This window comes from Magallana gigas, chromosome 6 (genome assembly GCF_963853765.1).
Source record: "Magallana gigas chromosome 6, xbMagGiga1.1, whole genome shotgun sequence".
In the NCBI taxonomy this organism is placed as follows: Eukaryota; Metazoa; Mollusca; class Bivalvia; order Ostreida; family Ostreidae; genus Magallana; species Magallana gigas.
Genome location: NC_088858.1, coordinates 25764123 through 25908301, shown reverse-complemented (window position 1 = coordinate 25908301; position 144179 = coordinate 25764123). Strand labels below are relative to the sequence as shown.

Below are 144179 nucleotides of genomic sequence, written 5' to 3'. Positions count from 1 at the left end.
ATTTCACAAATTATGCAATTCTCCAAATCAACAATCTGCAAGGTATTTGAAGAGGTGGGTCTGAGCTAATATACGTCTACATATAGTTTGCAAGCATGCTATTTCATTCGAAAATCGAGACATCTTTCAAAAGAGCCACCAAAAAATTTGGAAGATGGACTACCTTTAATGTGCCATTTGACATTTTTCTGTAGACATGACTGAACCAATATTAACACTGTTTCCACAGATGAATACAAACAGCTATGTTTGCTCATTAAAAAAACCTGCACTAAACGTTGTTTTTTGCAACTTGGACAACGTCTAGTCTGCTTTGAAAGGTATTTTGTCATTCAATGATAAATAGTTTGTTTCATGCATAATTTTTTTTATTGTTTATTGTATACGTAAAAACACTCAAGCAAGAATGTAAATGTACATAAAGATAAATATAAAGGATTGTGTTAGAAAGTTTTAATCAGTTCAATAATAATAAAACAGATTATTAAAAACGTGAAAAAAAATATGGATGCATCAATATTGTTAACAAGACAGTAAAACTGGACAAAAGAAATAATGTTCAAAAATATTATATTATTAACAAATAAAAACATGCTCAAAACCTTTTGTTAACTGACAACATCTACTCTATTGTTCCGTTAAGTAACAACACTTTGCAAGTAACGAAACTTGAAATATGTCACACTTATTGAAACCAAAATTACAGATTCGGTAAAGTTTTATGAATATTAATTACAACGCACTATCAAACTTTTAAAACTCTCTTGTAAATTAAGCTTTAATAAGTTGCCATCAAAGATTTTTTCTTTTTGAGTCAACACTGAAAATGTCAAAATTAAAGCTGTGATTGGATTTGGTCTCATCGAAAGTGGCCCTGATGCTAGATGAGCTGCTGGGACGACCAGTTTTACGGTTGTCTTGGTAGGGTGGAGGAGGTGAGAAAGGTCTGCTGTACATATCTTCGTACGTGTTCATTGGTGGGCATCCGTTTTTGACAGGCTCAGTGTTATAGTATAACGGATTACTTCTAAGAGAAAAAAATCACATGATTAAATTTACCTGGTTGATAACTCAATGCTCTGTTATATAAAATTATTAATTATAATACAATTAATACCTTTGTGTCAACATTTTTTGTAAAATAAAAAAAGGTAAAAAAACAAGGTCAATTAACACTTATTTAAAACAAGAGGCTCATGGGCCACCTCGCTCACCTGAGCAACAAAAGGCATGATAAAATCAGCTTCATGGAGCCATAATACAAAATATCTGGACAATGTGGTATAATACATGCCGATCTTATACGAAAAAATCTGTTTCCCCCTGGATAGTCTAATATTTATAATCAAGTCCCTTTTCTATCAGGATGATTTTATAGTCATATTACATTCAGCTCCGCAGTTCTCAAAAAGACCCTTAACAATTGTTTATATACAGAGTATAAACCTACATCAAACTCGGAACCTCTTGTGAGGCCCAATAATTTTTCAGGGGCCAAAGTTTAAACAATTTTAAAGAATCAGCAATATATAAAATTGCTTGCATATAAGTAAAAGCATATATAATAACATTTCATTTTTTGTGAATAATTAAAATGTTTTCCTTTGTACAATTGAGAATGATCCCCAATGAGGCCCCAACACTACTCCTAAAGATTTTGATTTGAACAAATTTGAATCTACATTATCTGAAGTTGCTTTCACTAAAGTTACAGCTTTTCTCGGCAAATGTTTTTTTTTTTAGAAAAAAGATTTAAAGATATTTTTCTATAAATTCCTATGTAGAAATTTGTCTCCCCCCTTGTGACCCCCCCCCCCCCCCCCCCCCCGAATAATGATTTGAATAAAAACGAAATCTCACTACAAAACGATGCTTCTAAACAAGTTGCAACTTTCCTTGCCAAATGGTTCTTGAGAAGAAGATTTTTTAAGATTTTCCCCCTTGTAGCCCCACTGAACCCCCGAGGGTCATGCTTTTCAAATAATTCCTAATTATCTCCCTTTGCAAAAGGGCGTGGTCCTTAATTTTCATAACTTTGAATCCCCTTAGGCTAAGAATTCTTTGTGTAAAGTTTGGTTGAAATTGGCCCAGTGGTTCTTGAGAAGATGTTGAAAATGTGAAAAGTTTACAGACAGACAGACGAACAGACAGACAAAATGTGATTAGAATAGCTCACTTGAGCTTTCAGCTCAGGTGAACTTAAAAAAGACAGATCTAAACGTTTTCATAAGTAGCAATAAAGATCTTTAGAAGTTCCATTTTAGGTTACTTACTGTTTGATGGATTTGGTTTTGCATTTCAAAAACAAAATAATTGCAGCAACTATCAGTGCAACAGCCAATACAGCGAAGACGATTATCAATATCATTTTCGTATTGTCTATGAAAAAGAAATATTTGTCTTGATAACCTTCACATCATAACTAGCTTTCTTGTTCTCTGTATTGCCTTATTATTGAAAGAGGATAAATTCAAAATTTCATACATGAACATCATCTTTAAGTGATAATTTTAGGGCAATAGCAATGTGTGTGTGTGTGTGTGTCTCAGAGAGAGAGAGAGAGAGAGAGAGAGAGAGAGAGAGAGAGAGAGAGAGAGAATATGAACAGTATTGTATTAGTCAAAGTTATAGCTAGCAAAAATTTGTTTGTAATGGTATTTGGAAGAAATATAGGTAATGAGTTAATGTATGTCGACTGTGGTTTTACTCAAAGATCTACAATGTAGTTGTCTTAATTCATTCTAGCTTTACCTTGATCGGAAGATGACGTTGGTGATGACAATTCTCCATCAGACCTTGGGGTCGATGTTGGAGTAAAAGTAGTACTAGTATGACTGCTTCCAGTATACGATGGCAATGCTCCAGACGACATTGTTGTTGAATTAGTCCTACTATGTAAACACGAATCCTAAAAGAGATGTGAAACATTTATATTTTGAATTCCTGGTGTTTTTTTTATCTATAACATCTGATCTGAAATCAAATTCTATCGTCAGATTACCAGCATTGTACATGTGGTAGTTGTTGAATTGCAATCGTAGCAGGAGTCATCATAAATGATAAACTTTAATTCCTCTCCAAAGTTTGTGTTGTCATACGATAAACTGATGTCAAATTCCAGTCCTAATTCTGACGATACGGATCGTTTCCTTCTTCTAGTAGAGGAGGGGAGGACAACAGATATCAGATTAGGTGCCCTGTATTGTGCCGTTGTCTTTTCCGTGTTGATAACTGCCCCTTTACCCAGGATCGATATCTACATGTACTCAAAATTTTATTTATATTCTAATATTACGATTGCCAATGAAACAATTCATAAAGTTCAGTTTTGATGGGAAGAAATTGATTTTCTAATTGCAAATCGGGAATCTCAAATAATCCTGGATTTAATGAAAAATACAGAAATCTATAAATACCTCGTATTGCTGAAGTTTAACATAGATAGTCGTTCCTGAGAGGAAATTTCCGACAATATTTGTTTTTTTGCAAGGTCGAATTGACTGCCGACATAATCCTTCTTCAGGAAGGATGTTGTTTTTTGGGGGTTGGTTGATGGGATGAGAACAGTCGGAACCGATAAATCCAATATCACAAAAACACTTTCCTGAACATAAACACAGTCAAGCTAACCAGAAAATGACACAAAAATAGTAAGTTTTAAAATTGAAAAACTAGTATTGCGCAATAATTTCTAACTTACGATGTACCTTTTTATTTGCAAATACTTTATATATTGTTATGTGATAATATTATTAAGAAAATAGTCACAAGACAGTAAGAGCACCAGGAAAATGGTCGCCCTATTAAAATAAAGAAAAACTATTGACCTTTATCTGTGCAATGTCCATGTTTGCTGCAATTGTTGATGCAAGTCACTGCGTTAAATATTTCAAGGACAGACTTTTCTTCACTGGAGTTGGACACGTAAAACTTTTCATACTTAGATATACGTGTTAGACAGTAACTTTTGATGGCATCAATCGTTCCAGCAACCCATTCTGTAGATGCGGAGTCCTTAAAAAATTATTCATGTCATTAATTTACATGTAGTTTGAAAATTACTGTACGTCTACACTTATTTTAACACATCGTTCTTTATCTTACAGAAAAATCTAGTAAGTTTTATCATAATTACTAATACATGTATGGAAGGTTTTATTTTTAAAATTGAAACAATTTTTTATTAATTATTGTTCAATTTCACCATTTATTACCCTTATATCTAAAATGCAGGACGAAATAGAATGGTTGACCATCTTTTGGATATCTATATACTTTTCACATTCAAGTTTTACATGGTCGTTGTTTATGCTCTCTTCACAGACTTGTCTAGCATGGGATTCATTCCATCCGTTTCTCCATGTAGGAATCTATGGAAATGATGACAACATATTACTACGCATTCAATGTATGATTCACCTTTCCTGAAAATTTTAGCTGTTGAAAAACTTATCGATTAAATATTACAAAATACTCTAGACATAACTGCTAACTCATCAATGGTTGTATTATTTGTACCTAACTCAACTTAAATTTTTTCAATAAGATCATATCATACAGCTAAGAAAGCCGTCCTAATTAAAATCATAATTAAAATGCTCAACAAAGACAACGCATTCAGAATAGATACTTTTCATAATCATATAAAATAGTCCACGTTGCCTTTAATTACTGCTGTTGAATGCATGCAATTAATATATTTATGTAGAAACGTGTAGTATATTGTTCCGCACACTGAGCATGTAGATTTCATGTTTATACTGGAACTTTTATGTTTGGTGCAATGCATACTCTTTTAAAGTGTTAATCTATATTTTATGTAGCTGTGTATTGCAATATTAGGTAATTAAAGAAGAGTTTCAGATAAAATTTGTTGAAATTTTACTTTAATTTTCATATATATGCTTTGGACACAAAGGTATTTATGAATGTTAAAATGTTAAGCAAAAAATGATAAAAACGAAAGTCATCTGGGATAAAGTGATAGACTAAAGTATAGTGTGTACATACATAATAATATATTGTACTGGTTTTTAAAATAGTTAGAAATTGTTATGTGTGAAGACTGTGGTTTTTTATTACTTAAACATAATATAATATTACTTGTGGAATGTATGTAAAACTGTACGAGGGATCGTATATCAGTGGTTCAAAATCAATGACGTCATCGGAGTCTGTAGTGCTTCTGCGAACACGTTTGCTCCTCTTGTTTAAACCAACTTCAGACAAAGCTCGCCTTTTTCGGCCATTATTATCGACCCTGTTACATGTAGTTAAGAATGACGCTGTTGTCTGCTGATGGGAACAGTCAACGAGACTTGTGGTGATGTTACAAACTGCAGTATGATGGTCTTCAAGGTTTTTTAAAATGTCGTTGTTTATATTCGACGCTTCCGTAGCACAAGAACAATACTTCTGCACGTCAGTACTTGTATTTTCAAGTACTGGATTAGCAGAAAAAAGACTATTTGGTGAAGTCAACTGGATTCTACAAAAAAAATTTAAAAGTCCAAGCTTTGGAAAAATTAAATTCAACAAATGGTACTTTTTAAAAAATTATTAATAACATTTAAGTTATGAAGGTTGTTAAACTTAAGCAGACCGTATGAATAAAAACGCGTAAAGAGAATGGGGAGGGGGGATAAGATAGCGCAAATGCCTATTCGGTTCATTAGTGAAATACCATTTTGAATTTATTCCATTCAAATATATTATATTACAAGTTTGCAAAACCACAGTTTTTAACTAAATTCAACTTTTAATATATTTAACAAATGATACCAAAAATATATTGCCTTAAATTTTGGTGGTATTGAACCCATAACATAAAAACCCTCGATTATAAAGTTAGTTTATGCCAAGTGCTCTAATCACTGAGCCATGTCAGACAAAAGAAAATAGGCTATTTAAATTCTATATGTGACTTTGGCCACGAATTTACGGACTTGTATCATTTTTCAAAACGTTCAATTGTTGGGATACAATATGATATTTTTAATGTAAAGTGGGTCATCTCTCCACGTTTTTGTTGATTTTCTTTTCCATTAGACTTTATTTACATACGAAGGCTATGAGAAAAATATGAATCACAGACCCACTCTGTGAAAGAAAATGCCTTGAAGTTCTAAAACAAGACACTATTTGCAGGTTTTGATACGTATACGCCTGTTTGAGTCAACATATTCCAAATATTGAACATATTTATAGGTTACAAATCAATATGTTAAATATATATCATTTAAATGATTTAAAAAATTATCAGATGAATTAATATTTTTATTTTTTCAGTAGCTTGTCCAACCGTGAATGGGCATTTTTGCCTTATCCACCCATCTTCTTTGAATATTATTTATTATAATATTAAAATTCTGATTATAATACTATTAGAATTTTTTTCAAGAAGAGTTTTTTTTTATAAACTTGTTTCACGCTAAACTAAAGTTACTTACTTCCATGTGTTGATGATGATGTCAATGTCTTCTCTCCTGTCACTTGTAGGTGTTCTTCCATCTGGAGCTACAAAGTCATCAGCATCATTGCTATTTGCATTGCCACAAATTCCCTCCATATTGTCGATATCAAAAGCTGAGGGTATGATGTGGAGATATCGAATCCAGTTACCGTGTAGTTTGTATTTCACCACCGTACCCGATGGCAATGTGATCTAATACAAAGATAAATTTAATCACCAACATAATTTTCATTTACAAATGATTCTGATAACAAAGTATTTAAAATCAGATAGTGCAGAGATGTATTAAATCATTTCGTAAGGCTATCGTATAATTATCACTTTCTGACAATCACAAAGGTTTATCAAGAAGAAATTTTGTTCGAGTTATTTCCGAGTTTGTTTCGAGTTACTATTAAGATTTCCAGACATCATTTCTCTCTCTGATTTTTCCGTGGTGGTCTTCATTTTTATATCAAAAAAGGAAAAAGGAGGGGAAAAAAAGATAGGAAGAAAGTAATAATGTTGACTCAAGATGTGATACATTTTTGACAAGTTTTGCTCATAAATAACTGAAAATGAGTTAAGCATTATACGCCCGGAACAGATTATGGTATTTCACCTAACGATTACCAGAAACAACGTCAACTAACAGACCTTACCGAACGGGAAGTTGACAAAACAGGTTTTGTACGATGGACATAGGATTATATATGTAATTGTTACGACAAATACATTCCGTAATTTTTTTTTACCAAACCAATTAGTGTATTTATCATTACTTGACGGACGTCAACGAAAGATGACCAGTTATAAATAAAGGAAAGGAGTCTATCAAGTTCCTTAAAATGCAAGAAATTTTAGGTTGACATTTATATATAACTTAGTTTGACTTTTCGTGAAAAAATACAAAAGTAAAAGATTTGAGATTATAGTGATGAAATGTTAAGCAAGTTAAACACGCCAATAGAGCATGAACATACTAATACAATATAATTGTACATGGAATAACAGTCGACAGACATATACACTTTAGAATAAGATAGTAGTACTTTCGTGAATCCATCGGACTCGGTAGATATAACCATGTGTTTGTCATCACAGACTTCATAAATGGTAGAGTGATGGGCAAGAAGATTGACAGTCTGGTACGATACTTCACGACAGGTACGATACACATACAGGGAGTCTTCCACTCGGATAGCTACTCCACAAGTACAGGCAGCACCGAGATTACCACTGTCTCCAGGGCATGCTGTGAATAAAGCATGTACCTACAAGAATTTTTGAAAAACTCTTTATTTGATACCGGTGTATATGAATAACAAAATAAATTCGGCTATTTTACTAACCTCCACATTCCTCTTTTTGTGGCGATAGAGTACAAACTCTCCTGCCGAGTATATGTCGTGTTGTTTACCGTCAAACGTCCAAAATCGGGGATCTGTTTGTAATTTACAAATTCTGTCTGATATTGTGTTGTCTACGTCGGAAATATAAATCTGTTTTTATAAAAAATAAATTAGATTTAAATAAAATCATAGTTAACTGGAATAGATGAATAAATTGTTCAATAAAATAACAGAACATGAAAGTATTTCAAATAATATAAGTAGTATAATCTTAAACTAAGAATATACTTAGGTTAAACTATTTGAAAAAAAATTGAATCAACGATAAAATATTAATTTATGGACCTAGGGTTTCATGTACATGCACTGGCGTCGGAAGCAAATTGAAGGGGGGGGGGGGGGGGGGCTAAACTAATCCTCAAAAATATTGAGAAAAAAACCTATTTCCCAAAATCATGAAAATCCTAATCCATGGGGTGGGGGGGGGGGGGGGGGGGGCTATTCCCATAGTTCCACAAAAAAAAAAATTTACCTACCAAATTTTCCTCCCACCAAATCATGAAAATCCTAATTGGGGGGGGGGGGGGGGGGGGCGCTAGTATGCCTATGACTCCAACTTCTCAATCTTCCTAGGTAAAATTAGGAACCATTACATTTCCGGCGCGAAAAAGTGTGGGGGGGGGGGCGCTGAACCCTCTATGATCATATGTGCCTAATGGTTATGTCTAACTTTGCAAAAAAAGTGGGGGGGGGGGGGCTAAGCCCCCCTAGCCCCCCCCCCCCCTTCGGTTCCGACGCCTATGACATGCGAGTCAATCTTAAAAGCTTAACATCAAATTTTGTCTTCATTACAAACCTTAATGTCAGGTATTGTTACATTATTCCATGCCCCAGAAAGATCGGTGGTTGTGTTGAAGATCCCAAGTCTAATATAAATATCCCTGTCTTTTGCGTTGATAAGGTTATCAATATTTCCTGTTACGTTTAATACTTTTGATTCACGCCATGAACTGCTAGAAATGACAATGCCGCAAAGGTTTTCCTTAAAGAGAATTGCTTCGGTTGACTGAATATTCCGGCATGTGTCGATTGTAGGTTGGTAATACGGAGTCAACACACTGATAAATGTTTTATAAGAGTCTTCATACGCACTAAAAGTACATTCAACTGGGTATGTAACACTGAATGGTATCGATATTGTCTGACCTTCGTCTATATGGTAAGTGTAGGACTCCGGCTGTTAAAAAACATTTCACTAATCATTGAGGTTTTTCACGCACGCACGCACGCACGCACGCACGCGCGCGCACACACACACACACACACACACGCACGCACGCACGCGCGCGCGCGCGCACGCACGCACGCACGCACGCACCCACACACACACACACACACACACACACACACACACACACACACACACACACACACACACACAACTTACAAATATTCCGGCCTGGTATTCACTGCTTGTCATTTCGTTGGTAGGAACTCCCCCCTCGGTCTCCCGAACTCTGACAGAACACATAACCTGCAATGTTATATCCATAATCGATTTTTCGACCCTTAATTGATAAACACTACCTATACAGAGAAATGGGCTAAGTTATATCCAATATTTCGCAAAAAAATAACTTAATTTAACAGAAATTGGTATTTTTTACATAAAATATCAAAAATCAAAATCTAAGGAATATGCACATCTCTGATACATGTACAATGGAACTGCAAAAAAAACCCTTCCTTTCTTGAAAACTGTTGGAGGAGTTATTCGTAAAATTGACTAAGTTCAAAAGCTGGTATTTTTCCATAAATTATAAAAAATAATCAAAATCCAAATAATATGCACATCTCTGACATATGTACACTTGATCTGAAATTAACAACTTCCTATTTTGTAAACTTAAAAAGTGAGGCGTTATCCGTACAATGAGGGTACCCTTTTGGCATTCACCCGCCGCCTATTTCACCATTACCATAACCGGATTTTTTCTTTTGGAAAACCCGGTTAAAAAATTACAAAATAATTTTTCTACGCATCTCTTAAAAGCTAACTTACGAATAATGTACCACTTTATGTCGATAATATTATTTATACAAATTTAACCTAAATCCAAAATCTAATAAATCGCTGAAAATAATCTCACCACCATGTTCAAATTGTATTGATGTACCCAATGTTTTGGCAACAATCTGGTTGTTGACAATTCTTCATACGTAACATTTCGTGTTCTCCGAACTTCATTTCCATGTATGTACCAAGTTATATCGAAATAATATGGACCCATACTTGGCTTATCAAATGTGCACTCGAAATAAGATTTTTTTGATGAACCAAGTCTCGGAATCTGTGAAGGCGTGTCCTCAAGATCCGCATTTACCACCGGAGTTACAGTAATTGTAGGCAACATCTGGCATCCAGGCGTAAAGCCAGTTTCTGAACCTTGACCATCCGGACATTTAACCTGTTCACCTGATAGGATTTATAAATAATGATAATAATGTTTTTCTTTCAGAGAGAGAGAGAGAGAGAGAGAGAGAGAGAGAGAGAGAGAGAGAAAGAGAGAGAGAATATTCTCGTAAACAACTTTTTTGCATTGCCCTGGCTTAAGTCTGATAAAGAAGATTCGAGATAAAATAAGCAGGAATAACAATCAAATAAAGCAAGACTACTTAAAAAAAAAGACGGAGAGACTTTAAAAAACCCATCCAATTCATCGAGTACATCAAACTAATGTTATTTATTAACGAGTGTAACTGGAGTGATCAAGCTTTTGCCACCATTTATGTTCATGTATTCATTGAAACAATCTAAAATTCGGCTAATGATACAACATCATAGATATCAGTTACATTAATTCAAATATTAGCTTAGTGCAATGTTTACATGTCTTTGTCAAAGTATGACTCGCTTGCATACTACATGCTGCATACTACTTAGACTGTACAGGACATTTAACAAAAATTCGTTAAGGGCATATAGGGCATATGTATATGTAGGTAAAGCAAACCGACAATTTCATACTTTTCCCCCTAAAATTAATTTTCTATGCCTTGTTTTTTGCTTTTAATTGAGGAGGAAAATGAATTGAAGGAAGGGAGGGGGGAGGGGGGGGGGTAAAAATGTTCTTTGATATTAATTTCTCACACAATCAATATGGAAATGTTATCATTTGATGACTGAATGTGAAGATTTCTACGGAGAAATACAGCAAGCACATGTGCGACGAAAACATGCCAATGTGGCGCATTTCGACCACACGTGGTCAAACAGTAAAGTAATATCCTTAATTTATATTTTTAAACTTACCAAAGCAGTAACCGCTTGCGAGGATTGGTGTTTTCCGTAAATAGTATACATTGTAGGTACCGCAGTTGATTATTTTAATGGATATCATTGATTCACAGGATCTTGTGAGACCAACAACGCAGGCAGTCCTATTAACAATGCCCTCATTCTCAAGTTAGTGATCCTTTTAAATTGAATCAAATTTAAGTAATATATATGGCTATAAGATATCACTTAAACATGTATATAATGATCTCTATCTAAATCAATATATTGAATTTAAGGACAAAACTATTGTACTGTGGTTTCATCAACATTCAAGGGTATCAATTTTCGTGGATTACGTGAAAAACACAGTTTCAAGGATACGTAAATTCGTGGCCAATGACCCTATCAATACAAAATGTTAATAATAATTGCCTTTCAATGAACATTTAATTTCGTGGATCAACTAAACAACGAAATCCAAGAAAATTGGTATTCAACGAGTATTGATGAAACCACAGTATACAGGGAAATATTCGCACCCTAAGGACGGGTTTAAGATTGAGTAAATTCCAATGTCTCAAATTATCTCTCTTTAAACTCAAAACACTGTGCCGGGTGATTATCCTAGTGCCAAGGTGGCATTTTGCACCAGTCTAAGCTGCATGTATCGAAAAATTTAAAGGTAATGTACGCGATATGATAGACTACTGCGTAGAGAGTTTATAACTTGCTTTAATTGTTATTTATGTATCCCACCTGTCAGGTGGGGATATTCACCTGTTAAAAATAAATTCCTACAGAAAAATAACTTTCTTAACAGGAATAACAATTTCAAATAGAATATTTAGAATCTCCTACCGGTATAAAAAAGAACTTCAGGTAGAGATTTAAATTCCGATGGCATTTGAACAAACTTCCCATAGAATTTTAAAATCCGATAGGAGTCTAATTTCCTACAGGAAAACTACCTGTTTGAATACAATTCCTACAGGAAATACATTTCTCCTACAGGAAACAATTTTCGTATAGGATTTTAAAAAATAAAATCCTATATGATTTAAAACATTTCCTATAGGAAAATCATTTCTCCCATTAAAGTTATTATTTTCCTACGGGATATTGATTTTTGGGTAAATATCTCACATGTCAGGTGAGACACACTAAAAACAAAAGTGGTTATATACTCTCAAGACAATGGTCTCTCATTGGGTATATATATATATATATATATATATATATATATATATATATATATATATATATATATATATATATATATATATATATTTACGAAACTGCATCTTAAGCGGATGCAAAAATGCCACCTTGGCACTGGCATAATTATCCGGCACTGGCATAATTATCCGGAACAGTGTTACAACTTTGTCTTTGCAAACTATAGAGGGGGCGAAACCGTTTGCAAGTGAAGAAGGGCGAAAATAACACGTGGCGAAAATAACCCTATATACATTCTATCATAGTATGCACCCAGTTCCAAATGCTATTAAGACACGTTCAGAGTGATGCGAAGTTTAAGATACAGACATTGGAAAACTTCAAACCGATATATCATCATTGCCTTACCGTTAAGCCAAACAGGATAGATGGTACCACACATGGCTATTGATGGTGAACTCGTTACCATATCGTTTCCTGCTCCACTTTGGAATCGGTACCATCCCTCAGATAAAAAGTTGTCTGAAATCGCCACATCTGTTCTACCCAGCTGGTAACCAGACGATCTTTTGTACTGGTTTGTTTGTAACTTATAGTCTGTGCATTGACCTGGAAAAAACAACATGACTGATATACTTATTTCTACTCTTTCATTTTAAAGGAAGAAGAGTGTCTTTTACATATCATTCAGAATAAAATAACATTTGGAATAATTTTGCAGATTTTTAAAACATTACATGTAGTATCATTTAAAAGTTCCTAAAATCATTTTAAACGACAAAATATAATACCTGAAACAAAAGCCACCAATGAAATTGTTGTTACCACTAAAGAATAGAAAAGTTTACACCACATTTTTAACTCTTTGGATTTACACAAGATTAAAAATCATATTCCTATATGATTTGAAATCGCAGTGTTGACGATGCGTTATTTGCATGGTATTTATAGTCAGATGTTCTATCTTCCTAAATCAAAAATGGACCAATCAACCATGGGTAATTGTTTAAAAAGAGGAAGTTGTGCTACTTTCGACAGGTCAATTGAAATCTATTAAATCACTGGTATTCTAATTTGCATGCTATATAGAATAAAATGGTAAGACCTTTAAAAATTACCAAGGACATTTTTACTTAAATGAGATATTGGAAATCGTCCAAAGTTTTTCAAAAAAAGGAAAAAGTTGTTTCGATTGAAAATCGGTCCTTATTCTTGAATGTTTTTCTTATCCGTCTCATTGATTAATAGTGTCTAATTGATTTTGGAATTTAATGAGGTAAAGTTTGATGTCATGAACTAAAATATTCCAAAGTTGAAACCATTATAGCCAATTCTTAAAAGAAATATAAGATTTCAAAAATGAAATGCATGTATATCCAAGGTAAGAACTATTATAACTGCAGATCTTTAAACAAATATCAAAGTTAAAGAAAAGTAAAAGAATAAATAAGAAAAGTTGCAAAATATTTAGGGGATTAGAAAATGACCCTTTTTAAAAAAACTTTAAAGACAAATTTAAACGAAAATGACATCAATACTATACATGTAGCATTCTCTAAAACATGATGTTTTACGTACTAGTATGTCTTTAATATAACGTTTTTTAATTACTCAAGTCTGTGTTATTGTTTTTTCCAATGCAACCATGACTTTTATGTTCCCCGACAAAATTTTATATTTCGTCAAGAATGTTAAAGATAGTTTCCCCCAGTGTGTTAAATTTCTTTACAGACACATTACTTCATCTTTAGTAAAAGCACTACCTTGTTCGCGATTGGCCAAGCTAGTTGTCAGAAAGAATGTCAATGATGCATATGACGATTATAACATAGTTTAAAATACAAAACCATCAGTTGTTCAAAAGCATAGAAAAATAAAAAAAAAAGTATTTCTTTTTCTTTCTGACATTTAATACAAAAAATGTACTTTAATTGGGATCTACACAAAAAGGCTCTACTTATGCGTTGAACTGTATTACGAAAAAAACCCCACAAGTTATTGGAACAGGGCGATTTACAATGGCTGGTTTCCAACTTGAGGAAAGGTAATGCTTGCTTTTATTAAGTTTCTTTTAATTATTTAAATACATGTCATTCGCATATTCCAGAGTCCAAACATTCAATTGAGTGCTTTCGATACGGACGTTACGGACGTGCTAATGTCAGGAGGACATCTCTCAAAGATATTACCATTAAAATTCTTCTTACATGTAGTTTATGCTCTATTTGTTCCCCCAAAAAGCGCCATTCTTAGTTTTTGTAACTTTACGAGAAAAAAATGTGGCTCATCGTGAAAATTTAATTTGAAACCTAAATTATGAGAAGATATGTTGTAAAGTTAAGTAAAATTTTCTTAAAATTATAGTACTTTTCTGTAGAAACTATTGATGCACGAGTTTATTTTGCAAGTATTAATATTAGTAAATGGAGGAAGCATGACCGATGTCAAATTTGAAGTCTGAAACCCTTAATCAAATATTCAGAACACCATAATTATACAATACTTCAGTCTTCTTTCTAAAAACAGCGAATGAACATTTTAGCATTGCATGATTCAGTTATTTCAGTGCAACTGATGAAAATATACATGTTGCAGTTATGAAAAATCAGTTTATCTGATATATTCTTTTTGCAAACAATTTCACGTTTAAAGCAGTATTTTTCCTTTACATTTGTAGGAGGAATCAATAACTATTGATATATAGAATTCGTTAAGATTTTGTCCATTAAAAGCCAAATTTCTATGTAGAGGCCAAAACAATTTTGCATTTTATCTCAAACTATACGCCTATATTATCAAACTTTAATTATAGTTCTTATACCTCATTATTAGGCCTAGAGCTGTTTTGTTGAAATTTATTTTGATCAAGATAATAATAAGATTTAACTTATCAGAGTTAAATCCATTTATCAAAGGGAAATCATATTTAGATTTCATCATATTAACATTTTATTTTATTATCAACTTGTAAATCTAGGCACGTATTTCACAACTATTATTCCCACAATAATCTGCGCCTCCTGGTATTAGCCTTACCATCGGCCTTAAATTTTGGGCTTTTAGCCAAACCCGTGACGTCATTTTGTACTTGCATCAGTCCTTCAAAAAATTCAAGAGTATACTATGCCAAAGAGGAAGGTTCGAGAGGCCCCGCCTGCACCACGTGCAAAGCCGCGCGACCGGAAGCGGGTCGCAACAGACAGCGCTGGCTCGGATGGTCCACAGCATTGTGTAAATCTGGTCGATCTATCTGGTCCCCAGCATAGTGCGAATCTGGTTGATTTCCCCACCTCACCTAACCTAAATAGGGAAACCATGTCGACCCAAAGGCAACCACCAGCGCTGAACAGGGAGCAGTTGGACGAGGTGACACGGGCAGTCATTGCCGCCATGTCTTGTAGAGCAGAGACCTCTCATCCCCAGAGTGAGATGACGCAGGATGCATCCGCAGAGTATCCAGGTACTGACATTCTACCTACACTAGCCATAAGTAACAATCAAAAGTCTCATGTGCAAAGTTACCATAATGACCTTGGGCACAATGTTTCCAATAACCTTAAGCTAAAAATAGCTAACGGCGAGTATGTTAACTTGGGCCTTTTAGTCGATCGCACTAATGAATCTGATCCTAATGACGATACAAAATACTTCTCTATGCAAGGTGGCAACATTACCTTGTCATCCAAATACAAACCCAAGGTTATTACAGATATTCAGGTATGGACTGATGCATTTCTGGTCTATGCCTCTATATATGTCCTAGCACACCCTGAGTGCAGTACAGCTTTATTCAAATATATGCATACTATCAGGCTAGCTGCTAGTCGTGCAAAAGATCTCAGCTGGAGAGATTATGACATCCAATTCCGTTTGAAAAAAGAATGTAATCCAAATATGTCATTTGCTGTTGTTGACCAAGAATTGTGGCTTTTATATATGTACAGCCCTCTGGCTGTTCAAGGGTCTGTGACACAAAACATCCCCCTTAGATGTTATGAATTCAATTATAAAGGTCAATGCAACAAAAGTGAAGCAGCAACCAGGCAAGTGTGCAGCCAGTGGTCCAAAGACCTGGAGAAGATAAGGCGTATTGATTAAGGTAGATATGTCAATACAAGCATGAGTGCATTTTGTGTTCTTTAAATCACCCCTATATCAAATGCAGACGCGGTTCAGGTTCTGATTCAACTTACAGGCCAAACAGCGTTTCAACATCCTGGCGCCCTCAGTTACCTAGAATGCAGTCAACCACGTCCACCTATGCTAGACCTGCCCTACCTCAGCGTCCCAGAGCCCCCCAAGCAACCCACCAATTTAGACCTTAGCAGCAATCTGTCTGGTAAACGGCTAATAATCCATACTGATAATGAAGCCTTAGTTTCAATTCTCAATTGTAATACCTCAAAGTCCAAAAGAGTCATGTATTTGCTTAGGCAATTAGTCTTGCAAGGTCTGATGCTTAATATTCAGTTCAAAGCTAAGCATATAGCAGGGATATACAATGTTAAAGCAGATTCAAGGCCAGTTTTCCAGGAGCAAACAGCCAGCCATCAGCAATTCCTGCATCATTTCTGCACATGATTTACAGCTTAGATCCCTGGAGCTTCTGAGTTATGCTTTGTCAAACAATACCCGCAAACTATATGATACTGCAGTAAATGCATTCCATTTGTTTTGTCGAGTCTATCAAAGTCGGCCAGTTTGGCCCCCATCTCAGTCAGATTTAGTCAATTTTGTGTCATATCTATCACTGCAGAAATTTTCAGCCAACACAATTAAAACATATGTTGCAGGTATTTCTTACCACTGTAAATTACATGGCTTCCCAGACAGGACCCAAGATTTTTTACTTAAAAAGGTTTTGCTGGGCCTGAGCCGCAGCAATCCCCACCATGACACTAGAAAACCAATTACCTTGCAGATTTTAACCACCATGGTCCAGACCCTCCCAAGCATCTGCCATTCATATTATGAATCCACACTTTTTACAACTATATTTGTTACAGCATTCTTTGGGTTTTTCAGAATGGGCGAGTTAGTACAAAACACAAAGCAGGATGTGGGGCATGCTATCCAAGTGCAAAATGTGTCATATTCACCACTGGACAACACAATTAAAATTGTACTTCATCACTAAAAGACTGATCAGGCGGGTAGGGGGGCTGCCATTCAACTTAAGTCTACACATAAGATTGTGTGTCCTGTGTCCTGTATTAGGTTATATTTACAGTTGAGGCCGAAGTGTAGGGGGTCATTGTTTTGTCATATTTCAGGAAGTCCGGTGACTAGATACCAGGTAGTATCAGTTTTCAACATGTTACTAGAGAAATTAGGTTTAGACACTAAGTTGTACAAGACACATTTATTCCGTATTGGTGCAGAGTATAATGCTTGGGCGTCAGGAGCAAGTCAGCAGTCTATTGCAATTGAGGGTAGATGGAAATCTGCTTGCTTGCTTAATTATATAAGACAGTAGCTCCTCTCAAAAATGTTAAGGTATTGAAGGTTACAACCTTCTCTCATGTTTTTATTTACATGTATGTAAATTTTTTTTAGATCATACAAGAATCTGGATTGTTGGGTCATCCATCATTAAACATGCGTTTTGTCATGCAAGAAAGTCTTGCCGGGGCACTGATTTACAGCTAGATAGACACAAGGCATCCATTTTCTGGCAGGGCAAAGGGGGCATGAGGTGGGGTCAACTTTACTCTAAGATTAAGACATTGCTTAAGGTAGAAGATCCACCTCATATTTTTGTCATACATTGCGGAGGCAATAATATCCCTATGCAAAACGGGGCTAAATCAATTGAACTGCGATTTAGTATTATCAAAACCTTGGAAAAACTTTCTAGACTGATGCCATCCACCACTTTAGTTTGGTCCCAGATTCTGCCCAGGGGTGTATGGAGGGGTGGGAGGAACCCAGTAGCTTTAGAAGAGGTTAGGAAGCGAACAAATAGGGCTGTTGCATCTGCACTTAAAAGGTTGGGTGGAAAATATATAAGATATCCAGAGCTGCGCATTGATAGCCCTGGTTTGTTTTCCACAGACAAGGTACCTCTTTCTGGCCTTGGCAATGATTTATTTCTGTACCGCTTGCAACAAGCACTACAAACATTCTTGTCCGACCCCACTGTGTTTGCGTCGCCTAGAGTAGGGGAAGAGGGGCCATGGCTGCGCTATGACTAATTGGGTCATAGTCACACTTGACAGTGACTTTATGTTGTTGGTATTTCACCTAGTCCACTGGGTCTCAGTCATGTTGACTTGAGAAATTAATATTTGTGTGTGTTTTTTCTTACTTGGTCAATTTGCAGGCCATATAACTATTAATGAACAGCATTGTTGTTACTTTATCATTTCAATCAAGGGCACTTTTTCACTCCTATAACAAGTAGTTGTCTTATACTTTTATGCCTTTGGGCATTAATATTCCCTGCCCTCGTGCTTTGATCTCGCTTTTTAATTTGTAATAGCTTAATGGTATATAATGATTAATCTCAACCTATAGCCCTCGTTCATGGGTGTAGCTCTACTGGTGGCGTAGACTATGCTGTGCATAGTCTCATGGCGGCATTCTGGCTTACCAGTAGTGCTTATGTCAACAATATTAATTGACAGTTATTTGCATTTGTATATATATTATGGACTAGGTGAGCAAGCAGTTGAGCATCTGTTCCCAGGGCTCAAGCTTTTGCTTTGCTTGTTTGTTAGGGATGCCCTATAAGGCAAGAATTGATGCCTGGCTCCCACATTTTTAAGCAGCCATGGCCAATCATCGCCAAATAAAACTTAAAATAAAATACTGTGTAGTTGTTTTTCATTGGGCGATTCCCCAAACTTGTTTTGTTTTCTGTATTTCGTCTTTGATAAATACAAATGAACTAACACATAATATAATATAAACGTTGATTCTTGTTACCGCTGAGCAGTATTTTGGCTGCTTTGAAGGGTATTTTGTCATTCAATGACAAATTGTTGGTTTTTATGCAAAAGTTTATTGTTGAAAAAAGCAAATATATATATAATAAATAAACATGTAGGAAATAATTATGTAAGAATAAATATGTAATGTAAGAGACTTTTTATCAGTTCAAAAATAATATATAGAGTAATAGAAATGTTCAAAAAAGGAGATATAATAAATATAAATCACACAAGCAAAAAAACTGAACAAAACGAATCATTTTCAAAAATATTTTTAACAAAAAATGAGCAAATGAACACAAATATTTTTGATACCTGACGACATGAACTCTATTGTTTCATTAAGTTACAACACTTTACAAAAAAAAACGAAAGAGGAAACATGTCACATTTATTGAAAGGAAATTAAAGGTCCAGATAAAGTTTAATAAACTAAAAAACTTTCAAATAAATTTTGTGGGAAAAACTATAAAAATGTTGCCATTTAAGATTTTTTCTTTGCGAGTCAACACTAAAAATGTCAAAATTAAAGCAGCGATTGGAATGTGTGATCTAATGTGGCCCCGATGTTACAATGTAGATGAACTGCTGGGACGACCAGTTTTTCATAATATGTACGGGGGTCTTGGTATAGGAAGGAGGAGGTGAGAAAGGTCTGTATATATCTTCGTACGTATCAATTGGCGGACATCCGTTTATAACAGGTTCGGTTTTGTAGCATAATGGATTACTTCTGAAAGAATAATGATATCACGTGATTTACTTTATTTCATTGAAAACTCACTGCACTGGTATAAAAATTTTAAATTCAACATAAAAAACAATAATTAAAAAAACCTCATCCTCCCCCCAAATAAATCGGCAAAGAAACAAAGTAAATTATAACTAACTTCAAAACAATTGGGACATATTAAGTTTTTAGAGATATTTTCAAAAAAATAAGATTTCATGCTATTGTTGTTGAAGCATTTGCAATGTTATGAATCTCTTTTTTTTGCTCTAAACTCTAACATCTGATCTAAAATGTGACATTACCAGCATTGTACATGTGGTAGTAGCATTGTACATGTGGTTGTTGTTGAATTGCAATCGTAGTAAGAGTCATCATAAACGATTAACTTTAAATCCTCCCCAAAGGTAGTGTTGTCATAAGACAGACTGATGTCAAATCCCAGTCCAATGGCATACTCTAGATCTGTCGATACGGCCCGCATCCTTCTTCTAGCACAGGAGGGGAGGACAACAGATATTAGATTAGGTGCCCTGTATTGTGCCGTTGTCTTCTCTGTGTTTATTACTGCACCCTTACCATGGATCGATATCTACATGTACACAAGAATCTACAAATTACGATTGCCAATGAAACAATTAAGTTCAATTTTGATAGTGAGAAACTCATTTTCTAAATGCAAACCAGTAATTACAAATGTTTCTGTATTAAATGTTAAGTGAGTTCTATAAATACCTTGTATTGCTGAAGTTTAACATAGATAGTAGTTTCTGAGAGAAAGTTTCCAACAATATTTGTCTTTCTGCACGGTCGAATTGATTGACGACATAATCCTTCTTCAGGAAGGGCGATGTTTTCTGGGGGTTTGTTGATGGGGTGAGAACAGTCAGCACCGATAAACCCAGTATCACACACACACTTTCCTGAAAATACACACAAGTTACATGTACATGTAACCAGAAAATCACACGAAATTGTGTTAAGTTCAAATCAAAACCCGAAATATTGTACAATTAATAATTATTTTTTTTTATAATGTACGTTAAAGTTCAATATAGTTTATATATCATCTAGAGATAATAGTATTTATGAAATAGGCCTACTCACAACAGTTTTAAATAACAGTTGGAGTATCAGGAAAATAATTGTCTTATTGAAATAAAGAGAAACTAGTGACCTTTATCTGTGCAATGTCCATGTTTGCTGCAGCTGTTGATGCAAATCACTGCGTTAAAGATCTCAACGACAGACTTTTCTTCACTGGAGTTGGACACGTAAAACTTTTCATATTTAGAAATACGTGTTAGACAGTAACTTTTGATGGCGTCAATCGTTCCAGCAACCCATTCGGTAGATGCAGAGTCCTTAAAAATATAATATTACTCTTATTATCAGTTTTGCTTGAAAATTACCAAATGTCTACTTCTATTTCGACACACCGTTCGTTCATCTTACTATATAATTTGACTTTTATTACTATAATGGTTACTAATATGATTGATGCTGTTGATTTAAACTGAAACTTTACGATTACTTAAGATATTGATCGTTTTTATCATTGATTACCCTAATATCTAATATGCAGGAAGAAATAGAATAGTTGACCATCTGTCGGATATCTATATGCTTTTCACACTCCAGTTTTACAGGGTCGTTGTTTATACTGTCTTCGCAAACTTTTATAGCATGGGATTCATTCCAACCGTTTATCCACGTAGGAATCTGCGAGATGATCATATATATTAAACATTTTCAATTTATGATTCATTTTCCCGAAGACCTTTTTTAAAAAAATATATCAACTAAATATTACAATGCAAATCCAATTTTTTTATTTATAGTTTTATGTTCTAAATAAAGAAGATGGGGGAATAAGATGGCGCAAATGCCCATTCGGTTAAGTAGTGAAATACAATTTTGAATTTATTTTTTCCCAATTAAATCTATTCAAATATATTATAATACAACTTTGCAAAAGCAAAATTTCTAATTACAGTCAGTTTTTATTATATTTAACAAAAAATAAGAAAAAAAAATATTGTCGGAAATTTTGGTGGCATTGAACACGTAACATAAAAACCCTAGACATATAAGGTTAGCTTATGCCAGGTACTTATAACCACTGAGCAATTTCAGACACGACAAAGTGGGCTATTTAAATATTATGTGTGACTAAGGCCACGAACTACCGGACTTGTATTATTTTTTCAAAACGTTCAATTGTTGGGATACAAAATGATATTTTTAATGTATAGTGGGTCATCTCTCCACGGTTTTGTGGATTGAAATCAGTTTGTTTTCCAATAGACCTTAAATAGATTATAAGAAAAATATGGAGCACAGACCCACTCTATAAAAGAAAATGCCTTGAAGTTCTAAAAAATGACAGTATTTGCAGGTTTTGATACGTATACGCCCGTTTGAGGCAACATATTCCAAGTATTGAACATACCTATGGGTTAAAAATCAATGATTCGTTAAATATATATTGTTTTAAATGATTTTTAAAAAAACCCATCAGATTTATTGATACTTTAATTTTTCAGTAGCCTGTCCGACCGCGTATGGGCATTTTACACGCCTTATCCACCCATCTTCTTTAACAAATGTTTTTGAACAGCCCAGATTTTACAATATATTAACATAAGTCAAATGTAAAAATTACTTGTGGGATATAACTAAAGCTGTACGACGGATCATATTTCAGTGGTTCGAAATCGATGACGTCATCAGAGTCGTATGCGCTTCTTCGGACACGTTTGCTTCTTTCACTAAAACCATTCTCAGACAAAGCTCGCCTTTTTCGTCCATTATTAGCGAACCTATTACATGTAGTTAAGAATGACGCTGTCGTCTGCTGTTGGGAACAGTCGACTAGACTTGTAGTGATATTGCAAACTGCAGCATGGTGGTCTGGTAAATCTTCAAGAAAACTACTGGAAGGCGATTCTGTTGCGCAGGAACAATATTTTTGCACGTCATGACCTGTATTTTCAAAAAATGGATTGGCACCAAACAGACTATTTGGCGAGACAGGGTCAATCCTAGAAAAGATTTATGAATATCCAAGGTTTGACTTACTTATAAAACATATGAAAATATTCATATACATGTACATAACGATAATGTGTAAGCTTCAAATTAGGTATACTTGTAACTTAATATGCCTCATTGAAAAAAAATTGCTAGATCATACAAAAACGCTTGATTCTATCCAGCTAGGTTTTATTCAGAGAAAGTATGGAATAAGGTTATATAGCCTGTGCCTGCTGCCTAATGCTTTTTAATAATAATATTGAAAAAAATTGTTTAAAAAAAATAAAGCTATTTCAAAAGAATTTGTGATACGCTCTACTAAAAGATCTTACTTCCATGTGTTGATAATGCTCTCAATGTCTTTCCATCCATCACTTGCAGGTGTTCTGCCATCAGGAGCTACAAAATCATCAGAGTCATCCCCATTTGCATTACCACAAATTCCTTCCATATTGCCAATATCAAAAACAGAGGGTATAATATGGAGATGTTGAATCCAGTCGCCAGATACATTGTACTTTACGGTGGTACCCGAAGGGAGGGTAATCTACAATAAATGAATTTAAAAACAAATCAAATACAAAGTATTCCGAAGCTAAAATGAGCGTTCTTTTTTTTAACAGCGATTGAAAAACAAGTTCTTTTACTTAATATATTAATATCTCAGTAATCGATTTACAATATACCACAGGAAAATATAAACTGTTTTTGTGATAACATTCATCACAAAGCGACAGGGAAATATAAAGTCATACTAGGTTTCCACTTAAAATAAACTGTTTCAAACATAATCTTTTAAACAACTTTAAGTAATTACCGATGTATACTTTTAAGAATAGTTATTTAGACATTTTGAAATCTGTTTATTTTTTCATTTATCTTAAACTATGGGGGCGATATTTCTTTCAGTTTCTCTTTCATGTCTTTTTAGTGATGTAATTTGATATCTAAAAAACCTATCATTTTGCATTGCATCTTTAGTAACATTCTGACTTCGGAGAAAAATTTAAGGGGCTAACGATTAAACAGAACAATAATTGATTAACCATCGTGATCATTTTATGTTAAATGGAAATTGTCAAAGTTTAATCAACAACAAAAAATCCGATTACAGGCTATGGGCACAATAGAAATAGAACTTACAACAGTGTAATCGTATTCGGTTGTTATTATCATGTGTTTGTCATCACATATTTCATAAATGGTGGAATGATGAGCAAGGAGACTAACAGTTTGGTACGAAACTTCATCACATGTACGGTACACATACAGGGAGTCTTCCACTCGGATTGCCACTCCACAAATACAAGCTGCACCAAGAGGGCATGTTGTGAATAAAGCATGTACCTACAGGTGAAATGCAATTTTCAGTATGTTAAAATACATTTGATAATACAACAGAGACACGACAAATCAACTCACCTCTACGTTTCTCTTTTTGTGGCGATAGAGAACAAACTCCCCTGCCGTGTATATATTGTGAAACCTATTATCAAACGTCCAAAATCGTGGATCTGTTCGGAGCATGCATATCCTGTTTGATATTGTATTGTCCACGTCGGAGATGTAAACCTGTATTTAAATGAACGAAAAAGAATGCAACTGTTAAGTTGAACTCAACTATGTCATCTAAAATAAATCACATTTTGTTCTTTATCTGTATTCGATATATTTTGGTTGCCAACCTTAATATCCGGTATTGTAACATTATCCCATGCTCCGGAAGGATCGTTGCCTTGGCCATTATGTCCGAGTCTGATATAAATTTCTCTATCTCTCTCGTTTATTAAGTTATCAATATTTCCTGTCACATTAAGGACTTTTGATTCATTCCATGTATTACTTGAGATTATGATGCCGCATTTGTTTTTGTTAAAGAGAAGAGCTTCGGTTGACTTAATATTCTGGCAGGTGTCAACAGCTGAAGATTGGTAATAATAAGGAGTCAGCATATATATTGCGGTTATGCAATTGCTTTCTAACTTAGTAAAAAGGCACCCAACTGGGTAGGTAACTTGAAATGGTATCGACATTGTCTGGCCTTCATCCAAATGGTAACTGAATGACTCTGGCTATTTAAATAAAAAGAACATTTTAAAATCAAGTAATACTTTTAAATATTTGTTTTCGTTGCCTTAATTTCTAATATCTATCTATCTATCTATCTATCTATCTATCTATCTATCTATCTATCTATCTATCTATCTAAATATAAGGGTGACAGAAGATTGCAGAGTCCCAATCGTTTGATTTTCCAACGGACTTTTTGATTATTCATGTAAAAATACAGAAATGTGTCTATTGGTATCAATATTTTTCACGTATAAATAGAAAGCTAGATCAAGTATCTTTACCTTGATTACATCGTGTGTGAATACCTAATAAATATTATTCATTTTGTGGTAAATATTCAATTTAAAGTTGATTACAATGGGCAAATAGACATGACCAAATCTTAAAGTTTTGCAACTACATGTCGCAATATCTTAGACAGTTTTTACTTAACTCGAACTCTTTTTTGATAGTGCGATGAAGAAAGTCCCGACCGATAAAATTTTGCCTAACGAAATTCTTAGCTCTGTAGAAACTGACAGGACTGAGTTCTACTCGCCCCGTATATCGATTGGTCGAAAACTTCATCAACCTATAAAAAATCATGGACTGCTCAAAATAATCATGATGATGTCAGACTCAAATTCCTAAAGAAGACGAATTGGCTGTTTCTTTTATCTAACGTACTGATGTACATAAGAAGAATTTAATCAATTTTACAAAGTTTTACTCTTTACGATCAATTCATTAATTTGTTTAAAGAAAGATGTAGATGTGAATAATAAAAGTTTCTTTGCTGGTAATGAAGGTAGCGATCATTGCACCAAAAAAAATTAAAAATAAAAAAAATACATAACCTCCTAACTGGGTTATGTATTTTTCTCTGTAATGTCGCAATCTTAAGGTTACCGTATTTAAAGCATAATGAAAGGATATTGAACAATTTTGAATCATTTCAAACTAGTTAAATATGTATTGCTAGATAACAATGAAAGTTAAATGAACCAAATTCACGTGACTGACAACATATAAGAAGCTGTAATTTTGCACCTTAATTTTTTTAAAGAGTTATCTCCCCTTGATGACAAAAAAAAATAATTTTATTAAAATATCTGCGGTAAATGATAAATTTTATGTCATATTTTAATAAAGAGAAAGTTTATGCATGTATTAACCAGTGAATTTTATGAATTTTAAGTTACTTTTTATAATTATTATATCTTAATAAATCATACGTTGCCCATAGACTTCAATGCAAAATTCAAGATGTAATTAGTTTGACCTATTCAAAATTTTGATAATCCCTTTGGTGGAGTATTTTTCTTAATAACATCTTCAAATTATATCATGATTAAGAATATCGGACCATTCATTATTAGGTACAAAATATGGTCGTTATACATCGAATACCTTAACATCCCGGATGGACGACCGAAGAAGCATTTTATTGTTTTAAAAAAATAATTCTTAATGTTCTCCGGAGCTTTCACTGGCTCTAATTTTCAAAAAAGTGGTATAAAATCATGATAAATACGTTATAGTTAATATCACATTAAACATTAGGCTTCAATATAACTAATACACGCATTTTAAACCTCAAAATAAGAAAATAAGAGATATAACCATCTTTTAAAATCATAAAAGCGTTGGAAAGAATGAGATCTACACGCGACTAAATATACTGAATACTATCTATAATTTATTTGTATTTGAAATTATTATGCTTGTACGTAACTGCATAATTAGTTTGCGTCAAATTTAGCAGATGAACAAGTGTAGTTGTGGACATATACTTGAAATACTTACAAATATGCCAGCCTGATAATCCCTGCTTGACATTTCGTTGCTTGGAGTTCCTCCTGAGGACGTACGGACTCGAACAGAACACCTCACCTGTAACGAAATACTCACTACTTATAATAATATGGTCACATCATTTATTCTTACACAGTACTACATGCATATATATTTACACACTATTAATTCTGTATGCACTATATTAACTCCAGTTCTTATGTTTAATATCAAATAGAATCAATGATAAAAAATAATTTTATTATTTTATATTTACGTCCATTAATTATGGTTCCCTCTATTTCTTACAGTAATTAATTCAGGAACCTAAAAAAAATCACGGACTACACAAAATTATCATGATGATGTCAGACTCCAATTCCTTTAGAAGACGATTTGTCTGTTTCTTTTATCTAACGTACTGATGTATTATTAAGTTAAACTTACTTACTTTTTACGATCAATTCATTAATATTTAATTGAATGATGCATATATGAATAATAAAAAAAAATCTTTGATGATTCATGCCGGTTATGAAAGTAGCGATCATTGCAGAAAAAAAATTGCATAACTAACGCGGGTTATGTATTTTCTGCATTGTCGCTACATTCATAACCCGCACGAATCACCAAAGAAAGCATTTTATTATATAAATATTAACATACCACCATGTTTAGATTGTATTGATGAACCCAGTGTTCCGGTAATAAACGGGTCGATGCTATATCTTCATAAAGCACATTTGTCGTTCTTCGTACTTCATCTTCGTTTATGTACCATGTTATATCAAAATAATACGGGCCCATACTTGGCTTATTAAATGTACACTCAAAATAAGATCTCTTTGTTGAACCAAGTCTCGGAATCTGTGAAGGTGTTTCTTCGAGATCTGCATCTACAACTGGAGAAACAGTGATTGCAGGCAGCATCTGGCATCCGGGCGTAAAACCATTTTCTGAACCTTGGCCATATGGACATCTTACTTGTTCACCTGAAAAGAATTGAGAAGGGGATGAGTAAAGAATTAAGGGAAATGTCAATTTGAAAAAAAATGTGCTTTTATATACAAGCAATAACTACTACAATCAGGATATTAATGAAGTCTCATTATTGAGTGCATAAAGGACTATATATGATAAGGGCCTAAAATGGCCCCCTAAAATGACCATCATTATTTTACTATCATTCTTTGTTTTCTTAGTACAGATATGTATGTGATGTGTTTACATAATATTCATTTTGGTTCAAGTGCCCACAATTTAGAACAATGACATTGTAAAGACAACCTTTTCCCGCCATTTTTGCATTTTTAGCGTAAAACAGCTTGTTTTCAAGCAGTTTTTCCTTCCGAAAACATAGAGCGCACTCTTGAACAAATAAAATATTTTAATCAGAGATGTATCTAGCCAAGACTAATAAGTGACAAAAAAATTTTCCTTGTTCAAGCATGCGCTCTATATTTCCCATTCGTAAATAGATAAGAAAAATGTCAATTTTTGGCTGATTTTGATTGAATTATAGAAATGGCGTCACTTCTGACGTCAGATACTGCCAGTGAGTGCAAATAGATCAAACAAATAGATGAAAAATATATGTTATATCAACTCTTCTAAAAAATTAGTTAACATTTCATTGTACCCGAAACACTTAAAAAATGGCGAATTAAGGGGGCCAAATTTAACTCTTATCATATATAGTTCTTTATTGATGAAACATGCATTGTATGAAAACTTCGGCGGAGAAATAAAGATATAGTGAAAACGTAAGGATCAGAATAGCTATAATATTAAATACAAAAAAAACTAAAAAGAATTTGATATAAAAGCGAAATGCTAGACATTTTACAAATACGTGTACATGTATATTTAGAATTGGTAGAACTCGGCCACATTACCTAGTATTAATACGAATTTTATCCATACTTCACAAAAAATTTCAAATACATTTAAAGCAGTTGTATTTATGTGCAGCGTAAAGGAATTTATACCATCCCGAGTATTTTTGTACCTTATATTGTGTTTTTTTTTAATTTATCTGGATTATCATAAAATGCTATTAATAAGTATTCGGTTTCTTTTTTAGTTTCCGAAATTTATTAAGCCACATACACTTATTTGTTTACTACTCGCCATTTAGTATTTTGAACAACCATGCTTTAATTTACAAAGGAAAATTGTTGATAAATTTTCATTACTTTTGGCATTTTTTGATAAATGCTATTTGCCAACACAATCTGTTTTAAGTTTTATATTTGCTAAAAACACAGCAGAGTAGACTCATGGAGAATTTGGGAGATGCAATATAAAAAGGATGGTATAACAACAAGAGGCCCAATGGGCCACATCGCTCACCTGAGCAACACTGGCTTTAAATGGGCGCTCAAAAGGATATTGTGCCATGTGGCCCCTCGGTAGATTAACCAAAAATGAATATCCGATTTTTCACTAATTTTTGCATATACTTAATCTTTGACATATCTACCTTCATGAATACCATTTTTACCGAAAATAAGATCATATGCAATATAAATAACTAAATTTTCAGTTCCAGTTCCCTTTATTTTAGCCCCCCCCCATCACTTTATAAAACGATTAAAATACATGAGAGCATAAAGGTACATTTTCTCCCTCCACTACTTGCTAGTTATTGTATTTTAAAAAAATTTATATGTGAAAGAAGAAAAGTGTACCTCAATGCACCAGAATGAATGCGCTCAATTCCTCAAATTAAAAACACTGAAAAATTTAATTGGCCTTCTCCATTATAGACGATAGTCATTTACCAGGCATGAATTCATTTCGTATGACCTTTCATATCCTTACTCACTTGATTGAAGAAATTAAACTTCACTGAAAATGCTGTCACATATGTTAAAGAGCTATAATTCAAATTAATGTATTGGCAGGCATGTCGCTCTATTGTACCTAGGCCCTTCCATTATTTTCATCTTTGTTTAATAAAAAACAACAAATGTGTACAAACAAAGATGATTTTCCATTGCAATAATTTTTTAAGAACACCGATAATGCTTTTATCCTCTTAATAATAATGTGTCTATAGTAATGTCTATGTAATAGGCCTATGGAAACTGTTTAAAAAGCATTGTTTCATTTACTTGTGTTCGAAAAACTATCAAAAATTTGTGTAAATTTTATGCAATTCATCGTTGAAGAAGGGGCAACAGAAAGTAATTACAGCATATCATCCTTTTAGCAAGACATTTCTATTGATCAACCAAAATTTCAGTGTCAATCGTAGAATCATAAGCAAGATTCATAGCTTGGTTTGAGTCATGTTTTTGTTCACATGAGTTTATTACATTCAACTTAAGAATTTAAAACTTGGTATTTCCTATTCAGCATAGCTGCATTTAAAATATAAACAAACTAAAGCATGACCTCAGCTTTGTGTACAAACATATAGTAGCATTGTGCGCAAAGCTCTGTATCTTGCTTATAACTCGAAGCTTGACTCTCAGGTTAGTAAAATTATAGGAATTTGTAAACAATTAAGACAAGAGAAAACTGCACTAAAACAAAGAGAAAACTCAATTTATTTTTCATCATATATATATACTTTAGTTATAAATTTCTAGCAGCGAGAATAATCTCCGTTTAGATTGAAATTGCTGAACATCTTAATAGAACATGTTGCATTAATCAACTATTACGTAGAGATAATACCGAATTACACGCACCGCCATAATTTGACCCCCCCCCCCCATGGTGGCCCCACCCTATCCCCTGAAATCATGGTTTGAAAAAAACTAGAATGAATCAACACTACCTGAGGATGCTTCCACACAAGTTACAGCTTTTCTGGCCAATTGGTTTTTGAGAAGAAAATTTTTTATTAAAGATTTTTCGCTATGTATTCCTATGTAAAATTCGACCCATCCACTGTGGCCGCACCCTACCCCGGGGATCATGGTTTGAACAAATTTGAATCTACACTACCTGAGAGTGCTTCCAAACAAGTTACAGCTTTTCTGGCCTACTGGTTTTTGTTGAGAATTTTTTTCTCTATGTATTCCTATGTAAAAATTTCGACCCCCCAATGTGGCCCCACCTTACCCCCGGGGATCGTGATTTGAAAAAAATTGAATCTACACTACCTGAAGATGCTTCCACAGTTCCAGCTTTTCTGGCTAACTGGTTTTTGCAAAGAAGATTTTAATGATTTTTCTCTATACATTTTATCTAAAAATTTGATCCCCCATTGGAGCCCCGTCGGGGATCATGGTTTGAACAAGCTTGAATCTACACTACTTGAGGATGCTTCCACACAAGTTACAGCATTTCTGGCCGATTGATTTTTGAGAAGATGTTTCTCTCTATATTTCACCTCAGGTGAGCTAACAATTATTTATGTTTCTGCTACATGTACACACACTTAGTATTTCCAATAGCAATATTAATCTCCGTTTAGACTGAATAGACGAGAAAATACTTACAATCAGCTATTACGCAAAGACCATTCCGTATTACCATTAGAATTTGTATTTTAGTTGTTAAAGTACCGTACCTGTTAATGTATCTTATTTTCCGCAAGTAACAGTCAGCTGTCTTACTTTCCGATGTCTATATTTGATTGATACGTAAAAATTACAAAATACAGGCGATAGTTCCCCTAAGTTATAAACCGTAATTCATGAAAACGAAACGAAAATCAAAACAAGCTAAAACCACCATTAAAAGTGAAAGTGTCAACGCATTAGAATATTTAATCTCAATTTACTTCACAAAATCGGCATCAATGTATCTTGCACGTTTCAAATATTCCTTTCACACGCAAACTGTTCCACAACAACCAAATTCATCTTTGTCAGATTGACCCATTTCTTATACGTTCAAAATGGCCGCTTCTTTGTTTCACTATCGCAATTTCTCGGGCCTTTCCGGCAGACTCGAAAAAACACCTCGAATGTATTACCTAGGCGTCCATGACAACCCCCCTTTTTAAAAAACCTGATATTAGATACAACATATTTTACGATCAGTGAAATGTAAGCTAGACTTCACTAAAGTAAATGATATACCCTAAAATATAACACAGAAACGACTTATAAGGCTGTCTAGCCAATACTTATTTCAATGGGAAGCGACTCCATTTTGTATAAAATTCTAACATCCGGTAATGTAAATACATTCGAGGTGTTTTTCCGAGCTTGCCGGAAAGGCCCGAGAAGATGCGATTGCTTTGTTTCAAAGAGGGTTTTGAGATATGGAATACCGAACCTGAAGTTAAACTGATTGACCCTCATTCTCTCTGTCTTATTATCATTTTCGTAAATTACTCAAATTTGAAACAGAATTAGCCCTAAACTACGTTGAATTTGACTCAGTAGTTCTTGAGAAGAAGATTTTTAAAAATGCACCCCCCTTTTTCTACAGTTTCGAGGTTTTCTCAGCTTTGAATAAAGATATGTCTTTCATTTCTGCAATTTATATTTGCCTTACCATAAGGATGCTTTGTGCCAAATTTAGTTGAAATTGGATAAGTGGTTTTAGAGAAGAAGTTTAAAATGTAAAAAAGTTTACAGACGGACAGGCGGACGGATGGACGGACGGACAGACGGACGACGGACAAAATGCGATCAGAATAGCTCACTTGAGCTTTCAGCTCAGGTGAGCTAAAAATCAAAGTACTGAAAGTACTGATAGACGGAGGCATCATTTTGGAGAAAATCAAACTAATGACAATTATGATTTTTTTTATTTTAGAAAAAACATCGCGCTTACCGCTTATCATGTTAGAATATTCGCGAAGCGGTCTAATATTATGGTAATTTAAGGTCGCAAGGATATTTTCCAGGTGGACATCATAGTTAGGTAGATAATATTTAAATAATTAGTGTTGTTCTCTTATTTTAACCTTTTAAGCTTGTTATATTACTACATAAAGGTGTTTATTCTTTACAAAAAAGGAAGTAGGAAATTATTTTGCATCACAAAACAACATGGGAAACTGTACATGATATTAAAGGCATACAACTCGAACTTGAAAAATACAATGCAAACTATTTACATGTATGTACTCGTTTCTTTCCTTGTGTATATTTAGTTTAAGGAGGCTGGGGGTCCAAAAAATGTATCCAAATCCTTTCACCAAACTTGCAGAAATGTTTCATATAATCTTAATTTACATTTTAATATGAAATACCACATCACAATCACCGTTAATTATATCATTTTTTGCATCTGAAGAAATTGAACATTATGTAAAAAAAAAAAAATTATAAAAAAAATATATGAAATATGAATAAAGGCAAAAAACATACCAATAACATAGCAAAAAATTTACACAATAAAAAAAACTTAACATTATTTGTCATAAAGAAAAATATCACAATTTTACCAAAAATATATGTCATACAAATGGAAATATGTAAAACAAAAAAAAAGTAGCCACAAGATTATTTCCAAATTTTAACATAATAATAATCAATACATGTGTAAAGATTAAATCCTTGGTTTACCATCAATTGACTTTTTAAAAAATGCTTCAATACCATCATATCCATTTCTTTCTAAAGACAATTTCAGTATGATGTAAGAGTTATAGAACAATAAAGTGAAAATCTTTTTTGTATAGAAATTAAAACGCTTTAAAATGGCAGCCACCCCTCAGCCTCGTTAAGTCGATATAATAATTATTTTCTGTGTATAGTGATTTACAAACCCAAGGTAGAAAACGACATGTATCCACACCTGTTCAAGACAAAAGATAACCTCTACATTGCAAACAACTTCGTCTAACCGTACAACACCCCCCCCCCCCTTTTCTATCTTACAGAAGGGGTTTCTTGATTAATGAGTGTCATCTCTCTCTCTCTCTCTCTCTCTCTCTCTCTCTCTCTCTCTCTCTCTCTCTCTCTCTCTCTCTCTCTCTCTCTCTCTCGTTGATACTATGGTCACAATAAACACATGAACTTAATTTTGCTATTTATTTTGAATTTGCAGAGAAATCAAGATCAGTTAGTTGGTACCAGTTTTAATGATATATACATGTATTATGGCTATTGTTTGCATCTTAAAAAAGATTTTTTGCTATTTCTATCTATTTTTTTTTCACGCGCGACACTATTATCAGCTTGTAAAAACACACTGACTTCCCAAATCACTTGCAAGGGGGGGGGGGGGTGCAGCTGTAAAGAAATATACTTCTCCGCGGGAGATTAATTGATAAAACGCGAACGATATACGACAGAGACAAAGAAGCACACCATGTTTATTCATTGACTCTCATAATTATTCATTATTTCGTCCACCGCTAGATGGTGCTTAAGGAATCCTCATTATTTGACGTCACGGGCAAGACAATCACAACATACGGAGGCTGTTATACAGCCTCCGTCTAATTAATCATGTTTAGACTTACCAAAGCAGTAGCCGCTTGCGAGGTTGGGTGTTTTTCGTAAATAGTAGACATTGTAAGTACCACAGTTTCTTATCTTAATGGGTATCGTTGATTCACAGGATCTTGTGAGACCAACAACACAGGCAGTCCTATCAACAGTGTCCTCACCCTGGAGTGGCAGAGATCCTTTGAATTGAATCAAATTTAAGTGATAAAAATGGAATAAGATTTTTGTCTGAATCTAAATAGTGCTCTTACATGTAAGAACAAAAATATGTCATATTATGCACGCAATTAAAAGTACTACTGCGACATGCTCAGAATGATGAATTGTAAAAGATACAAGCATTGGAAAACTTCGAACAAATATATCAACAATGACCTTACCGTCAAGCCAAACAGGATAGAGGGTCCCACACATGGCTAATGATGGTGCACTTGTAACCATATCGTTTCCTGCTCCACTTTGGAATCGGTACCATCCCTCAGATAAAAAGCTGTCGGAAATCGCCACATCTGTCCCAGTCAGTTGGTAACTAGACGATCTCTTGTACTGGTTTGATTGTAACTTATAATTTGTGCATTGACCTGAACAAAAATGGCATACTTGCAATGCTTTTCAATTTAAATATTATTTTTCTATTGGAACCGATCATGGAGTCTTTTTCTTATAGATTCCTTTTATACAACTAATGTTGCTTAAGTTAAGTATTTCTAAAAATTATCATTTTTCATTTTAAAGTAATACACAATTTTACTAAAATTCATTCTAAAAAAAATTACCTGTTACAAACGCCACAGATACAATCATTGGTACTAATTTAGAATAGAGAAATTCTAACCACATTTTTGGTATTTATTCCAATTTGCTACCTAAGTGAAGCAATGATGTTTTGTTATTTGCATTGTATTTATAGTTAATTATTTTTTCTTCCTAAATTGTGAATGAACCAATCGGCCAAGTTCTTCCGCTTCATTCACATTCCGTTATGCTTTGCATGCTGTTAAAAAAAGTCATTAAATATCAAATAAATGTTCACATGAAAAAGAAGTTGGAAACTTTCCAAAATGTTCATTAGTATGGCATGGGACACCTGTCGATATGATTGTGAATAAAAAATTCATTTGAATGAGAATACTTTTAACGTTTCAGAATTTTCAAATTTTACAATATTAGATAAAAAATCTTTTGGAAAAATAAGAATTATAAAAGCCCCAGAGAAATTCGAACCTATGACTTTCAATTTTAAAATTGCCCAACTCAATTTTGAACTTTATATTTGCGGAACATGTGTTTCCGATGAAATACTTAGGATGGAAAAGCGTTAGTCCGTGCAGTTTTACCGCTAATTACAGTTACTGTAGTTTGCAGCCAGGTCACAAATATAAGTTTACAAATTATTTGTTGTTTTAATCAAAGTTTACTAATTATTATATCAATTCTTATTTGTTATAGCATGTAAGTCATTTCTATGATACCGTAGTATTTACATCTTAAATGAAGTTTTTATAATTCTTGATAAAGTTGCAGAGTATTGTAACGAGTGAACACATGTAATAATTATTTGTGTATTGCATTAATGTTAAACATTTATAGTATTTTCTATGTTGCGGAACATGCTTTTTGGGTAATGATATATGTACTGATATTTTTTCCTTTCTTAAATATTGTAGCTTCTTACCATACACGTACGCACGCACGAATAAAGTGGATAAGAAAAGTGCTCATTGTGTTTTGAGTTAACTATGCAAAAGGCAGAATATGTTTTGGATAGTCATTGTCTATTTACAAATGCAAGAGTAAATTGCTTTTGTCACAGGCATGGTTGAAGCAGGACTTAACAAAAAGGCCTGGAAAAAGGTTGCCAAAGATAGTGCAAATAACTTGTTGTTCTAAATGAGTCAATATTATCCTGTAAACATTTTTGTCGCATTATTTTTATTAGATTTGAACCAGATACCTATCTTTTTTGCTAGTATTTTCACTTTAACAGTAGTTAAACTTAAACAATTTTTAAAGAAGGAGAGATCAACAATGATATATCCTAAAATTGATTTTTGGGCGGGCTCTGTTGAAAGCAGCGTCCTGGCTACCAAAATAGGCAGTCAAATCGCCAAAGTTACTATAAATAGCACAACTTCAAAAGTAAACAAAAAACCAAACAGCGTCAAAGTAAAAGCTTCCGCTATACCAAATAGTTACACAAAGAGCCACGTTTTGTCAAACGTGTTGGCATTCTGTTTCTTTTTTTTTCATTTCGAGAGGATTGTCTATCTTTTTTAGTTTTCTTATTAATAACGTGTTTTAAAAAACAAGACTATGCATTTTGGACACATACAATGCGCATGAATTTCCATCAACTTTGCTGAGGATAGAATATATAACGCTTGTTGCAAAATTCAAGGCAGCAACTGTACATGTTGAACTTTTTCATACTACTGTAGACAGATATATTTTTGTTTATAGCCGCTTACAAAATTTGGTTGCTCTCTGACGCTTTGCCGACATTAAAAGCATGAGAGAGAGAGAGAGAGAGAGAGAGAGAGAGAGAGAGAGAGAGAGTTTCAGTTTTTACTACACAATATGCATAAAGACACACAAAAGAGCCCGGCTTTCAGTACTTCAGTACTTTGATTATGTTTTCTCATGCTTCACAGACTTATCGAAGATAAGTTTGAGCTTAGTAAAAAATTGAATCAAACGCTTATGTTGATATGAAAAACAGTTTATGTCATTTATTGGAAACAACTATATCAAATAGGGGATCAAACTCCAAGCTAATTTCACAGTACAAAAGTGACATATATATCAATATGCTGAATCCCTAAACTTACAGAATAACAATTTATGTCAAGCTGATATACAACACATTAAGTAACAGCGAAAAGATGGCTCCACGAAAAATGAAAATGCGCAAAAAACAAATTACAAATGACATTCATACATATACATATGTACATGTAAGTAAGGTAGGTAAAACTGCGGTGGAAGTGGGTGTGTCAAAACTTTTGATGCTTTCAATACCAATAATAAAGCGGATATGACCCTGCACTAACTGGTCAGTCACAGAATGCTCAAAACATGTGACCAAATACATGTAGCTTATTTAGGTTCGCTGAAAAAGTATCATGCAATATGAAAACACCCTGAAAAAAACTAAGACTCTGTGACTGAGGGATGGGGGATATTACCTAAGTTGCACCTGACACCTGCGAGGATTTTTACAAAATTATCAATTTTCGAAATAGCTTTATTTTATACAAGGTGCACTTTTATTACATGTAAGCACTATGCATTGTTATAAATATTCAGCTGAGATATGTTTATCTAAATAGATCTCTTTGTGATGTGCATTTTCAGCCCTACAGTACTTCCTCGTGTATTTACGTATTTATATATGCATTTAAAAAGAGCTCTCAATAGGAAAAGTTTTAGACCGAATTCGGGGCATTTTAGAAGATACAGTTGTATTCAGTTCAATTTAGTGACGCTCAAGTATACACACAATAGAAGTAAGTTGTAGATTAAAATATATGAAATATAAGAATAAAGAATTACGGATACAAAATCATGACGGATTCAAAATTTAATTATTTTTAATGCTATAATCAAATTTTTAGCACATTACATTACTGCTTCTCGTTTTATAAACAGAACATCAGTAACTTGAAATAAATGAATGGGGATCGCAAGACAGCACGAGTCAGTATTACCGAGAAATCATTCTGCATTATTCTTATTAGCTATCAACCATATTTCATTGAGAAAATAATTATAGCAAAATGAATATTTGATTTTAGAACATGCATATGTTAAAGCTATACACGCTATAATTTGCGTCAATTTTGAATGACAGTGAAAACGCATGTGTTTGTCTACTTATAAAAGTTATCCTTAATCTGTAAATTACAAGGGTGAATTCCATCTCGTTACAAAGATATAAATTTTTAATTGTTTATTTTCCTGCCAGGAAAATATACCTTTTCATGAATATTGATGAAGGAAGAGCAAACCGCCCTCATTGCGCATGTCCGCGGAGAACTAGGTGGTCGTTATTGTTTGCCTAATTAAATATCCAACTTGATTTTTAATATGCTTAACAGTTGTTAATTTGAAATACATACATGTATAATGAGTAAAATACGCTTGCCATTCACGATACCCTTACTTCTGCATTAACACTTATAGGATCTATAAATAGTACATTGGGGAAAAACACAGGTCTACGTCATTTTTTTAAAGGAAGTATTCATATCTACTCACAGGCTTGTATTTTTTTTCTTTTGTTTGTACTCGTATATCGGACAAATTTATGCTTTACTGAAAATATCCTTTCCTTGGTGAAACTATCACAATTATGAAGATGTTGACCCTTCACCAGTTTTGGTATGATAGGCTAAATTTAGCTGTCGATATCACGTGATAGATTGATATTCACGAGGAGGCATTACTTTCCTGGCAGGAAAATAAATATTTTTTATTGTTTAATATTTGATATATTTGTTATGTGATCGAATTGAGCATTATAATTAACAGAATAAAGGTAACTTTTATTAGTAATCAAACACATACATTTTCCCCTTTATTCAAAATTGACGCAAATTATAGCGTGTATAGCTTTAAAATGAAATATTTATTTGCTGTTTTTTATCTTCAACAGAAAAAAGTCATCCCTTAATAATTTCAAATTTTAAATAGAGATCAACTAGAAATATTTTCTTAAATTGATTTGAACAATTTGAAGCGTACAATTTTCTCAATGTTTGTGTGTCCGACGTGAATGTAACCTTTCTTATTCTTTCTTTCTTATTCAATTCTTCAATAGAGCAAGTGTGTAATTTCCGTGTGCACGACTTTTCGCAGCTTTTATTATCATTCAGTCTTTTGTACGAAAATATATTAACTTTCTTTATTCAAAATTATTCATAAAAATTTAAATGCCTTCAGAAAATTGTGATTTTCAAGATGTAAATCGGATAAAATGCTAAAATGGCGCTAAAGACGGCATCGTGCTCTGGTATTGTAAACTACGCATGAAACATGAAAAAAGTATCATTTGACTCGCTCACATACTTAAATGCGGCGGTCGTGGATTTTTTTCATCTAAGAATTCAGTACTAAGTAACATTAAAATAACAATGTTAATTTAGCACTTTATAATTTAATATTAAAAGTACAAAAAACTAAGGAAAATGATTTTTTTCTGCATATCTAACATATTCACATAGAATGCCCCCTATACTTATAAAAGTCTTTAGACGACCCCAAGGAAATCTGGATGGTTTTATCGATTTAATAATTGTACATAAACATTTTTAAAGTCTCAAAATTATAGATAGAGTAGTAAAGTTCATGCATCAAAATGTATCTATGATAGATATATATAATTACATTATATCTCGTTAAGAAAGAACAGGTATTTAGAACTTTGAACTATATGAATGATATATTGTAAGTAAAATGCACATATTATCCGATTGTAAAATTCCGACTCCTGTCTTCTTCTATTCTCTATTATTGAGAACCATTTTCTTCTCTAATGCTTATACTTCTCAGGCTTGTCCAGTTTACTTCACATCTACCGCCCTATATACCCTAAAGCATTTACTATACAGTAACTTTTGATACTTCTTTAGAGCACATCTGATATCTTAAAATATATATTTTTTCTTTCAACCTCGCCGGTTAAATTGGACACATTTTCCAGACTGCACAGACTTCTACGTATTTTCCTGTTGAATGGTCATAACTGAGTGCATTTGAACAAGTCTGTTGTTTGTACAGATGCAAATGCAGCAGTTAATCGAGTAATACTAGGACTATAAATTAATTCATGAAAATAATGTTTATTTTTCAAGATGGAAATTTATTATCTAATATAGATTTTATTTATGTTTAGTTTTTATGATTTTTTTAAAAATATTTTAAACACCTTAATGCATTGTATAGAAATCCCCCCCCCCCAAAAAAAAAAATCAGTTGATGCAGAATCAAGAACTATTTCAGACCAAAAATCTCATTAAAACTTAAATTATACACTATCTAAAAAGAATAAAATAAAATTCAAGCAAAAGAAAATATCCTCCAAGCAAGTATATTACATTTTTATCACTTCGCAATAAAAGTAAAAGTGTATGCAAGCATGAAGTGAGTTTTAAGATTTGTCATAAGATTTCTAACTTTTAAGATAGTTTTGTGAAACGGAAGTGATAGTTCTTAATATAATTATCATAATTCAGATCTTATGACAATCTTAAGATATATCTCATGATAGATCTGCAGCTTTTCTTCAGCAAGACTTCAAGACTTGCCTTTTGGTAAATACGTTGCTGCAAAGCAGACGGGTTAGCAGTTAGATCAATCAAATATTGCACAATGACTTACTTTCATAAAAAGGAAAAAATATGGACAATCTGTCTCAAAATACATTTGTATCCTCAAATCCAGTTTGCTTAAAACTCAATACCGGTATTCACAAATTCAAACAATGTCCACTCAATCTCATGAAAAAATTCGAAAGATTATTTTCTTTAAGATGCCCTTATAGCCTTTTTGCATTATTAATCATTGTGTAACATCTGTTTTTATCCTGGTTAGAAAGAAATGACGTGTCAATGCAAAATGTTTTTACTTTTATCGATTTAATTGTACATGTACTTCCTAAAAATTGGCAGGTATGCGTACTTTCTTTTAAAAAAGTCAAAAAGGGTCAAACACGGCAACTGGACTATGCGTAGGTATTCCATGTCCATAAACATATTTTTAAGTTTTACTTTAACATAAGATTTTGAAAAGTTGCTGCTAAACACTTCATATACGGCATATGCTACATGTACGTATACTTTCATACTCAGCTATATAATAACGCTAATTAAGATGTAGTATTATTTGTTTACTATTGTGCACAACGTTTATGCGATTGTTCAACAAAATAAAAAGGGAAAATCGAAATAAACACAAGTAAACAAGCAAAATGTTCACAATGATACATTATTTTAAGTAATGGTTTATTCATCTAACACGTGGAGAAAATCAATTAAAACTTTGAATGTTAAATTTTCTGAAGAATTTCAACTTCACAGAGACTTAATGCATTTATCTCTCCTGGTTTGGATTGGATCATTAATTTAACAGAACTCCCCCTAGCGTTCGGTGGACATTGAAACAGCACAATGTCTCCACTGTTTGGCAACGGACCAGGAAAAAACCCACAGCTGTTGGTCTGGCCGTTACCACCGTACGTGATATAAAAATTTACCGAACGGTGCGCTACAAAACAAAAGTTTTCAATAAAATTGCGTTTCTTGCATATATTATGATATATATAACAACTTCGTTTTAAAGAACAACCACGGGGATTATACAAATAAAGCTGAGTCACGTCTTGTCATTCAAGCTTTGTAAATGCAGGAGTTACCTTACCACAACAGTCCTGTCTTGTGTGAACGATTATTCTCCATATCGTTATAACTCTTTGAAGATTAATCTCCAGCCATGGATCAGCTTCAGATGTCGAATGAAAAATATACGTCGGGCCCGGACAACTGGTCACACCATCTACAGCTTTAGAGGATGACAAAGGTGTAGATTCGAACGTGTATATGGAGCTCGCTGTTGTGGATGCGTTCAATGCCACTTATTGGAAGAAAGAAACTTCCTTTAAGTTTAAACAATTGATACAATTGTACTTAAACATGTGCATTATAGTATACACATTCAAAAATACTGTCAAAATATAAGGAGTACCACCAAATTCGTTCTCTATAAACCTTATTCGAATATTTCATGTACACATGCTATTCAACTTGAAGAATGGTTGAAAACGGTAAAATATGAAATGCATTACATGTAAAAGAGAAACTGAAGTATTTGTGGCGATAAAAGGAATTGGTTACATTTAGCTAAATGATTTATTTTTCGATGAGAATGGCCAAAAAGCGATTTTTATAGGCTAATTTGGGATTTTTTTTCTGTAGAATTTTGAAATTTGTATAGTATTTCTTCATAATGATTTAACAATTTGTAATATCTTTCTTTGTTATGTATAATGATTATCGAAACTTTGTTGTTAAATCAATGTACAAAGGATAAACATATATTTACCATTAGATCCATTTTCGGCAATATAATTTTTGTTGTCCTATTGGAATGAAATGAAAAGCAGGGATTACATTATCGATTATTATAAAACAATTGTCATAGTATAAAATTTTATATCATCATTCATTTATTGTTTTATAATTTTAAATGTTTTATAATAAAACATTTGTCATAGTATAAAATTTTATATCATCATTCATTTATTGTTTTAGTAAACATGTTCATTTTTGAACAATTTATAGTGCTCTGTCGCAATTCGTGATCCGTCTATGACGTTTACTCTGCATTGTGACGTTATGTCACAAGACTCCTTTACTCATACACTGGCTCATATTATATTTTCTTTCTGACGTCAAATACTGCCAGTGTGTCGAATTTAATGAGACAAATCGATAAAACAAAGTAACAATGTGGTTAAATGTACCTTAAATCTGTACCAAGATATATATGCAGCAAATTTTGACGATTTTAAAAATGAAAATGTGCGATTGAAAAAGATAAAAAGGGAAAATATCCAACTGAAGATAATTTCATTTACACATTATCATTTTTCACGCGGAAAAATTCGCAGTAACAAAAACTGATTTCTTACGGATATTTATAAGGGGAATGTTGACATCTTTCTCCATTCGGTAGTCACTCAGAAAACCTCACACATTTTTTTAACGTTATCATCCGGGTCTGTTGCCATACAAAATCCCCATAGACATAACATTTTAAGCCGTGTATTGAAACCTGATAAACTAGAGGGAGCGTTTCTAAGGAAAAATCTTGAAAATGTTCCATAATTTTGAATGAGCATCATTTGAATTCTGAGGTATTTACAACATATCCTCAGATACACGTTAAAAAAATTTGAGAAAATTCTGCACGCATTTTGTTTATCTAGTGGGGTATGGACCATTACCTTAATAGGGAGTAATTTTTAAAGAAATTAAACGGGCTATTTTAAGGATATTAATTTGAAAAAAGAAGTTGCAGAGCAAATAATTAAGAATTTTTTATTCAGGGACACAAGTCTACACATACCACCTCAATATATCTGCATACTTCGGATGTTTTCAAAGCCGGCACTCCTTCGTGGGGATTAACAAACCATTCACAGCATCCTCTGCATCGAGAATTGCCAGGTCGTATTCTACAAAGCTCTATCCCAACGCACCGCTCGTCTTTTTCACATCTCGGAAAACAGTGATACAACGCAGCACCATATGTTTCATAGTCGTTAGTCCATAATGGATACGCTCTTTCCTCAATTAGTTCCACACTGGCTTTGATGTTTAAGCTCAATGTTGTACATTGTTGTAGCTCAATTTCTTTTGAGTACGTTGATCCTATATACCAATTAAGCGTAGACAAAAACATAAGCCGCATATTTCACAGAATGTTCACCGAACTTACTGGTTTTGCCGTCGTCTGTAATGTTGTGAAATACAGTAACCACACGTTCATAAGTGTAACCCATCTTTAAATAATGCATAGATATAATATATCATATTTTCATTATCCTTTCTTTGAAATATGCCATTATCCTACGATAATGAATATTTTTAAATTACCAATTAATTATGAGAATGTGTTTTCTTTTCCCATGAGAACCTGCACAATACTCTGTTTGTGCTTCTTGGATAAAGAATTACCCAATATGATAATTAAATTGTTATGAGAAACATTGCATGACAAGTAAAGCTATTTAAAATTGAAAAATTAAATTCAGTGCAACAAAATTGATTCTGTTACCTTAAACTGTGTGCACTTCCATTTCGTTTATTCGATCTGAATTTTTAATAACCTCTAATTTAGTTGCCTGTTGACAAATCCTTTCTCTGTCGTCTGGATGTTTTAGTAAATCATAATTGTATGTAATACTTTCAATATTAAAACATTATTATATCGTTAAATTCATATGATTGTATATCTATAAAATCAGTTCTTAAATAATAATCTACCAAACTATCTCATATACTAGTAGCTTTTCATAACCCCAAAAGATTTTACTGATATACGAACATGTATCAAATTTTGTAATAACACTTATAGCAAGCGAAGCGATCTCAAAGAACCAGTGCGCGCAGGAAAAAAAACACGCTAAACCTCCAGATTCATCAAAAAAAATTTTTGTCTACGTTCCATAATGCTCTAATGCTCTCTCTATAATGTTTTCACCCGTAGTGCTATGCCAAAAATGACTAACATTTAAGGGGGATGTGTGGCCATCTTGTACAACTGAGGATAAGAATGTAAACATTTTTTTGAACCGGCTTGTTTCAGCCCAAAACTGGCCAAAAATGTTGCCAAAAAATATAAAAGCAATAAATATTAAGTCCTACATGTCATTTTCTTTGAAAAGTATGCCTACAAGAACAGGACAATGCCTTTTTAATCACCCAGGACAGCTGTCGAACTGCGCAGCTCAGACATATTTTGAAGATTTAAAAATCTGAAAAAATTATGAAGGGGGTTTATTGGTGTCCTCTCTCTCCTCTAAAATAAACATTCATTAGAACATTGTTGACTATTGATATTTTAAATAAAGACGATCATTACAAGCTGAAGGATAAATGATAACCCGTTGCCGATTTCACAAATCTGTATTATGACATTGATAATTATGCCTTTAGAACAAAATTTGTCACAAGATCTTATCATAACTGTTTTACAAAAAAACCTACATAGGTAGGCGTTTGGATATATCGTTGGGAAAAGAAATATTTATCCTAGCTCCCAAGTTGTAATATGTAATTGTAGAACATTCAAACAATTGTAATTCATATTTTTCAAATCATTGTTATTTGTTGCTCATTACTCATCGGTTTCATGGATACGAACCAATGTATATCAACATGCATGTAAAAATAAAACATGCAGTTAACAATGATCCAACAAAATTGATTCCTCGGTAACAGATTCTGATACTGTATCTAAATGGGATGACACATATCTCGACGGACATGTTATCAGCAAAGAAATGTTTGAAATGGACCATGCCACAAACAAAACAAATGAAATATACCTTGGCAATAATAATTATTTAGATTCTAGATAAATATACTTTTTTTTACGGTTGTTAATGAATGTAAGCATGTTCCTGTACATGTTACATGTATTTTGATTTATTATTGTGATTAAAGTTGTATTCTTTCTTACAAATGTTGTGTGTGACAGAAATTCTTTCCTTTAGAACATTAAAATCAATGAGGGCGTAGTCTTTTTACAAATTTGATTAAATTTTCCCAGTTTAATTTTCATTTTACAGTAATGGAAAGGGACTTTTAAGCACAAATAACACTCACGAATAACTCATTTGTAGGATCTGAATTTAACCCTGAAGTATTTAAGGATTATTAAATTAGATTATAACGTTTTAGTACAGCAATAGCGGTTTTCTTGGACAAGGTTCGATAGTCGTAGCCATTTTTAGACTGTATTGATCTCCTATTGGAAGAAAATCTGTATATGAAAATGTAGGCAAATATTTGAATTATAAAGGCAAAATATATAGATGTTTTCTTTACTATAAAAGAGTTCATAAAAGCTAAACAAATCATATCACAAAATTTAGGCAGATCTGATGTCTAATTTGTTGACCATCCAGCCTCCTTCAAAAAATGATGGAAAACATTCAATAGTTGCTATGCATTAACAATTTTATACCTGTTACGTCCTAGCCTATTTTGGAATACAGCAGGACTAGGCCCAGTCTTCATACAAATTTAGCGTCACACAAGCGAATTTACAGATCACGAATTTCAATATTCCGTTATTCTAACAGTAACACCCTTTTTAATAGTAAATATTTACATGAATATATTTCTTAAGCAACTTTTCTTAAGAAACTGACAGGGCTGAAATCTACACGATCCAGTTTTAACCAGTTTGTCGATTGGTTGTAACCTTCAGCAACCTATAACAAAACTCACGGACTGCACGAAATAATCATGATGATGTCAGACTCAAATTCCCATTTAAGAAGACTTGGCTAAAATGATTTTAACGCGCGTCATGTATTTTTTTCTTCAATGTGATTTGGCTTATATTATTTTAACGCGGGTCATGAATTTTTTTTACAATGTGGAGCTATTTTCAGATCCAGTATGAATCATCAAAGAAGGCTTTTTATTCATTCAAAAGGAATGCGACCATGTGTCCATATAATTTACTGAAAGCTTACTTGATGCCATTACATCTTATGAGGAGAAAAGTTCTCATTTAAAAGGGGCATGGTCACGATTTTGGTTAAATTCTATTTTCATGTTTTTATTATTTACCATACTTTAGAAATGCATTTTCTAATGATCAATTAAAATTTGAGAGGCATTCGTGCAGTTATAAGCAAGATACAGGGCTCACAATTCTTTGTCATGTAAACAAGGCTCGTGCCCTGTTTTTGTTTACATGGGTTCAAAATGTCAGTAAAAAATCTTTTTCCAGCTTACTTGTCCATCTTTTTTATTTATTTTAAGCATAGATGAATATTTCCTTACGGTTTACACATTCGTTTTAGGTTTAAAACTGAAATATTTACTTCAACGTTCAAAATGTAAACAAACGCCTTGTTTACATAGCAAAGAATTTCAAGCTCTGTAACTCGCATATAACTAAACAAATGACACTCAAATTTCAGTTGCATATAAAAATGCCTTTCTAAAGCAATGTAACTATTAAAATCGGAAAAATAATTATTGACCAAAATCATGACAATGCCCCTTTAAGCAACATAAAAACAATTCAAGAAAACATATCTAGACATTTATAAAAATTTCGGTAATTTTTTTAATTTCTTTAGTCAGTACAATGATGTAAAGAAGTAACAAACATATACTGGATCAGGATTCAAAAACGTTTCAAAGTCCGACAAACATTTCAGAGAATGAGAGACTTAATGCCTGCATACTGTACATGTATATGTGATAAAAATTACAAAAGGAAATATGCTGTCTCCTGAATACAGCTAGTTAACGCATGTCGTTTGATGATTAAATTTATTCAAAAACATGGTGAAAAACTACAAGAAAAAGAAAAAACAATAAATGTGATGTACAGAGCCAAAAAATGGATTATGTCATGAAAATGTGTTAATACGTATAATGAAGCTTAAATTTTATCAGTATATTAACATTACATGACTGAGAAGTACGCATATAGTCTAAATGTATATATGAAAATGTAACAAACTCCCCTAAACCTAAACTATAGAAATATATATGAAAAAACTACTGTAAATTATCAAAATACATAGCCGAGAGTAAAAAAAAAAAACCTTACAACAAAAAGACTCAAAGATAATTACTTCCAGATACTTACATTGTTGGCAGACTAGTAAAACAGTGCATGACTGTGCAGACCTGAGGTTGGGCGACGAGTGATCCAAAAAAACCCGTGCAATATACAAGTTAGGAAATAGAAAGTACACAATAAAAGAAAAAGCCAAGCCGTACCGGATAAAAAATTTCCGGCTATAAGACGGCACACTACTCGCCTGATATAGAAAATATCACTCTATATTAAACTTTTAAGCACTCTAAACATGACAAATTGTTAAGTTACATGTAATATAAATTGAAACACAGTCCATTTTCTGTCAATTATAAATAAGATTCACTAAACGGCCACTGTTCAAGAATTACGATAAGTTCAGTAATTGGTCGCACATAGTTTTTAGGTTCACCATTCACGATTACACGAACCGTCACTTTACGCACAAGTTCATCATCACTTGGTAAAGCCTTAGTAACTATACCCAATGGCCAAGAATTGCGGGAAAGTTCTTTGTCACAGATTAAAATTACATCACCAGGTTATAAGTTTCTTTGATGTGAATTCCATTTACGGCGCATCTGTAGAGTGTTCAAATATTCAGTCTTCCACCGTTTCCAGAAAATGAATGCAAGATGTTGAACTCTCTTCCACTGCGTCTGTAATAGCTCGTTTTTGTTTTCATGATCAGCGAATATCACATCCTTATTGCTTGTTTTCTGAGTAAGAAGAGTTGAAGGGGATAACACAAGGGGATTTTCAGGATCTGTAGACACTGGCACTAGAGGTCTTGAGTTGATAATGGAAGAGGCTTCCGCTAAAAATGTAGTGAGAACCTCATGAGTTAAACTTCTAGATCCATAATCAAGAAGGATTGCATCCAATATACGTCTCGTTGTCCCGATCATGCGTTCCCACACTCCTCCTATCTGAGAGGAGTGAGGAGGGTTGAAGATCCAGGTCGTTCTCTGTTCGTTGAGAAAGTTATGAAGGTGGTCTTCTTTCACATTGATGACATGAACTTTCAGCTCCTTCGCAGCACCAATAAAATTTGTTCCCCTGTCTGAACGAAGGACTTGAACAGGTCCACGTATGGCGATAAACCGACGTAGCGCATTAATAAATGAGGAGGATGTCATTTCTTCCACAACTTCGATATGCACGGCCCTGATAGTGAGGCAAGTGAATAGAGCGGCCCATCTTTTACTATTTGCTGCACCACCTCTGGTACGTCGTGTAATGATGTTCCATGGTCCAAATATATCGACTCCAACAGAAGAGAATGGTGGTTGTCCAGGTATGAGACGATCCTCGGGCAAGTCGGACATTTTCTGATGTTCAGGTTTTTTCCGAAGTTTTCTGCAAGTGACGCACTTATGAAGAACAGATGAAATGAGTCTTTTACCTCCGATGATCCAAAATCCAGAAGAACGAATATGACCCTCTATTATATGACGTCCTTGGTGTCTGACATCTTCATGAAGTTTTCTGACAATAAGTGTGGTAACATGACGTTTTGCAGGCAAAATGATTGGATTCTTAAATAGAGGATCATCATTGTATTTCTTCAAGCGACCACCAACACGCAAATTCCTTTCACTGTCGATGTAGGGGTCAAGTTTCTGAATGGAACTATTTCTCGACACAGGCTTAGAGTCTCTAATATTTTCAATTTCCTCTAAAAAGAATTTCTTCTGAATATCTCTAATTATAACTGTTTCAGCTTTGTGAAGAAGTTGAACATCACTCAATTTGCTCTTTGGGTTACGACAATTCTGAATGAAACCATAAACTTTAGCAACTACAGCAACCAGTTTGTTCCACTTTGAGAATCTTGTAAGGAGTTCATTGTCCAGACCCACATCTGTTTTTGTTTCAATGTCAGTTTTATTACAGCGAATTTCTTTATCCTCTTCGGGGCTCACTAAAGGAAATTGTTCAATAGAGGGCACAATATCCATGTTTTCTATGTTTGAAAGCCATGCACACTTTTCCATTTCATTTGGAAGAATTCCTCTTGTGCTCACATCTGCTGGATTCAGTTCACTGCAAATATAGTACCATTGGGTCGGACTGCTGAGACTGTGGATATGAGCAATGCGGTTTGCCACATACACAAGGAAACGTTTTTTCGTGTTGTTAATATATCCTAATACAATTCGACTATCACTGAAGAACTTGATGTCATCTATTTTCACGTTTAACTGTTCCTTGGCTATTTGTGCTATATCGGTAGCAAGCACTGCGGCACATAGTTCGAGTCTAGGAATTGTATGTCCACTAACAGGTGCCACTTTTGCTTTTCCTAGAACAAATCCTTGAGATGAAGAACCATCTGAATACTTTGCCTTTAAATAACAAACAGCAGCTATGGCTAGTTCAGATGCATCACAGTAAACTAGCAACTCCCTTCTAAGCACTTCACACAATTTGGGAACAATCACACGAGGAATACGTAAGTTTTCCAAATCCGGTAAGTTATTTTTACATTTTTCCCAATCTTTGAGCAAATGTTCAGGTAGGGCTCCATCCCAGCTGGAGGTGTTTGACACAGCTTTACGCAGAATAATCTTGCCATGTATGACGACAGGAGCAATGAATCCAAATGGATCATAGAGACGATTCACAAATGAAAGTACACCTCTCCTTGTAGATGGTTTGTCTTCACTAGAAATTTTGAATCGTATGGTATCCGTTTGTAAATCCCATAGAAGGCCAAGACTGCTTTGATTTAAGACATCCTTCTCAAAGTTAAGGTCCACAATATTCTTTGACAAATCATCGAGTCAAAAGCTTCCATTACTTCTTTTTCATTTGAAGCGAATTTATGAAGTCGCAATCCACCATACTCTTTCATGGCATCTTTAGTCTTCTGTAGAATGTTAATCGCTTCACGAGTAGTTGCACAAGATTTCAATCCGTCATCAACGTAGAAGTCATTCACGATAAAGTCTTTCACTTCCTGTCCATGACTTTCAGCAGCCAAATCACCAATACGATGTAATCCATACATTGCAACAGATGGGGAAGAACGATTGCCAAATACATGAACTTTCATTCGATAAGTAATAAGTGGTCTATCAATGCCATTATCTCTGTGCCACATAAAACGTAAATAATCCCGATGTTCTTCATCAACCAGGAATGAATGAAACATGCTTTGGATGTCAGCAACTACAGCTACATTTTCCTTCCTAAATCGAATGAGAATTCCTAAGAGGTTATTAATGAAGTCAGGTCCCTGTAACAATTGTTCATTTAATGACACACCCTTGAATTCAGCTGAGGAGTCGAAAACTCCGCGAATTTGATCTGGTTTACGAGGATGGTAGACTCCAAACAGGGGAAGATACCAATGTGCTTTGTCAGGTGGTATTATCGGAGCTAATTCTGCATGATCACAATCGAATATCTTCTGCATGAACGCAATGAAATGTTCCTTTTTGTGTTGTTTTTTCTTAGAGAAGCATCAAGACATTTGGCCCGGAATAACGCTTGTGAGTAGTTGTCTGGAAGTTGTTCACGATTTTGCCGGAAGGGCAATGGCGCAGTCCATTTACCCTCAGTAGGATCAAGATGAAACTTGTTGTCCATAATATTCAGAAAAGTGTTGTCTTCAATCGAGAGACCAACTTTGTTGTCATCTGATGTTTTCGTGAAGACGTCTGTTTTCTCAATTACGGTCTTATTCGAGATGATAACAGTGTTTTTAATGTTTAACATCTGTTTACATGGTTCCAACATTGTAGGTCGACCACTTCTGTCTACGTAGGTTCTTTTGACCTGTAATGGTGGAATGTGTTTTCCAGCCAAACAAATGTCTCCAATTATAGTCCATCCGAAGGGTTGTTGAGCAAAGGGAAATCGTGATGGTCCTAATCGCTGATTAATGACGTGATGGGCTTCTGGAAGATCCCGTCCAATTAGCAAGAGGATCTCCATAGATGGATCCAATGGATGTAGATCTCGAGCAATATCCTGCAAATGTGGATAATGAAGAGCGATATCCGGAGTTGGTATCTCTGCCTGACTATTGGGTATACTATCACACTCCAACACAGGTGGTAACTTTAATAGGCGGTTGTCATTGATCGATTCTACGATAAGGTTGTCAACAATGCGTCCCCGTGTTGCAATCTTGCCTGAACATGATTGCATAGTATAGTCCACTGCCATGGTCTTGATACACAAAGCGTCGAAAAGGTAACTTTTACCGAGAGTTCTGTTGCTTTGGTCGTCCAACATGGCGTAAGTGAGTATCGATGCTTCAGGTTGACCTTGAACAAACACCCGCACTGGTACAATCCTTGCACATGACTTTCCACTGAATTCACAACAAATATCGGTACACTTGGTAGTGACAGACTGGTTCACAATTCCAGAAGAAAAGTTTTCCTACTCGCCATGGGTTTGTGGTGAAGGAAAGTTCCTCGACATTTGACGGTAACTAACATCCTCATGAAGAGCGGTACAATGATAGTTACTTTTACACACATCACACAAAATTCTAGTTTTGCAACGATTAGCGAAGTGGTTGATGTTTCACAGCAAAGAAAGCAAATGTTATGATCACGTAAAATATATAGCTTTACACTTGTTTATGGTATGTTTGGATCCTTTGTGAATCAAACATTGATGTCCAACGTTTGCTGTATCAGATGAAATGTCAGTTTTGTGAGTAAACACAGTTTTGACTTTTGTATCTTTGCGGTCAAATCGAGGTTGTTTAGAAGTATCAAACATCAATCCAGGATCATTTCTGATGATGCTCATCTCACCAATAAAAGACACAAATTCACCAAAAGGAGGGAAGGTTTTTGTAATTGACCACACGATTGATCCACTTATCCTGGAGAAAACAAGGAAGTTGTTGAATTGTAGGTTTCAATCCTAAGGATGAATCAAGGTAAGAAAACATGACACTGTATTCTGGAATGTTTTTTACGGCTTGTATCTCACAAAGTAAGTCATGGAGTTCATACAACTTCTTTGGGTCTGTGAAATTCGTAAAAGCTTGTAGTCTAGATTTCAGTGATGATTCAAGTAATTCTGGAGAGCCAAATCTTTCATCCAAACGTTTCCAAATGTTCACTAAACATAACTTTGGATCACTTGCATAGGACGCTCTAAGGCTCATGATCAATCTGTGAGCTTCTGAGTTTTTGTTCGTACAGTTTGTCAAAAGAGTCATTTCTTCTAACGGAGAACAGCAGATTTCTGACACCATTGTCTTAAACTGTGATTTCCACACCACATATCTATCTGATTTGTCATCAAAACGTTGTTGCTGAAAACTTTCCAACAATAAGTTTTTCTTGAGAAGATAATTTGAGGAATTTGAATTGTTCTGTAAAGGTAAATTCAAAGTAGTTTGTAGTTGAGTACGGTTATCGTTGTTTCTGCTTTGTTGATCATGATGACAGACATCTGAAGTACGTACAGGATGATTTTCTTTGTCTGAATCAGGATTCACTTCCTGCTGATAATTAGTACGAACTCTACGACCAGAAGGTTTCACATCTTGGTTTAATGTAAGATTTTCAACAAAGTTTCTTGTCTTCTGATCACCAGATATACTTGGAACAGTGGGCATGTTGGGTCCTAAATCTTCATGTTTGATACTTTCTCCCTCCTCTTCAAGTTCGAATTCCAGCTGCATATTTGCCAGTGGAGTTCTGCTTGTTTTGTTTTTGAAGTAGATCTAATTCTGTATCCAGATCTTCCCGTTGTTGTTGACTTTGTGCTAAGTGAATTTTCTCTTCTACGGCGATTTTTGATTTCTGTTTTTTAAGTTGAGCAGATTGTTCGGCAATTTTCAGACGAGTTTCTGCTTCTTTTGCTTTTTGTAGGGAACGCACTGAGCGTCGGCTAAGTGATGTTGATTTGGAAGTACTGTGGGATGTACTCGAATAAGTTTCTAACTGCACAAAATCAATGTCATCTTGTAACTTTACTAAGGCGTTTTGAACTTTCTTATCTACGTTTTGAAAGTCTCTGTCAACAGAAGCCAACTTTTCAATACTTTCTTTAGTGTATGTATTAAACACTAAATTCTTGATAAATGTCTTGATAGCGTTTATGACTATTTTCAAGGTCTGTTTTGGTGATGTTAAGATCTTTATTTCTTTACTGCAGGATGCTATATCCATTAAAATATTCTTTATTTCATCAATACAACGTGAAACTATGAATTCATATCTATTCGCTTTATCCAGGTAAACTTCTTGTGCTTTAGGTGTGAGTGTTCTTACTCTTCTTGATGTATTTTCTGGAGTAGAAGTTTCTCCCTTCTGAGCCATGGTTGATTTCTGTATTCTGCAATTTTTTCACTATGCTGTCTCCTGAATACAGCTAGATAACGCATGTCGTTTGATGATTAAATTTATTCAAAAACATGGTGAAAAACTACAAGAAAAAGAAAAAACAATAAATGTGATGTACAGAGCCAAAAAATGGATAATGTCATGAAAATGTGTTAATACGTATAATGAAGCTTAAATGTTATCAGTATATTAACATTACATGACTGAGAAGTACGCATATAGTCTAAATCTATATATGAAAATGTAACAAACTCCCCTAAACCTAAACCATAGAAATATATATGAAAAAACTACTGTAAATTATCAAAATACATAGCCGAAAGTAAAAAAAAAAAAAATCCAACAACAAAAAGACTCAAAGATAATTACTTCCAGATGCTTACATTGTTGGCAGACTAAAAAACAGAGCATGACTGTGCAGATCTGAGGTTGGGCGACGAGTGACCCCAAAAAACCCGTGCAATATACAAGTTAGGAAATAGAAAGTACACAATAAAAGAAAAACCAAGCCGTACCGGATAAAACATTTCCGGCTACAAGACGGCACAGAAAAAGAGAATTTGTAAAGAGCCTAGTCGCAAACAGTCTCAACGAAGAGATAAAACCGATGACAGAATGAATATATAGATGTTACAACAAGAGAATTGGGGCGAAAAGTAGAATAATGCAACGGGACTGAACCAGCTCCAGTGTTTCTGCTACTGGTATTACGAAAAGTAACCGTTCTTTTTAAAAACTGAAAATTATCGTTGCGTAGATTACCTCTCCTTGGTACGATACGTATATTAGTCTTAGGCGCTATCTGTGAATTGTTTTTTTAATATTTAACTTTGAATAAAATGTGCAACACTATGCTGTGAGTTATTTTTTTGTTTTTGCATCGTTATTTCATGAATTTGTCTTGATTAATAAAGACATAGCTAATGAAAAATTTACTATAATAAATCTAAAGGGAATACACCCCCTTCCCCTCTTTGCGACGGGCTTGGACAGAGAAATATAAGCCATGAGGGCGATAAAGCCCTTACTTCCGGTTGTTGTCTTTCTTAGTCTAAAACACGTGTATCAACGGTGTTTTCTTAATGAATAAAAGCAGCTATTTTTAATACGAAACAAACTGCACTAAACTTGTTTCTTGTTACTGTTTGTCAGCGTCTAGGCTGCGTTGAAGTGTATTCTGTCATTCAATGATAAATTGTTGGTATTTTAATTCAAACGTTTATTGTAAAAACAAGAAAAAGGGTAAAGTTCATAAATAACAAATATTTATAAACACTTAAAAAAGAATAAGCCTAGGATATATCATCGTAATTTAATCAGACAGTGAAACAGGCAATCATTAATCAGACAGTGAAGCTTGACAAAATGAATCATGTTTAAAAATGTTTTTAAAAAAGAGATGGTAATCTCTTTGTACATAATAACAAAGGATGTAATTTTCTTCTTTTTCTTGAGAATATGCGTACAGCGTGTATTTATATAATAATGTATATTTCAATACCCTATAAAAACTCGCTGTGTGTGGGAGTATGTAAGAAAGTTTTTTTTTTTTTTTTTTTTTTTTTTTTAATTATTATTTATTTACAAAAGTACAATAATAATAATAATAATAATAATAATAATAATAATACATGTAATAAGAGCAATAGTAGTAGTAATAACAGCTATTATATCTGACTAAGTATGTAAGAAAGTTGTGTTCTGTCTATCTGTATGCATACTATTAAACAAAATTAAAAAAAACTTTTAAATTATTATTGATAAACAATGGAAAAAAAGGTCCAACTGTTTAATAACCGACGACATCAACTCTTTTGCTAACAAACAACACTATTAAAAACAAAACATGAAACATGTAACACTTATTAAACATGAAATTACAAGTTCAGGTAAAGTTCCATAAAAAACAAATTGCTTCCAAAATTTCGAATATTTCTTGTCAAAAACACTTAATTATGTTTTCATTAAAAATTCTTTCTTTGTGAGTCAACACTGACAATGTCAAAATTAAGTCTGTGATTGGATTTGGTCTCATCGAATTTGGCCCGGATGCTAGAGGAGCTGCTGGGACGACCAGTTTTACGGTGGTCTTGGTAGGGTGGAGGAGGTGAGAAAGATGTCTGTACGTGTTCATTTGTGGACATCCGATTTTGAAAGGCTCAGTGTTATAGTAAAACGGATTACTTCTAAATGAAAAATAATATCACATGATTAAATTTATCTCAATGACAAACTCAGTGTACTGTTATAAAATGTTTATTAATACCTTGTGTCAACAGTTTAAAAAATAAATAAAATGAAAAAAAAACCCAGATTATGATTATTCTTTTTTTCTAGATTTTTTGAATCTTCAAAATAAGTCTGTGGCTGCGCAGTTAGACAGCTGTTCTAAGTGATTAAAGAGGCATTGTTCTGTTTTTGTATGCATACTTTTCAAACAAAATGACATGTAGGACTTCATATTAATTACTTTCGGGCAAAAACAATCCAATTTAAGAAATGTTTACATTCTTATCCTCAAATGTACAAGATGGCCGCACATCTCCTTTAAGACAAGATATTGACAGTCATCAACACCTGGCCCCGAGGTGATAAAACTTTCTTGAGTACGATCTCATTATACTCCAAATCATACTCCGTGCTCCAAATCGTACTCGTACTCAAGGTATCGAGGTTATAAAACTTTTTCATACCGGCTGAGTACAAAACGGCGATTTTCTGAGTAAGCTTTGGATAGTACTCAAGACATTTAATCTAAATAAAATGAGGTGCAAACATATAATATTGTTCAAATTGTAATATTACTGTATTTTACGCTATAATTTAATCATAATTACATGTATATGAATTAAAATGGAAAGTGTTTACCATTTCATCAATGACATATCTATAGATATAATGAAGGTGAATTTAAGAGTAAGGGCGAGCTCAACCCAGATTATGAAAATAACTTTTAGATATTTTGCTTTATTAATTATTGTACTATACATGTAAATCTACGTTCAAAATAATTTCATTTAATAGCTCGACTTTTTAAGAATTCTGTTATTAGTCAAATACGACCCATACTCCCCATCATTTAAAACCAAGAAATCAATGTACATGTATCGTTATTAATCAATTTTAATCGGATGCACTTGCGGGGTCCCTTCTTTGATTACAGTGAGAATATAGATTAGTTCTAAACATTACAAAGGATGGGGGATGCATTGAAGTATAACACTTTCTATTACTTACTCATTCATCTTTTATCATTTATGTTGCATTCCACAAACCTTGGAAATGGAAACATTTTATAGAATAAACGTTAAATCAGTGGCGGATTTAATGAGGGCGCACCCGGCGCCCCCTAAAATTGTCAAAATAAAGTTAAATCATATTCGTTCTGGCAAAGAAAATGTACAACTTGCGAGTCTTAATTATCTTCTTGGGGGATTTCTCTACATTAGACTGATTTCAATGGTGTAATATGAAGAAAACCCGTGTGTTCAATGGTGTAACGTACATAGAAACCCCATTTTAGTTACGCTGTCCTTGTGTTCAAATATGACCAGTCACCCACATGCATTGTACCCAACTTAAGTAAATGGTTATACTAACTAGTGTTTTTAACGACTCTTCCATTGTTATTATATTATGAGCTGACATAGTTACCTTTTTTAAAACTTCATCAATTTACATTGTCCCATTGAACTTGATTTTTAAACCGATTAAGTTACAGTCAGGGGGTTCGAATCCTTCTTCCTGTGGTTTATCTATACGATTGTTTTTTTTTTTTCATAGAACAGCTACTGTCTGCATGTGGAAAATATTGGCTTTTAAAAATCGCTTTTTTCTGTAGTGTCAAAAACGCTGTGAAATTTAGAGTAATTTTGAACAAGGTTCATTTATTTTTATCTCGAAATATCAAGACCGTAAAAAAAAAAACTATTCTGAAAGTCAAATAGGCAATCTTACTAGGAAATATAGAAAGTAATCAAGAATCAGCATTAAATAATTAAAACACATTAGATGTAAACTTAAAAGATAAGATTTCAAATTTTTAAGTTTTGGATTGGCAATACTTTTAAATTATGACGTACATATTTGGCTTCCTATGTGGCCTTATATACTAGCTGTAGAGATCTAGATGTGTTCTTTGTCTAATATAGGCCTAAACTTTTATTTGATTTTACTGCCGGAAGGTAGGGTATCGAACAATCTACTAGTATTTGATTTTTATTTTCCAAATATCAAAGTCATTTTGATCACACGGAACATCACCTACCTCATGATCTTTATAATTTATTTCAAATTAAAATATCGAAACATAGACATGTCTAAGTAAACGTAAAGTGAATTGCATTATTTGTGTTAATATTTAATTACAAACGCTTGAATATAACGCGGTGGGTCTCGGCGACCCTATAGTCTAAAGTCTTATAATTGTGTCTTTCCACAAAGGATTATTTAAAAATAAAATTTGGTGTTAGACACTTCCGCACGCTATAATCGGACCCTCAAAGCCCAGCATAACTAAATGTTAGCGGCATAACATATATTTGTGCGTGCCCCCTCCCCCCTTGTAGGACCCCCCCCTCCTTTTTTGTGTATATATGTAAATAATTATGCTTTGTCTTATAATTATATGTGTTGCATGTATGCATATTTTTATGTTCTGAAATAATCCTTATATGTGGGAAATAAAGTATGAATGATAAATGAATGAATGAATAGTTAAATAAAAGCTTGTTTATGTAAAAAAAAAAAAATTATAACACTTTAATTAATTATAACACGCATGATAGAAGCTAGAAATTATGTGTGAGAGAGAGAGAGAGAGAGAGAGAGAGAGAGAGAGAGAGAGATTTATTTACTTACCGTTAATTACCTCGGTCTTTTAAAAGTTGTTTATATCTACGCTCCCTACCCTCATTTCCAAAAACATTTGACATAAACACAATTTGTTGATAATTTTACCAATAACATTGGATTTATTGTCTTTGTTGCTCAAAAGTTATAGAGACAGACACATCTCCATGATTGCAGATGAAAAAGGGCATATGTACATGTAAATAATGTGTTACATGTACAGTTTGCATACATGCCAGGACTATTTACATGAATTATCGTGCGCTGCCTTACCCCAGAAACGTAAAATTATATTCATCGGCTTTTGGAGCATAGTACTCAGCGGAGAACGTACTCCAAAACTTTTATAACCTCGGTTTTTGGAGTTGTACTCAGTGGAGCACATACTCGGAGTACGGTACGAATTGGAGTATGAGTATGGAAAAAGTTTTATAACCTTGGGGCCTGGATTTGAGTCATTTGAGCTTAGAACTATTTTTTTGGTGGTTTTTTAAACATTTTTTTCCCTGAAAAGTAATGAAAGTATAATAACTAGGTTATAGATGAAAACCATATTTAAATTCACATGGTTTTATTTATAACGTCAGCTTAAGTTTAATAACTTTCATAACTTAAATTATTTATAATTTCCAAAAGTGTATCATTTGTGAGTGTCGAATGACGTCATTGATTTGGGACCCGTTGTACAGTTTTGCATAAACTCAAAAAGTATTGTTTATATTTGACCACAGTTAATACATTGTAACATTTGGGTTGTTGAAGACCACATATTAATTAGAAAAGATATATATATATATATATATATATATATATATATATATATATATATATATGCAAATTAAACGTACATTATAAGTATAATTCACTGCACTATAATTCGAATTTTGAGTCATTTTCTAAAACTGGAGCCAGTTTTACTAAAGGTCGTAACTCAAAACGTAGACGTAAACGTAGACGTAGACGTAACTTAGGCTGATTTTGCGTTTTACTAAAGGTCGTATCTTACGTTTTTGCGTAGATTTACGTCAAAATCTACGGGTGACGTGCAGCAGACGTAGGAACGTACGTAGCGTAATAAAAAATGGCGACGTACCTACTGTTGCAACGCGCACTTAGAAGAGAAAGGGTTTTCCGCGATATGAGTCAGCCGCTAGACTCTCTGGATGACGTGGATTTGATCTCATGGTATAGATTTCCGAGGAGAGTTCTTTTAGAACTTATTGATGCTGTTGATGCCACATGTAGACCGGCAACGAATAGATCCTACTCTATTCCCACACAACTGCAGGTATAATGTAAACAAAACGAAGGTTGATGAATTGTTGTCTCCCTTTGGAGAGCTCCCTAACAAAGTTGTGCACCCGTTCATGAAATTATTCGTTCTCTGAAACTTGCAAATTGAGATATTTAAGCATATACTTTTTCCAAGCTGGCAATAGTAACATTATTGAGTGACCAAACATGAACTGTATGGTGATATGAAAGAGATATACTATAGCACAGAGAGAGAGAGAGAGAGAGAGAGAGAGAGAGAGAGAGAGAGAGAGAGAGAGAGAGAGAGTTTCTTTTAGCATCAATGTATCCCTTTGCATTAAATTGAAATATATCTAGATATAAACCATAAAAACAAAACACGATCAGTCTGAAAAATAAAACCTATGGTTTTTTAAAATAATCATAATGTCAGGAATCAAATTTCCGGCAGAAGTCAGGGAGGCGGATCCATGATTTGAAGTCAGAGGGGGCGCCCGTTTTTCGGCAGGGGACTGTAAATGTATCACTTTTGGTATCCCCATGAAATCAATTCATAGGAAAAAAGTGCCTTTATGTTGCTTACACTTAAGGAGAAAATAAAATCAAGCTGTTTTCTTGTTGATAGCTAGAGCATTCACTTTGTTATACAACACAACAACTTTAAAACTTGTACACACATAACTTGAATTCAATTTAAAAAGTGATCTTTACTGAACCTACTTAATTTATTATCAAAATTTGGCATTCAAATACAATTATTTACAAGTATATTTACAAATTACAGGTAACAAATGACTTACCATATTAATAAGTTTCGAAGTAACATAAACCTTCAATACGTATAACAAGTTATGGCGGGGAAATAATTATTTCAACAAAATTGTAAAAAAAAAATTAACAGAGACACTTTAAATAGTCGTTTAATTTAATATGTTTATTTAACTTTTGATTATCAACCTATTTTTCATTATTAAAGATGCATGAAAACAAAAACATATTTTTAAAGTGATAGAAACAAAATTCTAATACAAAATGGGGATGGATAATCAATACTCGTCTAAAATGGGTTTTTTTTTGTTTTTTTTACAAGAAAACACGGAAGGTCCGGATTTTTTTCGGGGATGGATTCGAGACATATTTTTCAAAAGTGGGGGTATATTTAAACAATAAAATACTTTCTCTGGTGATTCATTTGGGATATAAAGGTAGCGACATTGCAAAAAAAAAAACCTAACCCGCTAACGCGGTTATCATGTTAATTTTTTTTTCTGCAATGATCGCTACCCTGAAAATTCACTAAATTACTGTTAAGTTAGCTAAAAGACATAGCCAAAGCGTATCCCGTGAGAATGTGTCTGACATATCAATATTATTTCGTGCAGTCCGTGATTTTTCTAAGGTCTGTAGATTTTGACCAATCGATAAACGGTTCGTGTAGATTTCAGTCTGTTTCTGAATTAACTATAACTTTCCGTAAGAAATAGAGGAAATAAGGGATAGTTATCAAAGTTTGCGAGAACTAGTACATGTGGATTTTTCAAATAATTGAAAAGAAAAACAAACAAACAAAACAAAACACGCATAAGTACATGTGAGATTCCCTATATTTCTTACGGAAATTAATTGTTATTCACAGCTGTATAGAAAATGGCAGAACTAAATCTAAATTATCCAGTTCTAACCAGTTTATCGATCGATTTTCATAATTAGAATTAAAACTTTCACCCCCACCCCCATTTAGAAATGTGGGCCCGTGTATGAAATTGACAATCACCCTCTGTCCCCAAGTTTTTTGTCTATCATATCAATAAATTTTGGGAATGCCATTCCAAACGGGTATTGAAAAAGTGACAGATTGTTTCAATATCATATGTATTACAGTAATTAAATCTAACACACAACTTTATTTCAAAAAACCATTTTTTTTTTCTGTATATACAATTTATAATAATAATGTAATTCTGTTGTTCCAGATGTTGTGCACCTTGCGCTTTATGGCGAAAGCGGACTTTTTTTCGGAAGTGGGAGATATCCACGGTATATCCAAGTCTTCAGTCTGCGTGTTTTTACCAAGAGTGTGCCGAGCACTGAATGCGTTTCTACACATAGACTTCCCAACAGATGCCCAAACTCTTTTGAAAATGAAGGAAGGATTTTATGCCATTGCACATTTTCCTAATGTTGTGGGTGCCATAGATGGCACGCTTATTCCTATTCGGGGCATGAACGGGGAGGATGAGCCTGTTTATGTCTGTCGCAAGAACTTCCATGCCTTGAATGTTCAAGGAGTTGTAGATGCGAACATGAGGTACATACTGGCTTAATGCAGTTTCAGTATGACATAATAGTCTTTTCTTGATTTGGAGCATGTTTATAATACTAAAAGAATAAATCAATAAATTTGCCCTATAACTACATGCCATTTATCACTATGCCAGCATAATTTATATGCATTATTTTCTTTTTGAAGGTTCATTAATATCAACTGCCGATTTCCAGGGAGCACCCATGATGCTTATGTTTTCCAACATTCGAGCATTCCTGGTATCTTGGAGACGTTGCCTGGAGGAGGATGGCTTTTAGGGGATTCTGGGTGTCCTCTGAAGGATTACCTGATGACTCCTTTCACCAACCCTTCAACGCCTGCTGAAGAACGTTATAATGCCGCCCACTGCAAAACCAGGAATGTGGTGGAGCGTACATTTGGTGTTCTAAAGGCAAGGTTTAGGTATGTCAGTCATTTGCACATAATTCTATGATCTTCACTGTATTAAACTACTGATGAATACTGTTCACTAATGGGTCCAATCTTTGTATATAGGTGTTTACACAGCAGTGGAGGATACCTTCCGTTTAAACCAGAGAACTGTGCTCTAGTTGTAGAGACATGTATGAAGTTGCACAACAAGCCATCAACGAGAGAGTACCTTTGCGTAATGGTGGTGCTGTAGCCAACCAGCACAACAACGCAGTATACCAGGGAGCAGCACCACTTAGAGCAAGAAAGCTGAGGCAGCAGTTGGCTTCCAGATTCTAGGAGTGATGCCAACAATAAAAAAGATATATCATCCTATAAGAATACATGAGTTTGTTGTTGTTTGAAACCTTATAATGCAGTGGCGTCGGAAGCAAATTGAAAGTGGGGGGGGGGGGGGGGGCTAGACTAATCCTAAAACATCTTTACAAGAAAAAAAAAACATTCCCAAAACCATGATAATCTAAGCCCCCCCCCCCCCCCCCCCCCCCCGGTTCCGACGCCTAAGTAATGTAGCAGTCATAATTTGATAACTGATGATACCGACAACTCTGAGGTTACCTGGATTTTTTTAATATATAAGCAATACACACTACAGCATTAACTTTCCACTCTCTATTTCCAATCTTTTTCATATGTAACAGTTATTCAATTCAATTCCTCAACCAAAATGCAAATAAAGTTAAAACCGATGGAATAAAATTCAACAGCCTAGAAGGAACTATTAAAGGATAGAAATGTAACAAAATGTGATAAAAAAATATAATTTAATATTTTGGTGGCTTAAATATAATGAGAGAGAGAGAGAGAGTTTTGACAAGATTACATAATAAATGAACTTGTACATTTTTACTGTATGAATTAATATCAAAATTATAATATCAATTAAATATATATTAACCGGTATATAAATAATATATATTCCTTACTACAAGCAGATTTCTATAGACCAAAATAATTACCAGTTCCCAGTAAATTATATAAGTAATATAACATATGATATATAATAACGTCTTTGCAAAATCAAACATTTTCAATATAACATGTTTGTTGTCTTTCTCATAAGGTGAATTTAATCAATATTGATTATATCATTATAAATAGTTAATTTATTGATATGACATAAAATGGTCAAAGTTGAATTACTTCAATTAACAACCAATAACTGCCTCATATGACAATATCAAAAGCAATCTACTACCCCACAAAATATATATTGAGAGACAAGCAAATAAATGTTACTCAGATATTTAGCCGACAACACACTTTTTGATATCATAATTAATCGGTGGTAAATGAAGAAAATAAGACAAGAAATCGCTGCAGGATTCTAATTAAATTTGATGATAGGAGAAACAGAGAATTCTGTGCATGACTGTCCCTGATGTCCCTCCAAAGCACTGGCAATTCTCTCAAGGGCTTTCACTTTTCGTTCCTCCAGTTCTAAGCGTTTCTTTTTCATTGCAATTATTTCTTTCATTCCATTCTCTATAATAATAAAATAATGAACATTTATGAATATATATCTAATTTTTTTTACTGTGTCATTACATATGTTTTAAAAAGACAGAATGAATAAGACTAAAGATATTGTTTGCATAAAACTTGAGACTTTGCTTTAAAAAAGATTTATTATTTGTTTCATATATTCTAACCCACATCATTCTGGGTACATTAATGTACCATAAGGTAGATAAAAAATAGCAGTAGGTAAACAAAGTATTTCTGGTGATGTTAACAACAGGTTAAAAGTTTTACCATAATCTCCAGCTTTCTGTTTGAGTCCCAAACTGCTCCTATTCTTGTTCTTATTTGCTAAAATAAAACAACCAATAACTCTAAATAAATCAAGCCATCCTTAAAGAAAAATGTTTGTTTGGAATTATTGTTCCATGAGGTCTTTAGACCCAGGAAGGAGGGGAGAGAATTCTATTTTATTTTTCAAACCTGAAGCTTAACTTATTAAAAATTGTTCAAAAACAACTATCTCCATATGACAAAAATTAAATCAAATTAAAATCAACAATTAAAAATTTGTTTTTGAATTATCTAAATTGACATCTACTTTATTTTATATGAAAAATAAATTTATTTTTCAACAAAATAAATCTATTATGGTCAGTTCAGTGACAGGAAACAGGAATACTTTTTATTCGGACCTAAGATAAAAAAAAAATTATTTGGCTTTAAAAATCATAAATCATATACCTACATGTACATGTAAGGGTACAAGATGGAGATGGAGAGGGTGGCTATGAACATTCATTCTCAGGTATAATGTTTACTATACAATCTGTAAAAGTTTTAGGTATAGCAAATTATCAATGAACAATTTTAAAAATTAAAAGACGTCAAGTATTAAAAATCAAGAAAAGAAAAAAATGTATTATTATAGAAGGTCATCATGACTGGCTTTGTGATGCATGCTCTCTCTCTCTCTCTCTCTCTCTCTCTCTCTCTCTCTCTCTCTCTCTCTCTCTCTCTCTCTCTCTCTCTCAATTATACCCTATATATAAATGCATGTCACTCTGTACTTTTGAGAATAAAAGAGATTACTATTTTAGGTGGAGTTGAGCATTGTGATAACCATTTTGTCTATTCAACGGAATTGAAACTCTTTCATCGCCATATATTTGTATGCTTATGAAAAAATGCATGCATACCTGTGACCTGATCTGATGACAAAGTCCAGCTACATGTATCTCCCATTGCCCCAGGGGTTTGGATACCTTCAGAAATTGTCATACATGTACTTGAATCTGTCCTGTTACCTTAATGTTAGGAAAAAAATCTAAATGTATTTATAATGACTTAATAATTGTTGATACATTGTATTATCATGTTATAAAAAAATAAATTCATGCTAAGTCTACATGTACATTAAATTTTCTTCTGTTTACAATTACCAAATGCATACTTTTTCAATCATTATTGTTTAAATCCCCCCCCCCAAAAAAAAATCTTTAAAATACCTCTGTCCAAATCTGTCCCTGTATCAGCGCCCCCATCGAGACCATAGGCGTCGGAACCGGGGGGGCTAGGGGGGGCTTAGCCCCCCCACTTTTTTTGCCAAGTTATACCTAACCATTAGAAACATAGCATGATAGAGGGTTCAGCCCCCCCCCCCCCCACTTTTTATCGTAGGAAAGATTATTGTTACTAAATTTAGCTTGAAAGATTGAGAAGTTAGATTCAGAAGCATACTAGCTTCCCCCCCCCCCCCCCCTCCCCCCACGGATTAGGATTTCCATGATTTTGGGAGGGTTTTTTTTCTCAATATTTCTGAGGATTAGTCTAGCCCCCCACTTTCAATTTGCTTCCGACGCCTATGGAGACCATGAATCGCCACCGATGGAATGGTACTAAGAATCTAGGGGAAGACAATTTGAAATTGTAAATCAATCAATTGCCATTCTCAATTATAAACAAATTGGTTTTTTTTCTTTATTAAATAAAAATAGATGATGGGAGGGAGTTATGATGTACATCATGTGCATTTTTTCCAGTTCATCTATTGTTTGTAATATTTAAAATATTCTATATCTTATAAATAGAAATAAATGCATGTATGTACATTTAAACAAAGAAATGATAAAGTGTACGTATTTTCAAGTGCAAACTAAGTAATAAAAAAATCATGAATTTATTTACTCACTGTCAATTCCCATGGCTTGAAATTCACCTCAGGCGGGGGTCCACCTCCTGTTTTGTTAGTTTCCCTCTTTCTGAAAGCCTCCTTCTTCTTAATGGCAGACTGGGCATCCTGGAATCTCTTTTTGGTTTCATCGAGTCTTCTGGTGCAGTTTATTGCAACTGAATTTACTCTAAAAGCATTTTAAAAACAAAATACGATGTTATAGATCCACTACACGACCAGAGACATAAATATTGTTAACGTTATTTGTCTCCGACACGTACAACCCTAGAGTAAACATGTCAAACGCACCGGAATACGATGTCCAGCAGTTTTAAAATATTTTCTCTAATCATAATACCATATATCAAGCTCAAACCATATATCGAATTTGTACACACTTTTACAGAACACTTACCACGTTTTTCTATTATCTGATTATGACATCGACCTAATGAAATAAACGGCGTGTACGATGCAGGAAAACGGGTTTGCTATGTTGAAAATTGTTTTACCTGTGTTTTAGGTATTAAATCAGCGTGTTTAGACGAAAAATGACAAACAATGGGTTTTGTAGCCAGCAGCACGCTTATTTTGTTTTTAATGATGCATACAAAATTAGCCCACATTTCCTCTGAAATGTTCTACTGCCTCAAAACAATGACCCATTTATAATAGATCAGACCGTCTAAACTGCCCGGAAAATTTTCAGCAGATCAAATACGATGTAGTATTCATCGTCGTTAACAACAAAATCTTCTACGGGGTGTGAATTTCAAATAAAATCGGTTGTTTAGGCCCTTGTGTTACAGTAAGAAATGCTCAATTTATGTCCAAAATTGAGAAATATTGGTACGAAAGCGGAAAACAGCTGAGATGTATCACTCATGTTAGTTAGATTAGAACAAGACCATGCTGTTTTGGACAAAGGTTCTCACCATTTTCATAAATTGTATGAAATAATGACGTTTTCTCTACCCCACCCCCCAGAGGCAGGGTCATTGAATTTTTTGCTGACATAATTTCTAGGGTCCACATGATATTAATTAATTTGCGTCATTTTATACATTTTCATACATCACTTGTCAATTTAAAACCAAAAAATCACTGAATATCAAAACACCGTGTAAATGCATACAGTATAACTTTGATCACATTTTCATAAATCAGTGGCCACCGTGTACACCGTGGTGTTAAAAAATCGCTCATAACTTTCTGAAATGAGTAGATATCTTCATAATTTTTTTTAGTCACACAACACAATGAGTATCAATCAATTTATTAATGTTGATTTTGCGATAACAAAAAATGAGTTATATTGCAGGAAAACGGGTTTGCTATGTTAAAAATTGTTTTACCTGTGTTTTAGGTATTAAATCAGCGTGTTCAGACGAAAAATGACAAACAATGGGGTTTTGTAGCCAGCAGCACGCTTATTTTGTTTTTAATGATGCATACAAAATTAGCCCACATTTCCTCTGAAATGTTCTACTGCCTCAAAACAATGACCCATTTATAATAGATCGGACCGTCTAAACTGCCCGGAAAATTTTCAGCAGATCAAATACGATGTAGTATTCATCGTCGTAAACAACAAAATCTTCTACGGGGTGTGAATTTCAAATAAAATCGGTTGTCTAGGCCCTTGTGTTACAGTAAGAAATGCTCAATTTATGTCCAAAATTGAGAAATATTGGTACGAAAGCGGAAAACAGCTGAGAAGTATCACTCATGTTAGTTAGATTAGAACAAGACCATGCTGTTTTGGACAAAGGTTCTCATCATTTTCATAAATTGTATGAAATAATGACGTTTTCTCTACCCCACCCCCCAGAGGCAGGGTCATTGAATTTTCATACATCACTTGTCAATTTAAAACCAAAAAAATCACTGAATATCAAAACACCGTGTAAATGCATACAGTACATTGTATAACTTTGATCACATTTTCATAAATCAGTGGCCACCGTGTACACCGTGGTGTTAAAAAATCGCTCATAACTTTCTGAAATGAGTAGATATCTTCATAATTTTTTTAGTCACACAACACAATGAGTATCAATCAATTTATTAATGTTGATTTAGCGATACCAAAAAATGAGTTATATTGCAGGTGTCATAACAGTATTTCACTAAAGGTTCACGTCAAAACATGGCTGAGCCAAAATAATTCCCGAATTTTCCTTTGAATTCGGGGCGTTTCCGCACGCGACAGGAGCTGATTTTTTTTATGAGCTGAAAAACAATGTGTAAGTGGTCTAACTATCCCATTTTTGTAATAATGCGAGGTCATTTGAATTTTTGATGCGTGTTGTTTCCGGAGGGGGGTGAAAAGGCCCGGGCTTGATTTTCAAGCACATGTGTAACTTCGAGGTAAACAAAGTCTCACGCCTTGCTGGATGCACGTGTGTATTTTGCTAGAAAATTGTAAATGAAGCGTTGTTTAAAAAAATGTCAAGAGGATTTTTTCCAGAAGTTCGTTTTGAATTTTTAATCTGTATCAAAAGTTGTGCAATTTTGGTAAGAATATATAGTACAATTTAATACTGTAGTGCAACCTATATCTGACAATCTGCAGCCATTCTTACAATTGGTAGGACTAATCACCGGCTAATACATGTACGAGATTCAGTTGCGCCAATGTTCCGAAAATTTGGGAAGTATAACAAAAGAAGGAATCGACATATATGACCTATCATAATCTTATTTTCGATCGAAATATTATTTAGAAATTCTGTGTTTTAGATAAATTAAACTTTCCATCAATATGCTGTATTTTTAAAAGAATATACACATAGGTGTCATGCGCATGCTCGTAAAATCAAGACGCCTTTCCTGGAATACCCTATACTTTTCTAAAATTTTGTTAAAATACATCTTGGGATAGCTCTGAAAACATCAGAAACATTGAAAGATCATCCTGAGGAACACTTCCATCACTTATTGTGTCATTACATTTGGACTTTGCTAAAAACTGATCATTTTCAAATTTTTCCTGGGATCGAGGACGTAAGCGGCTCATCACAACGAAGCCATTTCCGGTCAAATGTAAACAACATTAGAGGATGCATACCCTTTGGATTATATGTGTTCCAATAGGGCTGGTAAGATACACACACAACACAAATCAGTGGCAAAAACACCCACCCACTTACCCTTCACGGGATTACTCATTGACATTGGCGGACATAACTGAACTATCAAACAACAAATATACTTGTCTGTACGTATGGGCCAATAAGAACTCCAAACCCAATGTTAATAATGATACTACATACTTCCGATCACTACTACTAGTATTAGCAGGAGTCGAACAGAACCCTGGTCCTCGAACACCAAAGTACCCATGTGCTATCTGTAGCAAAGCATGTAAATGGGGTCAAAGAGCCCTTGCATGTGACGAATGCGACCACTGGTACCATGCCACCTGCACTGGAATAGACACACTAGAATATGCAGATCTAGCAAACACATCTGTGTCCTGGCATTGTGTAGTATGTAACACCTGCAACTACTCAACTGTACTTTACGACCTTTTAGACTCGGCCGACAGTAACACATACTCGGTATTATCATCAAACCAGAGTTATGCTAGCGCGTCGGATTCTCTGATGTCTAGCCCTGGTCATCCACAAGCTGCATCATCACCAAAGCCAAACAAACCAAAGGCCTCACCAACAAAACGTCAGCAGAGTTCACTCAGAATACTCATGATCAATTTTCAGAGTATTAAAAACAAACGTAACGACCTGCAAGTTTTATTGGAATCTACAAGACCAGACGTCATACTTGGAACTGAAAGTTGGCTATCTGACAAGATTCATAGCAAGGAGATCTTCCCAGATTCCCTAGGTTTTAACATCATTCGTAGGGATAGAAAAGGAGACCCGCATGGAGGAGTGATCATAGCAGCACGACATGACCTTGGCCTCACACAGAGTTTATGCAGCGACAAAACAGAACTAATTTCAGGAAACATCAAAATAGGACCTAGGAAACCAATATCACTCAACTGTTTTTATAGACCACCAAATAAACAAGACCTAGAATATATAGATACAGCAGTGGCAGAAATAAAAAACCTGCGAGAGAAAAATAAGAACAACATTTTCCTACTGGGAGGTAACTTCAATCTTCCGGACATTGATTGGACCTCATATGATACCCACAGCAATCAAATACCAGCACAGGTCAACCAAGCGTTCATTAGGATGACCACAGACCTGAGCGTCCAACAATTAGTGAGCAAACCAACAAGAGGCGAGAACACCTTGGACCTTATGTTTACATCCCATCCAGGTCAACTTGAGAGATGTAAGACACTTCCTCCAACCGGAAACAGTGACCACGACATCGTACTATTAGACCTAGCAGCTAAAGCAACAAGACCTAAACCTACTAGTAGAACCATCAATCTGTGGAAAAAAGCCAATATGGAGGGAATTAACAAAAGCCTCACTGATAACTTCACTGAATTTCAGACCACCAACTTCAGTAATATCAACGCAATGTGGAACAAATTCAAGAGCATCATCACGAAAGCAATGACCACACACGTACCAACTAAACAGACCAAGGAGAGATACAGCCACCCTTGGATGAACACACAGTTACGTAAAACTAGCAACAGCAAACAGCCTGCATACTCCAAAGCTAAAAGATCTAAAAACACCAAAGATTGGAAGCGATACAAATTTCTCAAGGCAAAGCTACAGAAAGAATCTAGGATTGCTCATGGGAAATACATGGAAGACATCATAAGCACAGACCACAAGGAGCAACCGAAACGATTTTGGTCCTACATTAAGAGCAGGAAACAAGAATCCACAGGCATTGTTACACTCAAAGACAAAGATGGACTTCTTCACAGCGATACACCAACTAAAGCCTCAATTTTAAACCAGCAGTTTTAATCTGTCTACACCAAAGAAGACATACATAACATGTCACATATGGGACCAAGTCCATTCCAAACTATGGACAACATCAGAGTCAGCCAGGCGGGAGTTTACAAGCTACTCCGTGGACTAAGACCATTCAAAGCCACTGGGCCTGATGAAATTCCAGCCTATATACTCAAAGAAGCAGCTGATCACATATCACCATATCTGACCATAATTTACCAGAAATCTTTGGACGCTGGAGCCATTCCTGACGACTGGCGAGCTGCCAACATTGTCCCAGTCTTCAAAAAAGGAGAAAAACACAAAGCTTCTAATTATCGGCCAGTCTCCTTGACTTCAATCTGCTGCAAACTATTGGAACATATTGTTCACAGCACCATCATGGATCACTTTGACCGCCACCAGATCCTTTGTGACCATCAACATGGTTTCAGATCCAAAAGATCTTGTGAAACACAACTACTGATAACACTAGACGAAATTGGCAAGAATTTAGACCAAGGAGAACAAACAGACATCATCTTGCTCGATTTCTCCAAAGCCTTTGACAAAGTGCCCCACAAGAGACTCCTCCAAAAAATGGACCATTACGGAATACGTGGAGAAACACTCAAATGGATACAAGACTTCCTTAGCAAGAGAACACAATCCGTATTGCTTGAAGGGCATAAGTCCGGCCCCCTAGACGTCATCTCAGGGGTGCCTCAGGGAACAGTCATCGGACCCCTATTATTTCTGGCTTACATTAATGACCTGCCACAATCAACATCTTCTGAGGCAAGGTTATTTGCAGACGATTGCCTAGTTTATAGGAAAATAAAGAAGGTGAAGGATACCGAGACACTTCAAGACGACCTTAACAAACTCCAAGAGTGGGAATCACGATGGCAGATGAATTTCCATCCTGAGAAGTGCATCGTGATACGGATCACCAACAAAAGAAACCCACTGATAAGGAACTATCAACTACATGGCCACACACTAGATGCAGTCGAGCATGGGAAATACCTGGGAGTAACCATAAACCATGATCTACAGTGGAAGACACATATCAACCAGACAGTAGGCAAAGCATCAAGGACACTAGGCTTTCTGAGAAGGAACCTAGGACGGTGTAAACCAGAAGTCAAAGCCAACGCCTACATCCCCATGGTCAGACCAACCCTGGAATACGCCTCCACTGTATGGGACCCTTATCAAGATAACCTTGAAAAAGACCTAGAACAAGTACAGAGAAGGGCAGCTAGGTTCGTGTACAACGAATACCAAGACGTATCCCCAGGCTGTGTCAGCTCCTTAATGAATAGACTAAAATGGGAGCCTCTTAAAGATCGCCGCTGCAAAGACCGACTCACCATGGCATACAAGATACGCAATAGATTGGTGGATATCGACCCCTCTAATTACTACAAACCCGGAGATTCCAGGACCAGAGGAGGCCACCGCATATACCAACAGCGCACTCGAAAAGACTCTACCGGAAAAAGCCACAACAGCAGCTACACTAGAAGAGTTCAAGGCCAGCCTTACCATCCTGCCAGAGGCCTTGACAGGAGCTTCACACATCTAGAACTCCTTGACCCCAGATGTTCATAGTTTTATTTGTAAATAACTTTCTTGTAAATAGTTTTTTTTTATTAAGTGAGGAGGGAAGACCTCATGATTGTACGAGCAAGAGTCACCTATACACTCAAGAAGAGTCCGACTTTGTACTGGAAGAAGAAGAAGGTGAGCTTAATGTTTACAAAATTCGTATGATATATTTGGAGATAATTTCTTTTGATATTCATAAATATTAACAATCTGCCATTAGCTTAAATACTGAAGTAAACTTACTTATCGGTGATGGTTTCCCACGCCTTTTTCTTCATCTCCGAGGTCAAGGATGGCGAAAATTTACCCCGGATGATTTGGTTAAATGACAGACACGCGTCAGCTAAGACACACATTTCTCCCTCCGACCAATTTGGTTTTCGTGGCTTTTATCTGTCATTATAGATCTAGCAGACGATAATGGGCTAAGCGAAAGTATGCAATACGCATGCGTAGCATTCGTTGTTAGGATAGTTTTTGTACCTCCTTCGAAAGAGTTCCAGACTAAACTACGACAAAGTCTACGTGTGTATCTACCTTTACGTGTGTAGTTACGACCTTTAGTAAAACGCAATCTACGCACACGTACATTCGGACGCAAAGTCTACGTTTACGTCTACGTCTACGGCAAAATTTACGACCTTTAGTAAAACTCGACCCTGAACTTTATTTATTTTAAAACAATTGATAAGCAAGTTCTACAACTTATATTAATATCTCTCGTTGGCACGGATGTTAGCGCGAGGGGGTCATTTTCTGTGTGTATTTTCAGGAAAGTGATTGTGTGATACTGGGTTTTTCGGTGCTGACTGTTCGTACCCAATCAACAACCCCCAGAAAACATCGCCCTACCTAAAGATGGATAATACCATAGGTCTAATCATGTTATACCACTCGGGGTTGAGAGTGCAGCCTTATTTTGGGGGTGGGTGGAAGATGATTAAAAAACAAGGAGTAAGATAATAAAATAGGCTTGTGGTGATGAATTTTAAGTGTTATTATTTGTTTAAAATACTAGAATATATATTAATAAGTTAGAAATATAAAAAAAAACCATTATTTCATCTGAATACTGAAATGAAATTAAAATCAGGATCAAGATCCTCAATTGCATACATGTATGGAATTTCAAAGTAGCATAGCCAAAGGCCACGCACGGTCTCAATCAGTTTATCGTAGCCAACAACAAGCCTTCAAAAATTTCTTGACAGAGTTATGTTAGCTACTCATTTTAGTTTACTTGTAATTCAGTATATTTAGAATGTCCAGGGGGTCTTTGTCTATGATAACACTACAAATCAAATTTGTAACGTAAAGTTCTGTACATTTCATCAATGACACAAATAAAATAAACAAGGGGACCGCTAAGCGGCACGAGTTATATTGTGTGGGGGATCCTTTATTTAGGAATATATAGTTATGCAAATGTAAATGAGGAGACAATATTTACTAACCCTCCATTACTACGAATTATACTTTTTTTTTTACCCGTACTAGATCTAAATCCAAAAAATATCAAGTTGTTGATTTGTACTGCTTACTTTTACTTTGGTTTCACAGAAGTGTAGCGGAAGTAGTTAAATCGTAAATTGAATTTCTGTTTAAAATTTTGCTATTTTAGTACTCAACTAATTGACTTGAAAATTAAGAGGGTTTGTCCTTTTACTATGCCAAATAAGTGTATGAAGTTTGATAAATATCCGTGCAAGTGTTTTCTTTTAAACTTGCTTCCAAGCTGAACACACACACACACACACACACACAGAGCAGCGATGCTATATCCCCCTCGCATCAAGTTGCACGACGGGATAATGACACTTGAAGTATTTTATAGTCAGGATCAATATTAATAACATTTTCAATGTAGTGTAACGGCGTCCCAAAACAATTGATCTTTCTATTCTGTATTAGATTTCTATATTTCTGTTTTCGATGCTGTGAAAAGAGATTCTGACGGCACTTTAGATCATGTTTACAAATCGGTTCCCTGAAATATTAAATCCAAAATATTTTATTATATTAGTTTATTCGGTAGATCTTTATAAAGATATGTACGTGTTGTTCTGATGTACGGGTTGTGCTGGTTAAACATTGTATCGGTAATTTTTTGCAAATGAAATTGCCTTAAAGTAAATAAGTCTGATTAATTTCCATCTTTTACACGTATTCTAATTTGTTCAAAATAACACATACAAATTTTAAACAGTGAGTTTGTCTATAAATTCGTAAAAATGTACATCAGTACGGTATGTTCTATGTTTGCAAAAGTAAAAAAAAACACCCCAAAACCAAGCACTGAGTATGATTACTTATTTTATTAAAGTCTGCCTTTATATTCAAACATGTCCAACTTCGGCTTTAGCCAAGGACCTGAAATATTAAGCAATTAATGCTAAATCATTCAATGTTCTTCAAATAAAACGCGATTGAAAAGAACATAAAATATAATGTTCTCACAATTTCTTTGCAAATGTTGCACTCTGGACAGATCTGACAGATGTTCATCTCCTGCAGTTTTCCTGTCAGGTAGCTTGCAATACCGTAGTTCTCTATTTAAGTACAAACTTTAATTTATGAATATATAATGTCCTCAACTCTGATTAAATAACAAATGTATGGTAGTGTTTAATTGTTTTTATTTCAGTTCGTCATATTGTGCAAATTTAATAGCTTTTTTCGCACACTAACCCATATCGGTTTTTTAGTATTTCTTTCTTTCTCTTTTTTTGACATGAAAATGATCACAATAAAAGCGACAAATACCTAGATACACTATATACTAGCGGAAAAAGAAACTGTGCATTATAAAATTTAGTGTCATTTTTCGATATCTATTGTTTGTATTTATAAAATTTAAACAATCGATAATGGTAATGTTTTTGACAATATCGGATGGTAACCGTCCGGGTGCACGGACTTTTTCATGGTTAGTGAGCACCTGTTGTTTATTGAAAAATTGTACGCACGAGTTTTAAGGGCCAATACTGTTTGAAATAAGAACTGTGAAGGATTTGTTTTTAACTTTTTTAGTTAAGGAAATCACTTTAGTTTCGATAAAATTTACCCCTGTCATGCCACGACTCAACGAAAACCAACGTAATCGTGCTGTTGGGATGCTGCAAGCTGGAATGGCGCAAAATACTGTAGCAAGACACTTTGGAGTTCATTGGAACACCATCCAGTCATTATATGGAGACGTTTTCAACAATCTGGCAACACTCAGGATCGACTGCGCTCTGGGCGACCTCGTGTGACGTCACATCCAGTGCTTCGACCAATTAGTCCAAGAACTGTGCGTAATCGCCTGCGCGAGCAAAACATCAGACCAAGACGTCCAGCAGTGCGCCCAGTACAGCTTCAACGTCATCGTATTGGCAGACTAGCGTGGTGCACACGACATCTGCGATTCAGAATACAGGACTGGGCCAATATTCTCTTCACTGGTGAATCTAGATTTTATTTGGATAGCAGTGATGGCCGTTGTAGGGTGTATTGTCGCGTTGGGGAGCGTTACCAGGACGCTTGTGTTGTGCAAAGTCGACAATTTGGTGGAGGTAGCGTTATGGTGTGGGGTGGAATATCAGCACGTGGAAGGACCCCTCTACAGATTGTCAATGGAAATCTCACCGGCGTACGCTATCGAGATGAAATTATTCAGCGTCATGTGATACCCTTCATACAGAGACATCAAAATCACATCACTCTGCAGCAAGACAACGCAAGGCCACACGTTGCACGTGTGGTCATGGACTTGTTTGTTCAAAAGAATGTCGATGTCTTGCCTTGGCCAGCTGTTTCCCCCGATTTGTCGCCGATCGAGCACGTCTGGGATGAAATGGAAAGACGTTTACGTCGTATACCAAATCAGCCAGTGACATTGGCTGATTTAGGCCAGGCTTGAACCAACATCTGTAACAACATCCCTCAAGCATTTCTAGATCTGAACACTTTAGTGGCATCAATGAGGCGTCGCTGTCAAGCATGCGTGAACGCAAATGGTGGTCACACGCGTTATTAATTTTGTTAATTTAATTTCAAATAACAGTGCCTTTCGAGTGTGCTGAAATTGACGTTATTCGACGTTGACATTAATGTGCTATGAAATGTTGTTACGAATACATGTGTTAACAGTATTACAAAAATAAAATTTGTTCGTTGTAATTTTTAAATATTTTTTCATATATTAAATAACGCACAGTTTCTTTTTTCCGATAGTATATATGGCACTGGGCCAATAATCAATGTACAATCGACCCAGATCAATAGGTTAATTATTTTACCTGGCTCGTAATAGTCGTACACAATGATGGGTACTCCCTGTGACTCAGTGACCTTGTCCACGCGGTTACCTGTCACGTCAAAACACACCCAGTTCCTCCTCAGCTGTGTTGTTATTAAAATCGTGTAAAGAATGTCATATCACATGTACATGTATATGATATCTAAATTTAAACATATTGGTTTCTATCAGTGAACCTACAGAAAATCTTAATCTGCATGTACCTTTATGAGTAGTATTATGATAGACATAAATGATTTTTTATTAGCTAAACGATTATCATACCATATTGTCAAAAAGTTTTTAAGCTGCAATTTAAGCTCACTTACAGAACAACATTTTCTTACGTACATTTTTAAAATACAACACAAGTTTATCCGACATTGCCTCTTTATGATCGAGCCCCCGTGCGTTAGTTTTAGATAGGTCCCCTTTAAATCCACACGGAAGTCCAACTTCAGCAAGCACCATCCCATTGTCTTTGTTATCTTTTCTCCTTAAAAAAAACAATATCTTGCTGAAAAAACAAGTATTTTCTAATAGGAAATCAACTGTCAACACTTTGGCCACGTTTTCATAAACCACTCCTCTATCGATTTAATTTTCAAGAATAAGTTAAAATGAGTTAGTTCAAAGTAATGAACAACGCGTTTTAAGATACAATCAATTATATGAATAGATACAGATGTATATAAAGTAACAAAACAAAAAGCTTTTAGATATTTCCTACACAGAGCGATAATGTTAAAAGTCAAATTAAGACTTATAGATAGCACAAATTAACTAGAAGATAATGGGATATTAACTGTTTTGGAATTGACTACAAAAGAAATCCTTATCTTTAATTATCTTTTATATATCATACCCCTCCACCCTCAGAATATAAATATAATTTTCTGTAAGAACGTTAATTTTTCAATAGAAATAAACACTGCATCACTCTGCTGCCAAGTTCAAGTTTAGTCATTCACCCAAATCAAAACGTGGACACCACTCTCCACCTCTGTATGTTAAGTGTCCCTTTATTATACGAAATGTAAAGAAATTATTACTCTAAATATACCCGATGATGTATATTTTTCATCTTTGATTTTTTACCTTATACAAACATTAACTGTGATTTTGTCAAATGTTTGCTTAGATGACGATATTGTTGTATTGATTTCAAAGGTTGAATCCCCGCTTTTCATGACATTATATTTCACAGTAGTCTGAAATGCATGTAAAAAAGATAAGTGCTTGATATAATGACATTTTAAAATAAAGTATTTTATTTGAATTCATTTTAATCAATCGAAGCTAGAAAATGTCGCTTACATCAACCAAAACGAGTCCTTTCCCCTTTACTTTTATCTCCACATGTTTTGTTCTTTTGTCTAACTAGAAAATAATTGCATACAGACCATATTATTTTTATTTTTATTAGTTTATCATACTGAATTTTATCTTATTATATGAAAATGTATAATCATTTATTATTCATATTTACTAATTTTACGGTTTGGAGGACCTTACCTCAATTCTTTGAACAAGTAGCCTATTTTTCCTGTTTACATGTACCGTTTTTTCTTTGAAGTCAGTTTTCACTTTTACCTCAGCATCTACGCTCGATTGTTGAAGCAAGCTAGAAAATTTGGCAAGTGCATGGAGGGATACAACTGTGTCCTGTATAAATATGAGAAATTAACAAAAACATAATAGTATACAGTTGTTGACTGGGGTAGAGGGCAACTGTTGATCTGTTGGACCGGCCCTCAGACTGTTTCCCAAGGCCAAAGGCCGCGGGCAACAGTTTGCGAGCCGGTCCGACAAGTCAACTGTTGCCCGAGACACAGTAAACAACAGTTTTGTTATACCCCTTCTAATCAATAACACTTTTTCAAGGAATGTGACGTCACCGGTCAACAGTCGATTTTAACAGTTCCAATCCAACAGTTCCAGTCCAACAGTCAAAATGCTTGACTTTTTTTTAGTAAATAGTTATATAATAACTATTTTACAAGGGTATAACAATGGTTGTTATTCATATTTCTATAATTTATTTTCAAAATAACCCTCATGTAAATATATCAACATTATTAAACCCTATAAAAGTATGTCTAGTAATGAACAAATCAGTAAAGGAACGTTGTTTTTTGCCCTTCACGTATGATAAGAAGCAAACTTTCTGTATTGTTAAATTTGCAATTTTCCGATTAATAAATATCAACTTCTAAGTAAAATAATGTTCAAATGTACAAGATTCAGGAGATTATGTAATGATTTTAAAACTGATAAGAACTAACTGTTTATGCACATCTTGTGCGTTCAATTGTACCTGTGTTGATGAGTAACCTCCTTGGGGATTCCGTTGGGAGACAAGCCAGTTCACTATTTTTATGCCCTGTGACATGTCCTTCTTTTCGGCAAGATACAGTAATGCATACGCTGACGTTTCTATGTCAATTGGTCTTGCTCTCGGATTTGGAGACTGCCAGCTCAGTTTTTGTTTGTATACCCGATTGCCGTTGTTTTGCCAAAACAAATATTTGCCTAAATCAAAAAAAGTTTTCGAGTTTGGGTATTTGAAAATTCAAATTCTTGCAGTTTCATTTCACATTCCAAATATCAAAATATAACTAAAAGCTACGTTGTTATAAAGGCACACGAAAAATAACATACCTTGGAAATTTGCTTGTGTTTTTAAATCGGCGTACACACGTTTTGCTTTATCAGAGTAACCAGCTTTTTGTAACACATAGCTGGTTAGAGCCATTCCATGTTTACTCCCTCGCAATCCATTTATATTGCTTGATCTTGTTATAAACTGCATCGCCTTAGTTTTTGCAGTAGCTATTTTTGTCTAATTGGGAAGGATAAAGATATAAAATCAAACTGAATATGAAGCCTTCTGTGTTTATCAGAGGTCAAAGGTATTTTCTTTCTTTACCTTAAATTCCGAAAAATCTTTGAACTCTAACAATGTCAAGAGAACATAAGCAGTCATTGTAACTCGAGATGCTCTAACACCTCCCTGAAAATAAATATATTCTGTTACTATGCACAACTAGATACTAAAACATTGTCTTACATACAATTTAAGAGTTTACCTTTGTGGACATTTTATTTATATTATTAGAACTCTTGTTACATGTACCTGCATTTGGTATTGAATAACTCGTCCATTTTCAGCAAATGAGCCATCTGTGTTTTGTTGCCGTAATAACCAGTTTAAACCTTTAACAAAGATTCCTTTCTCTACTGGTATAAAATCATCAGCTTGGTGGAAGCACATCAAAACGAACGATGTCAGCCTAGTGAAATATTTTTCGAATATATAAAACCGACAAATGGAATGTAAACATGAACCGATAAACTATTGTGAACTTCGGCAATTTTACATGAATGACAGATAATATTTTAATTCACCAAGTACTCCCACGTCTGTCACGGTTTCCCCATATACTGAATGAACCATCATGTCTGCGCCAACGGAGTTCTCTGTCAACGCCTGAAAAAGGATATGAAAGGATTCTTATCATATATATTATTCCAACATTCAATACGTTCAAGGACGGATAAACAACTATAAATTTCCCAAATTTATACAGCATTCTAAAAAAAAACCAAACAAACATTGCAATTACTCTCAGATTAACATATACCAGAAGAAAATAATAGATATATAAAACACAGAAAATTCACCTTAGTGGAGCTCCACATCCGACCAAGTTTGAACTCACGACCTTTGGAACCTACTATTCTAGCAGTGGGCAGCCATCACCGGTATGTATGTATTCATGAAATGTGGTTCGTGACGATCCTCTCAGAATGCCGTTTGTCTACATTCCAAGTCAATCTTAAAGACCGTGTAGTGAGTGACCAGCGCGCTAAGTTCCGTCCTTTGTCGAAAGGAAGATTTAAGTCTTCCATAAATAGCCGAGTGGTTAGAGTGCTGGCTGCTCTCTGTTAGGAGAGTATATTCCGAAGGTCCAAACGTGGGTTCAAACGTGCGGACGTGGAGCTCCAATAAGGTGAATTTTGTCTGAGCTTTATATATCTAAATTCATCACTTTGGACAAGTACTAGTATGTGGTCATATGAAAGTTTTTGCAATGTTTGTGTGTGTGTGTGTATATATATATATATATATATATATATATATATATATATATATATATATATATATATATATATATATATATATATATATATATATATAATCAGATTTTACTATTAGTCACAAGCAAGAACTGGATAAACAAATGCAATTGACGTTAATACGTTAGAAACTAAGGAAACAGTTTTCGAATGGAAATCTTACTGTCGCGTACCTGTATAGCATATGTAAGTGAATGAGCGGATAAAAATCAATTATATCCGTTAAATCCTTTTCACAACAGGCAGTTGTACATTGCACATGTCTGGCTGGGTGTGACTCGGATTAAACGGACACACGTCGGCATCAAAAGAAGGAGACCGGTCAAGTACAGTGAAAGAAATTCATGAGTATTGTATAAAACCCAAGCAAACTCATAAAGAAACAATTCATGTAAAGACGGTTGTTTGTTGTAAGCTCCTCCTTAGTTTTGCACGAGGGTGATAAGCATCATATTTTCTTAATCTGGTAACATTTCAAGTGATTTTAACAGTTATGCCATTCTTTAGTTAAATTTAGAAAAATCTTCAAAAGTTCGGACTCTTCGAAAAGAAAATGCTTTTGAAGACAGAGTAAACCCATCGAAACGTTTTGTAGATATTATTTTTCGGTCAACATAATCTATTTAGCTCCATTATCTCCACTCCAACTGCTGTTTAAATAACATAAGTAATAAGTGTCATCTCATCAACGAAATTCTTTGAAATTAGACTACATATCAAGTACCCTGATTCGTCATTTAAGGTAGCTCCGAATTAAGCCGGACAAATATTAAATAGCACAGACATAAAAAAATTATGTTACATATCAATCGATGCATTTGATGATGAAGGGTAAAACATGATGTGTTTCAAAATAAAAAAAACCTGAGTATTGGAGTAAAGTTCACACATTTTTATTTAATCATGGAGGAAAAATATGAGTCTTTAAGTAAGTTAACAGATGTGTAAAGCAAAATAAGATCTAGGTCAGTATGTGGAAATATTCTTGTTAATATTACAAATGATTAAACGATTTTACTTATTATTTCGGAATATCAAGGTCGCAGTATCTGTTCTTTAAGTCCCTTTCACAAAGTGCACACGAACAGAAGCGACAAAATATTCGTAAACTCTTGCCAAAATAATCGCAGATGAAAAAGAACTCGCTCGAAACTCGCACTATTTAGAGCGACCGTTGTTCGACGTAAACGCAAGGGATCTTGCGTTATATTTTGCATCAATATGCGACTTTTGTACAAATAAAGCAAGTGTTGTAAGAAAATACTTAGGATCGCAGACCAGAGGATCGGACGATTAAACGTGCACAATTGCGATTGGACGTGCGACGCTCGTCCGATCATGCGTTTCCTTATACGAATCACTTGGGATATATATACCGCCCGTTTCTGACGCTCTTCCGTAGACATTGCTGAATTCAAGAGAAGATATTGTTCAAGAATCGCGTCTGAATAATATATAATGTGCATTTTCACTATTTTGAGGAAACTTGATGCGACTACAAAAATGCATGAAATGAATGCGAAAGCTCGTGCAACGTATGCGAATGCTCGTGCGAAGTCAAAAGATTCAGATCGCGAAGTGTTATGAAGTGCTCTTGCGCCAAATGTGAAATGGGCTTTAAGGTGCTTCTAGAATAGGCGCACGAGCACTTTAGAATAAAATTATTTGTATACATTATAAAGACACTGCAGAATATAATATATTTTTTTTTATATTTTCAATATTTTAAAGGGGCATGGTCACGATTTTGGTCAAATTTTATTTTTCTGTTTTTATTATTTGCAATGCTTTAGGAATGCATTTCTAATGATCAAATGAAATTTGGGTGCCAGTCGTTGAGTTTTAAGCAAGATACAGGGCTCATAATTCTTCGTCATGTAAACAAGGCTTTTTGTTTACATAGGTTCAATATACGAGTAAACAATCTCTTTCAAGCTGGTTTGTCAATCTTATTATTCTTTTTTAAGCATAAATAAACAGTTCTTAACGATTAATACATTCATTTTTAGGTATAAAACTGGAATTTTCACTTCAACATTCAAAATGTAAACAAACGCTATGTTTACATAGCGAAGAATTTCAAGCTCTGTAACTTGCTTTTAACTCAACAAATGACACTCAAATATCGGTTTTAACTCAACAAATGACACTCAAATATCGGTTGCCTTTTAAAAATGCCTTTCTGAAACATTGTAAATATTAAAATCGGAAAAAAATTTTTGACCAAAATCGTGACAATGCCCTTTTAAAACATTTTGAGCAAAGTCTCGTTTGCTCACAAAAAGTCGTCGAATCATGTGTACACGTATTTCCGTTACAGAAACACTCAAGTTATCACAACAGGTACTTAGATAATTTAGCGTTATTTGTGCAATCTTAATCACAAAAATGCCAAGCTCTTCTGATTGTGATCGTTAACTTGATCAAATACGTAAAACAATTCTTAACTTTACAACATTAGCACTCTAATGTCTGTCTCAAGATATTTGCCGCATATTTCCTTAATTAATTCGATATTTATAAATACCTCTAGGTGCAGACGATGTTCATTCAATAGTATGAAAAAAAGCCCTAATTTCCCCCTTTGAACTCCCCCCCCCCCCCCCCCCCGCCAGCTTGTCGGGTATCATTACACGCCTAAAAATAAAAAAGTCTTCGAGGGTTTTCCATTGCCAAGGAGATGAAGACGCCCCGATGATAACGTTGAAAATTTGTGGGAGGTGTCCCAGGTACTTCCGAATGGAGAAAAGATGTCAACATTCCCCATTATAAATCTCCGTAGGAAATCTGTTATCGTTCCTGTGATTTTTTACAAGAGAAAAATGATTATGTGTGAATGAAGTTATCTTGGAAATTTTCCCTTTCATCGATTTCAATTGCCCTTCTGTCACAGATTTGAGTATCTTCATTAAAAATCGTTCAAATAAGCGGCTTAAATATCTTGGGACAGACTTCAAGCAATTTTTCTATATGCTTGGCTTAAAATCAATTAAAACCATGTGGAACAATAGCTGTCCAAGATATCCTCTTTGACAAGTCCCATTTCATTATCATAATCGGGATAAATTGTCAAGTGTTTTAAAATTATAGTTTTCATAGATATTTATATTGAAAAAATCGAACATTTTTTTTCAAATCTAGTTCTCGGAACACCTTGCAAATTTTCATCATCAAATGGATGTTTTCACGTCATTTGCAATTCAAAAGATGCAGCGTAAATTTTTCACAGCCGTATTTTTCAACCAGACAAGAAAGATGACACATTCAGAATTCCATTGTCACAATAAATTATTTGTCTGAAATCGTGTAATTAAAAAAAAATTATCTCTGAGGATTAAAAAAATGAACAACAAAGTGATTGAACGGGAACTTATATATACCATTACTATTAAATCGATTAAAAATGTTTCATATGAAGTGGGTAAAGGAAGGTAAAAAATGTGTATTAATTCTATATCGGTATATTAATAATGAAGTTATGAAATTTGAAAATATTTGTGATCTTTGGGGGTAAACCGGTGAACCAACTGCAAATGCCATCCAAAATTGTTGTCATCTCATCACAAAGAAAAAAAGTAAGTACCGCTATTGATATTTGTAACTGCTTTCCTTTTCATGTCCGTTGATAACTGTTTTGTACTTTTGAGATAATGTATAACGTAAATATTTGGTGCTAGAAACATCATTGTCTGCTCGCCACACCCACTGGGGGAACGTATTAAATGATCGAGTCCATTAATACTTGGTGCCAGAATATCTCCTGAAAAATACGATTTAAAATAAGTACCTTAAGTTTTTTTTTTATATTAAACATATATAATACCCATAAATACACAGTAGCATTAATGTGAAACTATAATCGAAAACCATATTAATCTTTTTAACAAGAGGCCCAGGGGCCACATCGCTCACCTGAACTACAGTTCTCGTAACCCCTTTCGAAAGTTTTAAATGTGAAACTCCTGTTAATATTGTAAAACTCGCAAAATATTTCATATATTCCAAGACTTGACATTTATACAAACAATCTAAAAAGAAGCATCGTTTTTGAAAACCATATGCCATTGGTAAGATCTAAGATGCATCAACTGACCATTCTTATTATCCTAGGTCTTAACGTATTAGAGAAACTGTAAAATGAACTATAAATAATAATAAAACGTAGAAGACCTAGATTTGAGGATATGAAGATAGATAATGCTTAAATAGTAAAATAACTAAATGTAGTAGTGTATTTCTTGAGAAGAAGATTTTAACACAATTTCCTTAGAATCTATATTGGGCCTTAGTATTGGTCCGTGAGCCACGGGTTTTACAAGTTAAAATTTACTCTATCTGAGGACGCTTCCATAGTAATCTCTCAAGTTGTAGCATTACATTTCTTAAGCTGCAAGTTTATGGCTCCCGGTCTGAAAAAAAATCGAATGGACGACCTTGGAGCTACAGTTTCGTACGTGTTAAAAAATTGCAATTTACGGCGCACCAAAATTTGCTCTAGTTTTGGACTGATTCATCTTATGTCCGAACACATTCTGTACAAATATAATATTCCTAAAACGGCTATGTAGGTCACTATATGTATTTATTAATATTACTGAAACACGTGGTAGTGTTTGTTTATTCTTTGCATCAATTGGTTGTTATTATTGTCACCTAGGTATTCATAGTACGGGCTATGAATGACCGTGAAAATTATTGTGTATTAGTAAAATAAAAACCATTCGAAGGTTCTTTTTCGTGCAGTCAAGACACGTTTTGTCATTTTTTGATGAACGACTCTGGCGACGAAATTTTTCTATAAGAAAAAGGCGAAATCAACCAAACTCAAAAAGAAGCTGTTGGAAACCCTCCACTGGATATTGCCGACGTGGTAAAGCTCGTCACAGGCGTTTGTCAGACACAATTTTAAAATTTATCGGGTCAGCTCAAAGCAGAACAGCTGGAGTCTATCACTAAAAAATAAAAATAAAATTCTATTTTAAAAATTAAATCTGAAGGGAACCGTTCATAGTACGAATTTAATGCCGAGATTCTCGAGGGTCTAGATAAACTGGAAACAAGAGCTTTTGACTTTACAGATAGCGAGTCATTTCATATGAAAATTGCGGAAAAAAAAATTAAAACCGCATATTCGAATCGCTGATTCCTCTCCAGCGTGGTGGTAATTTTTTTTTTAGAAAAAGTGATAATAATGATTGTATTGTATCTAGATTTAGCATTTGCTTCAACTGGAAGTCAATGTATTTTAGATTCTAATTTCATTCAAAGAACATTGTCAGAAACCGGACTGGTGGTCAATATAGACAAATCACAGTTAAATTTATTCCAACGCAAATTATTGAATTGGTGAGGTTTAACATGGAATTCAAATTCGTTTTTCATTACAGTTCCAGATAGACGAACAGAAGACGCTGTTTCTTGTTTAAAGAAAGTTATTGGTCGTTTCCCAAATATAACAGCGAGAGAACTGGCACAAGTAGTTGGACAAATCATTTCCATGACACCAGTAATGTATAACATGTGTAATATAATGACACAATTTTCTTTTATGGAAATAGCTACAAAAGAATTATGGATCTAAAATTATTATTCAAACATAGATATCAAGTTTTTGAAGAATTGAATTTCTGGATAAAATGTATTCCTTGTAAAAATACAAGATTTCTACATTCTGTTAAAAGAAAAAATGTAATCATTTATTCAGATGCAAGCAACTCAGCAGCCAGTGCATATACACTTGAAGTTAATTCTAAGGTGTTCCATCTGATGTGGAAAGATGATAAGAAAAATATGAGTTCGACATGGAGAGAGTTGAAGGGCATACAATTGGCGTTGACATCTTTTAAGAATAATTTACAAGAAATGACAGCGAAGTGGTTTACTGATAACCAAAATTGTGAGAAAAAAGTACACTCTGGTATCATGAAGCACCATTTACAAGTTACAGCATATAATATTTTCAAAATGTGCACCGATAGCAAAATTTCACTTGATGTTCAGTGGATTCCGAGTTGAGAAAATGATCAAGCAGATTTTCTTAGTAAAATCATGATGATTGGGAATTATTGTAGAATTTTTTGATTTTGTAAGTTCTATGTTCGGATCATTAACTGTAGACAGATTTGCAAATTTCAAAAATCGTAAATTGCTTAGATACAACTCAAAATTCTAGAATCGTGAATCAGAGGCTGTAGACTGTTGTACAAAAAATTGGGGTGGGGAAATAAATGGCTAGTTCCTCCCATTCATTTAATAGTCTCTTACTAAATCGTAATGCCCTACGGTGTTCTTGTAGTACCAAACTGACCGTGTGCATTTTTTGGCCAATGTTATTTGATGAAAAATTATATCATAAAACTTATGTGAAAGACGTATTATTTTTTTAAAGATACAAAGGAGATAATCATTCAAGGTCAGAACAAAAACTGCTTATTTGGTTCTGTATTTTTCGGTTCTGGAATATTTGTGGCACGATTGGATGCTACTAATTTGTTATGAATGAAGGTGTATTGCAGATGACATGATATTAATAATGGTACTTGCTTATATGTGGCGAATATGAACTGTTGATGTATTGCAGTTGAATAATGGTCCTGGTACATCATAGGGTGTATTGCAGATGATGAAGGTCTTGATACACCATATATAGTGTAATTTGAAATGAAGAGGATATTGATATGTTGTTAGAACAAACACATTTTTCAGATGTTTTTACAGTGGGCAGATGGATAGGCATTAACAACGAAAGTAAAGATCGTCGTCTTGAGGAACTCGCATCAGAACTACCTCGATATTGTAAAACATCTAAGGCCGACAATACAGCAAAACAGTACGTGTACGATTTTAACACTTTTGCAAATGGTGTAACAGCTTTAACCCTAGCTGTGATTACTCCTCTTCCTGCTTCGAAAGCCAACGTTGCATTGTATATCATTCATTTCGCAAAGCAGTACAAATCATCGGAAAAAATTCATTCAGCTGCGCATGCTATTAGCTGGGTATATAGCCTAGCAGGCTATGTTGATCCATGTGATTCTGTCCTCGTTAAAATTATTATGGAGGGGGGGGGGGCACTTAGAGAAACATCAAAACCTGTTACCAAAAAAGAACGTATTACGCCAGAACATTGGAAGGCCCTGGTGTCTACATTTTGAAAGGATGACAATTTGTATAATTTGAGAACTTTGTGTGTGTTTTTTTTAGGTTTTGCTGGATTCCTGAGATTCTCTGAAATAGTAAATATTCTTTATTTAGATATTTGTTTACAGGATAATTGCGTGGAAATTAACATTGTTAAAAGCAAGACAGATGTGTATAAAACTGGTCAAAACGTTTGTATAGCTAGAACATTCTGTGACACATGTCCTGTAAATATATTAGAAAAGTTCTTAAGATTGTCAAATGCTGCAATGTATTCTTCTCAACACTTGTTTAGATCGGTGTCTTTTTGTAAAAAAAAGTCTAATTCTGATAGACCTAGAACGGATAATCGTCCGATTTCATATACAATAGCAAGGAAGATAACATTGGACGCCATTAATAAGATTGGTTAAGACAAGTCAAAATTTGGTGTACATAGTATAAAATCGGGTGGTGCTACTTCTGCAACAGCCGCAGGGGTTTGTGGTAGACTGTTTAAAACGCATGGGCGGTGGCGGTCGGATAGGGCAAAAGATGGCCATGTCAAAGAAAATTTTTCTGAAAAACTTTCAGTCACAAAAAAATCTTGGCATTTAGCGAGTTTTCTTATCTCCTTTATCTTCGAATTAACTAAAACTGCACTTTCAGAGCGCTTCACATCTTACTCAAGAGTTTGTGTTTATAAATGTTTGAGTGAAACGAATAAGAACATAACATTTGTATTAAAAGATGGAGCGTCAATCAAGCGTGCGAAAAGTATGCATTAGTATATTAAAAGGTGCGTTTGATTGAATGACACGAGTACCTCGTACCTGAAATTAATTCACAATCACGCTTTGAGCACACCTATGCGAAACTAGAACTGTCCTAATGGGACTAATACCCCCGCTAGGCTAATTTCAAATGGGACAAATAATTGAATTGAATAATAATTAAGGTTTGGAACACATACAAAAAAAAAATTCTAGAATTGTAAAAAAAAAAAAAATAGTTAACAAAGAAAAATTAAAATCAAAATTGTCAGAATTTCACTGTAAATACATATCTATAACAGTAATACATTTACAAATGTATGTATTTGATGATATATTTTTTTAATTTAATTGATTTAAAGAAAAACCAACAAAATGACAATAACCCCTCCCTTTGCAGTGAATAGAAATACCGGTAGCCAAGCAATGCTCTTCTGTTGATAAAACTTTCAATATCTTTCTAATAAGAGTCTTGACAGATGCAATTAGTCGTTTCAAATTTTCCTCACTTTCTCCTATGGCACAATTGAACTCCATATCAGAAAATTGATCCCATAGGACTATGATTTTCTTTGATGAGCTTGTTAAATTTAATAAACTCCCAAAACATTACCATAATTACCATACTATGTAAAAATATGTAAAAAAGAAAATTTAAAATTACAAACAATTTTAAAATTGCCAAAACACTACAATCATATCAGTAATTTTGAATTTCATTTAAATTAATGCCCAATAGGGTCACTTCATCAAATTACTTGACAAATAAATTTAAACAACCTCTAAAAATAGTTTAACTTCTTTATTAATAATTATATTATTTATTTCCTTATAATGATAGACCTTTTGGTTTACATGAAACAGTTTTAAAATAGCCCCAAAACCATCACCCATTTTACAGATTATCAATTTCCCCTAAACACATGCTCCATCTGAGCCATGGCTCAGATAATGGCTCCCTTGGGACAAATGAATTCAGCCACACTTGTCTTTAATGTTCTCATTAGCTCCTAAGAATTTATCATTGACAAAAAAAACTTTGCATTGTCAGTTGATAGAATACTTATAAAAAATAAATTTTTTTTTATTAATTAAGACATAAAGACAAAAAACTCCATCTGGATGTATTTATATATTAAATATATTTTAGACTGTTTTCTATTAATTAATTAATAAAATCTGTAAGGATTACCTCCCTTACTTTTCAACATTAGTGTACAATATATAGAATAAGGAAAATGAATACTGTCATAAAATCATTAAATCTTGTCTGATCTTAAAAAAAATTGCAGGTGCACATCTTCAGATGGTGTTCAACATACGTACAAATTTTCAAACTGTTCCATGCAGTAATAAAAAATTCTATAGGGGGGACAAAGTTGCGTCTACAGACAGACGGACAGACGGACAGACGGACAGACAGACAGACGGACAGACGGACAGGGTGAAACCAATATACCCCCCTAAACTTCGTTTGCGGGGGTATAATTAAGAATTTCAGTCACGTGTTCGGGGCTTTGTTATTCTTGAGGTCTAAAGGGTTGAAATTCGTAAACAAACTACCTTTTTTAATAGAAACAAGCATACAAGGTTTCTCACTTTTTAACTAAAAAAAACAACATACGGACGCACGGCTGTATCGACTTGTTTCATGGATGTGAATGATTAATATAACTGTTTTTATTGACCATATACACGACAATTTGAAACATTTATGCGCTCATATAGAAAACAATCTTTTAAAAGGAAGATGTTGCCTAAAATCTTCGAAAAACCTAAGTAAACACATACCCCTGCTATATCAATCGAGTCAATGCCTAGTTTAAGTTTAAGGGAATAAAAAGTGGAATTGAAATTAAAAAGCCGAAATGCTTGAAGGAAAGGCAAACATTAGCAGAAAACTTGGATCAGGGGTTTAGATCCTTAAGTGCCATAGAGTAAAACGTATTAATTTTTTTAATATAAGTACAAATTCCTGATTTAATGCATATATCAAAATGTATTAAATCTTAAGAATTTTTCTCGTCTCTACATGTTGTTAAGAATAACTAAATACATGGTTATAATGTCAATGAAGCCTTCTCCAAAATCGTGTGGCCCCTGGGTCAGTGTAGGTTCTAGGGGGCCCAATATGGCCATAGTGTGGAAATAATTATATTAAATCTTAAACTTAAATATTTTTTTTTTGTTATTTCACAGTCGCGGGAGTTAAACTATTTGCATTGTTATTACATGTATGTAAAAACCTCTACCTAAATTTTTCTATTTGTGGAAGCCTACTTGATTTTATGTGCATTGTATATGCTTGTGTGCATTATCAACGAAACTGTGAATATTATAAAAATGGGATTAAAAGCCTTTAGGTCTTTTTGACAAAATGTTAATAATTTTGACACCTGGTGCTGGGGTAAGAAAATCCGAGATTCTCTTGTTTCCCCCTTTAAGAATTAATGTTTAAAACAAGAAATAATAAAAGTGGGGGTAACGGTTAGAACAGTTTTGGACTTCAAAATGAAGTCTTCGATTTCGAAAGAAGTTTTAAAACGCAAACATGAGACTGCAGGACAGGTCCATCTACGATGATATTCAGGTAACCATCAGGTCTGTGGGCCTCTTGTTACTATAGCTATATAATTATGCAAGCTTTGGCATAAACACTAATATCTATGGAGCAGGGATTCTTGAGAGGAAGGATTTTCACACATACATGTACACCCTATTTTTACTGTTTTGTGATTATCTTCCTTTTCAAAGGTTTTCATCCGTTATTAGAAAGTATAGAATCATTTCATTACCATTGTAACAAGTACCAAGACGGAGGGATGGACGGACGAACAGACAGACAGACGGACGATGGACAACATGTGATCAGAAAAATTCACTAAGACCTTTTTAGCTGAGCTAAAACCTGTACATCAAAGGATTTTCATTAAATGTCAGATGATGGTTCTTAATAAAACATTGAAAACCATATAAGGAAAATGTATCGACATAAAAAGAAAACAATATCTAATAACTGAAGTTAAATTATATGTAACTGCACTGCGTAGAACATTTGTAAGTAGACGTTTCAAATTGTCTTGTAGAAATAGAATTTCATCCATTCAAAGCTAGCAATAATATTGCAGTCCTCTCCGATTTATTTTACATACTGAAGCATTTTTAACATTAAAAACGGAAAAATAATTTTGATCAAAACCGTTAGTATGTCCCTTTAAGGGTAGATCGGTTTGATAACGTGAATATCGGTGTAAAGAAGTGGTCTTATCTCGTTATATCACTAAAACAGCATTGAACTAGAAACTATTCAAAGTGAATGGGAAACTGATTTTTGCCGCGTTATTTATGTTCACAAAGGGAAATTCTTATATTCAGTTCAGATAAGAAATGCAAATGTTACTGTCAATGTTAAATGATCTGATCCAAAATCGTTGCGGGAACGAGTATTCATTGACACCAATACGGAGATCCTATGGAGTTGTTACCCTTTCCCAAAAAATTGGGATAGGGGTACATTGTGCAGCTTATTGAAAGTGTGAGCCTGACGTTTATACATCACTATACCTGTGACCGACCGACCCAATAGTCCTTAATTCTAAATTATCCAAAAGAAATAAACATTAAATTAGTACTCTAATTTATATGTATTAAAATTCATTATTATACTTTCATGTTAAATACTGAAATCTGATTAGTTTAGACGCAGTTGATAATCGTTTTATTACCCTCAGCGTTAGCAACACACTTAGCAACGGGTAACACAACGAATTGTTACATGCACGTAAACTATGCGCGTATGGTTCGCCAAAGAATTCACCTCATTCATATATTTAAAAGTAGTAAAGTTTTCTTTAAAATTAAGACATTCAGTATAATAAGATAAATAGTGCCCGTTTAGAAGGGTTAGAATTGAAATTGACACCCCTCGAAAACATTGTCAACCTCCGCTTCGCGTCGGTTGACAATAGTTTTCTCGGGGTGTCAATTTCAACTCTTACCCTCCTAAACGGGCACTATTTATATAATAGCACAGTAAAATAAATGATAATAATGAAATGACAGAATAATGATCATTTCGATATTTTACTAAGCCTGTTAGGGGTTCTCCACAATTCCCTGACTTGTACTTTCTATGACGTTTCATAAAATTAAAAATGTGTGTCCTTATATATATATATATATATATATATATATATATATATATATATATATCCCAATCAGTGTCTGTTTGATTTTTATCTTTAAGTTGTGGAGGATTCCTAAAACTTGTAATTTTACTGCATGTTCACATTCATAAATTGATCATATTATTGTTTCAATAAATTTTAAATATGATTTACCCGTTATAGTAATGAACAGAAACTTGGTTTTCGGCAAAGCTGTACTTGGCAATGAAATATTAATGGTATCCTTAATCCATGATGATCTTCCATTTAACGAAATTATTTTTGGAACGTTGTAATCTTGTTGTACACCTGGGGCCTGTAAACCAAGCCAAAAATAACATTCAAAATATATGAACTCACATTAAACCAACAGATAATTGTGATACGCAAATACCTGCATACATTGTTATTTCTTCATTACTGAGCATATCTTTGTTAAGTACTCTTGTGTAGGTTATTTATTAAGTCTGCAGTGGAGGTCCAAGGGGTGTGTGTGTGTGTGTGTGTAATAAGTCATTACATAATAAGAAACCTACTTTTTAAATAGTATTACGTACGTAATATATGAAATTCCGTTATAATGACTTAGTATTTCATAAGTACCATTTGGTATCTCGGTATAACGTCTTGTTATCTCGTACATGCGAGATTTTATTTAATCCTGTTATTACGACATTCATAATCTTGTTCAAATGAGACGCTACTTTGTACGTTTGACTTAGTTTCTCATCACTACGACTTATTTTGTCTTTTAATAAATTACGTGTTAAAAGCGATATATTCGCCCTCGTTATCAGAGATATCAGAAATTAAAACTGAGCGAATAAAAATACCGTATCTTATTTTTCAGTACAACAGTGTCTGGGCAAAGGATAAATCCTCTTAATACTGGGATATCGCCAATTTTTAAACCCCAAACAGAAAATTGTGATAATTTAGCTAAAAATTTCAAGCATGGTCTAAATGGACACATATTTTAAAAAAAACGGCACTGTACAAAATGGCCAGGACTTCCCCTTTATAGTTGCTGAGAAAAATGCAACATATATTTGTTACGGACAATGAGACACACAAAAGGAAAGGGGTTATATCAAAAATAGAAAAAACGATCTAACTTTTTGATACTTTGAATTAACAATGTAGGTAGATTTGTACGATATAAAGGTCAAACGTATCAGGGACTTAGAATCGCATTTTCGACGTTTAATTCATATTAACGAAATGATAAGTTGCAATTGTACCGACACTTGTATTCCATTGCCACAAGGGGTGATTTTCTTCGACTAGTAAAGTCTTAATCAAGAACTTACCATGAGTTTTTAGAGTTATTACATGTGTGTGCTCACATAATTTAATTTTTCCCATTGTCAAATTTGATTTCCTTAATTGAGGTTGATAAAGTAATTGTACCTGTACGATATTTGATTTTAGGTAGCCATTAGAAATTCAATCTTGGCGTTGAATTCGTGTAGGTCCGATGTTATTATCGCATCTTTTTTAGCCATGCCCTCAGACAGTGAATGATTTTTTTGTTGGTAAACACAATATCAAATAGTGCATATTCCTGATTGTCATATCACTTAATAAGAAAAAGGTATTTTACCTTGACAAAAATTGGTATCTCAGCACTGTCTAATATTTTATATCCAGCCAAAAAATCGTACACAGCAACGGTTATATTGTAGAATCCAAACTTTTCCAAATTTGTATCGATGACTTGCATTTTTAGTGTGGAGTTACGTCCGTTGACCTATAAGGAAAAACCACAGAATGAATTGTTCGTCGAGGGAGACAAATCCTCGGGGAGCTCCTAACCTTAATATATTTATAACAAATATCAATCAATTAATAGATTTTTCAAAATAAATTATCTGTATTGAATATATTGACTGTATATGTAAAAATATTATTCACAGTTGTTGTTAATGTTTTGTAAAACACTTTAATAGTTTTGAAAATTGTAAATAAACATGCATTGAATAAATTAATCACGTGTAAACATAGTTTTTTTTATATAAACTAATGATGATATATTTTAAAAAACTTTTGATGAAATATTCACATTTTTATAAAGTTTAGTGTTAACATGTAAAGATGCAATTTTGCTATACTCAAAAGTTTGAGTTTTACTTTTTTCAAAAGCGACAATTTGGACTTATTTTCATATTTTTGTTTTATTAATGAATGTAGGATGTTTGTAATAATATCTTTATTTAAATAAAACCATTCAAAAACAATACAATAATTTATAAAATTTAAAAGAAAAATAATTAGTAAAGGGTTGTGCTTAATTTTCAAAAACATTCTTTTAGTGCTTAGTAATAATTGATTATTTCCAGTTTAAACAGATTGCAAATCGTTTTTTTAGATTCACATTGCTGAACAAAACAACTTTATGATTATGAATAAAATGTAAACAAAATTCTTTTAATGTGTTGAGATTGGCGTTTACTGTTAAAAAGATTAACAACTTAATTAAATTTTTGATAATTTGGGACTTTTGGCAATCCCTAGAATTGACTCTTACGAACACCAAAAATTGTGAAATGGCATCTTTTCTTATCAGTGACATCTCCTAATAATGGCCCACTATTATTTTTTAATAAAAAAAATTCCAGAGTTTTTTTTCATCTGATCTTTTTTCACACTTTTAATCAAACATTTGAGTAAGTAGACATATTTAAGATCTTCCGTCATTCAAATAATATAATAATGGTGACAGCTCCGCCTCCTTTGTAAGACTCTTTGAAAATGACAGACGTTATCACATATGCCAGATCATTGAGAGAAGTTTCCTCTTTTCTTTATTTTACCGTGACTGTTACAAGTTTGCCAGTGGCATAAATCATTTAATGCATGTATGCATTTGCATGTTACAAAAAACTCTTACCTTTACAAAAGAGCCCCCGACAGAATCTTGAAACCAGACGTACAGAACAGCCTAAAACAGATATATATATATATATATATATATATATATATATATATATATATATATATATATATATATATATATATATATATATATATATATTGTTCTAATGTTTATATATAATGTTATGTAAAGGAGTAATTTTGAGTAGAAGAGAGAGAGAGAGAGAGAGAGAGAGAGAGAGAGAGAGAGAGAGAGAGAGAGAGAGAGAGAGAGAGAGATTTACAATCTTAGCAGTAGGATGATAATTAAACAAGGAAATTTGGATTGCCACACTGTTTCCTGCAACTACATCTGAAGGAGGTTTTATTTTGACAAAAAACGACTGGAACACTTGTATCTAAAAGTAAAATGAGATTACATGTATATTGTATAGTTTAGATAACAATGGAAACGCTGGATACAGTCTCAGTGATTTTTTTTAATATCATACATGTGTATACCTTTAATGGATTATTTCCTTGTGAAATACCGAATCCTTTGTCATCATTCACACAAAAAGCAGTAGTTATCCAGGTTGTTAAAGTATCAGGCACCTTTTTCGTGAAGGACGTTAGTTTTCGTCCTCTATGAATAAATCATATTGAGGAATGTTTTTATTTATTCAACAAATAATTTATAAATATATATCATAAACCTAAAATATTTTACTATATTATAAATATTATGAAGCTCATAACAAATCCCCAGTAAAATATTTATTTTTGTATGCAAAGTACATTTTAAACAGTCAAAATATAGAGGCCAGTGCGCGGGGTTTTTTTTTTAGTTCTGACCCGACTGATGAAGATCATATGTATGTTTTTATTATGGAAAAATTATTCACTGTCGTATTTTCAATTTGAAAGCATTTAATTTTGTAATTAAATACATATAGGACCTCTCGTGATTTGCGATGATATATGATTTTCATCCAACAAGGGGATATAGAAAACTCACAACGAGTTGGATTAAAATCATATACCATCGCAAATTACGAAAGAATCTTTGTATCACATGATTTACCACGTATTTTGTTAAACCTTAAACTTTTCCGTAAAAGATATAATTGTTAGCCGCACAACCCATTTACAGTATGACGTCAACAACTTTATGCAAAAAGGTTCCTTGAAGATTCACAAACAAACATTTCATTTTCGACCATATTTTGTATCAATTCATAAAAAAATAAATAAAATGGCATTAAATGATTCACATGTACAACTTCACACTTTTCAATCAAATTATTTTGTACACTTTCATTCTACGTCAACCGCCTAAACCTGCCTAATGTTTTAATATGACGTCACATTGCGTTATGATACACAGTGTAATATCAGAAATTAATTACGTATGTAATATACTCCGTATGTTGAGATAAACATGTGAAAAATGTAAAATATATTATTATAGCAGTAATTGATCCAATTGGTCGGATCACGTCTCGTTGCAAGGCGCGGACCATCAGATCATACTCGATGCTTCGCGTCTCCTTTGATCTGATGATCTGCGCCTGGCAACTGGGGCTTTTTGGATCAAGTACCTTGTCTATTTAAAAGTTGTAATTACAAAACTATATTAAAAAAATTAACTGTATAACGTTTACTTATATAACAAACCTATTTTGAATCGAACTCTTTTAACACACACTAAAAAAAAGACCTTATTTAATGAGAGTGGTGAAACGATATCGCAAATCCCAAGTGTGGTGATCCAGAAAATCGAATAACACTCTGTAAAATTGACAGTATCAAATAATATAGATATATCGCATATCCCCTAACTCCGTCATTTTCGGGAAATTCCTCGCCCTTTGAATTCATGAGGTCATTTTTTGCTATTAAAAAATGTTTCAATCAAATATTAACAATTAAACAAGGGTTAAATTTAAGATTTTGTCAAAACATATCAAAATTACACCTTGTTCATTTTATACACCATTAATTGTGTAAATCAGCTAAAACTTTTTCAAGGGTGCACTAAAATATCGATATTTCTGACATTCCGGCCCATTCGATCATTTTCGGTGGTCAGTCATTTTTAGAGAGGTCAAGATGAAACATTTCTTATGTAATGTATTTTTTATTAAGGTTGTTAATACATTTTTTCGGTCCGCAATAGCGTTTCTTCACTACACTTGATGATAACGTCAACTTGCTCAGGCCGTAATTTTGCCATATAGAGAGTATAGATATATACTCATTAATGATATGAAATATTTGAAATATGCCAGGACAGAAATCAATCAGCATCGATACATTCTGAAGAGGTCATTGTGATTGTTGTTACAAGGACCCATTTTTGGGAGTTGATTTTAATCAACTCTCCTATGCAGTTACTCTGGCACACCGAAAGTGAAACAGTGTTGGGACCTAAGCACAAATCATCACCGCTGACAAGATGCAGTTCTTGAAAATAATAGAAAAATTCGATGTAATGTATGCTGAAGCATTGCTTTTTAAGGAAACTAATCAATAAACACTTTGAAAATCGTCAGATTTTATATAATAAGAACAACTAAGATATTTTTTATAGTCTCATGTATTCCTACGCCAGAGTTTTATATAGCTTCGTTCAACCAAACGCTTGGCTGTCTCCGTAAATCTCCGACAAGCAGAGAAGCTCTCTTGCATGTCGGAAATAACGGAGACAGCCGAGCGTCTGGTTGAACGAGAATAGAGTTCGATATCAATAGTGCATACATCCATACAATTTTTAGAATTGCTTCGATTATTTATTCATAGTTTGAAATCTATCTTTAAATATTACACAACATGATTCATATGGGTTTTTTTTTCGAAATTCTTGTCGGAAAAGTCTAAAATTCATATAATAAAAAAGTGCGTTATTCAAATACAGACTAGAAACTAATTGCCGTGCAAGACAAGTTAATTTTGAAATAAATGATAATCGATAAAATCAACTCCCGTCAATACTTCAGTATTTTAATTCATTCAGGCGATCATTTCATTTCGATTGCATCAAATACCATTTAAAGTGTATACACAATTTTTACCTATTATAACTTGTCCTAGATATATGTACATATTAAGTTTAAACTATATAGTTAACGTGTCTTCATTCCATGGCTTATCATAGGACATGTGGGTGACGGAAATAGGTTCAAAAGTTATGATAAGCACATTTGATAAATGTTGTATTTATAGGGCTTATTATAATAATAATAGAGATGTTTTTGTTAATAATTTTATAAATGAAATGTTTCAGATTATATCTAGTGATTACAAATAATAGAAATGCGGTATGTTTTCTGCGTTTGGGCACTCGGGGATAAGTTATTTATACATGTAGTAAGTCTTCCTATAAGAGAAGATGCGATTAAAAGAGGCATGATCACAATTTAGTCAAATTCTTTTTTTCTGTTGTTATTATTTACAATGTTTTTGGAATGTATTTCTAATGATCATATGAAATTCAAGAGTAAGTGGTAGAGTTATAAGCAGGAAACAGGGCTCATTTAAACAAGGCTCGTGTCCTCTTTTTATTCACATAGGTTCAATAAACCAGTAAAAACAAAACCTTTTTCAAGCTCATTTGTCTATTTTCTTATTCATTTTAAGCATTAATATACAGTTCCTAACGTTCGACACATTCATCTTAGGTCTAAACTGGAACTTTCACTTCAATATTAAAAATGTAAACAAAATTTAGGATGCCTATTAGAAATACCTTACAAAAGCATTGTAAACATTAAAATCGGAAAAAAATAATTTTTGACCAAAAAGTGAGAATGCCCCTTTGAAACGTGTACGGGTACGTTATTACTACACGTTCACGTTCACGTTTGAAATTTCAACCTCTAAAATATTGAATAATATCCACATTAATAATGTTTTTCATGACTTCCTTTCTTCACGTACGTATAATTAATTTACATTCGACTTCGAATTTCAATACTAATTTTTAAATTTTATAACAAAAATGAAAATCCATAAAACCATACCATGCGCCTATCCTTTAGATATTATAGATTCTTAAAAGAGATTGGCATAAAATATCATTGAAAACTTATGGATCGTGATAATAAATTCACTCTTTGAATCGTGAAAAAATATGGTCAATGTTCTATAGAATAATTAAGTTCTACAAAACAAAAAGGTCCCGGTGCAGGAGTAGGCTATCTGTTTTGATATGTACTTGAAAATTCATGAAAATCGTTAGCTTGAACGTCCATAACATGTGACAGAGTAAAAGCAGAGTTTCTGCGTACTACTAACAGCCGCGATTAGATCAACATCTTCTAAAGGCACATGTCAAACTTATCACGATATATATTTCTGAGGACCACAAGGAGGAACTCGGTCTCAATTTTTTTATATAACACATGGTTATGCTAAAGAAAGGATCTTTTTAATATTTTTAATTACTCAAGATGTCTTACTAAACATTTTTAGGGGAAAACATTTACTATTAACATTTTAAGTAAGAACCCAATTAATACTTTTCTCCAATCAGCAAATCATATTACAGTTTTTTTGGTTTTATTTCTGTGTTACTTATATGTTGAAACACCGTTCTTTCAGAAACTAAATTTGTGTTAAATTTTTTGCTTAAAGAACAAACAACCAACACTTTTAATTAAAAGCGGATTACATGTACATAAATAGGTCACACTCGTTACAATTTCCAATAACCTTTTATTGACAAGTACAAAATAACCCCATATTAAGCATATCATTTCTCACTTTGTGCTATATAATTATTATGGTGCAAGAAAGAGGATTAATCATAATGTCTTCGGCGGTAAACGCGTTCATTATCTTGAGAACAAAGACAATCTAGTGAGTTTGCCCATATACTGGCCGTAGATTCAGAGAAAAGTAGCGTACAAGGTGTCGCATATTCCCCACTCGGAGCAATGAAGACGAAAGAATTTCAATTCAAGTTAGAATATTAATTTTTGACTTGTATGGATTGTTTTTATTGAAAATTCCACGATGGAAGTCAATATTGTGCTTTCATTCTATAAACACGACAGGTATTAGTTTCCAAATTAAGCTGCACATCGTTTTTTGCATAAATCTTGGTTCATTCACTGTTCTTAATTGCAAAATTAGGTATGAATGGGTCCTGACTCCATCTTAAAAGAACTTTTATTTAAAGAATAAGTTTATTTTGATTTTTATTATTGATTTATTAAAATGGAGTCTAGACCCACAATGAGTCGAATTTGTGATTTTCACCAAAAACGTTTTACTTAATTAATTATTGTCAAAAAGTTAAATTTATTCACCCGTACTCTAATGTGTCTACCTAGCTCCCTGTGATAGGCGGAGGCTCGAAGTCTATCATTCTCCATGGAGAGGGTGTTCGAATCGTATAGACAGCGTTTTATTTTTAATTCATTTGCCTTTAAATGAAACGTGTTTTGCTTTTTTATTGATTATGAGAAAAATATCTAATACCATTTATATAATGACAACAATTACGTAATGTTCATGTTCTGTACATACAATGTCGGATAAAAATAGCGCTAGCACAGATATGGAATCATGCTGTAATGCTTAGAAAGCGTCAAATAGAACAAAGGAGATAAGTACCAAGTACATGTATTATTGTATATTATTTACTTGTCAGAGAATGCAGTTCTATATTATACATGTACATGTACTGATGCACAGTTTCAAATGTAAAGTTTTTCATATGTTCATATGCCATTTCAAAATCCTGGGTACGGGGGGATTTGTCAGGCCTTGTACGCTATTGCCCTTTCAGACGCCGATTTCGAAATAACACATGTATTATTTAGTATTCAAAGACTAATGTTTGTAAATGTTGCAGTATTCAAAACCCGGCTATATGAAACATCTTTGCTATGTTTTTTTTCTTTAAAACCAAAATCAGAATAAAAATGTTAAAACATATGAAACATAAACAGTTTGAGATCTTTGAGAATTGTCTTAAGAATTACACAGTTTTTTTTTAATTTATCGGTTGTTCTTGATGTATGATATTTGAATAATATTTCAAACCTCATATGTATTTCTTCCCAGATCCATGTACGAGGAAAATTGCGTCTTATAGGTTCCACTTTTGCAATGCTTTGTGTTTTCTTCTGGTGCTGTTTATGTGGCTCATATAATGGAAACCGAGAGGGGGAAAAAGAAGGATGAATACGATTTACTGGAACAGTATTCCAACTCTCAGTATTGGGAGAACTCTCGGTATTGGAAGAACTCTCGATATTGGAAGATGATACAAGAGCAAATACAATTTTATGTTTCGACCCTCCCCATAACCATCCTGGTTTTTGTAAAACATAGTTTGTTTTTTTTCTCTGTTTTTGGCACCGATTACCACTGAAGCTGGATGGACACAAACATGTGTATCTACTGTCGGATTTCATAGAACAGGTTCCTCCATTTTTGCATGGTTTATCGGCGCATAAATCTAAATCATAATTTATCAAAAAACAAAATTAATAAAATCAATAGTTTTTAAAAATGATTACTAGTATTCAATAAAATATGTTTAAATTAATATGATTTCGTAGGCTAGACTAAATGAATTCAAATATATTGTTATTTAGTAACACATTACTTGTTAAGTATAGTATAATTTCACAAATTTCGAAATTTTTTGTGTCTAAGGTAAATTTTGCTGACCATAGGGTCGGTATATTTTTTAAAGCAATTTATATTCTTGAAAATGTACAGTATTTTAAATTATTTAAATCTCATATCTTATTAAAGATAATTGATTCAAGGTAGTTATTGTTTAAAAAACTGGCATAATATCATTAAAGTACATTCAAATAAATGTTCGATCTGGATTTTATGCATTGAGTATTTTAAACAAAATTTGTCAGAAACTATTTTGTGCTGTTATAGTCAACGTTACCGTGACATAGTTGTTTTACATGAAGAACGGCACATGTACAAGTACAATGTATTTATAATGTATATTTTTTAATGTTGCTAAAAACAGATCGTTTGTCAGTATGATAATCTTGTAACAAAAGCAACAAATTATTTATTAGTTTTAACGGGGGTGGAGCCTTTTGACTGTATGAAGAAACCGAGAATTTTTAATGCATATTTATAAACAATTCACGTTTACGGTGGATTTGTTGTTCATGTGCGTGTTCAAATTATTATTCGTTTACTTTGTTTTAAATGTCGGTATATCAATCAATTTCTTTTTGTAGTAGACCTTACTATATCAGCTATTTTATTTCAGCTTATTGTCAACTTAAAGTCAATTAATTGTTTTCATTTGATATGTATTACTGAGTTTCGACACCATATGAAATTAATTAAAACAACAGGGGAAAATAGGAGAGCTTAAACGGTTTCTACTCTTGTTACATGTATAAAGTTATTTTCATGGTAAACTAAATCCTTTAACTTTTGTTTTGTTTATAAATGGTCCGCAGGTAAACTAAAGCTACTGCTGAATTTATAAGCAGTAGTAAAACTATGTCTTCTATAAATATTCTATATTTTATACCGCAGCGGATATTTTCCATTGCCAACGTGGCATTTTGTACTTTTAAAAGGCATATTCCGAAAAATTCAAATGTATCATATTTTTACATGTAGAAAGTAGCTTAAAGGGTTATAATCTCTTTATAATTCATGTATCTCACATGTCAAGTGAGATATATACCTTAAAAAATTACTATGGAGAAATAATTTTTCTTGAAGAAAAAGTCAGTTTCCATGAAAATATTTAGAATTCTCTACCAAAATTAAAATTCTTTTAATGAAAATTTCAATTCCGATATGATTTAAACAATACTCCCATTTTAAAATCTGCTAGTGAAAGCGTAATTATTTTAGGAAAACTACCTGTCTGAATTATATTCCTGTAGGAAAATTCTGTTATTCTGTAGGATATATAATTCTCAATAGACATAAAGAAAATCCTATGCGATTTTTGAAAATTAACTTGAAGGAAAATTGTTTCTCCCATAGGAATAATCTTCCCATTGACTATCAATTTTTGACACGCGAAACTTTTAGACACACTTTTAAAAAAGTAAAGTGATAATTTGATATACATGGATTTTTACAAAAATTATGTTAGGCAGTTGCAAATATGCCACCTTGGAATTGGCAATTTTATCAAGCACATTGTTATTTTTAAACTCATGATAAATTTTAGTGTATTTCATTTTAGTGTACATAGGGAAACAATTGTTACAATATATTTACCTTTGCAAGAAGTTGGATAACCTGAGGTGTCCGTTGGTGTAGAAATTCCTCCCAACATTTTAATGTTCTGGAACTGAAATTGAAAATGGAATCTTCAATGAAGTTATACACAAAATAATACCTATTAAGTTATATAAAATTAAGGATTTGTAATTTATTCTATATTTCAGAACCTGCAGTGTCAAATGTTTAATTTACACATTTGCTCAGTTTTCCTTTGTCAAACACCTATTTATCTTAACCACAATTACTTCACTGGAACTCTAGATGAAAACAAATCAAGATCGCCAAACTTTAATGCTGTAGTCAAATGGCAAAATTATATTTTTCAATTAAATATCGATTTATTTTTAACTACTAGGTAAAAATTAAAACTTAATTTGTTTGATGTACTTCGACATAATTGACCCTACCAAATATTTTTTTCCATTATTTAGAATTGTATTTTTTTTTAATTTCTTGTCCATGTCAAATTTAAAACATATTTGACTATGTTTTTGTCTCAATAAATATTGAATTTGTTTAACTCTCTCAGGATAGAAAAAAGTTGAAGTATTAAATTACCAATGTGCAAAAAATTAAAAAAAAATAGATACCTACCTACCCAGCATGAAAAATTCGGGTCGATATACATCAAACATATTATGAATGCTGGTCCTATATGAGCTTGAAAACAACTACATATATACATATACTTGCAAAAGTCCATAAAAGACCATTTGCAAAATCGTGTGTATACAGAATGTGAGTGCCGATCAAGAAGCGTTTCTATTGCTATGGTGTCCTTAACATTTCCATTCCAACTGTAATTGCAATATCCCTAATCTTTTTAACGAGAATGAGACATAGTAAAAATAAAATGTAGTAGGTTTTGTAGTATTTTGTAGTATTTTTTAGATACTGTATGTGAAAAATGATATAATTAAAACAACAGAGCAAAGCCATTGAAATATTCTTTTGCATCAATAAAATTATATATATATATATATATATATATATATATATATATATATATATATATATATATATATATATAGTTTTCTTTTCGCGTTCAACAAGCCATTTCCTTTACACTCTATTGGATAAATGTATAAGGCTAATTCTAAATTTTGCATGTAACAAGCAAATTTAAAAATTCGAGTTTTCATCATATTTTCAAATTGATTACTATTATTATATCACTTCATCTAATATATTAACCATTCACAGTTACATCGCTTTTGTAGAAATGCATAAGACCCTGACATATAAAATGTTATACATACGTTTTTATATGTCAATAATGAAAAAAAAAACCCCATACCTGACTTACAATGCCTGAAAGCGCTACATTGACCTGTAATATAAGACAGTTGCATATATTATATTATGAATTGTATTACTAATATTCAAGTTTAATACAACAAGATAACAATGTTATAAAAAATACTTTGCTTCTGTCATTATCATGACTACTCCGTGTAATTGGTGCAGGATGATGTATGGCACAATTTTGACAGTTAAACATCGCTGGTTGCATACTGTCGTTTTCAGGTCAGACTGCACTTTACAAACCCTTGTGCTATATAGCCATCGTTTGTTATCAACTTCTTATTACATAATTAAAGTCATAACATTTCTGCTTATCATCTTTTCTAGTGTTTAGTTTTTAACTTTGTAAAAATAAAGGACGTTCTATGCCAGCCTATATACTGTAAAACAGGAGTAATGTTTTTATTTTCATATCAAAATTCATTCAATGCTTCATGGCTTGGCATCTATGTTTTGCCTTTAAAACAATAGTTTTTTCCCCATTAAAGCTGACCACTCCCTGCAACCCCTATATATATCTCGTTGAAGAAGGCTCATCTGAGTGGACGTACACCTTGTCTCGCCGTGTTACTTGGTCGCGATGAAATAATCAAATTTTACGCATTTCTTTTAAGCATGAAGAATACTAACATAAAAACAGGTCAATGCATTATTTACAAACAGAATATGCATATAAAATAAAAAATAAATGCATTAATTCCAAAGACCACGAAAGGACTACTACACGTAGGCAACGAGTTTCAGGTGTGTAATCGGGTATAACGAAATCGAAGGGTTTATATACCGTAACCTGGCCTGGGTGATGGTGTCTATTTACAAACCGTGCTCAGTTTTAATCGTTGAGCACCAATTTTTTTTATCGCGCTGTTGAGGAGATCCACAAATTAAACTAAATGTAAATCGAAGTAAGAAAATTTTAACAAGTTGCATTCGTAGAGGATCGCGTGTTCACGATGTTGTATGTTTAACAAAGATTGATGTCACGAATACAAATGAAACAATTTAAACAAAACTAGGATCTGTTTCTTCCCTACAAGAGTCTTTGATTTTGGATTATTGTTGCATTGCAATTAAGTAATTAAGTTCTAAACATTAAACTTGAGGTCTGCATCTCTCAAGGCCAAGACCATTCAAATATTGTTTATGTTAATTATACAATGAAATGGTGTTAAAAAGATTTTGTTGTTTGGCCCATTGATTGCTGTAGATGCTTGGAATAACTTTTTAAAAAATTGTTTATATCAGATGCACTACAAAGCACGTGTATAATCCACTAAACTGTTGTCTTTGAAAGTATAATTATTATATTAATCTACAATAAACCTTAATTTTAAACTAAAATGTTTTCTAGCGATAAATACATGTAATGATATAATAATGGGCAAAAAATCCAACACAATCATATAATGTTCAATTAAACAAAATTTAAAGAAAAAGTCGCATACTTACATCATCAATGTTTATGTCGAATCCATGTTGTGATCTATGAATTCCTTCATCAATAGTTAAAAGATAGACAACGGAATTCCTTGTCGAGTTTACTGTAAATCTCAAAGTCTCACCTGGATTGCATGACCTTTGATGTGTCGATATGCTAACCTTTTTAAAAAAAACAAAACAAATAAGAGGCCTATGGTCCACATCACTCACCTGAGCAACAATAACCATAATAAAATCAGCTTTATGGAGTCATATACAGAATATCTTGACAATGTACATCGTAGTAGAATGGATATTGTATAAATGTACATTTATATTTTTCTCCCGAAATTCCAAATATCTGGACAATGAAGTAAAATAGACACGGTATAATTTTTTTTTCCTGATATTCTTACATGTATGTTAAACTTTGAGCCCCTTTTTTAACAGGATGATTTTAAAGTCTTATCACATATTGAGCGTTGCACCCTACCCCCTAAGATCTTGACTTTAAAATATTTAAATGTACACAATCTGAGGATGTTTTTACCATAGTTATGGCTTTTATAAGCACATCTTTAAAAAAAATTAAAAATTTTGTAAAGATATTTCTTTACATATTTCTCTGTAACTATTCAACCCCCCCCAATGTGGTCAATACTTACCCCCGGGGGCCATGATTTGAACAAACTTGAATTTACACTAACTGAAGATGCTACATGTGTCTCATAAGTTACGGTATTTTTTGCCCATTGATTTTTTAGAAGCTTATGACTTTAAAAATTTCTCTGTATAATATATTCTTTGGTTTAAAAAAAATCGACCCCAAGTGTGCCCCCAAACCCTAGGATCATTGAAAAAAATTGCATCTACGCTACCTAAGGATTTTTTGACACAAGTGACAGATTTTCTGACCAAATGGTTTGTGAAAATAAGATTTTTAAAGATTGTTCTCTATATATGCCTATTCAAAATCCCGCTCTTTCCCCCTCCCCTACCATTAAGGCCCAACCCTACCTCCGTGGTTCATGATTTGAAAAAAAATTAATTTACCCTACCTAAGGATGCTTCCATACAAGTTTTAGCATCAGCTTTTTGGCCAAATGGCCTTTCGAGAAAAATATTTCTTTTAAAAACACTAGCAACATTTTTTCAACCAGTCTTAATTATTACCTTTTAAATGAAGGGTTGCCTTTAATTAAAACAAAACTTTTATTCCCTATACTCGATGAAGATTTGTGTCAATTTCGATTGAAATTGGCCCGATGGTTCCGGAGACGAATTTCAAAAAAATTGAAAAGGTTACGGACAGACGGACTGACAGACAAACACTGTAAAACACTGATCAGAAAATATCACTTAAGCTTGACGTCAGGTGAGCTAAAAACGAATCAATTTCCACCAAAAATCCCCGTGCAGTAAAAATTTGACTCCAATTTAATAACATTAAAAAGTTTAACCAAAGAATAAAACAAAACTTACAAAATTATTCGTCGGATTTCCTTTTACTGGTATAAATATTGAATCTTCACTAAATTTCCCATTTTGAGTTGCATGGTAAATAAGTAATTGAATTCCAGGATAGAAATTTGGCTCGATGTTGAACGAACATGTAAATTTTGAATGTGTGCCTTGGCCAAAGCGTCCATGCTTGAGTTCTGTTCCTCTTGACGAAATCTTTAATAGACATTGGTGTATATTCTATTGTTAGAATGTAAAGTGAAGAAAATTCATAATCACAGTACTAAGAGTACTGAAAAGCGCTAATCTAACCATATTGCTACTTTTTCAAATGTCAGTTGTGAATTAAATGTTAATATCTTTATTCATGTACACAATTTAAACAATTAAAACTTGTTTCATGAAAATGCATGATATTGCATGCGGCCATGTTATTATATTTTAATTGTTTTGAAGAGAGGAGTTTGTAACATTTGTCACACTGAAATGATGAAAATTAATGAAAATCTCCAACATGACTTATTTGTACTCGAATTATAGATTTCGTTTATTTAATTTTCTTTACATCCCCGGGGGCAGTAAACAAAGATAAAGAGTAAAAGGAGCTGTTTCTTTTCATGAGCTATACCCGCTAAATTTTCGTCAGTTATGAAAGACGATGAAAACGCAGTATATTTCTTAACTTAAGGGTAGAGGGTTAACAACTTCATTATCGCTATATTGTTTTAAAAGAGAATGGATACTATTTTGTAAGCGTAAATTGATCCAACAAATCAAGACAGAAACGAAGTGAGTGATCGATAAGGGATGTACATGTATTTACTTTCCTGGGACATGTTTCTAGTTTGTGCAGGTGTTATTTTATTTAAAACAGGCGAGAGTAAAGGTATCTTTAATGAAAACCGTACAAGACCTAGAAATTAACCTTCGTTAAATATTTTCTTATATGTTTGCTCTGGAAATATTCGACGTTCAATTTTCTGTGAAAACACATACATGTACTTATTTATGGCGCATGAACACAAATATAAACGTCATCGCGCGTTTTTAATATATTTATTATAGTAAAATAAAAAGATACGTTTTAAGTCACATAACTAATTTGACATGCACTTATGAAAAATAATCGTTAAATCATATCTATTCGTTAATAAAAAAAAAGATTATTCTCAACAGAATTCTGGCACTACGTATTTAGTCGCGGAAACACAAATACTTCATGCAAAAATCATCAAAACATGTATGTAACTTTAAGCATTGAATGCTTATTTCTGGATTTCGTCAGTCCTATAACACATCAAGGCTTTGCAGACAAATTATGATACCGTGCGTTACAGTTTGACTGCACTGCCTTGGTGTATTAAAGGACCGACGACAGAAATAAGCATTCAATGCTTAAATAATACATGATTATATTTCAAATCAACAATTGCTAACTATAATTATACACAATCCTGAAAATGTGTAATTGCGCAAACAATAACAATTGCAACCACTCGATTTCCCACGGAAATGCGCAAAAAGGTTGATTTCGCTCTTTCTTCATCCATATCCATAAAACAGCATGGGATTCTTAAACTAATGTTTTTGTTGATAAATGTCGAATGATTTATTTGCAATACTTGGTGGAAAGTGTTATTTCATATGACTCGATTTTTTTTCAGCTTTCACCATTTTTATTAAAAGCAAAAAAATTTGTGTTAAAACTAATGTCTCACTCATTTCTCCCATCAAAGATTCACCGGTGTGAGATATTTTAATTCTTTAATTGTGTTAAATAAACGTTTGAGTGAAAGATGTGCGTTTTGTGAAAGAGCCAGTTTGAGTTCCGCCGTGGAAATTCTAGAACGTGATTTAGATGTTACTGACTTTCCGTCATCAAAAATTAGTAAACTTCACGGATATTGTACAAAAAATAGCATTTTGTTTTGTTTTCTCCATTCAATAATTCTACAACTTTTGGTAAATATAAAGGTTACATGTACCTTGATCTTGCTATTTTTAAAATATGAGCGGTCGGTCAGCATGATCCCTAGGTGGTGCTTATAAAAAGATCATGGGACATGGTTTAGCCCTAATAAAGGTTAGCAAACGCGCTTAGCTTTTGAAAAATGAAATAATAAAAAAAATCCTTTTAAAATCTAAAGGAAATAATGAGTCATATTTCAGTGTAGAATCAATACAAATTGAATTATATCAATAAATCAACAGCGAGTGGAAAATACACATATTTTTTGTTACATGTTCAAGTTCATTGACTCAATAAAAACCCTGACTTTTCTTGACGGTTTTTATCATGCTCTGATTATCAGTGAATTCAAACAGTAAAAATAATTCATACAATTCCCCCCCCCCCCCAAAAAAAAAAAAACCAACAAAAATATCCGTATTTCAATTTTGAATTCATACAGAGAACCAGTTCCAGCTGGTATTTGTTTAATGTCAATTCAATCTGTTTGATTGAAAATAACAACAGAAACTGACCGGGTTTAAGTTCTTGAAATCGAATTGTTTCTAAGTTAATGCCATAGGTAAATTCGTTCTTAACAAAACAAAGTATCCATAAAACGAATTAATATTGTCTAGTTGACAAATGGATTGGTTTTTTTTATCACAAACAAAAATAGGCCTGTGGCAGAAACGAGGCGATAAGGACCAAATTTATCTGTTTCTGTTTTCCATATAAAAATATTTGCACAATTAAGAGCCATTCTCTGTAAGCATTTAAACTTTTTCGGCACGCATAGAAACGGATTTTGCCGAAAAAAATTTCAGAATATAAACATTAAACTATCTAAAATGCACATGCAAAATTGTCTATATACTACCAGTTTCCAAGGAAACTAGACCCAAACTTCATTTTTCATCAAAATAGGCCATTCTTACTGCAGTGTTATAAAAAAAATGCGGCAAGCTCAACGTTTAACAAGCATAAAATTAAAATTATTATTCCTTCAGCTATCTAAAAATATGATGGGAAGCTATCCTTATTGTTGTAAAATAATAAGTTAAAAAAATGATTACATTTTTGGAAAATGAATTATCCCCATTGCAATTTAGAACTCTTTTGTGCTGAAAGTTCAAAAAGAGAACTTTGAAACAGCATGTCAACAAAGTGGTTTTTTCCCCAAAATCTTGAAGATTTTATCCTTATTTTTGTTATGACTCATAGATATTGTCACAATACATATAACACCTCTATATCCGACTGTTGTTTCTGAATTCACATCCAATGCCTTGTCATGTTTATGGAGTGCAGATGGACTTAATTGATCTTTGATACTTCAGGTTTGTTATGCATATGAATTACTGAGAAAAATCACAAATTACAAAGAAAAATACCAAATAAATCAAATACAATATCACTGGAACTAATTTTACATGCATGTGTTATTACATGTAATGTTCCTTTCAATCAAAAATGTATGAGTTGTTTCCCCTGTTAGAACCTTCAATCTCTGATTGAAAACAAACTAGAAAATCAATAAACACAAGAAAATCAAGCTAATTAAATCTGTAAGCAAAAAAACAAAACAAAAAAAAACAAAAAAAAAAACAAACAAAAACTGTGTGCAAAGATAAAGCTATTACCATACATATTCTGGTATTTTATTAATAATATAAAGATTATTGCCTTACATGTAGTTAAAAAAAACTCTCCCTCACCACAAAAGCTTGGAAAATACACACAAAATCACATGTGTATCATTTTTACGTTAGAAAATTGATTGTTAAAATCGAACAATTTTCACATATGCTTATATGAACATGTATTCATTTTCAGAATATTACAACTGTTTATTGCATGTATATTTATGTAGAATGCATTCATTAGTAGGGGACACAATCAACAGTCAGAGGTAATTTCTAAATTTTTGGAGTAGAGAATTATGTTACTTTCTTATAAGTTTCCTGCTAGCTATTAAGAAAGTTGAAACATGTTACCAAACTAATCGTTATACTGTTTGAGGGGATTAATTTTCAAAGCATACTCACATCAATGAATAAAAATACATGTGGGTATTGTACTGATAGGTATTGTTTTAAATTAGCTTGTGTTTACTGCTCTTTATGCCAATAATTGTCAATGGGATAAAGGAATAGGACTGTAAATATCAGATACACAGATCTTCTAACTTTTTATTTCTCCAAAAATTTGAGTTTAAATAATTTTCCATTATACGCACTGCTCTATAGGGGTGTCGGGAGTCAAGGTCACTTCCCCTGTTGTATTTAGAATTACAAATTTCATAAAGAGAACTAAAAAATAGCAATGAATCTGGCCTACACATGAAAACACTTAAAAATCATGTTTATTAAAATGTATTGTGGGGTCCATTGTATTATGATAGGAGTTTCCTTAATTTACTTTTATTATCTATCGAAGTTCACATACCTTTAGGTTTATAATTATTATAAACTTTTGAAATCAGCATCTAATTTTATGACATTTGGGATAAGTAATGAATTTATCGATAACTTGATGAAAGTAATATTATTTCTGCTGAGAAGGACATAATTTTCACATATTTATGAACCATAGTATGGGTTTTATAAAGTTTGAAAATTGTAAAATATACACTTTTGTTTCCATGGAAACAATTTTGAGGAAACTTCCCAACCATGTTTTGATTGATTGTTTCTGATTACAGAAGACCCAGTCATTTCGGGATTGTTGTCGGCTTGCATCAACCTGTCCGCAAGAATTTACAGGGCATCACCAAAAATGCCTCATTTCTAGGTTTTTTACAAAGTCGTTAACCAAGTACTTTTAAGCCCTTGGTACAATAAAGAAAGATAAATACTTTGATTTGCTAAATGTATTATTCAATAGTTAAGATGTGATGCTTTGTTAGTTTGATAAAGATTTATCACAAACAAATCTAATTGAAATAAATATTTATGCAGAAAAAGTGTGTTCTTAAGTAAAAATCAAGACAATTTTGTGCTAAGAATGATGGGTATGTGTATCCATGGTAACGTCATAGACATCCTCTGTTTAATGATTTATGAAGATTTAATTTTGATAAGATACTATTTCATTAATTGGCTAGAATAAAGGACAGATATTTGACGATATTCCACATTCAGTCATGACGTCTTCAATGTGTAAATCTACGTAATACAATCTAATTTATAAAAAAAGGTCCATGTTTTTTTTTTATTTTTGGACTACGTTTCGTTGTTTTATGAATTAAATAAGTATATAATAACTAAGATTTGTTTTTTTTTTATCGCGGAAGAACATAAAACTTGGATTCCATATGCTTCCGTAACACCCCTGCGTTTTGAGGTATGCTGTCTATTAATTATTTTGACCATTTTTCATTTTTTTCGTATTGCATTTAAGACAATTTTCTAAAGAAAGAAATAAATGTCAGATTAAACCAACAGAAAATATGCCCAAAAATATTTACCGGCCTATAACAACTTAAACTTTTAAGAGCCACTCGCTGTATGCATTTTAACACTTGTATAGGAGGTTCGGCACGCATAGTCTTTGATTTTTATATGTATATTCTAAGGAATGTCGATACGCTATTTATAGTTGTCACCAAACGGAAAATACCAAGTTTTTGGTTTGATTAAAAACGGTCAAATAGTTAAATAAACAATTAACAACTATAAATAGCGTATCGACATTCCTTAGAATATACATATAAAATGAGGTAGAACAACACTACCCTGCGGTTTCCACAAAACAATAAACGTAACAACTAAAGGACAAACATCTCAGTTTTATTAAAAAAAATAAAATGGGCTCATTTTAGTGACGTCATAGATGAACAGCTATTGGAGATTGATGACGAATCTACCACTCCACGGGAACTGCCGTACTGATCTTTTGCAGGGCAAAATAACATAGATCGGTGAAATATGACCTACTGGCATTTGTTTCATTTATGGTATTTAATTATCTACCATCTAAAACCTAGGCAAAGTAAATAAATTTGCATTGCAAGATAACAGTACCGTTCTTATTGTGAAGGGATATTTAACAATATTAATGTTATAGACATCCTCTGTTTAATGATTTATGAAGATCTAATTATAAATAGGTCTGCGCATTAGTTCCCATATTATGAATATGCATTTTAACAATATAAATAACTCTTATAAAATTCCTAATTTTTAAAATAATTTTTTTTGGGGGGGGGGGGGGTCATCAAATTTGAGGCCTTATATCTCAAACAAGAGGCCCATGGGCCACATCGCTCACCCGAGGAACAATAGGTATGAAAAAATCAGCTTAATGGACTCATAATACAAACTATCTGCACAAAATACAATAATACATGTAGATTCTGTATGAATAAAATCCCTTTTCCCCCTGGATATTCTTAAGTTTATAATCAATAGTCCCTTTTCTAACAGAATGATTTTATAGTCATATCACTTGTTGAGTATTGCAGTTCTCAAAAAGATCCTTAACAATTGTTTATATATTGGATATAAACCTACATCAAACTCTGATCCTTCTTGTGAGGCCAAAGAATTGTCCTGGGGCCAAAGTCTTAACAATTATAAAGAATCATCTGGTTGATTAGTTTCTGAGATAAAGATTTTTAAAGATTTACTCTACGTATTCCTATGTAAAACTTTGACCCCCCCCCCCCCCTTGTGGCCCAAACCCTACCCTACTCCCGGGGCTCATGCTTTTCACAAAATTGAATCTATACTACCTGAGGATACTTCCACACAAGTTTCAGCTTTCCTGGCTGATTAGTTTCTGAGAAAAAGATTTTTAAAGATTTACTTTATATTTTCCTATGTAAAACTTCGGCCCTCCATTGTGCTCCACCCTACCCCGAGGGTCATGATTTTTACAACTTTGAATCTACACCACGTAAGGATGCTTCCATACAAGTTTTAGCTTTCTGGACTGATTAGGTTCTGAGAAGAAGATTTTTTGAAGATTTACTCTAAAACTATATATTCCTATGTAAAATTTCGCCCCTCCATTGTGGCCCCACCCTACCCCCATGGGTCATGATTTTCACAACTTTGAATCTACACTACTAAGGATGCTTCCACACAAGTATCAGCTTTCCTGGTTTATGAATTTATGAGAACAAGATTTTTAAAGATTTACTCTATATATTCCAATGAAAAACGTCGACCCCCCATTGTGGCCCCACCTTACCCCCGGGGTCATGATTTTCACATCTTTGAATTTATACTACCTTAGGATGCTTCCACACAAGTTTTAGCTTTCCTGGCTCATGATTTTATTAGAAGAAGATTTTTAAAGATTTACTTTATATATTCCTATGAAAAACGTCGATCCCCCATGTGGCCCTATCCTACCCCAAGGGTCATGAATTTCACAACTTTGAAATTACACTACCTGAGGATGCTTCCACACAAGTTTCAGATTTCCTGGCTTAATTGATTTATGAGAGAAGATTTTTGAAAAATTTTATCGCCCCTTGAAAAAAACCTTGGCCCTTAATTTCCCAAAATTTGAATCCCCTTTGCCTAAAAATGATTTGTGCCAAGTTTGGTTGAAATTGGCCTAGTAGTTCTTGAGAAGATGTTGAAAATATGAAATGGTCACGGTCAGATGGACGGACGGACAGACTGACGACAGACAAAATGTGATCAGAAAAGCTCACTTGAGCTTTCAGCTCAGGTGAGCTTAAAACGGTATGACATAGATAACAACTTATACTTTAATTTTTATACAGATTAACAAGATACATCTAATTCTAAAATTTGAATGCCATAACTGAAAGAGTAGGCAAGATATCGCGTTAATTTTTAATTTTAGCATTTTTCTATTAAGACCGGAAGTACCGGAACCGGAAGTCCAAACCTTACATACGCATGTCATTTACAAATGCTATAAGACTATTGCAGAATCGTTTAAATAATTCTTTCTGTTTTCAAAAAATTCGCTGACGAAACTTTGTTGAGAATAATAATAAAAAAAGACAAAAACAATAGGTTTTTTCGACTGAAGTCGAAAAGCCCAAATTATCTTAATTCTTGTGTAGATTTTCCACACAGACTAAACTAGGAGTTATATTTTGCTATGGTTTATGATATCAGTCCCAAAAACTATTTATCACAGTGAGGGAAAGAGTAATCTCCTGATTGGTTGGCCAATGCTTAAATTCCGGGAAAAGTCATGGGGTTGGGGGTGGTTCCATCAAACATCCGATCTTAACTAAAAGTTCACTTGGACTAAACAGGTGTTATATATTGAGACGTTCCCAATTTTAAGTCTTCCCCAGAAGACTAACTTTGACTGGCAATATAGTTGGCCCTTTTCCATGTAACTCTCAAAATAAAGCCAGGTCTTCCAGGAAGAGGTCTCACAATAATTTTTATGAAATATTTAAGACATTTTTGATTTAAGACGTATTGAAGTGAGATAAGAAAATCTTAGTATGAGTGCATTATCATGATATCATAGGTATTTAAACAAATAACATAATCTTAAATTCAGTTTATCTCCTACTACTGTAAAAGAAGAGACGATTTCCTAACAATAAATTCCACACATATTAAATTTATGGCAATTTTGAACCCGGCCTGGGATCTGAACCCCTAACCTAGGGGTTTCACAATTTAAGTAGAGGGCTTCATGGACATTACATTCATTTATTTAGTTGTTGGAGAAGAGAAGATTCTTTAAAATTTGCCCGCCAAGAGGCCCCGATTTGGTAAAAAAAAATAAAAATAAAGGATCAATTGTGTATTACAATTAAATGGACCTTTAGGGCTGGTATTGCTTTCTGTCTTTACAAATAGCATATCGATTTCCGTTCTACTTCTTGATTTTAGGCCATACACTGTAATCTCTTGGGTTCTAGTTCTCATCATGTATAGTGATTGTATACTAATTTCTTTGGAGATAATACATTTAATTTCAAAAAATGTCGTCCATTTGGTGTAAGAAATTCAAATTATAAATAAAGAAATTTAAGAAGTTGTATCGATACTGAATTGTAGCCCTACAGCTTGAACAGGATCAGATTATAGAATATTGTCCGTTATTCATTAAAAAATTAACGATGTTTGTTGCCGATTGCCCAACTGACCCATCCACATTTTTTCCTAATCTGTAAGCCTTCCTACTGCATTTTTGGCATAACATGTCACCAATGCACACTTTCTTTGCAAAAAACGAACTTCATTTACTTTGCAGTACTTCTTCCAGAATTGTACCATTTTCTATAGATGTTCCGGAAAGGCAAACGCAAAGACTTTGCTGGGCATGATTTTTTTTAAGTGGCACCTGTTTCGAGTAACACAGAGTGAATGATTCTGGTCCTCAAACAAGCGTGTTTACACTTGAGCCCCTTTCAAATTTGGCGCACGAGCACTTTACAACACTTTGCGATCGGATTTTTTAAAGATTCGCACGAGTTCTCTCATACGTTGCACAGCTCTCGCATTCGTTGCCTGCGTTTTAGTGCTCGCATCAAATCTCCTCGAAATAGTGGACATGCACACTATTCAGACACGACAAAATGCGATCCAAATCATCGCAGTACAACGCACGGACATTAGTAAGAACGTTTTACAACATTTTGTGTACTCGCAAAAGTGATGCATGACTATTAAAGGTTGTAAGATGAATCGCAGTCATTTATGCACGTACTGTGCGACCTTGGACTGTTGCTCAACATGCCTCATGTTATCTTGCAACGTTTTACTATCATTGCACGACTTATCCGTAATATGCCATGCTTTGCCACTAGTATATTTATACCCTGTATAAGCATTTCTGTTTCAGACCGCAATTCAACAATATACATTTATTGCATGATGGTGAGGGAAATATGAAGATTTATTTCCCCAAGAAAAATCATATGATTATACAAAATACGTTGATTTCTAAAAATTATTTGACTTTTCAAAGGCAATAACGTCGTGATTGTTTGATTTTTTCTGTTACTGTCTCTCTTTTCTTTCATAATTTCGAATCATATATAGTTAAGTTTGTTTTGTGATGTATAGAGAATCATAATGATTAATTATTTTTTTATTTAACATTTTTGTCTACATCATGGGCTCATATCGGCTTTTCTATTCCTATGAAATCGCCCTGACACGTGACATTTTAGACCAATCAAATATAAAAGAATAATCATATTGAGGTATAATAATACATGCTGATGCATCTTTGTTTCTTCTTGGGCGGCATGTTCTCTAGCTTTCAACTATGTCTATTTAAGCGTCGGAAATGGGCGGTACATGTATATACACCCCGTCTGACTCGCACGAGCATTCGTACCATGGAACGCCTGATCGCTAATCCAATCGCAATTGGCGCACGTTCAATCGTCCGATCACCTGGTCTCTCGCGCGATCCTATCGCATTCTCTTTCAACAGTCGCTTTCGTTGTACAACAGTCGCATATAGACTGTTAACTGCAACGTCACAAGCGAAAATCAAAGTTCATGCTTGTGGCTGTTACTATGGTTCTTCCATTAATATGAACTTACTCATAGGATAAATAGGAATTTTAAGGTATAAAAGGACATTTGCAGACAAGGCATGAAGTTTAAAATATTTTAAATATTTTGCATTAAATCATGATTTTTTAAAGTATACAGTCTCATAACTGAAGCGATGTTTGCATACAAATTTTCATAACGCGCTAATGCGCGTTACTCAATTTGCATGCACACACCGCTGCAGTTATGAGACTGTATACATGTACTTCAAAAAATCATGATTCAATGCTATAGTAAAACGTTCGTACTAATGTTTGTGCTTTGCACTGCGTTGATTTGGATCGCATTCGGTCGCGTCTGAATAGTGTGCATGTCCACTATTTTGAGGAGACTTGATGCGAGCACTAAAACGAATGCGAGAGCTCGTGCAACGTATGTGAGAGATCGTGCAACGTATGAGAGATCTCGTGCGAATCTAAAAAAAATTCCGGTCGCAAAGTATTGAAAAGTGCTCGTGCGCCAATTGTGAAAGGGGCTTAAAAACCCTTTCACAATTGGCACACGGGCACTTTACAACATTTTGTGATCGAAATTTTTTGTCTTCGCACGAGCGATCGCATTAGTTGCACAAACTCTCGCATTCGTTGCATGCGTTTTTTTGGTCTTATCAAGTCTTCTCAGAATTATGGACATGCACACTATTCAGAGGCGACCGAATGCGATCCAAATTGTTGCAATGCATTCAATGCAATACAACATTCTGTGTGCTCGCAAGAGCGATGCACGATTTTTAAAGATTGTAAGATAAATCGCAGCTGTTTTTGCGTGTGTTGTGCGACCATGAGACTGTTGCTCAACGTGTCTCACGTTATCATGCAACGTTTTACTATCATTACAAGATTTATCGGTGTCAGATTCAATGCTTTGCCGCCACTAAAGTATATACTGGATACAGGGCTATTTTCGGCCCATGTTATTTTCGCTTCAAAATACGGTTTTGCCTCGTCTTGAATTCGTCCCAATAATATTTTGGTTAAAGAGAGGTAATATGAGACATTGGAATTCACCAAGTTGCCGAATCGGGCTGAGTGTCCCTTGTAAAGTATACACTGTATAAGCATATCGGTTTCAAGCTAAATATGACCTTGATATTGACTGTTGCTTTTGAAAATCTTCTTGGGCCTTATCTTTTCTTACATTTTAATATTTCTACTGAAGATCGAGCTTCACTATCGGGCGGTTTATACCGATATACCCCTCTGACTCGTACGATCATTAGTACGATGAAACGCATGATCGGACGGAAGCCGCTCATCCTATCGTATTGCGCATCAATCGCCCAGTCATCTGGTCTTTCGTGCAATCTTATCGTAATATCTTACAACACTCGCGTTCATTGTACAACAGTTGCACATAGACGCAAGATACATCGCAAGTGTCAATGCGTTTACATCGCACAACGGTTGCTTTGAATCGTGCGAGTTTCGTACGGGTACTTTTTCATATGCGATTACTTTAGCAACAGTTTACAGACGATATTCGATTTGTTCGTTCGCACGAAAATTTTGTCGCTTCTGCTCCTGTGCCAATGGTGAAAGGGGGTTAAGGTACATTCTATTATTATCCTAGTAAGTAATGTGGCTACTTTACTAAGTATTTACTTAATCAACTAACTACCACTGCCAATTGCATTACTTACGATATACCAGAGAGGGCCTGTAACTCGTTTCTTCGTACTAATATCAAAACTAGCAACATCCCCAATCTGAAATATTAAAGAATTTTTTTAAATTTCAATCGATTATGGTATTTTCAATTAGGCTGGATGGTCATCAAACTACCGTACAGATGAACCAATAATCTTTTCATATTCATAATTCTTTTAAGTTATGAACTATCATTTAGTTTAGAGGAATAGCAATTATTTTAGAATTTTTACTCTTTCCAGTGTTTTTGCCTACGAATCGATTTTGTAATGTATAGTCCAAAACATTTCATCAATGACTTTTTCAATATTTTAGAAGGCTTGGTGGTCAACAAATTCACCATCAGATCCACTTCATATTGTTTAGCTGTAAAATATAATTTAGTAAAGAAAAATATCATAAATCTATTTTCAAATTTGGATGTTTTCCTACATCTTTATATTTACAATTTACATCTTTATGTTTAAGGAGATATATATAGTCTAAAAATGGCCACGTCCATCCAGACTTCTTTTAAAAACGTACAATTGATGAAAATTACAAAATTATATAAGTAATAAACAATCATTCTTAAAATATTATGAGGTGATCAAATAAAGTGGGACAATCAAAATTAATCTCGGATTAAATCATTCACGACCATAGTGATCACATATACATTTTTCTGCTTATATATACACCAACATTGATATATACAATGTACACATTTACATGTATATCTTCTTTGGATGTGATCATAGAAACTTTAACGCCTTATTTTGAACTACTGAACATGACGTGATGTTGCAAACTTTTTGTGTAGATAACAAGATCTAGACCCCGAAGCTTTCTGGTGATGTGTTAATATTAAACCACCCAAAACGTATATTGTCAGTACATATAAATTATATGAAATAAAATCACTGTGTCTTCTTATATTGAATACCCTACATGTAGTTTTTATTTAATCCAATTAATTTTTGTTACATTTTTTCAGAAAGTTCTAATTTATGACTATTATGAATTAAAATAATATGGTTTTGAATATCGCAAATGTGCTGTTTAATGCAGCATTATATATATATATATATATATATATATATATATATATATATATATATATATATATATATATATATATATAGGAAATTACCACACTATAAGGATTCCTAGGAAGTATAACAAGTCCTCTGTTTCTTCTGGAAGCATACAATGTTTCCGATGCCTTGTCAGCGCCATGATAGGTCTAAAAAGAAAAAAAGAAAATACCCACACATTTTCTTTAACAAATTCTAATTCAGATAACGTTGATATTCTTACCTGAAAACTTATTAGATTATGAAACTTGAATTAAGGCTTTATCACGTACAGTCGCGAAAACTGATCTACTTCATTTCAACGTGAATACTTGAAACGAATAAAATTCAATCGAAATAGATCTTTAACCTTAATAATAAGAAATATGTTTTTGTAACCTTTAATGTCTAAAGATTTTCGGTGAATTGTGTCAATATGAAGGTAGAGAGCATTTACTTCGTTGAAAAATACAAGGATCGCTACTTTCATTGTCCGTATAAACCAAGTTGAACACCTCTCTCTCTCTCTCTGTCTCTCTGTCTCTGTCTCTGTCTCTCTCTCTCTCTCTCTCTCTCTCTCTCTCTCTCTCTCTCTCTCTCTCTCTCTTCTCCCACTGTTACATATAATTGTCAATGAGGTAATGTACGTTAATTATTGATATATTAGTTGTGTACGTTTCACAAAGCAAATTCTTCCATTTATGGATAATAATTTTATAGTTCAACCATTTGTAAGTTATTTCTGGCGTCAGTCCATGCAGTCCGTTTTCTTGATACATCTGTTAATTTACGATGGATCGCGAAATACAAATCGTTTTATTTAAAATTTAGTTCTACAACTTATATTTACGAAAGACGAATAGGGCCAGTTAAAAAAATATTTTTTTCTCGTAATTTCGAGAAAAGATCTCGTTATTACGAGTTAGTTATCTCGTTAATACGAGAAAAGATCTATTTTTAAAATGGCGCGTTTCATTATTCTATTCTTTTTCTATTCTTCGCGAGGGGATGCTCCGCTTAGCGGTGCCCTTGTTTGAAATTGAATTAACAAAATTAATAACGCGTGTGACCACCATTTGCGTTCACGCATGCTTGACAGCGATGCCTCATTGATGCCACTTAAGTGTTCATATGCTTGAGGGATGTTGTTCCAGATGTTGGTTAAAGCCTGGCCTAAATCAGCCAATGTCACTGGCTGATTTGGTAAACGGCGTAAACGTCTTTCCATTTCATCCCAGACGTGCTCGATCGGTGACAAATCGAGGGAAACAGCTGGCCAAGGCAAGACATCGACATTCTGTTGAACAAACAAGTCCCTGACTACACGTACAACCTGTGGTCTTGCGTTGTCTTGCTGCAGAGTGATGTGATTTTGATGTCTCTGTATGAAGGGTATCACATGACGCTGAATAATTTCATCTCGATAGCGTACGCTGGTGAGATTTCCATTGCCAATTTGTAGAGGGGTCCTTCCACGTGCTGATATTCCACCCCACACCATAACGCTACCTCCACCAAATTGTCGACGTTGCACAACACAAGCGTCCTGGTAACGCTCCCCCAACGCGACGATACACCCTACAACGGCCGTCACTGCTATCCAAATGAAATCTGGATTCATCAGTGAACAGAATATTTGCCCAGTCCTGTATTCTGAATCGCAAATGTCGTGTGCACCACGCTAGTCTGGCGATACAATGACGCTGAAGCAGTACTGGGCGCACCGCTGGACGTCTTGGTCTGATGTTTTGCTCGCGCAGACGGTTACGCACAGTTCTTGGACTACTTGGTCGAAGCCATGGAATGCTACGGGCAGTCAAACTTGCTGTCTGGAAACGATTTCTCAGATGCACAAGTCTAATGTGGGTTTCCTGTTGACGTGACGTCACACGAGGTCGCCCAGAGCGCGGTCGATTCTGAGTGTTGCCAGATTGTTGAAAACCTCTCCATTATGACTGGATTGTGTTTCGATGAACTCCAAAGTGTCTTGCTACAGTATTTTGTGCCATTCCAGCTTGCAGCATCCCAACAGCACGATTACGTTGGTTTTCGTTGAGTCGTGGCATGACATAGGGGTAAATTTTGTTGAAACTAAAGCGATGTCCTTAACCAAAAAAGTTTAAAGCTATACACGCTATAATTTGCGTCAATTTTGAATAAAGGGGAAAATGTATGTGTTTGATTACTAATAAAAGTTACCTTTATTCTGTTAATTATGATGCTCAATTCGATCACGTAACAAATATATCAAATATTAAACAATAAAAAATATTTATTTTCCTGCCAGGAAAGTAATGCCTCCTCGTGAATATCAATCTATCACGTGATATCGACAGCTAAATTTAGCCTATCATACCAAAACTGGTGAAGGGTCAACATCTTCATAATTGTGATAGTTTCACAAAGGAAAGGATATTTTCAGTAAAGCATAAATTTGTCCGATATACGAGTACAAACAAAAGAAAAAAATACAAGCCTGTGAGTAGATATGAATACTTCCTTTAAAGAAATGACGTAGACCTGTGTGTTTCCCCTATGTGCTATTTATAGATCCTATAAGTGTTAATGCAGAAGTAAGGGTATCGTGAATGGCAAGCGTATTTTACTCATTATACATGTATGTATTTCAAATTAACAACTGTTAAGCATATTAAAAATCAAGTTGGATATTTAATTAGGCAAACAATAACGACCGCCTAGTTCTCCGCGGACATGCGCAATGAGGTCGGTTTGCTCTTCCTTCATCAATATTCATGAAAAGGTATATTTTCCTGGCAGGAAAATAAACAATTAAAAATCTATATCTTTGTAACGAGATGGAATTCACCCTTGTAATTTACAGATTAAGGATAACTTTTATAAGTAGACAAACACATGCGTTTTCACTGTCATTCAAAATTGACGCAAATTATAGCGTGTATAGCTTTAAACAAATCCTTTTCAGTTCTTATTCCAAACAGTATTGGCCCGTAAAACTCGTGCGTACAAATTCTTCAATAAACAACAGGTGCTCACTAAGCATGAAAAAGTCCGTGCACCCGGACGGTTACCATCCGATATTGTCAAAAACATTACCATTATCGATTGTTTAAATTTTATAAAACAAACATTAGATATAGAAAAATTATACTCAATTTTTATAATGCACAGTTTCTTTTTTCCGCTAGTATATTTCTCGGTGGCACGAAGTGTGTGGGGGGGGGGGTAATTGTTGTCGGAAGAAGCCGGGCTACTTAGAGCTAATCCACGTCTATCATACCCTTTCACATACAACCACCGTCGATATGGAGATCGAACTTGGGTTGTTGCGGTGATAAGTATTTGCTTTGTCCACTGTGCTACTTGGACATCTTGTTTAACTTACGCATTATCAACCTTAAAGTATTAGATATAACATTTTTTTAACGATATTAATATTACATCTACTGAGTACTTTTTCTTCTGTTTCTTAAAAAAACTGTGATTCATAATGACAGGGCTGATATATACACGATCCAATTATAGCTACATTGTAGTTGGTACATGTACCTATGCTACGACAGCTACGTCAGAAAAATCACGGACTGCACGAGAAAATCATGATGATGTCAGACTCATTATCTCATATAATACGACTTGAATATTTCTTTCATCTAACTTGCTGATGTACAAAAACAATTATTTTTACGGATAAGTACTTACCATTATATTCAGTTCAGAGGCATAGTTCGAAGGTGTCAGAGATAATTTCCCATAGCCTTGGTTATCGACATTTAACGACGTGGATATCCATTGATTGGTAAAAACGACGTATTTATACACATGGTGGCAGGTCTTTAATTTCCTCTCGATTATTTTGACTTTTACAGGCATTGTAGACGTTTTTAAGTTCTGAAACTTGAGCTGGAATGATAAAGATAGATGATTGAGAAAATTTATTTGTTTCCTCTAGCCATCTGGAAAGGTGCATGACTTTTATTGGAATAAAGAAATTATAGTTTCCTATCCAAATAATATTTTTTTAAAATCTTATTTGATTCCTCAAATGATCATGGTTATGTTATCAGGTTAATAAGGAGTGTAAAATGAAAATGTGGAAAAAAGTTTGATGGTACACAGAAGGAAATGTTGTTGATGATAGTGTAGATATTGATATTACCCCATACTTGTAGATGTTTTTCTTACGGAAACTACAATTTTTAATATAAAGATGAACTCACTAGTTTTGGAGCAAAGATGTGCATAATACGTTATGGAGAAGCTAAACATGTCTATTTAAGGATTAATACCAACACACGACGACCGACGACAGACAAATGGATAGCAGATGATCATCTTAATTATACATATTATATGTATAATAAAAGTAATCTAAAAACTAGATAATGCATGTATATCATTTGCTTACAAACGTTACGAATGGCAAACCAGGTTGAAAATCGTTCCGCTTTGGTTCTAAAGTCCACTTCATTTTTCCATCACGTTTGAGTTTAACAATAACGGAATTAATAACGGTGCTTCCTGTTGAGGGGTCGCTGACTTTAGCAACGACCTCTATATCATTTTCGTATATTATTGTGCTCGATTTTAATGGTGTTGACTTAGTAAATTCTCCAGTAATCTGTAAGAAACATTTCAATTTTGTTCCATTTGGATTATATTTAAAAAATCATAAACTCAAGAACCCGTGAAAAAAATCATCATCATAAATAATAATTACTTACATCCGCAGCGTCGTCGCTTAAGAAAAGATTGGTATTCCTAATTTTCGTCACATACTGAAGACGAATAACGCCGGAAACTGGTTTTCCAAAAAAGTACCTAAGTTTGGACAGTTTAAATTTAAACCATGAGTTTAATTTCCTTGCTGTTAATTGCTTTTTTATTTGTCTTCAGTCAGGTTACCAATTGCACTGCATTGTTAGAGAGAGAGAGAGAGAGAGAGAGAGAGAGAGAGAGAGAGAGAGAGAGAGAGAGAGAGAGAGAGAGAGAGCAAACCTAGCTTTAATTTTGCATCTGAGATTTCTTGTTGATCTGGTATAAAAGGTTGGACAGTTAATTTGAACCTTGAATTTTGGAACCACTGTTGAGGAAAATAGGAACTCAATTTTTCATTGCAATCAACATGAAAAATGAAGTAGCTAGTAAAATGTAAATAATCAAAATAATTGTAAGACTCACCATATTTACGGACTTCAAATTCTTTCTCAGTTTTTCTTTTCTAAAGAAATTAAAACTACAAGTATAATATTCAACTTTTATTAATAAACTAATATTAACGCAGAAATTAAATTTAATTTTTTTGAAAACCTCTAGTACCATGATTTCAACAACTATACGCCAATGTCCATTATTTGAGTTTTGGGGTATTTGGAAATTCCTGCTGTATACTCCTTTTTTTCCTCGAACATCTAACCATTGCTTAACTGTCTTGTTTTTACCATCCTAAAAAATTCAATTTAAATGCCCGTCGTTCATTCATATCAACATTCTGAATAGACAGCAAGGAATGTATAAAATATTACTGTAATCAACAAAACAAACACATTCGTACAAATATTTCTATGTTGAACAGCCCTGTGTAAGGTTTTAAACTTGGAAGGAGCACAACCACTCGTAATTTTACTAAAAATGTAAAAAAAAAAAATGTTAGTTCAATCAAATTATATCATAATAAAAGCATTCATAAAAATCAAACTTTCTTAATTTTCATTGTACTGAAGTAAAAAACAACCGTCCTCTTTTTCGGCATACATCCCTCTGTCTGTCTGTATGAGAGCTACGGACGTGGTAGAGTCAAACTTAATAGATGATTTAATTGACCCCCCACTGAACGTGAGTTTTGCCTCCGTAATATCCGATGATGATACGCTTAATGGTACCTGAATTGAAATAAAATTGTATAAATAAGTATTATTACATTACCGTTCGTCAAATGTGAGAATATAAATTAATATACTTACATTTATCATCACATGATTCGGCTTGCCATATGTTACAACTGAGGAATTTGAAGTACGTTTACTCCATTTCTTCCTAGAGCTAAATGAACAGTTTTTTGTCCGTATTTGAGTAAGTTACAAGTCACTATAACAGGGGATCCTGGCCGGTAAATTCCAGGGAAAGCTGCTATCAAATCACTGTAACGAATAAGCAGTTGGGCAACTTACAAGGCTTAATACGAAAGTACATGTAATGTCAAACAATGCACCGCGCTTCCAATGAGCATTGTTGCGTGGTCCACGCAGAAAATATACAAGCAAGGTTAAGCCGGATGCTATAGGGAAAATTCAGCCTGCGCATGAGCTAGCCTGGTTCCTTTGCGTAATGGGTAGCTCAGGGAACCAGGCTAGCACACGTTTATCTGAATCGGGATCGGGATTCCATGCCATATGCACACAAGTTCCTTCAAAGGCGCTGTAATTGTAAAGTTGTCGATGAACAGTATAGAAACAAAGTATTTTCTTTTAAAGAAATGATCGGCATGTGGTATGAACTGTCAGTATTATGAAATAAGTTAATTTTATGCCGAAACTTCAACATGCATCAAATACCATAATTTGCAATGTTATGTTGTTTTCCGAATACACGTGTAACTTAACTTTACCTTTATCAGTCTAGACGGGACTCCCAAAACGGAGTTAACTCCCAAAACGGAGTCTTTGGCTCCATCATGCATTGCGGTAAAATGGCGTTTCTAATGTAAACAACGTGCGAGTTAAATTGTAAAATTGGCCAAAAACACGACAAAAAATAATTCTAAACTTTCAAAAACATTTCTGAACGTTTATGTGTCATATTAATGTCATATGTTCATAACCGTTTACTTGTATTACGTAAGATTAATTTTTAAAATGAAAAATTCACCCATAACTTCGATCACGCACATCTAAAACTGTTTTGGAATCAATCGCAACTTCTCGGGCCTTTCCGGCAGGCTCGGAAAAACACCTCGAATGTCTTACCTAGGCATCCATGACAACCCCCCCCCCCTTTTTTTTTTTTATAGAACTTGATATAAATACAACACATTTCATGATCTGTTGAGATGTGAGCTATACTTCATTAAAGTAAACGATATACACTAAAATACAACACAGAAGCGACATACAAGACTGTCTAGCCGATACTTATTTTAATGGGAAGCGACTCCATTTTGTATAAAATTCTTACATCCGGTGATGTTAATACATTCGAGGTGTTTTTCCGAGCCTGCCGGAGAGGCCCGAGAAGTTGCGATTGTTTTGGAATAAATTGAACGCTTGGATATGTTTATTTATCATTGTTTGTTAAAAGTATAGTCTCATTTTAATCTTTTTCATGCTAAATTATTCAATCATCTTGAATAATTATGTATTTAACATGGTTTTCTAACATCGCAAATGCCGCGAGCGATTATAATTGTTTTGATGATAATTATCAGTTCAATATAAAGAGTTATTGTATCTAGAGTAACAATTTGTTTCATTTTCTGGGCTTCTAAACAACCAATCCTATTTTTTAATTACCAAAAAGACGTTTTAAATCATCGCTAGAGCAACCAGTTTTTGTTAGTAATCGAAGCTTTTTTCGTTTACGCACTTGTCAATTTGTATGTTTGGTGATTTTAAATTGTAACACAATACAAAAGAAGTAAAATTTAATGCAATTTACCTTTTATTAACGATTAAATTCCATGAAAAACACAAAAATATCACTTTTTAAGCATCATCCAAACGTCCAACTTCGAAGAGAAATAACTTTCTTAGGTGCAAATAAACCCCTATTTCGTGCAAATACGATCGATAGTAAATTATATCCTGGGTCTTTTAAAACATGTTAGAAGTCTGCCAACACATGCAGCACTTTGCAAGACGATTTCTTGTTGACCCCATGTTTTCATCGAAAAATCGCCATCTTTTGTACCAGTGCGCATACGTAGACCCAAAACGGAGTCCAAAATGCTTGCAGAAATTCACTTCCGTTGACTCCGTTTTGGGAGTCCGTCTAGACTGTTTATAGTAGGCGATGCTAGAGTACTTCCCTATTAAAAATGTTTAAGCATTTAAGTATGATTGAATAATTATATCACTGTATCAAAGTTTAAATCTCAAGAAAAATGCATCAAAATATGAAATTAATTTACACTAAGCTGTCTGCATAGTTAACAAAGTAGTGCAAATCGTAATGTGTGCGCAAATAGTAGAATTCGCCGAATGCCTGATAGTATACATGCTAACTTCATTAATAGATATTATATCATAATTATCTTAGAAGTATGAACCCTTTAAATTCTGAGATAAAAAGTCAGGGCTATACACATACGTAATACAACGTACAAATTTAGTGGCTAAAAGCAGGGGTGTGGCAACGCACTTTTAAAAAATTACGCATTTTGAAAAAAAATTTCAAAGTGCGTTAAATTTGGGACCAAATCAACGCACTTTGAAAAAATTTTTCAAAGTGCATTAAATTTTGGACCAAGTTAACCCACTTTGAAAACTTTTTTCAAAGTGCGTTAAGATGGTACATCAACATTTTTTAGTATCGACACTCTTAACGCACTTTGAAAAAAAATCGGGAGTTGAATTTCTAATTTGTTGATAGTATGATGATTTGTTAACACTGATGAATCTTTAATTTACCGTATTTGAGAATGGGGGTGGGGTGGGGGTGGGGGTGGGAGTAAACCAAAGATACCAGTCAATCACCAGAGCATCATGCATTTACTTGATTACAGGAAGAAGGACCCCTCCCTCATTTTTTCTTCCAAAACATATGATATTCAGCAACTAAAACGCTTTAGAGCGGAAAAAAGAAATATGCCTCTGTTGTAAATTTTACATAAGAGTGATGTTGAAAAAACAAGCTGGCCAAACAATAATTTATCCATTGGTATGTTAAAAAATCTATACGAGTTATAACATTCTGTTATTGTTATTTTTATCAAATAAACCACTTCAAAATAAAAAGAAATTACATTAACAAACATTAAATTATTATAAACTTTAAATGAGCATTAGGATGTGTTTTTTTTTTCTCGTACTGATCTTCTAAAAGATCATATTGTTTTTGATGAACATAACTAATGTATCCTTTTATCATATTATGTTTGTTTACAAACACATGCAATAAGCCAGTTGAAATATGTTATATATTGATCTCCATTATTAATATATACAAATCACATTCGTTCTTGCATAGCTCAATATACCAGATAAGAAGTAAATTTGCTGCATACTCAAAATAGGAAAATGCAGTTGCTAGGCGATGAAGTTTATGTCATATTTGGATTCTTCAAATCTCCCGAATTGTTCTTTGTATGTAAATTGTCGATATTGTCTTATGAGAAAAAAAATTCTCATCTACAAACTGTTTATCAAGTTAGCTGAGAATGCAATAGCTTCTTTTTTAAATTAAGCTACACAAGGTTAAAACAATCATTTATCGTATATAAGAGTATTAATTATTTTTACTTAACCCTGAACAATTTTTTTTAAAGTGTGTTAATATCGACGCTATCAACGCACTTTGAAAAAAAAAATTTAAAAATAATTTTTTTCAAAGTGCGTTGACTTGGTCCCAAAATTAACGCACTTTGAAAATTTTTTTCAGAGTGCGTAATTTTTCAAAGGGCGTTGTAACACAGGAGGCTAGAGTCAGTGGAATCTCTGATAATCTTAAGGCTTTCACGTTTTCGTTGGAAACACATGCAAATGGTCCACGTGTTGTAGTCATTTTTTTAAAGGACAGCAACTTGTATTACTTTAAATGGTATATCAGAATTTGCCCAATCAAAATTCGAATTGGAATTAGAAATTTGATAAAATTTCGTTAAAGGGGCATGGTCACGATTTTGGTCAAAAATTATTTTTCGATTTTAATGTTTAAAATGCTTTAGTAAGGCATTTTAATAGGCAACCAAAACCGAAAATGAATGTGTTAATCGTTAGGAACTGTTTATTTATGCTTCAAATGAATAAGAATATAGACATTCATCTTGAAAAGATTTTTTACTGGTATATTGAACCTATCTAAACAAAAACAGGGCACCGTAGCCTTGTTTACATGACGAAGAATTGTGAGCCCTGTATCTTGCTTAAAACTCATCGACGGGCACCGAAATTTCATTTGATCATTAGAAATGCATTCATAAATCATTGTAAATAATTAAAACAGAAAAATAAAATATGACCAAAATCGTGACCATGCTACTTTAAATATTCAAAAAAGGTTCATGTATGAATGTTAATAACACGGTATGTACTCGGCATCGCTGCGGCGTACATTTAAAGATTTTCATTTAAAGTGTATACCTTGGGTTATCTGAAAAAGCTTCAAACAACACAATATTTTAATATAAATATAGTATGGACTTTCTCTTACTGTTTTAAAACTTAAGGAAGGTTACCATTTCAGTGAAATTCGCGATGTTATTTTGTCTCTTGATCTAGGAGTAAAATGACCGATTGTGCTAAGACTAATACAATACATTTTTAGCTTCGATAGATAGTAAAAGCTAGAAAATGTGTTGAAGTTAATATATTAAGCTAAAAATGTTAGAAAGATAACAGAGTAGCTTCTAACTGGTTTTAATGTTTCATGAAAAGCCTGTGTCATGCTTATAATTATATCAGATAGTAAGAAGACAGAAATGTAAGCTCTAAAGGAAAATTAAAGCTTGAGCTGGTTCTTATGTCATCGGCTATATTATAAGGCTACATTTACGATTAATCATTACCTATTGAAAAGTCATTGATCATTAACATCAAATACATAATATTTAATATACTACTATATTAAACTCAAAAGAGTGATAATTTATGAAAAAAATAATAAAACATTTGAATTGAGCTTCATTGCCAATTACTGTAGATTGGCAAATAATGATGATGGTTTTAATTTCACTATGTTCACGATTTTTCATTTTTCCGCTAAATTAAACCCACCGTAAATATCAACATAAGTTTTTAAAACGTGTTAGAGCTTATACTTTGATCAACTGGTGTTCTTGGAGCGTGAAATTAATACCACTGCGATTGGTACTTTTTTTTATTAATCGTGAAGTTTTAACACCGTTGAATTAAAACGACCTACAGTATTTGTCAAGGACTAAATAAACAAGCTTTAACGTAACGCCAAAAAATCCAGAAACGACGTCACCAGCTTGCAGCGACTTTTCTCTAACTCATTAGAATAAATTATGTTCAGAAACAATTCACATAATGCATAAAAGTTTTTATGATTTGAACTGACACAGGTATATATTTCAAAGAACGGATTTGTGTCACTTACGCTGGGTTTTTTTTAATGATTTTATTGCATTTATGACATCAGGTAGATAGACACGTAATTTTACTAGGGAAATACTTTATTTCATAAAATTTACAATAAAATATTTTAATCGAAAACACGTGTTTGCTACTTATATACCTTCCTGTTGTCTTTTCCGAATACCAGATTGTTGTAATCAACACCACTAACAGACCATCACGAAGAATCTTAAAGGAAAAAGTTAATAAAATGCAATAACAGAAACAAAATATTTTCTTTCTGGTTTTTTTTTAACTTTGCCAAAGGAACAATTATGCACATCTTAATTAATAATCATTTTCCATAACAAAGTAAACCGTAATTTGGTTTCAATAGATTGAATAAATTAATACAAACCATTTTGATAAATCGAATCAAATATTTGCTTTATCGCATTGTTACATACAAAAGCAAACAAATTCTGTTTCTGGGCGTTTGGTCATAATGCAACATGTTGTACACTTATCTATTACATATATTAACACGCAAATGCATCATTTAGATTATAGCACTACTTCCAAACAATAATCAATACGTATGAAATTCAATATTACATATGTTACTGTTCAAATGTAAATGTATTTCTATTGAAGATATGCTATAAATAATAATAAAGTCTTTTATTAAGACAGAATAGCACAATTAGTAACAAAGTACTAGTTTACATTGTGGTCCTGTATAAAACATATGTACAACAATAAGTATAAGCACATAGATAAATAATGCTGATAAAATATACACACTCATCAATATATATATATGCACTGATTTGATATCATAATTATCAAACTTTTCTTTGCTAGATAATATTGCTGTAAATTCTTTACTTTAAAAGAAGACATGCTATTACACGTTCGAACACAATCTGGCAGCTGATTCCATAATATGGCTGTTGATATACTCAAAGAGCGCTCATAATATTCAGTCCTTGATTTTGGTACATATAACAATCCACTAACACTACTTCTTGTTTCTCTAGAACTTACTTGGTTTACATATCTAAAACCATTCATGTATTCTGGTGTCATGCCCTTTAAAATTTTAAAAGCTTACAAAAGTTTTATGTATATAAAATAATCTTGAATAGGCATGCATTGTAGAACTCTAAAAATAGCAACAGAGGGAGTTTGAGTGGTTTTAGCATTCAGTATAATTCTAGCTGCCCTTTTCCGTAATTTAAATTTTTTTCTCAATTTAGACATTGGTTTTGGCTGAACACCAAACTGTACTGGCACTGTACCAGTTATCGGCTAAAATTTAATGTTTTCTTTTCGTATTTTCTTATTTCTTAATATTTTTGGATAAAACTTGCCATACTTTAAATAATTAACTCCTTATTTATCAATTTGTTAGTTTATATCATTTTTTAGAACCCCAAACATCTTGTTTTGTGCTTTTTAGCGGGCCCCGAATTTGCCGAGTTTTTACGATGTACTGTACCAGTTATCGGCTTCATAACAATAACATAGTATAAAATCCCTGTACATGATGATTATATACTCTGCAAAATGTAATTTGAATTATGCCCCTTGTGGGGTCAGACTAAAGTAGTCGGGGTTGTGATACATTATAAACAAAACTCATAAAATTATTCGTTTATTATAATACGGTAATCCACCAAATCGTAGACTTCAATACATAATTGTGCAATCAGGCGTTCAACTGCACTACGAATCTCTCGGAAATTAATGAATTCCTTTTGTTTATACATGTGTTATATGTATTGATATTATATGTCAAATGAAAGAAGGGATATAAGAAAGTATCACAAAGAAGTAATATTCTATTTTTAACTTATTACGTCATTTTCCCCACTGCTGAAAGTGCAAAGATGTAAAATCAGCGGTAAACAATGATCGTTTAAGTTCATGTATAAAACATATTCAAGAAAGTTTTCAAGCAAATTTACTTTTCTTTATTCGAAAAAGACGACTGAATTAAAAAATCTTGGATTGCCCCGTGCTATAAACCCGAACTATCAGGATAGCCGATAACTGGTCTTAGCCGATAACTGGTACAGTACCAGTACAACAGTAGTTAAAATGTTGGAAAATAACAGTATTATAAATTTTTAATAAAGCAGCATTTGACATAAAAAAAACACGAAGACGACGTAAAATACCTATTTTCTAAGCAAATAAATAAATGTTCCCTTTTAAATTTCAAGCACAAAATTTTACTACAGTCAAGTTAGATCAGACAGTTGTCGAGACCATTTCTGTTTACATTACTAGATGTTGCAGAAAATTCCAGAATCCCAAAACATCAATATATCTATGTAATTAGTTCATATTTCATAAATCTAAACTTTTAAAAATTGAATATACAATGTAAAAGATTGTAAAGTAAGTTTTGTTAATACACTTACCTATATGTGAATTATCTCTGCACTGCAATGCAAACTACATACACGTAGTTGTACTTCTTTTATATTTTTGTGCATTTAAATCTACAGTGATCTGTTATTTAATGACAATTAGAAATACTGCAATTAAATTTTATTACTAATTCTGTAATCATTTTTTGTATTCTAATTTTTTAAAGTTGTTTTTATTTGCATGTACTTAGTATTTATATATGAGAGAGCAATATCTGAATGATTACAAAACACATACTAGTATTTATGACCTCTTGGAAATAAGATATTATAGTTTTGAAACAAATTCAACAATTCCAGCGTAATATTAGTACAATGCATTAAAGCATTAAAATTGGTGTTTCAGGTAGTAATATTTTATGCAGATAGAGTAACAATCCAATTAAATACCTTAGTTCAATGGAGATTTGACTAAAACCATAAAATAATACATTTTTACACATAGTATTTAAGGTAAAAAGAAAAAATGGCTTGTTAAAAAAAACATTTTTTTTAATATTTTGTTTAGACTTTACATATTAGTTTCAACAAAAAATTATGCACTTGGTTTTATTTGTATACCTTTTACAAAGAGACTTAAGTTTTTGTTATGTTCAAACGCAGTGGAAATTTTTTTGAGACATGGTGAACTGGTCCTCTTTGTAACGTACATGTAATTATTTTTAACAAGCTAGTAATATATAAGTGACACTTGTCAAATTGTCCAGCCGTCCGATCTTTTACAGGGTCTCGACTCATCACAAAAATACAACACAGCTACTTGCTTCATAGGAGAAATGGTTAACTTTACTTCATAGGTCGCAGGCTAAATTCCAAATGTTTTTATTCCATTTTTTTCTAAATTCGGAAGAGTTTGTAGCACTTCCCTACAATCAGTGCCATGGATAATGACAAATACAGTTGGGTACTGCAGTCATTGAATGTAAGACGATCAAAATGTATAGTAAACGTCATTCAATGCAAGACAAGAAGATGGGGGGATAAGATGGCGCAAATGCCCATTCGGTTTAGTAGTGAAATACAATTTTGAATTTATTTTTCCCCAATTAAATCTATTCAAATATATTATAATACAACTTTGCAAAAGCAAAATTTCTAACTATAGTCAGTTTTTAATATATTCAACAAAAAATAAGAAAAAAAATATTGTCGGAAATTTTGGTGGTATCGAACCCGTAACATAAAAACCCTAGATTTATAAGGTTAGCTTATGCCAGGTACTCTAACCACTGAGCCATTTCAGACACAACGAAGTGGGCTTTTAAAGGGACCTGGACACGATTTCAAATGAAAATTTTATTTTTGATTTCTATGTCTACAATAGTTTACTTTTGTATTTTGAATAATTCACCAAAATTTGAATGTTAAATGTCATGTTACAAGCGAGATACAGAGGAAAGAAGTTGTTGTTATGTAAACAAAGCTCGAGTCTTATAAGTTTGTTTACAAATACTGTAAAGTAAAGAAATTGCCATTTCTCTATGAAAATAATTTGTGGAAACAAGATAGACTGATTCAATGGGTTCATAAATAGTTTCATTACAACAAACAGCAACATCAGATTGAAACTTATACCAATATAACAAATATGTGAACATTAACGGGACTAAAACTTTGTTTACAAAACAAAGAATTCTACCCTCTGTAACTCGCTTGTAATTCGATACTTGACTTTCAAATTTGGCAAAGCATTGAAAATATCTATATTAACAATTCTAGACATAAAAATTAAAAATTTAAAAAATAAATTTTGAAAATTTCGAGCTCAAATCGTGTCCAAGTCCTTTTAAATATCATGTGTGGCTAAGGCCACGAACTACCGGACTGTTTTGCATTATTTTTCCAAAACGATCAATTGTTGGGCTACAAAATTTTTAATGTATAGTGGGTCATCTCTCCACATTTTTGTTGATTGAAATCGGTTTGTTTTCCAATAGATCTTACTTAGATTATGAGGAAAATATGGAGCACAGACCCACTCTATAAAAGAAAATGCCTTGAAGTTTTAAAAAATAACAGTATTTGCAGGTTTTGATACGTATACGCCTGTTTGAGTCAACATATTCCAAGTATTGAACATACCTACAGGTTAAAAATCAATGATTTGTGAAATATATTATAATATTGTTTTAAATTATTTTAAAAAATTGATACTTTAATTTTTCAGTAGCCTGTCCGACCGCGTATGGGCATTTTACACGCCATATCCACCCATCTTCTTTCGAGAATACCAGTACATTTTGAAAACATAAGTGCTAGCTTTGCGTGTCAATTGTCTTGTAAATTTATCATAGCCTTTGCAGAATCACTGGTTTGTTCTGGGTCGCTCTCTGACTAAAGATGAAAGTCAATCGATTGAACCGTGGATGTTAACCTGCCCTTGAATAGATAGTAGTATTCAATTCAGAAATTAGCTAATTTGGTCAGCATGTTAACGGATTTGTAAGCCTACTTTCCTTAGAATGTCAATTGTTCTATCCCACGACCTCTGACTGACCACATAGGAAGGAAAGATTATTGGATTCTGGTTGTTGATAAACTTCTTGAAGAGTGCTCCCGTTTTAACCGAATTACAGGAAATTTGCTAATATGACCACGCAAGCTATAAATGTAAGTGATTTTATTACCCCAATTCCATTTTAATGTCATTTGGTCTGTTCCAGTACCACTCCCTGACCAAAGATGACCGAAAGTAAAAAAAAAAAAAAATAGAATCCAGCCAGATGATTATGATAGTGTAATGGGAAAGTCCTTTTTCCCAGTAGCGCTGCCACCAGCTGATTATCTCCCATCAGCGAGGAAACTTAAATGACCCATAATAAAACATAACTTAAACTGACCTAATTAGCTCTAATACTTTTACTCCGACCCTGACGCTGACCAAGACTCTGACTCTTGAACTGAAGTCCAAAGACTTATCGTAATGAGACACAAATTCAGAAAGTTAACAAATTTATTCATTTGAACAAATATAACAAGTTAAATGCAAACAACTCGCTGAGGAATTCACTCATACGTAAAACACGACACAAAAGAAAACGCGTAAACAACGAGATTGACTTGCTAATATAACACAATTAAAGGGGAACAACTTGGGATAGTTCACCATAGGCAATATTTCAAGTTTTACATAAAATTAATATATGGGGTTATCACCCGTTAAATTCAGTGAACAATAAAGTTAATTAAAACATACAATGAATTCTCAGGGGAAAATCATCCTTCAAATTCTAGAGGAAAAATCACTCTTGAGAAGTTCCCTATGCTTCAATTAAACACTACTTAGAATAATTACTAACTGCCGAAATTACTTGAGACAATCATCAAGTTCAATTTTCAACAAACACTATACGAACTAAAATTCATCATAGTCATCCAAATCACCCCAAAAATGTAGCACAGTTTTAGAAATATAAGGTAAACCTTTAAAAAAAAATCCAGATTTCCCAACAAAGTTAACTTAATAAATAAAATAGAATCTGCCAAATCTACGTGTAACTTTCTTTAAAAACTAAACTGATCAAAGTCTCAAAATTTAGCTAAATAAATAACTAGAATCCCTTTCACTCATCAAACGTAAATAAAAAATCTTGACACGAAAATCATTTAATAATTATTCGTTTGATGAGATATCGGCGCTTTTGATTGGTTGAAAAATTTCTTTGATACCTGCATCAATTAAATTTTTGCCGGATCTACTTTTCTCAACTGTTCTGATCTAACACTATTTATAGAACGGGAATTTCCAAGATAAACACTGTCAACAAAATGTAAAGTTGTGTCTGTTTTATTGTCAGCAAACAAAATGCAACCTTGTGAATATAAAAACTTGAAAGTTTAACCTTCAAAAATAAATAAAACACATTATTTGATTCACGAAATAGAAAATTAAGCGTCTTCTCACGATTTCGTCTGCTTGAGATCAATCAACATTTACAGCGAGGCTGGCTGTTCCTTTTCCAGGAATATTATTATAACGAACATATAGTCCTATAAACTTTCACGGTAACACTGCTGTTCAAATTTGGTAACTATAATTTTTAAATTTACACACGTACATGATCGGTCATCAGAATATGCGTCGTAAAGAAAAGCTATGAGTAATGCATCAACTCCTTCGGCGCATTCCAAGCGGCAGATATACCATTTAAGTACATCACTGGCTAGTTAGTTACCACAACGTTTACAAAAGTCGCTTATACATACTATTCTTTGTCGACATATCAACTATTTTCGTCCACGATCGCCTCTCCTTGGATGGTTATGTCCAGTTGCATATTCCAGCGATCTCACACGATAACTAGTTTTATTACGAATTTTTCAGCACAGTGAATAATAATATCACAAGCTATCGCATGTATTTTCCTTTTGTTTTCAATTCAGCCGGTTCAGATTTTAACTCACTATTTGTGTTTAATCCATTAATTCAACTCAGTAGCTCTGCATCAGCTGAAGGTGCATCCATTTTGAATATTGTTGCTTTTGTTGTTTTGTATTCATACGCGCCGTTTCATTTACATTATTTACATTTTTGATCAATGACACTAAACATTTTTTTATTTGAAAATGTTTTATTAAATGATAAGAAATAAAGATAATAATTTTTCTATTGATCGACGTATCAAAGAAAAAATTGACCGGAAAACTTTTTCATCAATGCGCTACGCGCATTGATGAAGTTTTCCGGTCAATTTTTTCTTTGATACGTCGATCAATAGAAAAATTATTATCTTCATTTCTTAAATCAATAAAACTCCATTTCAAAAATAAAGATGCAGCCTAAACAATAATAAAATAAAAACAACGACTTACGTCGTCTCCAGAATGAGAGAAAACCCAAAGAGAGCGAGTTACGGATTTTTTCTGGCTTTTATATCCCCAAAAACAGAATTCCATACATCGCACGAGCGAAACATAGAATTACACAAAAAAACACGGAGTCTGTATAAATCACGTGATATCAATAGAAATCATTACAGAAAATCTACATACAGAGTTCAATTATAAAAATCTCGTCGATTCTCGTCTAAAAAAAATAACAAAACAACACATAACATTATCATGTAAAATATTTGTTTTGTTCCCAAAAATCTCGTATAAACAGAGAAATCGATAAAACTCACATTCGGAACACTTCATAATTCTTCATACAAAGTAAGGTAAACTCCGGAAGTGCAAAAACGAAAGTACACATGTATGAATGTAACACATGTCAACAATGATTGAATGATACGAAAGTAAGTTATTAAGGTTCATTATCAATCTATACCGCTATAAGTACAAATATTCCTCTCCATATGTACACTTATTATACATCTGCAACATTAAAGGATATGCTAAAAATAAAATAACAAAGGGGGGGGGGATCAAATCACTACAATATATAGTAAGCCCCTTGAATAGTACACTTTTATTACCGAATTTTGCGGTATTTGCCCTTTTTAAGAATTGAAAATTTGTACACTAGTATAATGATGACCTGATTTCTGTTTCTGACCTAATCAATTTCTGTCTCTTGTTGGAACATAGATAATTTTTGTATTCTTTAAACGAACATGCACGTGCCGTGTTCTCCGTCTCAATTTGTGCAATATTGATGCTTTTCTTTTGGAAAAAATGATGGTTAAATCAATCAAACACTCACGATGATTATATATAAATAATCAATACGAAAAATAAAATTTAAATACAGTTATTGAGACCCCCCCCCCCTCGAGAAATTCTTCACTATAGACTAAATGAACAAGTTTTGTTGTTTATGAACAGCTTTTATAATTTATATATATAACAGCATTTATAAAACAAATTAGATTCATATTCATATTTTACTTTAATATTTGAATTATTAGATTTATTATTTTTATATTTCATCATTTCATTATAATGTAAGAATTTCAACTTCACAGACACTTAACACATTGGTCTCTCCTGGCTTGGATTGGATCATTAAATTTACAGAACTTCCCCTAGCGTTCGGTGGACATTGAAACAGCACAACGTCTCCACTGTTTCGCAACGGACCAGGAAAAAACCCACAGCTGTTGTTCTGGCCGTTACCACCGTACGTGATATAAAAATTTACCAAACGGCCCGCTGCAAAACAAAAGTTTTCAATAAAATTGCGTTTCTTGCATATATTATGATATATCTAACAACTTCGTTTTAAAGAACAACCACGGGGATTATACAAATAAAGCTGAGTCACGTCTTGTCATTCAAGCTTTGTAAATGCAGGAGTTACCTTACCACAACAGTCCTGTCTTGTGTGAACGATTATTCTCCATATCGTTATAACTCTTTGAAGATTTATCTCCAGCCATGGATCAGCTTCAAATGTCGAATGGAAAACATACGTCGGGCCCGGACAACTGGTCACACCATCTACAGCTTTAGAGGATGACAAAGATGTAGATTGGAACGTGTATATGGAGCTCGCTGTTGTGGATGCGTTCAATGCCACTTATTGGAAGAAAGAAACTTCCTTTAAGTTTAAACAATTGATACAATTGTACTTAAACATGTGCATTATAGTATACACATTCAAAAATACTGTCAAAATATAAGGAGTACCACCAAATTCGTTCTCTATAAACCTTATTCGAATATTTCATGTACACATGCTATTCAACTTGAAGAATGGTTGAAAACGGTAAAATATGAAATGCATTACATGTAAAAGAGAAACTGAAGTATTTGTGGCGATAAAAGGAATTGGTTACATTTAGCTAAATGATTTATTTTTCGATGAGAATGGCCAAAAAGCGATTTTTATAGGCTAATTTGGGATTTTTTTTCTTTGGAATTTTGAAATTTTTATAGTATTTCTTCATTATGATTTAACAATTTGTAATATCTTTCTTTGTTATGTATAATGATTATCGAAACTTTGTAGTTAAATCAATGTACAAAGGATAAACATATATTTACCATTAGATCCATTTTCGGCAATATAACTTTTGTTGTCCTATTGGAATGAAATGAAAAGCAGGGATTACATTATCGATTATTATAAAACAATTGTCATAGTATAAGATTTTATATCATCATTCATTTATTGTTTTATAATTTTAAATGTTTTATTATAAAACATTTGTCATAGTATAAAATTTTATATCATCATTCATTTATTGTTTTAGTAAACATGTTCATTTTGGAACAATTTATAGTGCTCTGTCGCAATTCGTGATCCGTCTATGACGTTTACTCTGCATTGTGACGTTATGTCACAAGACTCCTTTACTCATACACTGGCTCATATTATATTTTCTTTCTGACGTCAAATACTGCCAGTGTGTCGAATTTAATGAGACAAATCGATAAAACAAAGTAACAATGTGGGTAAATGTACCTTAAATCTGTACCAAGATATATATGCAGCAAATTTTGACGATTTAAAAAAATATCAGACATGTGAAAATGTGCAATTGAAAAATATCCAAGATAATTTCATTTACACATTATCATTTTTCACGAGGAAAAATTAGCAGTAACAAAACTGATTTCTTACGGATATTTATAATGGGGAATGTTGACATCTTTTCTCCATTCGGTAATCACTCAAAAACCTCACACTCTTTATTAACGTTATCATCCGGGTCTGTTGCCATACAAAGTCCCCATAGACATAACATTTTAAGCCGTGTATTGAAACCTGATAAACTAGAGGGAGCGTTTCTAAGGAAAAATCTTGAACATGTTCCATAATTTTGAATGAGCATTGTTTGAATTCTGAGGTATTTACAACATATCCTCAGATACACGTTAAAAAATTTTGAAAAAATTCTGCACGCATTTTATTTATCAGTGGGGTATGGACCATTACCTTAATAAGGAGTAATTTTTAAAGAAATTACGGGCTATTTTAAGGAAATAAATTTGAAAAAAGAAGTTGCAGAGCAAATAATTAAGATTTTTTTATTCAGGGACACAAGTCTACACATACCACCTCAATATATCTGCATACTTCGGATGTTTTCAAAGCCGGCACTCCTTCGTGGGGATTAACAAACCATTCACAGCATCCTCTGCATCGAGAATTGCCAGGTCGTATTCTACAAAGCTCTATCCCAACGCACCGCTCGTCTTTTTCACATCTCGGAAAACAGTGATACAACGCAGCACCATATGTTTCATAGTTGTTAGTCCATAATGGATACGCTTTTTCCTCAATTAGTTCCACACTGGCTTTGATGTTTAAGTTCAATGTTGTACATTGTTGTAGCTCAATTTCTTTTGAGTACTTCGATCCTATATACCAATTAAGTGTAAAATAAAACATAAGCCGCATATTTCACAAACTGTTCACTAAACTTACTGGTTTTACCGTCGTTTGTAATGTTGTGAGGTACAGTAACTACACGTTCATATGTTTTAAGGAGACAATGTAACCCACCTTTAAATAATGCATAGATATTAATATATTTTCATTATCCTTTCTATGAAAAATGCCATTATCCTACGATAACAAATATTTTTAAATTACCAGTTAATTATGAGAAAGTGTTTTCTTTTCCCATGAGTACGTGCACAATATTCTGTTTGTGCTTTTTGGATAAAGAAATACGCAATATGATAATTAAATTGTTATGAGAAACAATGCATGACAAGTAACGCTATCTAAAATTGAAAAATTAAAAATTTATTTCAGTGCAACTAAATTGATTGTTACCTTAAACTTTGTGCACTTCCATTTCGTTTATTCTTTCTGAATTTTTAATAACCTCTAATTTAGTTGCCTGTTGACAAATACTTTCTCTGTCGTCTGGATGTT

General features: G+C 33.4%; 7 protein-coding genes and 1 long non-coding RNA gene across 10 annotated transcripts; 2 read left to right on the top strand and 6 right to left on the bottom strand.

Moving 5' to 3' along the window:
* Positions 1 to 368: 368 nt before the first annotated feature.
* On the bottom strand, positions 369 to 11265 carry LOC105335333 (von Willebrand factor D and EGF domain-containing protein). 2 transcript variants are annotated; one of them, XM_034470542.2, is made up of 15 exons: positions 11117 to 11265; positions 9954 to 10279; positions 9251 to 9337; positions 8660 to 9040; positions 7804 to 7953; positions 7504 to 7725; positions 6450 to 6664; positions 5104 to 5488; positions 4215 to 4370; positions 3828 to 4014; positions 3417 to 3604; positions 3002 to 3256; positions 2752 to 2908; positions 2274 to 2379; positions 369 to 1027 (listed from the first exon to the last, which is right to left on the bottom strand). In XM_034470542.2, the coding sequence occupies exons 1-15, from the start codon at positions 11202 to 11204 to the stop codon at positions 793 to 795; spliced, it is 3138 nt and encodes a 1045-aa protein (XP_034326433.2). In that variant the 5' UTR covers positions 11205 to 11265; the 3' UTR covers positions 369 to 792. The 2 variants fall into 2 exon arrangements, with proteins under 2 accessions (XP_034326433.2, XP_065944617.1); XM_066088545.1 differs by lacking the exon at positions 8660 to 9040 and having other exon boundaries at positions 379 to 1027.
* Positions 11266 to 15137: 3872 nt separating this feature from the next.
* LOC105337879 (uncharacterized) lies at positions 15138 to 19067 on the top strand. The gene is made up of 2 exons (XM_066088921.1): positions 15138 to 15719; positions 17816 to 19067. Exons 1-2 carry the CDS (start codon positions 15383 to 15385, stop codon positions 18451 to 18453), a joined length of 975 nt encoding a protein of 324 aa, XP_065944993.1. The 5' UTR covers positions 15138 to 15382; the 3' UTR covers positions 18454 to 19067.
* Positions 19068 to 19420: 353 nt separating this feature from the next.
* On the bottom strand, positions 19421 to 24269 carry LOC136276474 (uncharacterized). The gene is made up of 8 exons (XM_066088546.1): positions 24101 to 24269; positions 23290 to 23504; positions 22587 to 22965; positions 21488 to 21643; positions 21099 to 21285; positions 20657 to 20844; positions 20227 to 20513; positions 19421 to 19924 (listed from the first exon to the last, which is right to left on the bottom strand). Coding segments are annotated over exons 1-8 (1446 nt in total). The 5' UTR covers positions 24134 to 24269; the 3' UTR covers positions 19421 to 19923.
* Positions 24270 to 24355: 86 nt separating this feature from the next.
* Positions 24356 to 35034, bottom strand: LOC136276620 (von Willebrand factor D and EGF domain-containing protein-like). Its single transcript, XM_066089095.1, has 7 exons — positions 34947 to 35034; positions 34551 to 34751; positions 34185 to 34349; positions 27470 to 27795; positions 26816 to 26902; positions 24643 to 25029; positions 24356 to 24529 (listed from the first exon to the last, which is right to left on the bottom strand). The coding sequence occupies exons 1-7, from the start codon at positions 35008 to 35010 to the stop codon at positions 24371 to 24373; spliced, it is 1389 nt and encodes a 462-aa protein (XP_065945167.1). The 5' UTR covers positions 35011 to 35034; the 3' UTR covers positions 24356 to 24370.
* Positions 35035 to 41182: 6148 nt separating this feature from the next.
* On the bottom strand, positions 41183 to 43671 carry LOC117689432 (uncharacterized). Its single transcript, XR_010715071.1, has 4 exons — positions 43294 to 43671; positions 42268 to 42304; positions 41587 to 41799; positions 41183 to 41433 (listed from the first exon to the last, which is right to left on the bottom strand). It is a non-coding gene; the product is annotated as an uncharacterized lncRNA (long non-coding RNA).
* Positions 43672 to 59594: 15923 nt separating this feature from the next.
* LOC105331835 (putative nuclease HARBI1) lies at positions 59595 to 63081 on the top strand. The gene is made up of 4 exons (XM_066088850.1): positions 59595 to 59982; positions 61922 to 62256; positions 62419 to 62676; positions 62770 to 63081. Exons 1-4 carry the CDS (start codon positions 59776 to 59778, stop codon positions 62897 to 62899), a joined length of 930 nt encoding a protein of 309 aa, XP_065944922.1. The 5' UTR covers positions 59595 to 59775; the 3' UTR covers positions 62900 to 63081.
* Positions 63082 to 63255: 174 nt separating this feature from the next.
* On the bottom strand, positions 63256 to 73493 carry LOC105331836 (uncharacterized). Its single transcript, XM_066088663.1, has 8 exons — positions 73078 to 73493; positions 66359 to 66527; positions 66043 to 66073; positions 65676 to 65720; positions 65367 to 65474; positions 64916 to 64996; positions 64462 to 64518; positions 63256 to 64191 (listed from the first exon to the last, which is right to left on the bottom strand). Exons 1-6 carry the CDS (start codon positions 73188 to 73190, stop codon positions 64956 to 64958), a joined length of 507 nt encoding a protein of 168 aa, XP_065944735.1. The 5' UTR covers positions 73191 to 73493; the 3' UTR covers positions 63256 to 64191; positions 64462 to 64518; positions 64916 to 64955.
* A 1636-nt stretch (positions 73494 to 75129) lies between these two features.
* LOC136276280 (CD109 antigen-like) lies at positions 75130 to 133503 on the bottom strand. Of its 2 annotated transcripts, none has more exons than XM_066087857.1 (36): positions 133390 to 133503; positions 133153 to 133220; positions 127704 to 127880; positions 127475 to 127622; positions 127295 to 127365; positions 127060 to 127185; positions 126922 to 126961; positions 126739 to 126823; positions 126465 to 126561; positions 126149 to 126361; positions 125443 to 125643; positions 121839 to 121931; positions 120700 to 120765; positions 108612 to 108806; positions 107160 to 107309; positions 105703 to 105735; positions 104400 to 104472; positions 102216 to 102633; positions 96687 to 96810; positions 96470 to 96583; positions 96202 to 96252; positions 94915 to 95061; positions 93486 to 93627; positions 84837 to 85013; positions 80522 to 80603; positions 80250 to 80406; positions 80043 to 80126; positions 79775 to 79955; positions 79431 to 79645; positions 78629 to 78778; positions 78431 to 78493; positions 78212 to 78324; positions 77465 to 77609; positions 77115 to 77217; positions 75292 to 75383; positions 75130 to 75204 (listed from the first exon to the last, which is right to left on the bottom strand). In XM_066087857.1, the coding sequence occupies exons 3-36, from the start codon at positions 127710 to 127712 to the stop codon at positions 75193 to 75195; spliced, it is 4170 nt and encodes a 1389-aa protein (XP_065943929.1). In that variant the 5' UTR covers positions 127713 to 127880; positions 133153 to 133220; positions 133390 to 133503; the 3' UTR covers positions 75130 to 75192. The 2 variants fall into 2 exon arrangements, with proteins under 2 accessions (XP_065943929.1, XP_065943930.1); XM_066087858.1 differs by having other exon boundaries at positions 77465 to 77606.
* Positions 133504 to 144179: the final 10676 nt, after the last annotated feature.

Coding starts and splice junctions, on each gene's coding strand:
- LOC105335333 (XM_034470542.2), bottom strand. CDS start 11,204: ATGATATCCATTAAAATAATCAACTGCGGTACCTACAATGTATACTAT. Junction 7,954..8,659: donor TAACAATACCTGACATTAAG/GTTTGTAATGAA, acceptor TTATAAAAACAG/ATTTATATTTCCGACGTAGA. Junction 2,909..3,001: donor CTACCACATGTACAATGCTG/GTAATCTGACGA, acceptor CATCTCTTTTAG/GATTCGTGTTTACATAGTAG.
- LOC105337879 (XM_066088921.1), top strand. CDS start 15,383: ATGCCAAAGAGGAAGGTTCGAGAGGCCCCGCCTGCACCACGTGCAAAG. Junction 15,720..17,815: donor TGCATCCGCAGAGTATCCAG/GTACTGACATTC, acceptor AATTTTTTTTAG/ATCATACAAGAATCTGGATT.
- LOC136276474 (XM_066088546.1), bottom strand. CDS start 24,133: ATGATAATAACAACCGAATACGATTACACTGTT. Junction 23,505..24,100: donor CCGAATACGATTACACTGTT/GTAAGTTCTATT, acceptor CATTTATTGTAG/ATTACCCTCCCTTCGGGTAC. Junction 21,286..21,487: donor CCTGCATATTAGATATTAGG/GTAATCAATGAT, acceptor TATATTTTTAAG/GACTCTGCATCTACCGAATG.
- LOC136276620 (XM_066089095.1), bottom strand. CDS start 35,010: ATGTGGTTAGAATTTCTCTATTCTAAATTAGTACCAATGATTGTATCT. Junction 34,752..34,946: donor ATCTGTGGCGTTTGTAACAG/GTAATTTTTTTT, acceptor ATTTTTGTTCAG/GTCAATGCACAAATTATAAG. Junction 34,350..34,550: donor CTATCCTGTTTGGCTTGACG/GTAAGGTCATTG, acceptor TTCAATTCAAAG/GATCTCTGCCACTCCAGGGT.
- LOC105331835 (XM_066088850.1), top strand. CDS start 59,776: ATGGCGACGTACCTACTGTTGCAACGCGCACTTAGAAGAGAAAGGGTT. Junction 59,983..61,921: donor CTATTCCCACACAACTGCAG/GTATAATGTAAA, acceptor CTGTTGTTCCAG/ATGTTGTGCACCTTGCGCTT. Junction 62,677..62,769: donor GTTCTAAAGGCAAGGTTTAG/GTATGTCAGTCA, acceptor CTTTGTATATAG/GTGTTTACACAGCAGTGGAG.
- LOC105331836 (XM_066088663.1), bottom strand. CDS start 73,190: ATGTGTGTCTTAGCTGACGCGTGTCTGTCATTTAACCAAATCATCCGG. Junction 66,528..73,077: donor TGGGAAACCATCACCGATAA/GTAAGTTTACTT, acceptor AAATGCTTTTAG/AGTAAATTCAGTTGCAATAA. Junction 65,475..65,675: donor AGGGACAGATTTGGACAGAG/GTATTTTAAAGA, acceptor CCTAACATTAAG/GTAACAGGACAGATTCAAGT.
- LOC136276280 (XM_066087857.1), bottom strand. Junction 126,824..126,921: donor ATTTGAAGTCCGTAAATATG/GTGAGTCTTACA, acceptor TTTCCTCAACAG/TGGTTCCAAAATTCAAGGTT. Junction 108,807..120,699: donor CAGGCCCTCTCTGGTATATC/GTAAGTAATGCA, acceptor TGTCTATTAAAG/ATTTCGTCAAGAGGAACAGA.